The sequence below is a fragment of the Oncorhynchus masou genome, chromosome 22 (genome assembly GCF_036934945.1).
Source record: "Oncorhynchus masou masou isolate Uvic2021 chromosome 22, UVic_Omas_1.1, whole genome shotgun sequence".
NCBI lineage: Eukaryota > Metazoa > Chordata > Actinopteri > Salmoniformes > Salmonidae > Oncorhynchus > Oncorhynchus masou.
Window position 1 is genome coordinate 19,064,766 of NC_088233.1, and position 144,179 is coordinate 19,208,944.

Below are 144,179 nucleotides of genomic sequence, written 5' to 3' on the forward strand. Positions count from 1 at the left end.
CTGTGGTATTGATCTACCTGGACGAGGCCTTGTCTATTATTAAACGGGCCATCCGCAGCATCATCGACTGAACCCCTGAACACCTGCTGAGAGAAATCATTCTGGTGGATGACCACAGCTCCAATGGTACATCTCACCAAACTATACTGACAGCTTTTGTATGATAATATTAATTTACTACCCTTTTTTTTTTACCCAATCAGATTATCTGAAGGGGACGGTTTAAAATTATACTGTTACATACGGACCTGACCTGAGCATGTCCATGAAGAGGAATGCACTGAGGGCAGCAGAGATCTGGATGGATGAGTACAAACATAATGTCAATATTGCCTGGAACATTCCAATTAAGGTATGAGCTTATGATAACATACCCATAATTGTTTTTTTTACCCATGAATTCTACCTTCATGAGACTCATAAAACCATTGGAAGTTTTTCAAGCTTTTGATTTATTACATAGTTTGATATGTTGATAATAAAAGAGTTTTGCGGGAAACAACAAATAATCCAAAATCACACACTCAACAATAGGATCATGGAATAGATATCGGTGATGTGTCAGAGAGAAAGGAGCTCAGAGAAAAGCTGAAATGTAAGCCCTTCAAGTGGTACCTGGAAAAGATTTATCCTCAGTTGGACACATGGGACAATATACTGGCCTATGGAGGGGTATGTTTTTTACAGTACTTTTGTGTGTGGTTTTAAACTAGTTTTTAAATGGAAGGTTTGAATGCCTGTCTATTTATCCACATGTTTGATAAAGTATGTCATTCCTTGCTTAATATTTGACCCTCCTACTTGTAGATGAAGAACTTGGATGCAAACATATGTATAGATCAAGGACTTATTCCTGGTCATACACCCATAGCCTTCGACTGCTTCAACTATGGCCCACAGGTAACTCATTACAATACTGTCTCCTACTGTTACAGTTAATTAACTTTGCTCTGTATTCAAGGAAAAATCTAATGTCCTATCTTTATTTGTTTGATCGTTCAGCACACATACTACCACAGTAATGGGGAGCTTTACATTGGTGGCCTAAAGTCCCACAAGTACAATGACAACAGGTGTTTGGCTGACAGTGGGGAAGACAAATTTCCTGATCTGTATGACTGTCACGAGGCCGTGCAGAAGGGCATGGGCATTCACTGGGACTTCACGCAGGTGCATATCACAGTTGACCCGGAACTCAATACACTCCTAATACGTATATAGGCAGTTCTTTCCTATACTGTATGCACCCCTAAATTATTTCCTTTTTGCCAAAGAGGTCCACTGTTTTTAAAATCATTAAAATATGTATACTTTTCCAGGGCAAGGAACTCAAGAACAGACAAACAAAAAGATGCTTAGAAATACAAAAACAGAAACTTGTGGTCCAGAAATGCACTGGCCAGAAATGGGAAATCCAAAACATCATCAAGCCCTTCTAATGGACCAGCATAGAGGAGATTCATGTTTGCCTCTAGACTAAACCACATTTTATGTTTGCTATTCTGTTCTATGGGTCACTTTGGATTACTAACCTAAACGTGGCATATGCCTATGCATTGATATAACAGTGCTTATTTAATTTTGTTGAAAGGGAATTGTGCCTTTCTGTCCTTGATATGGATTGCCATAAATAAAATTAGTCTGTCTGCAAGACTGATCAATCCATGCATGCTGAGACAGAAGAGGGATATATATATATATACACACATACATACATATATATTATACATATATATTATATATATACATATACAGTGGGGCAAACAAGTATTTAGTCAGCCACCAATTGTGCAAGTTCTCCCACTTAAAAAGATGGGAGGCCTGTAATTTTCATCATAGGTACACTTCAACTATGACAGACAAAATGAGGGAAAAAAATCCATACATACATATATATATATTATACATACATACATACAATGCTACGTTTATACGTTTTAGTTCCTTTATCAGACACTTATATACAGAGCGATTTCCATGAGCAATTAACCTGTGAAACATCCACTTGAACGCCCCTCGAACTGGTAATTACTAGTGGGAAACTAGTCTATAGTCCCTGAGCTCCGACTTCGCCCACATGCTGACCTCTCCACTTTAGGAAATTACCTCTAACAGCATATTCGGCAGTTAAACAAAACATTCTTAATATTATTTTGTTCACAAGCATGATGGCTGCACGTTTAGTTCATGGTAGACCGACACAGCTTGTTGGCCATTAGCCAATCGGATTTCTTCAACGAGTTCAATGCACATGAATGCATTCAATTGGTAATTACCTATTCCACTTGGTTGTGAACAACAGCGTAGGTATCCGGATGTCGGGTAGCTTAGCAACGGATATGTTTGCAGAGTTCAGTCTAGCCCTGGTCATTTGATTCTCACCACGGCGAGACTAAGGGAAGATTGGAAAATGTACAATGCTGAATTACTTTCGGACCGCATTGCTGCGGCTAGTTTGGAGAGGAGGCGTAATCGAGAGATACAACGTCAAGATAGGATTTTCAATGCTAAAGTTAGAACGATTGGGGTAAGTTTCTGTCTTCTCCAGCAATTGGCGTTTAGTTTTTGTATGGTCATATGAGTGTAGAATTTGGTCAACAAAAAATGTAATGTCTTATTTGCAGGTAGGCAAGTTGGGAACAATTTATAATTTACAACTGCGACCTGGCCAAGATAATGCAAAGCAGTTCGACACATAACAACACAGAGTTTCACATGGAGTAAAACAAACACAGTCAATAATACAGTAGAAAAATAAATGAGGTGAGATAAGGGAGGTAAAGGCAATACATAGGCAATGGTGGCAAAGTAAATACAATATAGCAATTTAAAACACTGGAATGGTAGATTTGACAGATGTGTGCAAAGTAGAAATACTGGGGTGCAAATCAAATCAATTTATATAGCCCTTCGTACATCAGCTGATATCTCAAAGTGCTGTACAGAAACCCAGCCTAAAACCCCAAACAGCAAGCAATGCAGGTGTAGAAGCACGGTGGCTAGGAAAAACTCTCTAGAAAGGCCATAACCTAGGAAGAAACCTAGAGAGGAACCAGGCTATGTGTGGTGGCCAGTCCTCTTCTGGCTGTGCCGGGTGGAGATTATAACAGAACATGGCCAAGATGTTCAAATGTTCATAAATGACCAGCATGGTCAAATAATAATAATCACAGGCAGAACAGTTGAAACTAGAGCAGCAACACGGCCAGGTGGACTGGGGACAGCAAGGAGTCATCATGTCAGGTAGTCCTGAGGCATGGTCCTAGGGCTTCAGGTCCTCCAAGAGAGTAAAAGAGAGAATTAGAGAGAGCACACTTAAATTTACACAGGATACCGAATAGGACAGGAGAAGTACTCCAGATTTAACAAACTGACCCTAGCCCCCCGACACAAACTACTGCAGCATAAATACTGGAGGCTGAGACAGGAGGGGTCAGGAGACACTGTGGCCCCATCCGAGGACACCCCCGGACAGGGCCAAACAGGAAGGATATAACCCCACCCACTTTGCCAAAGCACAGCCCCACACCACTGGAGAGGTAAAGGAGCTAAATAAATACAGTAGGGGAAGAGGAAGTTGTTTGGGCTATTTATAGTAGGGCTATGTACAGGTGCTGTGAGCTGCTTAAAGCTAGTGAGGGAGATAAGTGTTTCCAATTTCAGAGATTTTTGTAGTTCGTTCCAGTCATTGGCAGCAGAGAACTGGAAGGAGAGGCAGCCAAAAGAGGAATTGGCTTTGTGGGGGTGACAAGTGAGATATACCTACTGGAACGCGTGCTACGGGTGGGTGCAGCTATGGTGACCAGCAAGAAGCGATAAGGCTGGACTTTACCTAGCAGGGTCTTGTAGATGACCTGGAGCCAGTGGGTTTGGCGACGAGTATGAAGCGAGGGCCAGTCAACGAGAGCGTACAGGTTGCAGTGGTGGGTAGTATATGGGGTTTTGGTGACAAAACGGATGGCACTGTGATAGACTGCATCCAATTTGTTGACTAAGGTGTTGGAGGCTATTTTGTAAATGACATTGTCGAGGATCGGTAAGAAGATCAGTTTTACGAGGGTATGTTTGGCAGCATTGGTGAAGGATGCTTTGTTGCGAAATAAGAAGCCAATTCTAGATTTAACTTTGGATTGGAGATGTTTTCTGTGAGCCTGGAAGGAGAGTTTACAGTCTAATCAGACACCAAGGTATTTGTAGTTGTCCACATATTCTAAGTCAGAACCGTCCAGAGTAGTGATGCTGGACGGACGGGCGGGCAGGTGCAGGCAGGGATCGGTTGAAGAGCATGCATTTAGTTTCACTTGTATTTAAGAGCAGTTGAAGGCCACGGAAGGAGAGTTGTATGGCATTGAAGCTTGTCTGGAGGGTTGTTAACACAGTGTCCAAAGAAGGGCCAGAGGTATACAGAATGGTGTCGTCTGCGTAGAGGTGGATCAGAGAGTCACCAGCAGCAAGAGCGACATCATTGATGTATACAGAGAAGAGAGTTGGCCCAAGAATTGAACCCTGTGGCACCCCCATAGAGACTGCCAGAGGCCCGGACAACAGGCCCTCAGATTTGACACACTGAACTCTATCAGAGAAGTAGTTGGTGAACCAGGCGAGGCAATCATTTGAGAAACCAAGGCTGTTGAGGACAGAGTCGAAAGCCTTGGCCAGGTCAATGAATATGGCTGCACAGTATTGTTTCTTATCGATGGCGGTTAGGACCTTGAGCGTGGCTGAGGTGCACCCATGACCAGCTCTGAAACCGGATTGCATAGCGGAGAAGGTACGGTGGGATTTGAAATGGTCGGTGATCTGTTTGGTAACTTGGCTTTCGAAGACCTTAGAAAGGCTGGGTAGGATAGATATAGATCTGTAGTAGTTTGCGTCAAGGGTGCCCCCCCCTTTGAAGAGGGGGATGACCGCAGCTGCTTTCCAATCTTTGTCCATGTGCATGTAATTGTGATGGACACTGTAGGAGAGAGGAATAACATTGTGGAAGAGAAAGTGAGTAAGCACCTTAAATATGTTTAGAACTACAAATGAACTTCTGTCGATTCTTTTTTTTTTTTTTAAATGTCACAATTCCAACCCTCTTATCTGGGCTTGGGACCGGCAAAAGTGACCCAAAAGAGACAGACGGAGTTACTTAGTGTTTTTTTTGTTTTGTTTTTTACATTTACATCCCGCCCTGAATGTAAGCCAGGGTGGAATCAGCCAGCGGCGGCTTCCCACATGCGCGATTCATTTGCAGTCTGGATGCTGTGGGGTGAACATCTCCTGCTCTGACTGCAACTGGGAGGGACTGCTGCGTGAGAACTGGGCCGCCTGTGAGTGCTTTGGGACGGCGTTAGGACCCACGGCAGCATCCGCTGCTCATTGAGAACGATACGTGCTTTCACGTCAGAGTCTCGAAGTCTCCAATAACACCAGGGAAAGTCGCTAGATTTGTCGCTAGTCGCTTAAAAAAAATTGTCGCTAGAGGGGTGTGCATACTCGCTAAATATAGCGACAAAGTCACTAAGTTGGAAACACTGCTCTATATCAGTTGTTCCTGTTGTTCACACACGTATCTGCCCTCTCATTGGCTAGAATGGCACCACCTGATCCTCCCGACTGAGGACAGCGATCCATTTTTGAAGACTTATTTTCATTGTTACAGCAACCACTTGAGTATCTGGTCAATATAATGGATAATCTGTATTGCAACTGTAACCGGCTGTGACATCACAACACTCACGTTAATTCAGTTGTGAAGACATGTTTGTCACACTTTTGTTCCTCACAGATAGATAAAGAGGCTCTTGATTCCCAAGTGAATGAAAGAAAGAAAAAAGAACAGGCAGAGGCAGAGTCACTTAAAGCATATGGTAAGTGCAATAAAATACAGAATGGGAGTCCTGACAGCTCTATATAAGCTTCCATACATACAGTAAGCTTCAATGCAACTAAGGTTTTATTGATGTTAGCTGTTAGCTAGTGTCATATGTCTCTGGAATGCATGCCCTCTAGCTGCAGATGCAGTGCGCAACGACAAGGCCGCTTGTCTACTTGATCAATGCCAACTTAAGGATGAGCGTCTGCTGCAGGGAGCCATAGAGGACTTCCGATTGAACTTCCAGCCGCGGTGGAGTCGACGAGAGTATGACTTGAGCAACCCAGACAAAATTAGAGGTCAGGAGGAGATCCAGATGCTGCCGGGGCTGGTGGGTGAGGACCCAGACAGCCAGGGGAGGCTAAAGAAGCAGCAGGAGCAGCTCAGAGAGTGGTCCTTCCAGCAGCAGCATGAGTTGGCCACAGCGCGACACCAGCAGAGACAGGAAGGTAGGCTACAACCTGCCCTGATGCTAGACACTGATACACTCACTGCCTCCTCTCAAAACAATCTCTGTCCCTGCCTCACCCTTGCAGAGCAGCAGTATGACCAGGACAGAGTGGACCTGGACAATAAAGCTCTCCAGCTCCAAACAATTGAGGAGGAGAGGAGGAGAACCGTAGCCCTTGCTACAAAGAATTTCAATTTGACAAAGGTGAGTCATATTTTACCTGGTGCTTAACCAGGTGTGGTTGTCACACTGGCAAAGGTAAGTTATTAGGATTGATAGTACTATCTGGCACTGAATCTAACCATGTGTGGTGTGATTCCTGTGATTTGTATATGGGGGAACAGAATGTAATTCTGTCAACATGTCAACTGTGAGATATTTTGTCTGTCTGTTCCCAGGCAGCAGAGAATGCAGAGAAGCGGTGGAAGGAGTGGAAGCAGCAGGAGGAGGACAACAGGACAGACATCCTGAACCAGCTGCAGGGGGAGCTGCTGAGTGAGAGCCAGGAGCAGGGCATCAGTGTGCTGGGTCTGCCCCGCCTCAGTCCCGACAGCTGCAAGGGTCTCGCAGACGAGCAGCTGCAGCACATCATCAACTGCCAGCAGCAACAGATAGATGAGAAGAGGGTACATCTACATTGTTTACCTTGAGCAGAGATGTTTTCATTGCAGTATGTTGCACTCTCTATCTTCTGAAAGAGGACCAAAAGCGAGAGTAGATCGCAACACCCATAAATAGTGTTAACCTTCTCTTCGTGTTTGGTTGTGCAGAGAATTCAGGCGGAGCAGCAGCAGGAGGAGCTCCAGCAGGACCGGTTCCGTGTGGCCTCGGCTCGAACCGCCCTACTAATGGAGAGACAGCAGGCCCGCATCAAGAAGCAGCTCCGTCGCACCCAGGATAACACCAATGCACAGCTGGCTGAGGCCCACCATGAACAGTAAGACACTTTCCATATGTTAAGGTTTAGACACATGGACGCAGCTGTATACCTTTCGCTTTGTTTGATGTTGTACTGTTGGGCTTCATTACCATACAGCATTATTGTTTGTCACATTTCTTTTGAAAATATTTTCTTTAACACTTCTGTGCTCAGAAATAATTCAATTGTGCAGAAGAAACTGATCAACAAGATTAGCACAGTTAATGGACACACAAATGATCAACGAGGAGCTCAATTCAATCCATTTTGCGGAAGATCTGCGTTATCGTTCGATTGAAATTCAAAGACAATGTTCCCTAGTTCAGAGACTGCATTAGCGTTAAAATGTAAAGGTAATTTGCGATTGAGCAGACATATGCAATATTTACCGTGATATTCCGCGATACGGATTGAATCCAGCCCAAGAGTGTTGACCTGCCCATAGCCTTGCATAGACGACATATCAAATGCCTACAGTTTTGTTCTTGATATCAGTTCTAGACCAATGCATTCTTCTCTTTTCAGGACAAAGTATTTGGAGAAGGTGTACACTAACATCCCAGATGACAGTTACTTCTCCCAGTTCAACACCAGCAGTCGATAAAGGATGACAGGGCCTTACTTACTATGCCATGCCACTATTATGGAGAAATGTTTCTTGTATTAAAAAGTAAAAATGTAGATAAATGATTTGTAAACGAACAAATCTGAAGTTTTGCTTCCCTTAATTCAAAACTATTTCACAACTAAAAAAATACAATCAAAAAAGTCTTCATAGAAAAGTGTCTATGAATAAGGCATTGGCTACTGTTCTGCATGCATTTGTCACAACGTGTCCGTATAATTAATAAAATCTGTACAAAACAAATGCACATGTTCTCCATTTAAAATCACATTACCAGCATAAAATGCTATTAAAAGACTAGCTGGTCAGTTAATTCGGTGTAAGCTTTTTCTCACTGTGCTCTATTACCATGTAGTATCTCCTTGAATTCACAATTACAGTGCAAATACAATTCTCTGCAACTGAAATAATAATGATCAAATGCCTTTGTGTAAAAAAACAGCTTCCTTCATGACTCCTTGACTAGTAAACTCAACTTCTGTCAGGGGCCTCCATTTTGTAGGAGGTGACAGCAGTGTGGTCTCCTGATTGATTTCTTACAGGAGTGTTATACACACCCTATCCACGTGAGGGCAATATGAACTTGTTCTCTTTTTCCTTCTCAACCCTAATTTGCCAAACTGTCTACAGCATCGTAGGCAAAGAAAAATACCAAAAATGATGTTTCAATAACACCTACATCCTTTCCCTTGTCTGAATTTTGAACATTTCCAAATATCATTCCCTTCCTATGGGGCACAAGCAACAGGCTCACAGACTGGGGTGATCCCACTGTCACAGTTAGTGTCCGAATGACCACTCCTCTGCTCCAGCAGGACTCTATTGTGAGTTCTCTGAGACAAACTTGTCCCATTTTCTCTGCCACAAATCCAATGCTTTCTCCTTCAGTTGTGGCGACAGAGAGCTGTACCTGGAACATAAAAAAATTGAAAGTCAGAATCCTTACCCTACCATACAATGGCATAAACGGTTGCAAGTAGCTAAGCTAGTCCAGGTTATTCCACCAATATTGTACGGTGCCTGGACCTGCTAACTTGGCCTCACCTGATGGAGTTCATGGCCAGTTCCTTGAGAGTTCCTATGTGAGAGTTCATTCCACCTAAACCCACAAACGCCTCGTAAAAATCATGGGAGAGGCCAGAAGCTCCAAACATGGCAGGGTCGTCTGAACTGATCACCAGGGGATGGCCCTCTGACATCAGAACAGCAGCTGGGTGATTCCGCAGGTCTGAGACCAGTTTCAGTACCTGGAGAAAATGTTTAAATTATTATATTTTACCTTTAACTCTGCAAGTCCAGTTAAGAACAAATTCTTGTTTACATTGACTGCCTACCCTGACCAAACCCTAACTAGGACGACGCTGGGCCAATTGTGCGCCGCCCTATGGGACTCCCAATCACTGCCAGTTGTGATACAGCCTGGAATTGAGCCAGGGTCTGTAGTGATGCCTCTAGCACTGAGATGCAGTGCCTTAGACCTCTGCACCACTTGGGAGCCCCAAATGAAGAGTTTCAATGAAGATACAATCTACCTCGATCTGTGGATGGGCAGCCGTCTTAATCATTCATCAACATGTGAGTGTGGTGACAGCGATAATGCCCTACCTGGTTGGAGATGGGGCACACCTCTACAGCCACCCCTTTCCTCCTAGAGAGGGCCTTGGCCACGGGGTGGCGCAGCAGGGCAAAGCCATGGCCGATGCGAGACGTGTTGAACAGTAAAGCATCCAGTAGGTTCCCATCCACATCAGTGCCCCCTTCATCTGCAAATGACAGTCAATCAATGATGCCATCAATGTAGATTGTAGTAAACTCTTATCTGTACTATACAAACTTCATTCTCAACAACACAAAATAGGGAGTATTGGCTATAAAGTCTCATTCCATCAAAGTTAGTTCTATCTGGGCCCCTAACCAGGGCCAGATTAAGAAATCATAGGCTCATTCCATGATTATAGACTAAATATGAACACTTCAGATAAGGTGGAAGGGTTCATGTGCTCACCAGTCTCTCCTGCATGGAAGAAGAATGGAAGGTTGACTCCTCTCTCGCCTGGCAGAGACAAGGCCTCCTTGAAGTACCAGAGGGGTCTTCCACTATCTTCCCGACCCACCTAGTACCAGACGAGAACATCAGACATGTCAACATCACCCTGCACAGCCTATACCTATTTTTTAATAAACCTATCTAGTAATACATAAATCAAGTCCATATCAACTTTAGGTAATTTCCTGAGAGAAATTAGAAAGTTTTAAGGAGTCTTGTGACTAAGGATCTACCTACTAGGTCAAATCCAGCCATGATCTCTGGAAAGACTTTCTGTAGGTTCATAGCCTCCTCCACTGCCTTCCATGCCATTGACGCATTCAGCTGCCTTAGACAAACAGATTCCCAAAGTACATTAAATCTCAACATTAATATAACGTGTTTTGTTTTTTCTCATTCTTCTTTTAATTCTGTATAGTTTTTAAATAAACTAATCCTTGTAAAACTGTTAGAGGGCCCATGATTCTAATTTAATCTTTACACTGATCATGTGCATCTCCTGCATAGTCACCTGTGCACAGTGAAGATGACACGAGCTCCCAGGAAGTCTGGGTGCTCTGACACAAACTGCCTGGTCACGTCCTGATAGGTCTTGAGGCCCCAGGCACTGTCATGTGTGCTCCCATCCAGCTCGTATGTCTGTGTATCATTAACAAACATGTAAGAATTATACAACCTCTTATGTATAGACAATACATCCTGGTTACACCTTGAAAATGACTGATCAACTCAAAACTATTGTGTATGGAATAATCTTAACAACTTAATCACACAACTGAACTCACATCACACGGTTGGAACAAACAAGTATCTGTATGTGTTGTTTACCTCTGGAAGCAAAGCCCTCAGCTCCAGATACATGATACTATCCATGTAGAACTGCCTCAGGCCCTCATAGTAATAGTCCTTGAACACAGGAGCGTAGGTGACTAGTCCCCAAGCCGAAGTGAACGCCTGCTCAAACCTTTTCCAAACGACATCTTGGCTGGGATAGGCAGCCTCTGGGTCCTCAGTGAAAAGTGTGAGGTTGCGGATGAGGCTGCACAGGTTGTTGGAGAGTGCATACAATTTGAAAGAGATGAGTCAAATAGAAAATCAAATGTTGTCTGTATTCCCCCAGGGAGATACTTGTGTGATGTATGACCATGACATATAAATTACATAATATATAATGAAATGTATTGGCATACACGTGTCATTTGACATAGTGAATGACATACATTGCCTCCGGAAAGTATTCAGACCCCTTCACTTTTTCCACATTTTGTTACTACAGCCTTATTCTACAGACTTACTCTAAAATTGATTTTTTTTAAATCCTCAGTAATCTACACACAATACCCCATCATAACCAAGTGAAAACAGATTTGTTGAATTTTTTGCACAAATTATTAAAAATAGAAAACAGAAATACCTTATTTACATAAGTATTCAGACCCTTTGCAATGAGACTCGAAATTTAACTCAGGTGCATCCTGTTTTCATTGATCATCCTTGATATGTTTCTACAACTTGACTGGAGTCCACCTGTGGTAAACTTAATTGGTTTGACATGATTTTAAAAGGCACACAACTGTCTATATAAGGTCCCACAGTTGACAGTGCATGTCAGAGTGAAAACCAAGTCATGAGGTCGAAGGAATTGTCTGTAGAATGCCGAGAAGGGATTGTATCGAGGAATCTGAGGAAGGGTACATTTCTGCAGCATTGAAGGCCCCAAGAAAACAGTGGCCTCCATCATTCTTAAATGGGAGAAGTTTGGAACCACCAAGACTCTTCCTAGAGCTGGCCGCCCGGCCAAACTGAGTAATCGGGGTAGAAGGGCCTTGATCAGGGAGGTCACTCTAACAGAGCTCTAGAGTTCCTCTGTGGAGATGGGATAACCTTCCAGAAGGACAACCATCTCTGCAGCACTCCACCAATCAGGCCTTTATGCTACAGTGGCCAGACGGAGGCCACTCCTCAGTAAAAGGCACATGACAGCCCGCTTGGAGTTTGCCAAAAGGCACCTAATGATTCTCAGACCATGAGAAACAAGATTCTCTGGTCTGATGAAACCAATATTAAACTCTTTGGCCTGAATTCAAAGTGTCACGTCTGGAGAAAATCTGGCACCTACCTACGGTGAAGCATGGTGGTGGCAGCATCATCCTGTGGGGATGTTTTTCAGCGGCAGGGACTTGGAGACTTGTCGGGATCGAGGGAAAGATGAACGGAGCAAAGTACAGAGATCCTTGAAGAAAACAGGACTTCAGACTGGGGTTCACCTTCCAACAGGACAACAACCCTAAGCACACAGCCAAGACAAAGCAGCAGTGGCTTCAGGACAAGTGAATGTCTCTCTGAATGTCCTTGAGTGGCCAGAGCCCGGACTTGAACCCGATCTAACATCTTTGGAGACCTGAAAACAGCTGTGCAGCAACACTTCCATCCAACCTGACAGAGCTTGAGAGGATCTGCAGAGAATAATGGGAGAAACTCCCCAAGTAAAGGTGTGCCAAGCTTGCAGCGTCATCCCCAAGAAGACTCAAGGCTGTAATCGCTGCCAAAGGTGCTTTAACAAAGTACTGAGTAAAGGGTCTGAATAATTATGTACATTTAATATTTATTTTATTTGTATAAATTAGCAACAACAACAAAACGTAACCTGTTTTTGCTTTGTCATTATGGGGTATTGTGTGTGAAAAAAAAACATTTTAGAATAAGGCTGTAATGTAACAAGATGTGGAAAAAGTCAAGGGGTCTGAATACTTTCCGAATGCACTGTATACAATGACATATGTTCCTACTACCTACCTATTGTCAAGGTCAGTGGTATTGCCTGTTTTGGCCCTCAGGGTCTCCAGCAGCATCCAAGAAGAGCACTGAGGTTTTGGTTTGGGCTGACCAGAGGAGAAGAGTAATCGAACTGACTGTTCCTCTGTAATGCACATGTAGCAATGTGGCCGGTATGTCACATTCCTTACCAGCCACTCCACTCCCACCATGGAGAAGTCATGGACATGAAGTGCTGCTCCTAAAACAGATCAGAGGAGGAGATGTTGGTAACCTGTGTGACACAGGAGGTTGGTGGCACCTTTATTGAGCATAATAGGCTTGTGGTAATGACTGGAGCGGAATCATTATATATGTGCCATATTTGCTTACAAGTATCCTATCAGTTTTCCTATCCTATCAGGGTTCATTTGGGATCCGGTGTACCTTTGGGCATCCTCTGCAGTAGGCTGTAGATGAGGCTGCGCTGGATGAGTGGCTTTGCCTTGAAGAAGTGCAAGGCAGGAGGGAAGTCCGAGCTCTTCATCTCCTGCTCCTTCAGTTTGTGCAGCTGTGCACTGAGCCGCAGCTCTGCCTCTGTCAGCAGCAGTCTGCCCCCTGTCTGCCGGGAGGCCTCCTGGTGCATCAGAGACTCTCTGAGCCTAGGGTCAGGGCTGCACCAGCACAGGGTCAACCAGCACAGCAGGACTGACACCATAGCCACCTGGTGGCTCTCTGGGCAGTGCAACATGGGGAAGGTGTGGCTAATCAATGTTGGTCAACACTGAATAGATAGGCTTGAAGGAGAAAGAAACGTGATAAGACAAACTCATCTAGTGGGAAAATAAATTCAACAGAGCTTGGTGTTTAGTGTTTATTTTACTAGGCAAGTCAGTTAAGAACAAATTCTTATTTTCAATGACGGCCTAGGAACAGTGGGTTAACTGCCTGTTCAGGGGCAGAACGACAGATTTGTACCTTGTCAGCTCGGGGATTCGAACTTGCCACCTTTCGGTTACTGGCCCAACCACTAGGCTACCCTGCCTCCCCACTTCCTCATTATTACTTTCTTATGCTTGCTTCCTCAGAAATGTAGTTTCTCTTGAAACAAACAAAAAATATCAAGTTCAGACAATACCTTAAGAGGTCTATTTCCCATAAGAGATATTTCCCATATTTTCTATGAATATGATTTAATATGTATATTTAGAGGATAGGATCTTCAGGATGTCATACTGACAGGTTGCATTTAGATCTGAATTTGATACATAAATGCACAATTAATTTATTTGATATAGTTTTGACCGCAGTATTTATCTGTAAGTAGGCTAGTTTAATGCACCATGGTGGACGTGGACAAAGAGAGTAGCACCACCACCAGCTGTCGGTGTCAACAAACCCGCTTTGTGATTCACGGATTATGTAGTTTACTTGCTGTGAATACGTTTGATGCCTAATAGTGTTTTTGTTAGTTTACAGTTATGATCAAGATATTTAAACGAATACAGACTTTTTATAAACCTGACATATTGCCTGCTTCAGCCGGTCGCCTATTATGTTGTTCAGTTTAAAGGGCTACGCGAACGTTTGACGCGTTGGCGATTTCAATGTATCTACAATGTAACAACAATGTAACAACAATGTATCTAACAATGTAACATTTGGTAAACATTAATGTGGTGTGGTGTGCCTCAAGCCTGCAATTCTAAAGTGTAACAAAGTAACAGCTGCACGTTCACACTAAACGCTGGATACATTGATAATAGCATACATGTTTTGCCTGTGTTATGAACATTAATTGTTATTAGAACGAGTATCTCACCACTGAACAAACCTGTCCGTGAAAGTGAAGTGATGAATGGGTACTCCTATACTGCTCTATACTATAACAACAACTGTTACAACAACAACAAAAAACAGTTTTGTAGCTTGAAAGTGTAATGCCGCGTTCATGTATTAATCGGAAATAGGAAACTCGAAAATGTCCGACTTGCTAACAAAATGTACGCAGGACCAGTTAGCAAGTCTGACATTTCCGAGTATTACGTGAACGCAGCATTACTCTTACTCACTTCCTAAAACAGTGGTACACGTCATATCCCCCAGTGGTTTACTTGGGATGGAAGAAGTGCAGGACCTGTTCTCCAAATCGATCCATTAGACTATGTTCACCGAATTCACAAGTGACATTATGCTATAGAGACTTCTGATTATTCGCTGTTAACGGTTTGTATACATTTTCCATTACTTTTAACCATATTTTCATTACTATTTTTTATTGCCTACTTGAAAGTAAGCCTTATTGACACTGGAAAGCTGCTGTGTCTGATCCCATGTAGACCTACCGCCTCCTGCCGTTGTGCCCTTGATCAGGGCATTTAGCCCCCCACATAGAACCGCACTTTTAGTCACATGTTGTCAACCCTCCACCTGGAGACCTCCTGGGTGTGCAGGCATGGCGTTTTCAACCAAATACTTTTGTCTTTATACAATTATTCCCTCATTCAATAAATCAGAGTTCAAATGTCGCAATTACATGGCTGCTGTTTAATAGAGGGGAATCGCATCTTTCCAACGGGTCCAGATTTATTCAGACTTTACAGTGCCGATGGAAAGGCAACAACGAAATGAATGCTTAGTTAGCTATAGTTAACGAGCGAGCTACCTGCTACAAATTATGTTTAGAATTGGTGATGTAGTTTGTCTGTTATTATTTTATACCTGCTGCTGAAATATCACGTTCTCTCCTCGGGCAACGGCCCACTCGCACTGGCGCACACACACAGCACCATAGACATGCACTGAAGGAATTGCTCCCGAGTGACGCAGCGATCTAAGGCACTGCATCTCAGTGCAAGAAGCGTCACTACAGTCCCTGGTTCGAATCCAGACTGTATCACATCCGGACGTGATTGGGAGTCCCATACACTAAAAAGGAAAGGTTCCTGGAGTATCCTTTAGGGGTTCTTCAAATTGAAACTGTGGGGGAACCCCTGTAAGTTCTTCAAAGAACCCATTTTAATGGGTCCTCGAAGAACCTTTTGAATAACCTTTCTGGGTTACGTTAACTACCTCCCTCCCCTATTAATAACAATAACCCTAATATTTTAGTTCTCAGTGTTTATTATGATTTTAGTGGCAAAGTAGAATAAAATAATCACAATGTGAGGTTAACTCTGAGCAGAGCCCTAAGTCCAATGGGTATATCCTCTGTCATGTTGACATTAATGTGTTGATATTCTCCGTATCCATAGCCATAATGATTTTGCAGTGCATGGTGATTGAACATGTTTCCTGTTATATTCATCAGAGGTGTAGGGAAGGCGAAGTCTGTGAATCTCAATTTTTTTTTAATTCTACAGATGATTAACAAAATATGCACACAACAGTATTCATACCATGGTTTTTGTGGTGAATGTAAAAAACAGTTTTGATAATGGTTTTCATACACATACCTGGTCCATAATGTAGAGGCTTATGGGATATTCATTGAAGAGGTAAGGGAGGAGGATGGTAAATGTGATCTGCATAACATACCAATAGCAATTGACATACAGTTGAAGTCGGAAGTTCACATACACTTAGGTTGGAGTCATTAAAACTCATTTTTCAACCCCTCCACAAATTTCTTGTGAATAAACTAGTTTTGGCAAGTCGGTTAGGACATCTACTTTGTGCATGACACAAGTCATTTTTCCAACAAATTGTTTACAGACAGATTATTTCACTTATAATTCACTGTATCACAATTCCAATGGGTCAGAAGTGCACATACATTAAGTTGACTGTGCCTTTAAACAGCTTGGAAAATGACAGAAAATGATGTCATGGCTTTATAAGCTTCTGTTAGGCTAATTGACATCATTTGAGTCGATTGGAGGTGTAACTGTGGATGTACACAGCTTTCATCTGTGAAGAGCACAGTGCGCCAGTGGCGAATTTGCCAATCTTGGTGTTCTCAGTCAAATGCCAAACGTCCTGCACGGTGTTGGGCTGTAAGCACAACCCCCACCTGTGGACGTCGGGCCCTCCTACCACCCTCATGGAGTCTGTTTCTGACTGTTTGAGCAGACACATGCACATTTGTGGCCTGCTGGAGGTCATTTTGCAGGGCTCTGGCAGTGCTCCTCCTGCTCCTCCTTTCAAAGGCGGAGGTAGCGGTCCTGCTGCTGGGTTGTTGCCCTCCTACGGCCTCCTCCACGTCTCCTGATGTACTGGCCTGTCTCCTGGTAGCGCCTCCATGCTCTGGACACTACGCTGACAGACACAGCAAACCTTCTTGCCACAGCTCGCATTGATGTTCCATCCTGGATTAGCTGCACTACCTGAGCCACTTCTATGGGTTGTAGACTCCGTCTCATGCTACCACTAGAGTGAAAGCACCTCCAGCATTCAAAAGTGACCAAAACATCAGCCAGGAAGCATAGGAACTGAGAAGTGGTCTGTGGTCCCCACCTGCAGAACCACTCCTTTATTGGGGGTGTCTTGCTAATTGCCTATAATTTACACCCGTTGTCTATTCCATTTGCACAACAGCATGTGAAAATTTAGTGGACAGTTTGATTTCACAGAAGTGTGATTGACTTGGAGTTACATTGTGTTGTTTAAGTGTTCCCTTTATTTTTTTGAGCAGTGTATTTCAAGGCCTACCTTCAAACTCAGTGCCTCTTTGCTTGACATCATGGGAATATCAAAAGAAAACAGCCAAGGCCCCAGAAAAAAATGGTATGCAAGTATAAACACCATGGGACCACGCAGCCGTCATACAGCTCAGTAAGGAGACGCGTTCTGTCTCCTAGAGATGAGCGTACTTTGGTGCAAAAAGTGCAAATCAATCCCAGAATAACAGCAAAGTACCTTGTAAAGATGCTGGAGGAAACAGGTACAAAAGTATCTATATCCACAGTAAAACAAGTCCTATATCGACATTACATGAAAGGCCGCTCAGCAAGGAAGAAGCCACTGCTCCAAAACCGCCATAAAAAAGCCAGACTACAGTTTGTAACTGCACATGGGGATAAAGATCGTACTTTTGGAGAAATGTCCTCTGGTCTGATGAAACAAATAATATAACTGTTAGGCCATAATGACCATCGTTATGTTTGGAGGAAAAATGGGGAGGCTTGCAAGCGGAAGAACACCATCCCAACCGTGAAGCACGGGGATGGCAGCATCATGTTGTGGGGGTGCTTTATTGCAAGAGGGACTGGTGCACTTCACAAAATAGATGGCATCATGAGGCGGGAAAATTATGTGGATATATTGAAGCAACATCTCAAGACATCAGTCAGGAAGTTAAAGCTTGGACAATGACCCCAAGCACACTTCCAAAGTTGTGGAAAAATGGCTTAAGTCAAGGTATTGGAGTTGCCACCACAAAGCCCTGACCTCAATCCTATAGAAAATTTGTGGGCAGAACTGAAAAAGCGTGCATGAGCATGGAGGCCTACAAGCCTGACTCAGTTACACCAGCTCTGTCAGGAGGAATGGGACAAAATTCACCCACGTTATTGTGGGAAGCTTTTGGAAGGCTACCCGAAACATTTGACCTAAGTTAAACAATTTAAGGCAATGCTACCATATACTAATTGAGTGTATGTAAACTTCTGACCCACTGGAAATGTGATGAAAGAAATCAAAGCTGAAATCATTCTCTCTACTATTATTCTGACATTTCACATTCTTAAAATAAAGTGGTGATCCCAACTGACCTAAGACAGGGCATCTTTTACAAGGATTAAATGTCAGGAATTGTGAAAAACTGAGTTTAAATGTATTTTGCTAAGGTGTATGTACATTTCCGACTTCAACTGTACCTTTGTATGCCTCCTTGTCTGTATCCCTGCAGACACAGACACAAAAGTGAGCAGTTCAGTCATCTGCTCGCAATACATATAGCCTTCAACATATTCTTATAGCCTACATACTCTTACCTCTTTGTTGATTGGTATACATTGAATTGTGTTCATTTTCTGTTTTAGAAAGATTGGCACAAATATGAAAAGATAGATGGTATCATCATGAAACAATATCAATTTAGATCATTCAAGGGACAAACCTTATATTTTTCAGTTAAGTGCCTGCCACCTGCTGTTCTTTCAAATCAAAATGTTTCAATCGGGCAGTTTGGTTCCTGCAAGAACCCTCACCAACTAAGGAGGTTCCTCGATGAACCCCACCTCGGGTTCTTGGAAGAAACCTTTGGGGGGAATTTTCAGTGCCAAGAATCCAAAGGATCTTCGAAGAACTTTGAGGATCTTAGAAGAACCCTTGTTGAACCCCTATTTTTTTAGAGTGTAGGGCGGTGCATAATTGGCCCAGCGTCATCCGGGTTTGGGCGGGGTAGGCCGTCATTGTAAATAAGAATTTGTTCTTAACTGATTTGTCTAGTTAAATAAAGGTTAAATACATTAAAAAAATATATAATATCTGCCAGAATTAGTTTGGGGCGCAGGAAACCCCCCAAAGAAAAAAATAGCAGCACCCCCAAACTCCTTCTGGCGGCTATGCTTTCAGTGCATGTCTGTGGTGCTGTGTGGTGTGTGCCAGTGCGAATGGGCCGTTGCCCGAGGAGAGAGAGCGTGGCATTTCAGCAGAAGGTATAACACAATGACAGACTGTCACGTTCTGACCATAGTTCTGTTGTGTTTTCCTTGTTTTAGTGTTGGTCAAGACGTGAGCTGGATGGGCATTCTATGTTGTGTGTCTAGTTTGTCCGTTTCTATGTATGGCCTGATATGGTTCTCAATCAGAGGCAGGTGTTAGTCATTGTCTCTGATTGGGAACCATATTTAGGTAGCTTGTTTTGTGTCTGTGTTTTACACCACACGGTACTGTTTTCGTTATTCACGGTACGGTTATTGTTTTGTATAGTGTTCAGTTTATGTGTTTAATAAACAATCATGGACACTTACCACGCCACATATTGGTCCTCCGATCCTTCTCGCCTCTCCTCTTCAGACGAAGAGGAGGAAAACCATTACACAGACAGACTAACTACATCACCAATTCGAAACAACTTGTAGCAGTTATCTCGCTAGAGGAGGACGGCTCATGATAACAGATTGGGATCAATGGAATGGAATCAACCACATGGTAACTATGTTTAATTCCTTTCTATTTACTCCATTCCAGCCATTATTATCCACTGACACATTATTCAGACCCCTTGACCTTTTCATATTTTGTTACGTTACAGCCTTATTCTGAAGTAGATTTAATGAATTGTTTTACTCATCAATCTACACACAATACCCCATAATGACATTTTTGCAAATTTATTTAAAAAAGTAATGTTTCCATTGATCATCCTTGAGATGTTTCTACAACTTGGAGTCCACCTGTTGTAAATTCAATTGACTGGACAATATTTGGAAAGGAACACACCTGCCTATATAAAAGAGCCCACAGTTGACAGTACCTCAGAGTAAAAACCAAGCCTTGAGGTGGAAGGAATTGTCCGTAGAGCCCCGAGACAGATGTATCGAGGCACAGATCTGAGGAAGGGTACCAAACAATTTCTGCTGCATTGAAGGTCCCCAAGAAAACAGTGGCCTCCATTATTCTTAAATGGGAGAAGTTTGGAATCACCAAGACTATTCCTGGAGCTGGCTGCCCGGTCAAACTGAGCAATCGAGGGAGAAGGGCCTTGGTCATGGAGGTGACGAAGAACCTGATGCCCACTGACAGAATTCCAGAGTTCCTCTGTGGAGAGGGGGGAACCTTCCAGAAGGACAACCATCTCCGCAGCACTCCACCAATCAGGTCTTTATGGTAGAGTGGCCAGACGGAAGCCACTCCTCAGTAAAAGGCACGACAGCCTTCTTGTAATTTGCCAAAAGTCACCTAAAGGACTCTTAGATCATGAGAAACAAAATGTTCTTGTCTGATGAAACCAAGATTGAACTCTTGGCCTAAAAGCCAAGCTTCACATCTGGAGGAAATCTGGCACCATCCCTACGGTGAAGCATGGTGGTGGCAGCATCATGCTGTGGGGATGTTTTCAGTGGCAGGGAATGGGAGACTAGTCGGGATCGAAGGAAAGATGAACGGAACAAAAGTACAGAGACCCTTGATGAAAACCTGTTCCAGAGCGCTCATGACCTCAGACTGAGGCGTAGGTTCACCTTCCAACAGGACAACGACTCTAAGCACACAGCTAAGACAGCACAAACGTGGCTTTGGGACAAGTCTCTGAATGTCCTTGAGTGGCCTAGCCAGAGTCCGGACTTGAACCTGATCAAACATCTCCGGAGACCTGAACATAGCTGTGCAGCAACGGTCCCCATCCATTCTGACAGCTCTTGAAAGGATCTACAGAGAAAATTGGGAGAAAATCCCCAAATACCGGTGTGCAAAGCTTGTAGTTGCATCCCCAAGAATACTCAAGGCTGTAATCCCTGCCAAAGTTGCTTCAATAAACTACTGAGTAAATGGTCTAAATATTTTTGCAACTGTTTTGTGTTTATACATTAGCAAAAAATTCAAAAAACCTGTTTTTGCTTTGTCATTATGGAGTATTGTGTGTAGATAGAGGGGAAAAATACCATTTAATCAATTTTAGAATAAGGCCGTAAAGTAACAAAATGTGGAAAAAGTCAAGGGTTCTGAATACTTCCCAAATGCACTGTATTTAAAAAATAAATATGAGGTTTGGAAATGATGCAGACAATTACATTGATGGAAGCCACACAATTTGCAATATTAAAGCTGATTTTCCCCACCCCCATTTTTTTTTTTTTTGTAAATATGTTTAATGTTGTTTTTTTTCGGCCTACATGCTGATGAGCTCTATTGCTGCTGGGTTTGGTCTACTTAGTTCATGGACTTTTCCTCTATTCAAATGGTTTTTGTTCTTTTTTTAAGATTGGAATGTCTTGCTTCCTCTCATCTCTGCTGACACTACACATGCCAGTTCTCGTATGTGACTTAGCAGGTGTTAAATTAGGCTGCCAAATGAGAGCCAGGCAGAGCTGAGCCCAGTACTTTTGGTTATACACATTTCACCAACAACAATATCCAATGAAAAATTGTCCAGATATAATTTTGCTAAACCAAAAGGCACTTTTAACCAACAGCAAAATCAGACTACCCCATAGCTTACCTATTCAATTGGATCAGCTTGTGGGGGTGTGTGTATATATATATTTTTTTAATTTTAAATATCAGGACCCTGTCTTCAGAGATAATTTGTAAAAATCCAAATAACTTCACAGGTCTTCATTGTAAAGGGTTTAAACACTATTTCCCATGCCATAAACAATTAATGAACATGCACCTGTGGAACGGTCGTTAAGACACTAACAGCTTACAGACTGTAGGCAATTAAGGCCACAGTTATGAAAACTTAGGACACTAAAAAGAGGCCTTTCTACTGACTCTGAAAAACACCAAAAGAAAGATGCCCAGGGTCCCTGCTCATCTGTGTGAACGTGCCTTAGGCATGCTGCAAGGAGGCATGAGGACTGCAGATGTGGCCAGGGCAATAAATTGCAATGTCTGTACTGTGAGACACCTACGACAGCGAGACAGGACGGACAGCTGATCATCCTTGCAGTGGCAGACCACGTGTAACAACACCTGCACAGGATCGGTACATGCGAACATCACATGTGCGGGACAGGTACAGGATGGCAGCAACTGCCAGAGTTACACCAGGAACGTACAATCCCTCCATCAGTGCCCAGACTGTCCGCAATAGGCTGAGAGAGGCTGGACTGAGGGCTTGTAGGCCTGTTGTAAGGCAGGTCCTCACCAGATATCACCGGCAACAACGTCGCCTATGGGCACAAACCCACCGTCGCTGGATCAGACAGGACTGGCAAAAAGTGCTCTTCACTGACGAGTCACGGTTTTGTCTCACCAGGGGTGATGGTCAGATTTGCGTTTATCGTCGAAGGAATGAGCTTTACACCGAGGCATGTACTCTGAAGAGGGATCGATTTGGAGCTGGAGGGTCCGTCAGGGTCTGGGGCGGTGTGTCACAGCAGGAAATCTCAATGCTGTGCGTTACAGGGAAGACATCCTCCTCCCTCGTGTGGTACCCTTCCTGCAGGCTCATCCTGACATGACCCGTCAGCATGACAATGCCACCAGCGATACTGCTCGTTCTGTGCGTGATTTCCTGCAAGGCAGGAATTTCAGTGTTCTGCCATGGCCAGTGAAGAGCCCGGATCTCAATCCCATTGAGGACGTATGGGACCTGTTGGATCGGAGGGTTAGAGCTAGGGCCATTCCCCCCAGTAATGTCCAGGAACTTGCAGGTGCCTTGGTGGAAGAGTGGGGTAACATCTCACAGCAAGAACTGGCAAATCTGGTGCAGTCCACGAGGAGATGCATTGCATTACTTAATGCAGCTGGTGGCCACACCAGATACTGACTGTCACTTTTGATTTTGACCCCCCCCCCCCCCCTTTATCCAGGGACACATTATTCCATTTCTGTTAGTCACGTCTGTGGAACTTGTTCAGTTTATGTATCAAATTGTTGAATCTTGTTATGTTCATACAAATATTTACACGTTAAGTTTGCTGAAAATAAACTCAGTTGACAGTGAGAGGACGTTTTTTTTTTTGCTGAGTTTATACTTCATGTGATATGACAAGCAGGTATAGTGGCAGGTGGAAAGGCCATTTCTTCAGCGATGTCCAGTGTAGGCCTACATACAGGTTCCATGCTAGTTGCTAATGCTACTTCCAGACATTGCTCACAGCATTCAGACCAATTATGCTGATGCTATGCATTGGCCAATGAGAGGCTTTGAAGGCACCGGTTGGCCATATTGGCACTCCCCAGAAGAAGCAGTCCTCCAAAGCAGGGTTTCCCATACTTGGTCTTGGGGCCCCCCCCTGGGAGCACGTTTTGGTGTTTGCCCAAGCGCTACACAGCTGATTGAAATAACCAACTCAAGCTTTGATTTTTTTTAAATCAGCCGTGTAGTGCTAGCTTGGTAAAATAACAAGGAGGGGGGGGGGCAGGACAGTTTGGGAAACTCCGGTTTAGCTCATAATTTACAAGTATGCATTAAGGTGTTTGTAATAGAATAAACATGGCAAAACTAAATATGAATTTCTATAGCATTCAAAATTAAAACAATTACAATAGTGGGGGAATGCCAAGATGGAGGCGCGGTGGTTTCAAAACAGCAACCCTTCAGTCATCTAGTGTGTATATATAAAATCATTGGTTTCAGACCATGTGTAAACAGACTGCAACGTGATTGGCTGAACACGATACCCAACATCTGGAAGAAGCATTAGCCACTAGCAAGGTGGTGAAAAATTGTGTTTTATTAAGACAGTATGCATCATTTTCCAAATTTTCACTAAAATCTTTGAGGAAAACGGACACCTTTGCAGCCTAAATGAAGGATGTTCTATGTACGAGCCGGACGCCGGAGAACACAAGTGTCTATTACCGGCTGTGCAGATTACAGTTGGACGTCAGATGACAAACGATATCAGGAATAATAGCTCCATCAGGCAGACAGTTTGGCTGCTCCTTGACAAGAAACTTACTTTGAAAAGGCCTAAGCATCTATCAGTGACATCACCTAACCCCCAGCTCACCAATCCGTACCAAAGAAAAAAAGAGAACAAGCAACATACTTAAAATCAGGAAAAGTGATTTATTCTAAGAAATGTACAGTATAGAAAATACGTTGTCTATTTCCAAAATAATCTATGTCTTAAAAACCTGTGAACATAAAAACTGGAACATACGGGGCCTTTTTGATGCCGCCATGCTACGGAGGTAAATGTCTACTGCTGAAAACAACCAGACATCACATGTATATTAAAAACAAGTTCAAACATGTACAAAATGTAAAAGAGCAAATAAATATGATTCACATTTAATCCAATCTAGACATTTTACTAGTGCAGACAAACTGGATGACAGCAGAGTAGAGGCATACAGACTTCCATGTCTTGTGCAGTCAACACAATCAGAGACAACAAAGCTGCATAACAGTATCACAACCTCACAGACCATTTACAACTACACTGTCCTTCATACATGGACAGCGCAAGTGAACACACTACCTCCGAGAAGACCTCATCTAGCTAATAATAAAAATGAAAATTCCCTAGTAAGTAAAACGGCAATACATCCTTGTACAGAATCGTGGGACACATTGTCTCACAGCTAGTATTTTCCTATATTCATCCCTCCTTGAGCACATTTCCTTTTAATGCCATAGATGTCTATCAATGAGGGGACTACGCTGCCAGCTCTATGCTGTCTAACACGTATTAAATAGAAGCACAGGGCTCAGGTTGTCTAGACTCACCTGTGGCAGATAGGCATGCAATCTATACAGCTGGTAAGACGAGATCATATATAAAAAGAGCCCTTTTCTGTCGACCTCAGACATATGCCCAATCATTCACCACACCCCCTAGTGACACAAGTAACCTTACAATCAAAGGTCTCATGGAAGGGAAAAGTATACATAGTCATGAGCTTTTGTAGCAAAGTAATACAAGGCCATGTGTGTGCTGGGGTCTGAGTGAGTGAATGACTGAGTAGAGGGACTTAGTGGATGCCAGAGGACTGGCTATGAGGTAGATTAATTTGTTGTCATCGCTATACCTGTGGGGTTCACAGGTGCAACATGGATTTAAGATGGGGAAGAGTTCAATTCACACATAAATTGTTGATAGACAAGACCGCCATTGTCACAGAGGACCAAAAATAACAGAACCTTGCAAAAACAATATTGGTTTATCAGTTGTCACAAAATTAGGTTAATTAATTTGTCACTATTCCAGTCATGTTTTCTTGTGGTGCTTCTTCTTCAAATAATTCATTAAAATACCCGTATAGAACTGTACACCCTGAGGACATATTAAGTTCATTGAATTGGGGAGGAGGAAGCACTAACGTAAAGAAATAATCACGCATGGGTGTGATTGTGGACAATCTTTACCGTTCCAAATAAAATAAACACCACAAATAAATGAGCTACAATAGGATTACCATTTTAGGTGATATTTTTCAACAAAATGTATGGAATGCAATACATGACATTGAAACAAATAAAAATAATTGGGCTGGAAGGGTGACAACATGAATATAGAAAAACAAATACATCAATTGTTGATTCCAACTCTTGTTCACTTTGTGTGTATGTGCATATGCCAACCAGCTGGGCACATGGAAGTGTGGTGAACCAACCCACAAAAGACCCCAGTTTTTGTGACAGAGGACACCTACAGTGAAGAGTTATACTTAATATATATTCATATATACACATGGTAACAAGCACCAACAAAGAATCCAAGGCCACTAAATTCCAGTAGTTGTAGACTATCCCTAGTGCATAGCAGAGAAGGCTCTCTGCAGGTCTGAAATAAAATACATTCTCATAGTGAAGGCAGTCTTGAAGGACGCATAAAATTACACCGGAACAGCAAAAAAAGCTGTGTTTTAGTCAAGGTGAAAATGGACAGAAAGCTCCCCTTTTCAGAACGGTTTCCTTTTTTCCGAAAGGCAATCCTCCATCATCTTCTGTCCCGTCACATGGCGGGGCTCCTGTGCTGTTCATCTATCTACATATATCAAACTCATTCACACATACATTCAACATGAAGGAAACAAAGGCAACTGCAAGGCATGTGTGTGTGTGTGTGTCTGTCGACAGGGTTCTGATGACGGCTTCTCTATAGTCTCAAAGTACCTCCTTTTCTACACCTGAGTCTAAAAACATTTGGAGACGAAAACAACAACAAAAACACAAAGTAACACCAGTGCTCTCCTCTTACCACACCAGCTCCTTTTGTCCAGAGAGGCTCTGAGAAGACCAGGCTGGAGGTCCATAGAGAGCTATAGACAAGGGGGGGAGCCTTCTCCAGACAAATCCAGTGTGTGAGAAAATAATTTAAAAAGGTCAAACAGAGCACCAGAATCAGAACATGTCAATAGACCACTTAAAGCCTGCGTTTACACAGGCAACCAGCCTGCAGACAGAGAAACAGGGTCTCCATATGTTCTTGCTGGCCAGGCCTCGATGGAGGGACCAGCTATACAGTCTGAACTTGACTGGGAGTCCAAAGGCATGAAGACAGACAGGGCCATGTCTCTGCAGAGGCAGTCTCGGTGAGGGTTCCACACAAAGCAGGCAGACATCCCCAGGAGCAAAGAACTCATTCCCTAAAGAGACTCCAATAAAAGTGTCTCCATTGCCTGTATCACTCTGCACATCTCCTGTCCGATGCAGTGGGAGCCCTACTTACTGGTGCCCTTGAACACAGACAGAGGACAGAGTCCATTTTGAACCGCTCCGCAGCAGTCACATTTAAAGTCTTAAGACAGGAGAGACACAGGCAAGCACACACAGGTTGTCGTCATGGATGATATGCAGGCACCAATTTGTGTAAAGGTTTTTTTGCATTTGTCCTTTACCTGAATTGAGTAGAAAAGAAATGAAACAAGAATATCAATCATTGAAACTAGGACCGTGGTGGCCATGACATTTTGTCAGCCAGTAATTTCAAGCAAATAACTGCCGGTCTCATAGTAATTGACCGTTAATTAACAAACACATTTAGTATCTCCTGGCTTCCACACAGTCTGATGTGGACCTTTCGAACATCTACATTTTAAAAAGTCTAACAAATCTATTTAATACAGCCTACACCATCACAATGAATCCATTATTTATTTTAGACAGGTCTAAAGAAACATGATATGAAGAAAATGTAGTCTATTTCAAAAGAACAGAATAGCATACAGAGTTGTCCTTATGTTAGGCCCTGATACAGCAGACAATATTTGCTTAGAATGCCGTGGCATTATTTTATAGTATGAAGAATACAATAAAGGATATTTTTTCCAAATGATTTGAGAGAGGGCGCACATGCGGCTATTCTGTATTGAACGGTTAACAAAGAAACAGGTGCCCCTATACGGTTAATTTAGAGTTATTTATGCAACTTTTGATTTTTAATACATACGGCTGCATGATGCGACTAATGATGATCTGAAAAAAGTTGCATGAAAGGCATGAGCTCTGCTTAGCTTTTTGCACAGGCTGTACACATTTCATCAGTCTCTCATTCACAATTTGACAAGCACTTGATAATGCCTTGAATTTCCTGGATGCATCCCCTTTGTGTGACCGTAATGCCCTCTAAAATAATCCATGCCTTTTATGGCCAGTGGCCGTTGTGTCCTTGGGCGGAATATAATCATTATAATTCCCTTTCCAGGCTGCGTGCCCCTGAAGCACCTCTCACTCACCTCAAATCTTAGAAATGCCCGTCACGTGATCGGGTCCTTCTCACAGCATCCCAGGTCCTTCTCACAGTCTACAAGTGAAGACACACATCGGGGACGCAACTGCACGTGTTCTTATCAAATGCCGATGAGCTTATTGAAGACGTTGGAAGAACTGTCCATATTTACTTTTTGTCAGCCAACAAGATGAGTAGGCCTAATGAAAGCAAAAGCACTAGGCTATGTCAATCTACTATCCCCCATAGTACAAAAGTTGACCTATTCTATTGGTCAATTTGTCCTTCTGTGCGAAAAATAAATATTCCAAACATATCCCTCGACTGTCCCAGGCTGCGATAGATCCTAAATTCATACAAACACTAGCATCAAAAAACCTTTCAAAGGCAATGAGGCTAATGCAACAGATCAGAACGATTAGCTTAAAATGTTGATAAACTATTAGGCTATTTCTTCACATTATAAGTGCAGCAAAGCGCACATGGCAGTAGAATACAAGAGTGAATGTTCCAAAATCCAATCAATCAGCGGGAAAATACCATTCTCAAAGGTGACCACAAATGCAATTATGCATATAATGCTTTTAGTATTATCTTCCCCAAACTTGAAACTCATGTGCTGCGTATGTATGCCAGGTAGGATTTACACCAGTTGTAAATAGGATTAATGTGCTTAAGTGGCCAAATAAGATCTTTAAAATTAAGTTGTGATACAAACCGTATCAAAACATATAGGCCTATTGGCTAGGCTACATGAGGTGTGTGACTATGATTTGAAAAAGTTGAGGAGAAAAAAAGGCAGGAGCTGTGTCTTGCCTTACTGCACACAAGCCGGGCATCATTCAGGTAGGCTACCGCACGGCAAGCGGTAACCGGAGTGCCAAGTCTAAGACCAAAAGGCTCCTCAACAGCTTCTACCACCAAGCCATAAGACTGCTGAACAATTAATAAAATCGCCACTGGACAATTTACATTGATGGACCCCCCCCCCCCCCATTTTGTACACTGCTGCTACTCGCTGTTAATTATCTATGCATAGGCACTTCACCCCCACCTACATGTACAAATTACCTCAACTAACCTGTACCCCCGCACACGGACTTGGTACAGGTGCCCCCTGTATATAGCCTCGATATTGTTATTCTTATTGTGTTACTTTTTATTTTAGTCTACTTGGTAAATATTTTCTTAACCAACAGTGCATTTCAAGAAGAGTTAAGGGCTTGTAAGTAAGCATTTCACGGTAAAGTCTACACTTGTTGTATTCGGCACATGTGACAAATAAAGTTTGATTTGATATCGATTCACAAGTGATAATATATAATTCACAAGCGATAGGCTAATATTGGTCACCCATCAGATTGTTCTTGAATTAATCTTGTCTTTACATATACTAAATAATATGTGTGAAATTTGTTTTGATTTAAAATTGACCATTATCATGCACCTGTTGGGGCAGGGGTTCAGTTTCATGCTAGGTAGGCTATGCTCTTGTTGTAAAGTGAAGCAATGTGCTTAATATTAGTAAAGTTGAGAAAATATAGTAGGCCTAGCCTTAAGAAAGCTAATGGGATCCTCCTCTTCTTAATAAAGGCCATCAAAACTAAGTTCTCACGCAATTGCATAGCCTATAGAAATGTTGAGCAAGATGAGCTCATGGGCCCATAAATTGTTTGATTTTCAAATTACATTTGCATTGGTGTCAGAGTGATTAGAGGGACAATAGAGTGCTGAGTACCAGGCAGTTAGCAAGTTTGGTAGTCTACTAATGACCATCAGCAGCATCAGAGCTTGGAGAAGCCTGGTTACCGTGACTAAACAATTACGTGGAATTTAACCTGCTGTCATGTCTCGTGACCGCCAGTTTATCAGTAATACGGTCACCGTAACAGCCCTAACTGAAACATGACGTGATTTATTGAAATATTGATTGGTGAAATCTGTTATGAATGTTTTGTAATGTTTTTAAAATGTACAACTGGCCGTGCTGCTGCTCCAGTTTCAACTGAACCGCGGCCCTAGGACCATGCCCCAGGACTACTTGACATGATGACTCCTTGCTGTCCCCAGTCCACCTGGCCGTGCTGCTGCTCCAGTTTCAACTGTTCTGCCTTATTATTATTCGACCATGCTGGTCATTTATGAACATTTGAACATCTTGGCCATGTTCTGTTATAATCTCTACCCGGCACAGCCAGAAGAGGACTGGCCACCCCACATAGCCTGGTTCCTCTCTAGGTTTCTTCCTAGGTTTTGGCTTTTCTAGGGAGTTTTTCCTAGCCACCGTGCTTCTACACCTGCATTGCTTGCTGTTTGGGGTTTTAGGCTGGGTTTCTGTACAGCACTTTGAGATATCAGCTGATGTACGAAGGGCTATATAAATAAATTTGATTTGATTTGATTTGATACAACTGCCTTAATTTTGCTGGATCCCAGGAAGAGTAGCTCTTGTCTTGTCAGCAGCTAACAGGGATCCATAATAAATACAAAATACACCATTGAATAGTCACTTACCCTGCTTCCACAGAGTTGCTTAAACTCCCTGTTTACTGCTGGGACCACTGGGAGACATCATCTGCTGCCTACAAGATGACATAAGATAAAACATCAACCTATTTTCAACCATATTTTTAGCAGGGAGTCCCCAATTGAGATCAAGGTCTCTTTTGCAAAAAAAGCCCTGCAAGAGAGCCCTGCAAAGGAATGAACAATTAGAATCTTCAGCGTAGCTCTTTCTTACCCTGGGTGAAGGAAGTGTTCAGGTGCCAGGCCTCTCTCCTGGACCGTCATGCCTTGAAAGTGGCCTTCAGTCTGGGGGTGTCTGTAAATGGCCATGCGGGTCTGTCCCGGGTGAAAGGGCAGGTGCTGGGGCCGCTGCAGGGCCTCCATGAGGTGAGGGTGGGGTCTTTGGGGAGTGTAGTGTCCACTAGGAAAGCCAGGCTGGCTAGGGTATGGAGGCCGAGAAATCATGTGGGGGGGTGGGGCCCCACCCTGCTGCATCCCAGGATGCACTGCTCGGGGGTCGTACAGGAAGTTGGCCACTTGAGGCAGGGGCTGGGAACGCCAGCGGCGTGCAGCAGCGTTGTGGCTGTCCAGGTCCAGGATCTCTTTAGGGCTCTCTGGCCGCTCTGAGGTCTCCTCCACCCGAGCATGCTGAGGCTTCATTGGGCTGCCAGCCTCCCTGCTCTCCTTCCCCGCAGAGCCTCCATGGAGGCCCTCGGGCAGGAGACTTGGGGACATCAAGCTGACCCCGGAGCCCTCAGAGCCCAGGGGGGAGCCCATGCTGCTGCCCTCCTTCAGGCACCCATTGACCTTGGCACTGGCTGCAGGCAGGTAGGTGTTGGAGGGCATGGGGTGGCGAGGCTGGTATTGCTGCTGCCTATGCCACTCCTCAGGTGGGTAGCCCCCCCGGCTGTTGCCCTGGGGCTGGGGGTATAAGTGTTGCTGCTGGTACTGGGGGTACATGTTGGTGTGGCCCTGGAGATGCTGCTGCTGGGCCATGTGGTATGGATAGGAAGCTCCTTGCTGGTGGTAGGTGGGGTAGCCTGCAGGGTTATGGTTTTGGTTCATGGTCTGGGGTATAGCTTGGTTTGGGTAAGGCTGCCGATTTGAAGGGGGCATGGGCCTGCCCATAGGTTGACCATAGTGTGGATGTGTTGGGCTGCCCATGGCTCCAGCAACCTGGCCCGGAGAGTGGGGAGGCATGGCGGGGATGTGACCAGGTGCAGGTCCCCTTGGCCCCAGACTGCCCTGGTTACCCAACTGTGTCTGTTGCACATTGGGACTGAACGACTGTTGTTTATAGATGCTGTTGGGAGGTCCAGACTTCATCATGCTGGGGTTACCAGAGCTGCCTCCAGAATCCTTTCTGCTAGTGGGCTCGCTGGGCCTCTGGTCTCCATGGTCGGCTGGGCTGGGCTGAGGAGGCAGCTGGGACACAGGGTGGCTGGGGGGCAGGGAGGTGAAAGGGGCTGGCTGTGGTGGACTAGGGCCAGGCTGGGCCCCTTGGGGGGTGCATTTTGGCATTCCATGCATGGGGCTTGGCTGTGGACCACGTTGAAGGGGATTCTGAGCCACATGTGGAGGTGTGTTCTGAGGGTTTTGGGATCCTTGCTGTGGGGCTTTCTGACTATGTTGAAGGATGTTTTGTTGCTGTGCATTCTGGATCATGTGTTGATGGGCGTTCTTAGGGTGAGGGGCATTCTCTGGGATTTGCCGAGTGGGGATCTGGGTTATATGCTGTGGAGCATTCTGGGAGTGCGGAGAGTTCTGGGAGGGAGGTGAATTGTGGGGGTGTGGAGGAGGAACAATGGAAGGGTTGTTCTGTTGAGTGGGAGTCTGGCAGACAGACTGTCCTCTTCTCTCCCCCTCCTGTTTGCCGGTTGTCTCTGCGCTCTGTGGGTGTCCCGGCCCAGACGCAGCCTGCTCCCCGGTCCCGCTACCCCTCTCCTGTGATCTGCCCAAGTTTGGAGCCGAGAGGCTCTGCATGCCCCCAGTGGGGTGACTGGGAGGCTCTGTGAAACGATCCTGATCAGACTGGACGGGGGTTATCCGCGTTCCTGCATGGTTGTTGTTGGTCGTTTTGTGATCTGATGTGAACTCTGTTAGGACAGTGAATATAGAGGAAGGATGTTAAAGTGAACACAAAGGATCCATTTGTTGAACATCTGAGTTTATGCCTCTACAGACGGAGAACATGTTCTATTACTTTTCAAGACACAGACTCAAAATTAACACCATCTTTGATTATATTTGTTCAAGAAATGTTTAGGGTTTGTCCTTTATATAAAACATCTTCTTGCTAGTGTAGCTGCAGTGTGATGACATGTCATCTCAGTTCCACCCTCAAAGCAAGCCGCGAGACTTCATTGAAGTGATGAATACTTAGTCACTTACTGTGAAAAATTATTAACATCACATTGCAAAGAGACAGTTTGCTTATGAAATATAGTCAGAACTTCAGACAAGTCTGAAAATTATTTTTTTGGGAGGTAGACGAGGATCCAAGTTGATTTTCATAAAGCTTAGAGGGAGAGTTGTAAAGCAAAGAAGATCATTCCTACCTTTGGGCTGCATGTCTGCGTGATGGGCAGGCTGGCTATCTGGGCCATCGTCTCTGGGAGGACGCAGCAGGTGAATTTCAGGGGGTGGTGGGTGCTGCGAGGGCTGAGCTTGAGTTGGTGCGCTGCCAACTCCCTGTGGGGGCTGCTGCTGAAGGTTGCCCATGAGCTGGCGTGAGGAGCCAGCAGGGAGTCCGGTGGAGGAAGCAGACAGCTGCTGCAGGGCAATCATCTCTGGGCTCTCCAGCATGGAGGCCAGACGCTGCCGTGAGTCCTGATGAGGCATGGGAGGCCGCAGGGCCATGGGCCCCGGGGAGGTGCTGATGCCACAGGGCATCCTGTACTGGCTATTTGGGGGTGGGGGGTACCCTCCAGGGCCACCAGGCTGCTCTGGCCAGGGTTTGGCGCCCATGGGAGGTGGACCCCCATGAAAATAGGGGTGCTGCTGGTGGTTAGCCATATTCTGCTCCTGCATCCCAGGTCCACTGGGCCTCTGCTGGCCTTGGTGGTTCATCCCTGACCACATGCTAGGAGGCACGCCCATGCCTGGACGAAAGGCAGGGTAGTTGTGTTGTGGTGGGACGTCAGGCCCGGGGTAACGGTTCCCACCGGGGTGCATGGGGTGGCCGTCGGTGCGATGGCGGGACGGGTACATGTTGCCTTCGGGCGTGGGGGTGCAGAGGCCCCCAGACTGGAGGGCCACAGGGCGGGGGCCCAGTGAGGGGCCGTGGGTGGGACCCATGTAGGGGTGCTGCTGCTGGTGGTGCTGGGGATGGAAAGGCCGGCCATCAGGCCCCACCTGGTATCTAGGGCCAATGTGGTGACCATCCCCCAGGTGTGGCTGGAATACAAGGACGTCTATCAGTATGTCTGCATAGCAGCAAATATAACCAACCAACGGTGAAAGAGCAGTAACACACAAAATATTGTTCAGCTTGAGCACACTGTGAGCAGAGCAGATAAGATAATTAGTCATCAAATACCTGCATGTTGTAATGTTGAGGCATGTGGTGAGCATTGGGGTCTTCAGGCCGGGGCATGTGTCCCTGTCCAGGGTGAGGGTAGGCGTAGCGGGGGTCCATGGCCATCCTCTGACCATACATGTGTGGACCAGGGGGGTGCTGGAGCTGCTGCAGAATGGATGACAGTTCAATATCTTATGTCTAAAATGTCATGCATTTATCTGTCCTGATCTACAATTACTCTTAACTGTTTTTCTCTTTATTAACTCCTACTGAAGTACTAAAGCACTATCTCCTATGTGAAATATTGTTTGATATGCCTGGCCTCCCTTTAAGCCTAAAAAATAACTACATATCAAATAAGCGTTCCTAGCTACCTGCTGTGCTGGGTGGTATAGATTCCCAGGGTGGGGTTGTCCATGTGGCATGCTGTGGGGGTGTGGGTGTCTGTTGGCCCAGTGGGTGGGAGGGGGAGGCTGGGCCACCTTGTTCCCCTCCTCCATGGCGGTGCTGCCCTTGCCCCCTGGATGTGTCCGTTTGCGCGAGGCATGCTCAGTGGCTCTGCCCAAGCGATCTGGCCCCGCCTGTTTGGGGCCTTTGCTCCGCCTCTTCTCCTTGCGGTCTTTCTCACGGTCATCACCACACACGTGGAACTCTTCGTCCGTGTCACCGTCCTCCGACGGCAAGTGCTTGAGCAAGGCTCGGCTGAAACAGCGCTCCAGGGACTCCGCCATGATGCTGTACTCTGCCGAAAAACACAGACAGGCACACAGGGCTCATTCATCTGGCCAGTTAAACACAGACACAAATATCAGAGTATCATCTGAATGCCATTGCATAGACACACCCCAGCATTGGGCGACAGGCTGACCAGCCCAGAGGGCCGTAGTATGGTTGACCCCTGGCCCCAGTGCCTCTCCCTGGGGAGAGCATTCAGACAGATGGATGACTCCAGACAGGGGGCTTAGCTAGGGGCTGGAATGTCTCTCTGGCAGGCAGGCAGGGTCTGGTGCACTGGAGCACAACTCAATCCCTCCCCATTCATCACTGTCAAATCTGTTAAGGGCCAGAGCCACATTACAGCCCAGCTCTCCCCCAAAATTCTCTCCTCCTCCACTTAATCAAATTTATCTATTTCACATTCATAATTGAAGTCCAAAGTCAATCCCAAAAAAACGTTTTTTACATGCTAGAGGAATTTGAGGGACATCATGTGTGAGTTTAAGGTCAAAATGAAGTGTGTGTATTTACCACTGTCTTCCCCATTGTACTCCATGCAATTCTCAAACATGAGCTTCACGTCAGACACAAACTCCTCCTTGGTGATGTACTCCCCTTCATTCAGCTTCCTCTCGATGGTGGACAGGTCCATCGGAGTCTGAGGAGAAATCAGGGCTAACGTAAATTGCTACTTGTGGAATGGATGACATCAAATTAAAATGTGAAAAAAACTCATAACCGAGGCATCTAACCTTCATTTGACAAAGTTTGGACCCTTCTTTTTCACTGTGATTTTGCTCACCTGAATGATCTCATTATAGTTGGGGGCATAGGATTCATCCACAGGCTCCAAGAAAGGCCAGGAGTCTTTGTGGGCTTTCAGGGCCTCCAACACTGTGGAGAACAGGTGTAGTCAGAATAGAGGCACCATCCTGGCTAACTGTCCAGAAGAATCTACAGCAGGTCAATATGCTTCACACATACAGATATGATACAATGATGATTGCATAGACGACAGGGCATATTATTTTACTTTACCTTTGTACAACGCTGTATAATCATCATCAATTTCATAGCTGCAATAAAAGATTGAACATTTTCAAAACAAATCCACACTCTCCATAAATGACCAGTACTCTAGTGTTGAGTGGTAGTGTGCTCTTACAACGCTTTCGTCCTGCGGGCACGTTGGATGGGTGAGTGGGGCTCCAGGTGCAGCAGTTCGGGGGCAGGTCCTTCCCCTGGGATATCAACCAGGCCTTCTCCTCACGCAGCTTCCGCCGCCGCGCTCGCTCTAGGGGACACAGCAGAACACGGGAACCACAATGAATTACACACAACAGAATAAAGAATAGTGCACCAACGCTAGTTGTACTTCCTAGCCTCCTTACAGTTTCAAGGGCACTTGTTGCCCATCCAGCCATCTGCTGGTTCGCAGAGTCCATAAAAACCAGGCATAACAGCACGAGAGACTGAAGGAGTTCGGGGAAGAGTGATTCATCAACCATCTTCTTGCAGGCATAGCTGATCAAAAGATGATAGGGGAGAACATATTGCTTTATCTTTCAACATGAAAGGCCGCCCCCTGCTGTGCGGATTAAAAGATGGAGGGTTGAGGCTCCGATCCACCCGAGACCAGGCAGCTCAGGCGGTCCTGCTGTTCATCTATAATACATTCATGAGGGTCGTTCAGCAGTTAATTAACCGTTGACAGATGACATCAGACGGAGGAAGAGACTCCTGTGATTCAAAGGGCTCAACATTCCCACTCTTAGCCCAATGCGGCACAGGTGTAGGATCTTAAATGTGATGACTTATGCTACTCAGAATTTTCCTGCACTGCAAGAAATGCAGATGCAGATGAGCTTCTTGATGTACATAAATTGGCTGAAAAGTCACAGTAACACACTGTTACATGCGGACCACACCGCGCGTGCATATTGATTTTGTCCATCCACACCAGGCGCGATCATGACACGCAGGTAGAAATATCAAATTGAGAACCAACTAATATATATATATATATATATATATTTGGCAATCACTCGGCTAAGCTACGTTTTCAGTGCTGGATAAGGTGGTGTACTTTCGTTCTTATTATATTTTATTTATATATATATATTTGGGGACAGGTCGAAAAGCATGAAATATTTATGGCAATTTAGCTAGCTAGCTTGTGTTGATAGCTAATTTGTATTGGGATATAAACATTGGGTTGTTATTGTACCGTAAATGCACAAGGTCCTCTACTCTGACAAGTAAACCACAGATAAAAGGGTACAACAAGTACGTATCTAGTAGTTGCTCCTCCTGCAGGCTTCATCTGACTTTATATGGTGGTTGGCAACCAACTTTAAGCTGCATTATCACCACCAACTGGACTGGAGTGTGGACCTTTCAATCACCCACGTAGGTATATGCTCCAAAAAACCAATGAGATTAGAGGCAGGACTTGCAGCACGTCAAGTGTCACTAATAGAACTAAATTCTATTTTACCACAGGCTACAAAGATGCTCGTTGACGCGGTGCAATGATTGAATAACGTGCGTGTACATTTATTTTGCAACACCCGCGCACGCGAGCGGTGTGGTCAGCATGTTATAATAATTAAGAGAAGTAGTACTTCAAATCAAATGTTATTTGTCACATACACATGGTTAGCAGATGTTAACCTGTTGAAACTCTAGGGGCGCAATTTCATTTTTGGATGAAAAACGTTCCCGTTTTAAACAAGATATTTTGTCACAAAAAGATGCTCGACTATGCATATAATTGCTACGATTCGAAAGAAAACACTCTGACGTGTCCAGAAATACAAAGATATTTTCTATGCGTGCCCTAGAACGTGAGCTTCAGGCAAAACCAAGATGAGACGGCATCCAGGAAATGAACAGGATTTTTGAGGCTCTGTTTTCCCTTGTCTCCTTATATGGCTGTGAATGCGAGAGGAATGAGAATGCCCTTTCTGTCGTTTCCCCAAGGTGTCTGCAGCATTGTGACGTATTTGTAGGCAGATCATTGGAAGATTGACCATAAGAGACCACATTTACCACGTGTCCGCCCGGTGTCCTGCGCCGAAATTGGTGCGCAAAAGTCACCTGCCACTATTTTTCCAAGGAATACAGAGAGTAAAGCAAGCTTCCACGAACTGCATGTCAATGAAGAGATATGTGAAAAAACACCTTGAGGACTGATTCCAAACAACGTTTGCCATGTTTCGGTCGATATTATGTAGTTAATCCGGAAAAAGTTTTACGTTGTAGGTGACTGAATTTTCGGTTTGTTTCGGTAGCCAGACGCAATGTGGAAAACGGAACGATTTCTCCTACACACAGACGCTTTCAGGAAACACTGCGCATTTGGTATGTAACTGAGAGTCTCCTCATTGAAAACATCCGAAGCTCTTCAAAGGTAAATGATTTTATTTATTTGGTTATCTGGTTTTTGTGAAAATGTTGCGTGCTACATGTTATTCAAAATGCATTGCTAGCTTTGCATACTCTTACACAAATTAGTCAATTTCTATGGTTCAAAAGCATATTTTGAAAATCTGAGATGACAGTGTTGTTAAGAAAAGGCTAAGCTTGACAGTAGGCGCATTATTTTCATTTTATTTGCGATTTTCAGAAATCGTTAACGTTACATTATGCTAATGAGCTTCAGGCTATAACTGTATACAGGTTTTTTTCATAGCCAAACGTGAACAAAACGGAGCGATTTGTCCTACACAAATAATATTTTTTTGAAAAACTGCACATTTGCTATGTAACTGAGAGTCTCCTCATTGAAAACATCCGAAGCTCTTCAAAGTTAAATGATTTTATTTATTTGGTTATCTGGTTTTTGTGAAAATGTTGCGTGCTAAATGCTACTCAAAATGCTAAGCTAGCTTAGCATACTCTTACACAAATTAGTGAATTGCTATGGGTCAAAAGCATATTTTGAAAATCTGAGATGACAGTGTTGTTAAGAAAAGGCTAAGCTTGAGAGTAGGCGCATTATTTTCATTTTATTTGCGATTTTCAGAAATTGTTAACGTTGCGTTATGCTAATGAGCCTGAGGCTTTAGTCACGATCCCGGATCCGGGATGGGGAGTTTGCAAGTGTAGCGAAATGCTTGTGCTTCTAGTTCCGACAATGCAGTAATAACCAACAAGTAATCTAACTAACAATTCCAAAACTACGTCTTATACACACAAGTGTAGGGGGATAAAGAATATGTACATAAAGATATATGAATGAGTGATGGTACAGAGCAGCATAGGCAGAGCGGCATACAGTAGATGGTATCGAGTACAGTATATACATATGAGATGAGTATGTAAACAAAGTGGCATAGTTAAAGTGGCTAGTGATACATGTATTACATAAAGACGCAGTAGATGATATAGAGTACAGTATATACATATACATATGAGATGAATAATGTAGGGTATGTAAACATTATATTAGGTAGCATTGTTTAAAGTGGCTAGTGATATACAGTGACTTGCGAAAGTATTCGGCCCCCTTGAACTTTGCGACCTTTTGCCACATTTCAGGCTTCAAACATAAAGATATAAAACTGTATTTTTTTGTGAAGAATCAACAACAAGTGGGACACAATCATGAAGTGGAACGACATTTATTGGATATTTCAAACTTTTTTAACAAATCAAAAACTGAAAAATTGCGCATGCAAAATTATTCAGCCCCTTTAAGTTAATACTTTGTAGCGCCACCTTTTGCTGCGATTACAGCTGTAAGTCGCTTGGGGTATGTCTCTATCAGTTTTGCACATCGAGAGACTGAATTTTTTTCCCATTCCTCCTTGCAAAACAGCTCGAGCTCAGTGAGGTTGGATGGAGAGCATTTGTGAACAGCAGTTTTCAGTTCTTTCCACAGATTCTCAATTGGATTCAGGTCTGGACTTTGACTTGGCCATTCTAACACCTGGATATGTTTATTTTTGAACCATTCCATTGTAGATTTTGCTTTATGTTTTGGATCATCGTCTTGTTGGAAGACAAATCTCCGTCCCAGTCTCAGGTCTTTTGCAGACTCCATCAGGTTTTCTTCCAGAATGGTCCTGTATTTGGCTCCATCCATCAATTTGAACCATCTTCTCTGTCCCTGCTGAAGAAAAGCAGGCCCAAACCATGATGCTGCCACCACCATGTTTGACAGTGGGTATGGTGTGTTCAGGGTGATGAACTGTGTTGCTTTTATGCCAAACATAACGTTTTACATTGTTGCCAAAAAGTTCAATTTTGGTTTCATCTGACCAGAGCACCTTCTTCCACATGTTTGGTGTGTCTCCCAGGTGGCTTGTGGCAAACTTTAAACAACACTTTTTATGGATATCTTTAAGAAATGGCTTTCTTCTTGCCACTCTTCCATAAAGGCCAGATTTGTGCAATATACGACTGATTGTTGTCCTATGGACAGAGTCTCCCACCTCAGCTGTAGATCTCTGCAGTTCATCCAGAGTGATCATGGGCCTCTTGGCTGCATCTCTGATCAGTCTTCTCCTTGTATGAGCTGAAAGTTTACAGGGACGGCCAGGTCTTGGTAGATTTGCAGTGGTCTGATACTCCTTCCATTTCATTATCGCTTGCACAGTGCTCCTTGGGATGTTTAAAGCTTGGGAAATCTTTTTGTATCCAAATACGGCTTTAAACTTCTTCACAACAGTATCTCGGACCTGCCTGGTGTGTTCCTTGTTCTTCATGATGCTCTCTGCACTTTTAACGGACCTCTGAGACTATCACAGTGCAGGTGCATTTATACAGAGACTTGATAAAACACAGGTGGATTGTATTTATCATCATTAGTCATTTAGGTCAACATTGGATCATTCAGAGATCCTCACTGAACTTCTGGAGAGAGTTTGCGGCACTCAAAGTAAAGGGGCTGAATAATTTTGCACGCCCAATTTTTCAGTTTTTGATTTGTTAAAAAAGTTTGAAATATCCAATAAATGTCGTTCCACTTCATGATTGTGTCCCACTTGTTGTTGATTCTTCACAAAAAAATACAGTTTTATATCTTTATGTTTGAAGCCTGAAATGTGGCAAAAGGTGGCAAAGTTCAAGTGGGCCGAATACTTTCGCAAGGCACTGTATTTTACATCATTTCCCATCAATTCCCATTATTAAAATGGCTGGAGTTGAGTCCTTGTGTTGGCAGCAGCCACTCAATGTTAGTTGTGGCTGTTTAACAGTCTGATGGCCTTGAGATAGAAGCTGTTTTTCAGTCTCTCGGTCCCAGCTTTGATGCACCTGCACTGACCTCGCCTTCTGGATGATAGTAATCCTTCTCACCCCCCCCCCCCTTAAATGATTTAGATGCACTATTGTAAAGTGGCTGTTCCACTGGATGTCAGAAGGTGAATTCACCAATTTGTAAGTCGCTCTGGATAAGAGCGTCTGCTAAATGACTTAAATGTAAATGTAAATGTATAGCGGGGTGAACAGGCAGTGGCTCGGGTGGTTGTTGTCCTTGATGATCTTTATGGCCTTCTCGTAACATTGGGTGGTGTAGGTGTCCTGGAGGGCAGGTAGTTTGCCCCCGGTGATGCGTTGTGCAGACCTCACTACCCTCTGGAGAGCCTTACGGTTGTGGGCGGAGCAGTTGCCGTACCAGGCGGTGATACACCCCGCCAGGATGCTTTCGATTGTGCATCTTTAGAAGTTTGTAAGTGCTTTTGGTGACAGGCCGAATTTCTTCAGCCTCCTGAGGTTGAAGAGGCGCTGCTGCGCCTTCTTCACGATGCTGTCTGTGTGGGTGGACCAATTCAGTTTGTCTGTGATGTGTATGCCGAGGAACTTAACTTACTACCCTCTCCACTACTCTTCCATCGATGTGGATAGGGGGGTGTTCCCTCTGCGGTTTCCTGAAGTCCACAATCATCTCCTTAGTTTTGTTGACGTTGAGTGTGAGGTTATTTTCCTGACACCACACTCTGAGGGCCCTCACCTCCTCCCTGTAGGCCATCTCGTCGTTGTTGGTAATCAAGCCTACCACTGTTGTGTCGTCCGCAAACTTGATGATTGAGTTGGAGGCGTGCGTGGCCACGCAGTCGTGGGTGAACAGGGAGTACAGGAGAGGGCTCAGAACGCACCCTTGTGGGGCCCCAGTGTTGAGGATCAGCGGGGTGGAGATGTTGTTGCCTACCCTCACCACCTGGGGGCGGCCCGTCAGGAAGTCCAGTACCCAGTTGCACAGGGCGGGGTTGAGACCCAGGGTCTCGAGCTTGATGACGAGCTTGGGGGGTACTATGGTTTTAAATGCCGAGCTGTAGTCGATGAACAGCATTCTCACATAGGTATTCCTCTTGTCCAGATGGGTTAGGGCAGTGTGCAGTGTGGTTGAGATTGCATCGTCTGTGGACCTATTTGGGCAGTAAGCAAATTGGAGTGGGTCTAGGGTGTCAGGTAAGGTGGAGGTGATATGGTCCTTGACTTGTCTCTCAAAGCACTTCATGATGACGGAAGTGAGTGCTACGGGGCGGTAGTCGTTTAGCTCAGTTACCTTAGCTTTCTTGGGAAGAGGAACAATGGTGGCCCTCTTGAAGCATGTGGGAACAGCAGACTGGGATAGGGATTGATTGAATATGTCCGTAAACACACCAGCCAGCTGGTCTGCGCATGCTCTGAGGGCGTGGCTGGGGATACCGTCTGGGCCTGCAGCCTTGCGAGGGTTAACACGTTTAAATGTTTTACTCATCTCGGCTGCAGTGAAGGAGAGGCCGCATGTTTTGGTTGCAGGCCGTGTCAGTGGCACTGTATTGTCCTCAAAGCGGGCAAAAAAGTTATTTAGTCTTTAGACATCCTGGTCCGTGACGGGGCTGGTTTTCTATTTGTAATCTGTGATTGACTGTAGACCCTGCCACATACCTCTTGTGTCTGAGCCGTTGAATTGAGATTCTACTTTGTCTCTATACTGACGCTTAGCTTGTTTGATTGCCTTGCGGAGGGAATAGCTACACTGTTTGTATTCGGACATGTTTCCGGTCACCTTGCCCTGATTAAAAGCAGTGGTTCGCGCTTTCAGTTTCACGCGAATGCTGCCATCAATCCACGGTTTCTGGTTTGGGAATGTTTTAATCGTTGCTATGGGAACGACATCTTCAACACCCGTTCTAATGAACTCGCACACCGAATCAGCGTATTCGTCAATGTTGTTGTCTGACACAATACGAAACATATCCCAGTCCACGTGATGGAAACAGTCTTGGAGTGTGGAATCAGATTGGTCGGACCAGCGTTGGACAGACCTCAGTGTGGGAGCTTCTTGTTTTAGTTTCTGTCTGTAGGCAGGGATCAACAAAATGGAGTTGTGGTCAGCTTTTCCAAAAGGAGGGCGGGGCAGGGCCTTATATGCGACGCGGAAGTTAGAATAGCAATGATCCAAGGTTTTGCCAGCCCTGGTTGCGCAATCGATATGCTGATACAATTTAGGGAGTCTTGTTTTCAGATTAGCCTTGTTAAAATCCCCAGCTACAATTAATGCAGCCTCAGGATGTGTGGATTCCAGTTTGCAAAGAGTCAAATAAAGTTCGTTCAGAGCCATCGATGTGTCTGCTTGAGGGGGAATATATACGGCTGTGATTATAATCGAAGAGAATTCCCTTGGTAGATAATGCGGTCGACATTTGATTGTGAGGAATTCTAAATCAGGTGAACAGAAGGACTTGAGTTCCTGTATACTGTTGTGGCCAAACCACGTCTCGTTAGCCATAAGGCATACGCCCCCGCCCCTCTTCTTACCAGAAAGATGTTTGTTTCTGTCGGCGCGATGCGTGGAGAAACAAGCTGGCTGCACCAACTCTGATAGCGTCTCTCCAGTGAGCCATGTTTCCGTGAAGCAAAGAACGTTACAGTCTCTGATGTCCCTCTGGAATGCTACCCTTGCTCGGATTTCATCAACCTTGTTGTCAAGAGACTGGACATTGGTGAGAAGTATACTGGGGAGTGGTGCACGATGTGCCCGTCTCCGGAATCTGACCAGAAGACCGCTTCGTTTCCCTCTTTTACGAAGTCGTTTTTTTGCATCGCCGGCTGGGATCCATTCCGTTGTCCTGGGTGAAAGGCAGAACGCAGGATCCGCTTTGCGAAAGTCATATTCTTGGTCGTACTGATGGTGAGTTGACGCTGCTCTTATATTCAGTAGTTCTTCTCGACTGTATGTAATGAAACCTAAGATGACCTGGGGTACTAATGTAAGAAATAACACGTAAAAAAAACAAAAAACTGCATAGTTTCCTAGGAACGCGAAGCGAGGCGGCCATCTTTGTCAGCGCCGGAAGTAGCCTACTTTTAGCCAGCTAATAACCTAACTACCGATCAAGCAACATTATGGACTAAATGTTAAAATCACGTTGCTGCAGGATTATTTTGCTGTGACAATATAGGTCAAATTAAGATCCTACCCCGGTATAATTCACAACCAGGGGCAGTGGCAACGGTACCGGCAATAAAAATGCAGAGGTGTGCACGAGTTTGGCTGTCCTTTAGAATCCATCATGTCGTCTTTGATCCCGGAGTCTATTAGTGTAACACTCCGAGCCTCACCCAGTCTACCCCTCCCAGCTCCACTACTCACCCTCCACAGCTTTGACTCTCTCCTGCTCCTCTCTCTGACGCTCCTCCTGAAGCAGCATCTCCTCCTCTCGTTTCTGCTCTGCCAGCAGGGCCTGCCTGTCCATGTCCACATCCCTCTGTTTCTGCTGCTCCACGTCAGCTATGGCTTGCAGCGTGTCCTGGACACACAGGAAACTATCAGTCCACTGGGTCTCACAGGAGACAGGACACACTAAGAACACCAAGAACCATCTATACACAAACACACAGCTGGTCTCACTTCCTCCTCTTGGCTCATGCATTTCTCAGAGAGCCGGTAAGAGCTGCGTACTGGGGTGGGGTCCAGCAGCCTCTGCTTCTGCTCATTCTCCTGGAGAGGCAAAATAATCAAGATTAAAACACAAACAAGTAGGTTCGTTATTCACACTTGTAAAAAAAGAAATCACACGCAGTCGCATTGATCAAGTAATGCTTCCACGGGAGCCAAAACCCAAGCAGACCCTGGGGAATCCTCTTTGCTCTTCCAGCAGAGCTGTGAGGAGAGGGTTCTCACATGCCCTTTGGCAATTCAGGCTCTGTTCCTCCCCACCCCCTGACTACCCCACTTTAAACCACACCCACCGCGCTACCCTCCACCCAGGGGGTCTCTGACTAACCAAACTCCTCCATGCTCCCCGTGATATTAATAATCAAATGTAACAATTACCACTAAAAGCCAGGGGAGTGGGGGTGAGCTGTTTCTTGTGTGTGTTCATTTGCAAACAGATCGTAGCATTGCCACTTCATGAAAAAGCCTATATTGCAGCAATTACTAAGTAAGTTACATGATTTGTTTGTTCCCAAATCCTGTCCATGAGTATCAAAATTGGTCACAGAATATAACCCATTAACATTTATACACAGACTACAACATGGAAGAAAAAAACTACAGAAAGTAAGCTGCAGTCAGAGCGGAGCCCTCTGGGCTAGGGAGTTTCTATATCTATGTCAGGGAATTGGCTTGGTGCTTCCTGTCAGAGCCCATCAGATGACCGGGCCTGTGAACACCACCCCTTTCCCCTTTTAGAGTTCTGCCTGCCAGCAGCATGTGAACATGTTTGAGCAAGGCAGGTAGCTCCACTGGTGCTTATGGCCGCCGCCACCACAACTAGAGGGGGTCAAAGTGCTGAATAAGCTACAGCTCCCATCCCCCAGTCTTCTCTCTCTGCACCGCAGCACCAGCATGTCCCGGGGCTCCTCTGCTCTGCATTACCCACAGCACTTATTACCTCTGGTGTCGCCACTTAAGTGGTCGCCAATACTGCAGCGAATAGGGCCGTCAATCAAGAGGCTCCATCCCACCTCAGGGTGACGCCTGCCTCCCGTCAGCGCCCCCACCAAATGGCTGTGATGGCCAGGGCTGTGGACGGGAACTGGAGGAATCCACGCTAGTGTGCGTTCACACACGCTACACATACTCTGTACTGCCAGAGCCTGCACCCGGTGGGAAGGAAATGTTCAGCAGCTTGAGAACTGTGAATATGTCCAGAAAGATACAAGCCAGGCATGCTGGCCGTGAAGGACAGGTCACCATCATTAGATCATTAGAGAATGACCCCATGCCGACAGAATGACCAAAGGGCTTTAGACCGGCACAGACGAGCAGGCCGTGTTGGGTTTCTATAGCAACAGGGCCAGTATGTGTTATCAGACAAGAGGACACTAGGAAATGGTGGGCTAGGGATAGCAGCCACCACCAATCAGAATGTGCTCGTCTCACAACAGATATACTGTCTAACTGCATATCCTCAAAGATAAATGAGTATGCAATGTCTTAAAAGGGCAGCGTTTGAGCAGTTAAAACATGGCATCAATCTCCCAAGGCGAGTCTCATTCCCCAGAAGAAAAACTAGTGATAAATGAGCGTCCCCAGCCCCGACTGTCACGCCAGCAGCAGCTGCACACAGGGCAACTGGTCCACAGTGAAAGACAGACATGCTTTGGGCCCAAGGCTCTGTAGGGTTTAGAAGCTGGTGTTCTGGGCAAGCAGAGACCAGTCCGCCTCCACACCTGTAGGTACATCACACAGCCTCCCTCCCAGCCTCCACTTCCCAATGCCTCCTGGAGTCAATGTCTGAATGAAGAGTGAGGAGAGAAGAGAGCTGTCTGACCTTGAGCTCGATCATGCTGCTGATCTCAGGGAGGAAGTTCTGGCTGATGATGCGGTAGAGGTGGCGGTCCTGGGGGGACGTTTTGTCCTTGATGCTCTCAGCCAGACTGGCCCACTGCTCCTCTGTGTCACACACCAGGGACCAGGCACCACGCTCACGGTCTGGACGGACAGACACATCATGGTCAACATGAGTCCCAATCGTCAGCATCAAATATACATCTCTAGTCAGGAGTAGAAGTCGACCATGTTTGATAGCTTTGTCTTTTTGCTCTCACCTGTGCCTGAGTGCAGACCTTCCAGTCCATTCTCCTTCTTCACTTCGTTCTCCACCTCACTGAAACAAAAGGACAGCCCGTTAGGTATTTACCATGCACTCCAAAGCATTGCATGAACAAGGACTGGGGAACAAAAGCTGGTGAAAATATTTGTTTCTCTGGAGAAATTTTGTTTGAGAGCGGAGAGAACGTGAGACCACAAAGGAGAGACCCTGCTGCTGGTCACCTTAGCTGGATCTCCTCCACTTTCTTCTTTGGTGGTCTTCCTCTTTTCCTCTTCTCTGCTGGTTTGATCACAAGGGCTTCACTGTGGGGGGACAAAATCATGAAAAACAAATATCCGCCCACACTTTAAATTACACAGGCCTTTTACCTGTGTAGCTATTACCGGAGTGACCCGTGTAATTAACCTCTAACAGGCTAACAAGTACATGTAGTTATGGAGAATAACTAACTATGTTGGTGCCCACTTTGTCCTTCCTTAGAAAACATAATTTGCAGTAGGAGGTGCTACTGTTTACATAGGTCATTGCATTACAAAAACCAGAACGCATATATAAATGCGCACACACACACGGTAAAGTATCAGAGAATCCCAAAAATAGAAAACATGGTTATATACGCTAGCATTGTGTTCACATACTGCGACCTCCATTGGTGAATTATGGGCAAGCAAAACCATTCAACGTCTACAACTGATGTCCTATGGTGCAACCCTCTTACCGGAGCTGCTCTGCTTTCCTCTTGACCGGGTCCTCTTTGTACATGCGGGTACCATAGAAGTACCAATAGAGGGTACCGTTCCCATCTTGACCCAACGGCTCCACGCGCAGGCTGTCTGCATCCAAGCCCTGGGATCAAACATTGCATGGATTAATAATGTACAGTACCAGTCAACAGTTTGGACAAACCTACAAGGGTTTTTATTTATTTTTCTATTTTTTAATAGGGAAGACATCAAAACTACGAAATAACACGTATGGAATCATGTAGTAACCAAAAAAAAAGTAAAACAAATCTAAATATATTTTATATTTGAGTTTCTTCCAAGTAGCCACCCTTTGCCTTGATGACAGCTTTGCACACTCTTGGCATTCTCAGCTTCATAAGGAATGCTTTTCACATATGCTGAGCACTTGTTGGCTGCTTTTCCTAACCTTCGCAGTCCAAATCATCTCAATTGGGTTGAGTTCGGGTGATTGTGGAGGCCAAGTCATCTGATGCAGCACTCCATCACTCTCCTTCTTGGTCAAATAGCACTTACACACAGCCTGGAGGTGTGTTTTGGATCATTGTCCTGTTTAAAAACAAATGATAGTCCCAACTAAGTCCAAACTAGATGGGATGGCGTATCACTGCAGAATGCTGTGGTAGTCATGCTGGTTAAGTGTGCCTTGAATTCTAAATAAAATCACTGTCAGTGTCACCAGCAAAGCACCCCCACACCATTACACCTCCTCCTCCATGCTTCACGGTGGGAACCACACACGTGGAGATCATCCATTCACATACTCTGTGTCTCACAAAGACACAAATCTCAAATTTGGACTCATCGGACCAAAGGACAGATTTCCACGGTCTAATTGCTTGTGTTCTTTAGTACAAGCAAATCACTTCTTATTGGTGTCCTTTAGTGGTTTCTTTGCAGCAATTCGACCATGTCTCTTTGCAGCAATTCACACAGTCTCCTCTGAACAGGAGGCGGCAGGTAGCCTAGTGGTTAGAGCGTTGGTCCAGTAACCGAAATGTTGCTAGATCGAATCACCGAGCTGACAAGGTAAAACTTTGTTGTTCTGCCACTGAACAAGGCAGTTCACCCACTGTTCCTAGGCTGTCATTGTAAAATAAGAATTTGTTTTTAACTGACTAGTAAAATAAAAAAGGTTAAATAAAATAAAACAAAAAAACAGTTGATGTTGAGATGTGTCTTACTTGAACTCTGTCAAGCATTTATCTGGGCTTCAATTTCTGAGGCTGGTAACTAATGAATTTATCCTCTGCAGCAGATTTAACTCTGGGTCGTCCTTTCCTGTGGCAGTCCTCATGAGAGCCAGTTTCATCATAGCGCTTGATGCACATACATTTTTTTTTTTTTAGTTATTGAAATTTTCAGCATCGACTGACCTTCATGTCAAGTAATGATGGACTGTCGTTTCTCTTTGCATATTTGAGCTGTTCTTGCCATAATATGGACTTGGTCTTTTACCAGATAGGGCTATCTTCTGTATACCACCCCTACCTTGTCACAAGACAACTGATTGGCCCAAACGCATTAAGGAGGAAAGAAATTGCACAAATGAACTTTTAACAAGGCACACCTGTTAATTGAAATTCATTCCAGGTGACTACCTCATGAAGCTGGATGAGAGAATGCCAACAGTGTGCAAAGGTGTCATCAAGGCAAAGTGTGGCTACTTTGAAGAATCTCAAATATATTTTGATTTGTTTAACACTTGGTTACTACATTATTTCATAGATTTGATATCTTCACTATTATTCTACAATGTGGAAAATAGAAAAAAAAAGAAAAACTCGAATGAGTAGGTGTGTCCAAACTTATGACTGGTACAGTACATAATTCACTTCATCAGGTTAGATGGCACTTCTTCAGCCAGTCACCATAAATGGCATCACAATAATTCACCATAACTACAACAAAAACTACAACAACAAAAAAGTGTTATCCATTTTTTTTACCGTTTTCCCCATGCTAACTCTGACACAGTCATAACAGGAGTTAAACAAGGTGCAGACTTGCGGTAACCGGTGTACTCTCTGTGTGTGTGTGTGTGTGTGTGTGTGTGTGTGTGTGTGTGTGTGTGTGTGTGTGTGTGTGTGTGTGTGTGTGTGTGTGTGTGTGTGTGTGTGTGTGCGCGCGTGCAGAACCTTGAGCAGGTCGAAGACATCGGCAGCGTCCAGGCGGTAGTCACACAGCCTGTGCAGCAGTTCCACCTGCGTGCGTGGGGCCAGCTCCTCAAAGGGCCCCTGGCGCAGCGGGTTAGGCTTCCCCTCCTCCAACTCCCAGCGGTAGTTGATGATGTCGTCCAGGTAATCGCTGAATGCCTGGGGGCTGAAGGGGAGAGGAGTGATTAGTCCCATATGTTTTCCCACACCTAGTAAAGTGTTGCCATTAATCTCTGAGACAATGACATGCTAGTATGACAATACAATAGTAAGGTGGGCTGGGTATTAACAAAACCATATTGAGATATACTGCAGTGAATTTAGTTGGAGCAAACTAGTCAAGGGTTCCAATACAATATTGGATAATTTTGTTGTTTCTAACCCATTCATGACACATAATTAATATCTTCAACTAGAAGTCATTAATTCTCAAATGCCTACTGTTCTTATAGTGTCAAACGGTCTAAACTTGGAACATGTACTTTGTATTGATACCAATCTAGGCAGTTACAAGGAATACCGATTGGGCGATGGTTGGACAGAAATTACAACACAATAATAAACAAAGACCTTCGAAGAGACCATTGGGATCTGACAATAGCAGCACCATTACTCACTCACTTCCAAATCCTTGTCCTTAAAGTTAAGAAAAGTAGGCTGTCCATTGTGATAATCATGAAATAATTCAAGCTGCCATACCGTAGTAGTTCGAGGAAAAAGGAATGCGAAAAGAAAGCCATTTTGTTTGCATTTGAGTGGGTTTGTATTAGTGACGCACCGATATCGATATCCTATATTTTCCTTGCCAAAAAAACCTGATACCGATATTAAACATTTTAGTGGCGTTTTAAGCATTCTAGTACAGTTAAATAGTTAACACACACACGCAGCGGTCAAAGGCACTGCATCTCAGTGCAAGAGGCATCACCACAGTCCCTGGTTCGAATCCAGGCTGTATCACATCCGGCAGTGATTGGGAGTTCCATAGGGCGGCGCACAATTGGCCCAGCGTCATCCGGGTTTGGCTGGGTAGGATGTCATTGGGTAGGATGTCATGTCAAATATGATTTTGTTCTTAATGACGTGCCTAGTTAAATAAAAGGTTACACACACACCAAAAAGTTATTGTTGGCATTTACGTATGTCCCCATTACCAGTAAAACATAATCAAAACCTATTTCTATCACGTACTTGCTTGTGCTGTTTCGTTGTTCATTTGTTCAGTCGTTTCATTCTCAACCAGGATTTCATCATACATATCAAGCAGTGAAGTTTCAGCTCTCTGTCCGTGGCCTCTCTTCCTCGGTGCGCACTGTCAGTGTGTCTGTCACTGTTTCCATCTTGTCCAGCTGTGTATGTAACATTTCACAAAAACCCTGTTTCTTGTCTGCATCGAAGTAGCGGTCCTTGTACATAGCGTTGAGCATGGTGGCGACACAGCAAAGAGAAAATGCCACCGAATCGCTTGTTCACAGCCTGTGTGGGCAGTTTTGTTGCCGGGGCAAACTGTCAAGGGCAACTGTTTCATTCATTCATTAGTATACAAATACTACACTAAACAATTATATAAAACGCAACATGTAAAGTGTTTGTCCCATGTTTCATGAGCTGTAAAAAAAGATCCCAGAAATGTTCCATATGCACATGAAGCTTCTCAAATTTTGTGCACATTTGATTACATCCCTGTTAGTTTTGTTGAGCAGGCGTTTCAATGCATTGACAGAGGGTATCACATCTGCTGCAGGCACAGTTGATGAGCTGATTTCTCGAGCCAGTTGTTTGAATGGAGCTAGCATGTTCATGTTTCCAAGTTTCAAAATGTTCGCAAATGCCATTGAAATTGCAGCAGCGGTATGACAACCAGCATATTGATGAGCATGCAATAAGACTTTCCTTAGTGCGAAATCCTCGATGGCCCACAGTGCTGTCAGACTCAGCATGCTCATGGGGCTGATAATCACTGGTCCAAATGTCAGTCGTGAAGCTAATAGCAGTAACACTATTACTGTGTAACTCCAGTCGTGCAACATCTGAAAAAATGTGACCCCCCCCAAAGAAGTGTACTGGTGCTCAACCAGTCGGCGAAAGCCAACATCACCCATGATAGAGAACAGTTGATTGTCAAGGGCTATGGATTTCGCCTTTGAGTTGTCTCGCTGAAATTATCTTACTCATTCAAATGACTGCTCAACTTGTTGACTGCTTGATCCATACAGCAGACATTGTGGGCTAGGTTAAGAACGCTGTGTTGCATGAGTAGCGCAGAATTTTACGTAGCGTCATTACGTCATGTCCCTTCATTATATACAAAGATGTTCTAATCTGTGTTATATAGGTATGCATGTCAGTTTTGACATCGGTTTTGCACATCGCCATTAAACTAGATATCAGGTCGATACCGATGTTGGCATTTTTAGCTAATATCGGCCAATTCCAATATGTTCACCGATATATCGGTGGATCCCTTGTTTGGATCATTGTTCTAAATTGGATGCTGGTAAATAAAATGTTGGTTCTGAGTCAGATTTGTCTGAATAATCTGGAACCCTTCAGATCTCGCTCAGTTGCATAGAAACAAGGAGTCAGGGCAGGGGTGAGTGCCAACACAACAAGCGAAAATGAGAAAGAAAACAGCTTATCTTGAAAGAGCAGTGTGCAGCTCCGTGAAAGGCCAGAGCCAAACAGCCACCATCGAGATGCCAGTGGCTGTCCAGCCCAATAAGGCCAGCCCGGGTGCGGAAACTGGATCAGTCCTAACCTCTCTCCCCAATCACAGGCAGACTGGTGCCTGGCCCGGTAGTGCTGATGGAGCAAGAGCAGGGGGCTCACTTATCAACAGTGAGTAAATGTCTTACTAAATTCTGGTGTACGTGGAGATTCTAGGATGTGCATGCGCCACAAATTATTGGGATTGATCAAACTGTCACACACAACATATACAGTGGGGCAAAAAGTATTCAGTCACCCACAAATTGTGCAAGTTCTCCCACTTAAAAAGATGAGGCCTGTAATTTTCATCATAGGTACACTTCAACTATGACAGACAAAATGAGGGTGGCTGACTAAATACTTTTTTGCCCCACTGTACGCATGTTTTTATTGATAAATCAGACCCGTATTATATTTGTTCAGTAGTGAACAAGAGCTACAACCCCACCTGGAAAACACCCTCCATTCACCTTTTATGGTAACATAAACACCCTCATTTTCTGTATGATTTGGAAATGTTGGAACTGGGCCACGTTAGTTCCTAAGAGACAGTGCCATGGCAAATGTTATCAACATTTCTGTACAGGTGTGGGCAGAATGGTACAGTGACCCCCCCCCCCCCCGTGAAAATATGCACTCTCATCAAGCTCAAAATTTGAATACCAACCTTTGCGGAAAAACTGGCACAAGCAAAAGTTGAGTATTTTTTGTGTGCACACACCTTTGATCAATGAGGACCCAGAAGAGGTGGTGGTAGTGGATGGAGGTCACTTTTGGACTAGAACATTCATTTTACTTTCCTGTGCTCTTCCCACTCCCTATCTCACACATACTCATCAAATGAACTATCCCCCACCAGGGAAAAATCTTCCTAAACCAAGCTTCCTTCGTGAGAACTCTCACTCAGTTGTAAAGGCTGATTTCAACACAAGCTGTTCCCATTCTGATGTGCTCACTACTAACGGGGTTTGTGACTCAAACTTACTGTGTTTCACTGTGTGCAGGCTAGAGGTCGACCGATTAATCGGAATGGACGATTAATTAGGGCCGATTTCAAGTTTCCATAACAATCGGAAATCAGTATTTTTGGGCACCGATTTTTTTACACCGTTATTTAATCTTTATTTAACTAGGCAAGTCAGTTAAGAACACATACTTATTTTCAATGGCGGCCTAGGAACGGTGGGTTAACTGCCTCGTTCAGGGGCAGAACTTCACATTATCAGCTCGGGGGATCCAATCGTGCAACCTTACAGTTAACTAGTCCAACCACCTGCCTCTCATTGCACTCCACGTGGAGTTACGCGAATGCAGTAAGCCAAGGTAAGTTGCTAGCTAGCATTAAACTTATATTTTTTTAATCAATCAATCATAATCACTAGGTTACACGTGGTTGATGATATTACTAGTTTATCTAGCGTGTCCTGCGTTGCATATAATCGATGCGGTGCGTATCGTTTCTCCAATGTGTACCTAACCATGAACATCAATGCCTTTCTTAAAATCAATACACAGAAGTATATATTTCTAAACCTGCATATTTTGCTAAAAGAAATTCAGGTTAGCAGGCAATATTAACCAGGTGAAATTGTGTCACTTCTCTTGCGTTCATTGCACGCAGAGTCAGTGTATATGCCACCGTTTGGGCCACCTAATTTGCCAGAATTTTACATAATTATGACATAACATTGAAGGTTGTGCAATGTAACAGGAATATTTAGATTTATGGATGCCAGCCGTTAGATAAAATATGGAACGGTTCCGTATTTCACTGAAAGAATAAACGTCTTGTTTTCGAGATGATAGTTTCCGGATTCAACCATATTAAAGACCTAAGGCTCGTATTTCTGTGTGTTATTATGTTATAACTAAGTCTATGAGTTGATAGAGCAGTTTGACTGAGCGGTGGTAGGCAGCAGCAGGCTCGTAAGCATTCATTCAAACAGCACTTTCATGCGTTTTGCCAGCAGCTCTTCGTTGTGCGTCAAGCATTGCGCTGTTTATGACTTCAAGCCTATCAACCTCCGAGATTAGGCTGGTGTAACGATGTGATGTGAAATGGCTAGCTAGTTAGCGGGGTGCGCGCCAATAGCGTTTCAAACGTCACTCGCTCTGAGACTTGGAGTAGTTGTTCCCCTTGCTCTGCATGGGTAACGCTGCTTCGAGGGTGGTTGTTGTCGTTGTGTTCCTGGTTCGAGCCCAGGTAGGAGCGAGGAGAGGTACGGAGGCTATACTGTTACACTGGCAATACTAAAGTGCCTATAAGAACATCCAATAGTCAAAGGTATATGAAATACAAATGGTAGAGAGAGAAATAGTGCTATAATTCCTATAATAACTACAACCTAAATCTTCTTACCCGGGAATATTGAAGACTCTTGTTAAAAGGAACCACCAGCTTTTATATGTTCTCATGTTCTGAGCAAGGAAGGAACTTAAACGTTAGCTTTCTTACATGGCACATATTGCACTTTTACTTTCTCCAACACTTTGTTTTTGCATTATTTAAACCAAATTGAACATGTTTCAGAATTTATTTGAGGCTAAATTGATTTCATCAATGCATTTATTAAATTAAAATAAGTGTTCATTCAGTATTGTTGTAATTGTCATTATTACAACAACAAAAAAAAAACAACAAAAATTGATTAATCGGTATTGGACTTTTTTTGGTGCTCCAATAAATCGGTATCGGCGTTGAAAAATCATAAACGTTTCGACCTCTAGTGTAGGCCCATACGGGCCCCTGGATGTTGTCACCAAGATGGGGAAGATAACAGACCAACATTGAGTTGTAAAGGTAAAAGGTAAAGGTAAATGTTGCTGTGTGCTAGTGAGCGAAAAAAGGTAGACCTAGTCAATATTAAAATAATAAAAATTAAATAAAGGATGTGGGAAGGCCGGGGGTACTACTTACGTGATGTCTGTGCGCTGGTAGCATCCTTGCAGCAGCGAGACAAGGAGGTCAGCCAGAAAGTCTATGTCCTGCTTCTGTAGCGCCTCTTCCAGCTCCTACCACACAGAAAGGAGAAGAGGTCAGCCAGTGAGTTATATGGAGATCCTCTTTTTAAGGTACGCAAAAATATTTGTTTTAAAGTCAGCATATAACATTTTATGGTTGGTATTAGTCACAGGTAGGCATGAAAAAGAAAAAAAAAGCTGTGTGATTCCAAAGTGATACGGATGCCCTGGAGTAAAACGGTAGGAGGTGATGAGAATTTAGGGTTTCCAAAACACTGTTTGACATTTTCAATGAAACAGGAGCTCTCGTAGCAAAACTTCGTTGAAGTGTGGATATTGGAACTAGTAAATTGTCAGAGCCATAAGGGACCAGAATCAGGCAGTATTTCACCTCGAGTCGAGTACGCTTGATCATGACAAACAACCATACTAGATAGGCTGTGTGTAGGGACTGGTTAGGGTGATTGAGTTGCTGGGGGGAGGGGGGGGACTAGCTCACAGGTTCTCAGAGGAGTCCTTTCTGCCAGCGGTTGGATGCGAGGTTCAAGTTCAACCCTGACCCCTCTCCTGCCTGGCATTGTGTAGCCACTATTGAGGGTTTATGAAGCGGCAGTAACCAGGAGAGCAAACTCTAAAGGCCCTGAAAGAGCCAAGGAGAGACGACAACAGGAGCCTAAGGACACCGTACAGACCGACCCCCCTCTCCTCCACTGTTACCCAGCATGCTTGCTCCCTCCCCGGGATACCCAAAGGCCCTCAGCTACAGAGCAGAGGCTGGGCAGAGACAAGGGAGGCTGAGGGCAAAAAACACTAATGCAAATGGCTCTATCAGCCAAGTCTCCAGTCTACTTAACCTTTCTTCCCACTTTCCTTGGATGCAAAGTCACCCTTCAGAATTGGCTATTCCACTTAAAAAGTAATCCGCCTGCAGCTGACCTCCCCACCACTCCCTTCTGTCTCCATCTACAGAATTTACTTCTAAATTCTCTGCATAAAACACATCTCCCCTCCACCAACAAACCTCCCCAAAGAAAAAAGCACGGTGACAGTCCAGAATTAACTGAAGGGTGAGGAGGCCCATTTCATTGTGCAGCCACAGCCTGCAGATTGCTGCCTCTCTCTAGATAAAACCCATCTAAGTGCTGGGGTCACTGGGGGGTCAGCCTCCACACCTCTTGGCTGTGGAGAAGCAAGGAAGCTAGGAGTCAACCATCAGTAGGATGAAAAACAGGGGGAGGGAGAGAGAGTGCATTAAAAACAGGATAAGTTGGATGTTTCTGCTATGGGATAAAAAAAATAAAAAAATCAGATAGCTACTCAGGACTGGTTGGTGGTGAAACAGAAACTGATTCTTTATCTCCAAGTACTACTATTAAAAAAGCAGAGTTCATTAAGCTGCTTGAGCACATTTCAAATGACCAATTTAAAAACCTATTGATCATGGTGGAAAATTAGACAGATTCTAATGGATCTAAAGAATAATTCAATATGAAGAGCCTGGGAGGAGGGAAGCTCACAACCTTGGGAGGGCCTGGAACTGGGGTGCCAGAAACCACAATAACATACACTAGGGTCAAACGTTTTAGACCACCTACACATCAAGTGCTTCTTTATTTGTACTATTTTCTACATTGTAGAATAAGAGTGAAGACATCAAAACTATGAAATAACACATATGGAATCATGTAGTAACCAAAAAAAGTGTTTTGAGCTGTTCTTGCCATAATATGGACTATCATAACTATTGTCACAACATCACTGATTTGCTCAAACGCGTTGAGGAAAGAAATTCCATAAATTAACTTAAGGCACACCTGTTAATTGAAATGCATTCCAGGTGACTCCATCATGAGGCTTTGGGCTCCCGATTGGCGCCGTGGTCTAAGACAGACCGAGAGACTGAAAAACAGCTTCTATCTCAAGGCCATCAGACTGTTAAACAGCCACCACTAACATTGAGTGGCTGCTGCCTACACACTGACACTGACTCAACTCCAGCCACTTTTTTAATAATGGGAATTGATGGGAAATGTTGTAAATATATCACTAGCCACTTTAAACAATGCTACCTTATATAATGTTACTTACCCTACATTATTCATCTCATATGCATACCTATATACTGTACTCTATATCATCAACTGCATCCTTATGTAATACATGCATCACTAGCCACTTTAACTATGCCACTTTGTTTACATACTCATCTCATATGTATATACTGTACTCGATACCATCTACTGTATCTTGCCTATGCTGCTCTGTACCATCACTCACTCATATATCCTTATGTACATATTCTTTATCCCCTTACACTGTGTATAAGACAGTAGTTTAGGAATTGTTAGTTAGATTACTTGTTGGTTATTACTGCATTGTCGGAACTAGAAGCACAAGCATTTCGCTACACTCGTATTAACATCTGCTAACCATGTGTATGTGACAAATAAAATTTGATTTGATTTGATTTTGACACTGCATCTCAGTGCAAGAGGAGTCAGGCTGTATCACATCCGGCCGTGATTGGGAGTCCCATAGGTTGGTGCACAATTGGCGTAGCGTCGTCCAGGTTTGGCCGTCAATGTAAATAAGAATTTGTTTTGAACTGACTTGCCTAGTTACATTTTTTTTGAATGAAAAAAAATGGTTGATAATTCTAGAGTTTTTACAGAATTTACAGTTGAAGTCGGAAGTTCACATACATTTAAACTCCGTTTTTCACAATTCCTGACATTTAAATCCTAGCAAAAATTCCCTTTCTTAGGACAGTTAGGATCACCACTTTATTTTAAGAATGTGAAACATCAGAATAATAGTAGAGAGAATGATTTCAGCTTTCCTTTCATCACATTCCCAGTGGGTCACAAGTTTACCTACACTCAACTAGTATTTGGTAGCATTGACTTTAAATTGTTCGACTTCGGTCAAATGTTTTGAGTAGCCTTCCACAAGCTTCCCACAATAAGTTGGGGGAATTTTGGCCCATTCCTCCTGACAGAGCTGGTGTAACAGAGTCAGGTTTGTAGGCCTCCTGGCTTGCACACGCCTTTTCAGTTCTGCCCACAAATTTTCTATAGGATTGGGGTCAGGGCTTTGTGATGGCCACTCCAATACCTTGACTTTGTTGTCCTTAAGCCATTTTGCCACAACTTTGGAAGTATGCTTGGGGTCAAATCCATTTGGAAAACCCACGTGTGACCAAGCTTTAACTTCTTGACTGATGTCTTGAGATGTTGCTTCAATATATCCACATAATTTTCCTTCCTCATGATGCCATCTATTTTGTGAAGTGCACCAGTCCCTCCTGCAGCAAAGCACCCTCACAACATGATGCTGCCACACCCGTGCTTCACGGTTGGGATGGTGTTCTTCGGCTTGCAAGCCTCCCCATTTTTCCTCTAAACATAACGATGGTCACTATGGCCAAACAGTTCTATTATTGTTTCATCAGACCAGAGGACATTTCTCCAAAAAGTATGATCTTTGTCCCCATGTGCAGTTGCAAAACATAGTCTGGCTTTTTTATGGCGGTTTTGGAGCAGTGAATTCTTCCTTGGGGAGCGGCCTAGGTTGTCGGTATAGGACTTGTTTTACTGTGGATATAGATAGTTTTGTATCCGTTTCCTCTAGCATCTTCACAAGGTCCTTTGCTGTAGTTCTAGGATTGACTTGCACTTTTTGCAACAAAGTACATTCTCTAGGAGACAGAACACGTCTGATTCCTCAGCGGTATGACAGCTGTGTGGTCCCATGGTGTTTATACTTACGTACTATTGTTTGTACAGATGAACATGGTACCTTCAGGCATTTGGAAATTGCTCCCAAGGATGAAGCAGACTTGTGAAGGTCTACATTTGTTTTTCTGAGGTCTTGGCTGATTTCTTTTGATTTTCCCATGATGTCAAGCAGAGCGGCACTGAGTTTGAAGGTAGGCCTTGAAATACATCCACAAGTACACCTCAAAATGACTCAAATGATGTCAATTATCCTATCAGAAGCATCTAAAGCCATGGCATCATTTTCTTGAATTTTCCCAAGCTGTTTAAAAGGCACAGTCAACTTAGTATACGTAAACTTCTAACTCACGGGAAGTGAAATAAATCTTTCTTCAAACAATTGTTGGGAAAATTAAATTGTGTCATGCAAAGTAGATGTCCTAAATGACTTGACAAAACTACAGTTTGTTAACAAGACATTTGTGGAGTGGTTGAAAAAGGGATTTAATGACTCCAGCCTAAGTGTATGTAAACTTCTGACTTCAGCTGTATATTTTAATTTGTTTAAGACTTTTTTTGGTTACTACATGATTCCATGTGTTATTTCATTAGTTTTGATGTCTTCACTATTATTCTACACTGTAAAAAATAGTAAAAATAAAGAAAAGCCTTAATGGGTAGGTGTTCTAAAACTTTTGACCATTAGCGTAGTTAGCTACCAGTAATGCTGAGCGATTCGTGTTTTTTGAAGCGGACTCAATTTTGGTTCCATTATAAAAAAAAAAAAAATTTAAATAAAAAATAAACGTTTTCAATTTGGGTTTTGATCATTTTTAAAACATTAAAATGCATTATGAAACAAAATCACAAATTTGAGCTTTTTAATTGACATTACCAAAGGCAAAAAGTTCAATTAAATTGTCAAAACATGAAAATATTCCATTGTCCAAATTGGGTAGACATCAATACAAAAAAAAGAAGACTATGAAATGTCCGTTGTGTAAATAACGAAGTTTTTATTTGACGACTTTTCCATTTTTCATTCCTTAAAGTTATGACAATCATTTGACTAGTTCTTCAAAGTAAATAGGCATACTTTCACAAACTGTCTATCCCACTCTCCTCGCTGTGTACATTCCGCTCTCATCCAGTCTGTGTGTATCTAACCTAAAGTAGCAGGCGTAAAGAAAATGTATCCATCTCTGTTATAGGCGGAAAGAACAGGTGCAATGGATTATGGTCAGTTCATTAACATATTTCTGTGCTGAACTATACCGAAGGAATAATATATACACTGCTCAAAAAAATAAAGGGAACACTAAAATAACACATCCTAGATCTGAATGAATGAAATATTCTTATTAAGACTTTTTTCTTAACATAGTTGAATGTGCTGACAACAAAATTACACAAAAATTATCAATGGAAATCAAATTTATCAACCCATGGCGGTCTGGATTTGGAGTCGCACTCAAAATTAAAGTGGAAAACCACACTACAGGCTGATCCAACTTTGATGTAATGTCCTTAAAACAAGTAAAAATGAGGCTCAGTAGTGTGTGTGGCCTCCACGTGCCTGTATGACCTCCCTACAATGCCTGGGCATGCTCCTGATGAGGTGGTGGATGGTCTCCTGAGGGATCTCCAGACCTGGAATAAAGCATCCGCCAACTCCTGGACAGTCTGTGGTGCAACGTGGCGTTGGTGGATGGAGCGAGACATGATGTCCCAGATGTGCTCAATTGAATTCAGGCCTGGGGAATGGGCGAGCCAGTCCATAGCATCAATGCCTTCCTCTTGCAGGAACTGCTGACACACTCCAGCCACATGAGGTCTAGCATTGTCTTGCATTAGGAGGAACCCAGGGCCAACCGCACCAGCATATGGTCTCACAAGGGGTCTGAGGATCTCATCTCGGTACCTAATGGCAGTCAGGCTACCACTGGCGAGGACATGGAGGGCTGTGCGGCCCCCCCAAAGAAATGCCACCCCACACCATGACTGACCCACCGCCAAACCGGTCATGCTGGAGGATGTTGCAGGCAGCAGAACATTCTCCACGGCGTCTCCAACTGTCACATGTGCTCAGTGTGAACCTGCTTTCATCTGTGAAGAGCACAGGACGCCAGTGGCGAATTTGCCAATCTTGGTGTTCTCTGGCATATGCCAAAAGTCCTGCACGGTGTTGGCCTGTAAGCACAACCCCCACCTGTGGACGTCGGGCCCTCATACCACTCTCATGGAGTCTGTTTATGACGGTTTGAGCAGACACATGCACATTTGTGGCCTGCTGGAGGTCATTTTGCAGGGCTCTGGCAGTGCTCCTCCTGCTCCTCCTTTCAAAGGCGGAGGTAGCGGTCCTGCTGCTGGATTGTTGCCCTCCTACGGCCTCCTCCAAGTCTCCTGATGTACTGGCCTGTCTCCTGGTAGCGCCTCCATGCTCTGGACACGACGCTGACAGACACAGCAAACCTTCTTGCCACAGCTTGCATTGATGTGCCATCCTGGATGAGCTGCACTACCTGAGCCACTTGTGAGGGTAGTAGACTCCATCTCATGCTACCACTAGAGTGAAAGCACCGCCAGCATTCAAAAGTGACCAAAACATCAGCCAGGAAGCATAGGAACTGAGAAGTGGTCTGTGGTCACCACCTGCAGAACCACTCCTTTATTGGGGGTGTCTTGCTAATTGCCCATAATTTCCACCTGTTGTCTATTCCATTTGCACAACAGCATGTGAAATGTATTGTCAATCAGTGTTGCTTCCTAAGTGGACAGTTTGATTTCACAGAAGTGTGATTGACTTGGAGTTACATTGTGTTGTTTAAGTGTTCCCTTTATTTTTTTGAGCAGTGCATAACCGCCGCCATGTGCAATAAAGATTTTACTGAGATACAGTTCATATAAAGGAAAATCAGTCAATTTGAATAAATTCATTAGGCCCTAATCTATGGATTTCACATGACTGGGCAGGGGCACAGCCATGGGTAGGCCGGGGAGGGCATCGGCCCACCCAATATGCAGCCAGGCCCACCCGCTGCGGAGGCAGGCCCAGACACTCAGAATGAGTTTTACAAACAATTTAACAATTTATTACAGACATAAATACTCCTCTGCACCCCCTCTCCAATAGACGATCCCATAGGTGAAGAAGCCAGATGTTGGAGGTCCTGGGCTGGCGTAGTTACAAGTGGTCTGCAGTTGTGAGACCGGGTGGATGCACTGGAAATTTCTCTAAAACGACATTAGAGTCAGCTTATGGCAGAGAAGTTAACATTAAATTCTCTGGCAATACCTCTGGTGGACATTCCAGCAGTCAGTGTGCCAATTGCACACTCCATTAAAACTTCAGACATCTGTGGCATTGTGTTGTTTGACAAACCTGCACATTTTAAAGTGGCCTTTAATTGTCCCTAGCACAAGGTGCACCTGTGTAGTGATCCTGCTGTTTAATCAGCGTCTTGATATGCCACACCTGTCAGGTGGATGTATTACCTCGGCAAAAGAGAAATGCTCACTCAGAGATGTAAACAAATTTGTGCACAAAATGACAGAAATTAGCCTTTTGTGAATATGGAACATTTCTGGGATATTTTGTTTCAGCTCATGACACATAGGACCCACACTTTACATGGTGCGGTTACATTTTTTGTTCAATGTAGGTTGAATATTTGATTTATGAAAACTACAACTCCCTTCAGCCCAGTGTCCCACATTTATCAACTTGATTTCTCTTTTTAGAGAAAACGATGCGATGGGCTCACACAAGAAACTAAAATACGATTCAAGTAATTGAACAGACATTTTTTTATTTTTTTTATTTTACCTTTATTTAACCAGGCAAGTCAGTTAAGAACAAATTCTTATTTTCAATGACGGCCTGGGAACAGTGGGTTAACTGCCTGTTCAAGGGCAGAACGACAGATTTGTACCTTGTCAGCTCGGGGGTTTGAACTCACAACCTTTCGGGTAGTAGTCCAACGCTCTAACCGCTAGGCCACCCTGCCGCCCCATCAAATCAAATTGTACTGGTCACATACACATCGTTAGCAGATGTTATTGAAAGTGTAGTGTAATGACTTAAATGTAATGTAAATGTAGTGAAATGCGTGTGCTTCTACAGTGCCTTGCGAAAGTATTCGGCCCCCTTGAACTTTGCGAACTTTTGCCACATTTCAGGCTTCAAACAAAGATATAAAACTGTATTTCTTTGTGAAGAATCAACAACAAGTGGAACACAATCATGAAGTGGAACGACATTTATTGGATATATCAAACTTTTTTAACAAATCAAAAACTGAAAAATTGGGCATGCAAAATTATTCAGCCCCCTTAAGTTAATACTTTGTAGCGCCACCTTTTGCTGCGATTACAGCTGTAAGTCGCTTGGGGTATGTCTATCAGTTTTGCACATCGAGAGACTGACATTTTTTCCCATTCCTCCTTGCAAAACAGCTCGAGCTCAGTGAGGTTGGATGGAGAGCATTTGTGCACAGCAGTTTTCAGTTCTTTCCACAGATTCTCAATTGGATTCAGGTCTGGACTTTGACTTGGCCATTCTAATACCTGGATATGTTTATTTTTGAACCATTCCATTGTAGATTTTGCTTTATGTTTTGGATCATTGTCTTGTTGGAAGACAAATGTCCGTCCCAGTCTCAGGTCTTTTGCAGACTCCATCAGGTTTTCTTCCAGAATGGTCCTGTATTTGGATCCATCCATCTTCCCATCAATTTTAACCATCTTCCCTGTCCCTGCTGAAGAAAAGCAAGCCCAAACCATGATGCTGCCACCACCATGTTTGACAGTGGGAATGGTGTGTTCATGGTGATGAGCTGTGTTGCTTTTACGCCAAACATAACGTTTTGCATTGTTGCCAAAAAGTTCAATTTTGGTTTCATCTGACCAGAGCACCTTCTTCCACATGTTTGGTGTGTCTCCCAGGTGGCTTGTGGCAAACTTTAAACGGCACTTTTTATGGATATCTTTAAGAAATGGCTTTCTTCTTGCCACTTCCATAAAGGCCAGATTTGTGCAATATACGACTGATTGTTGTCCTATGGACAGAGTCTCCCACCTCAGCTGTAGATCTCTGCAGTTCATCCAGAGTGATCATGGGCCTCTTGGCTGCATCTCTGATCAGTCTTCTCCTTGTATGAGCTGAAAGTTCAAATCAAATTTTATTTGTCACATACACATACACAGATGTTAATGCGAGTGTAGCGAAATGCTTGTGCTTCTAGTTCCGACAATGCAGTAATAACCAACAAGTAATCTAACTAACAATTCCTAAACTACTGTCTTATACACAGTGTAAGGGGATAAAGAATATGTACATAAGGATATATGAATGAGTGATGGTACAGAGCAGCATAGGCAAGATACAGTAGACGGTATCGAGTACAGTATATACATATGAGATGAGTATGTAAACAAAGTGGCATAGTTAAAGTGGCTAGTGATACATGTATTACATAAGGATGCAGTCGATGATATAGAGTACAGTATATACTTATGCATATGAGATATATAATGTTACTTACCCTACATTATTCAAGGTAGCATTGTTTAAAGTGGCAAGTGATATATTTACATCATTTCCCATCAATTCCCATTATTAAAGTGGCTGGAGTTGAGTCAGTGTCAGTGTGTTGGCAGCAGCCACTCAATGTTAGTGGTGGCTGTTTAACAGTCTGATGGCCTTGAGACTGAAAAACAGCTTCTGTCTCTCGGTCCCAGCTTTGATGCACCTGTACTGACCTCGTCTTCTGGATGATAGCGGGGTGAACAGGCAGTGGCTCGGGTGGTTGATGTCCTTGATGATCTTTATGGCCTTCCTGTAACATCGGGTGGTGTAGGTGTCCTGGAGGGCAGGTAGTTTGCCCCCGGTGATGCGTTGTGCAGACCTCACTACCCTCTGGAGAGCCTTACGGTTGAGGGCGGAGCAGTTGCCGTACCAGGCGGTGATACAGCCCGCCAGGATGCTCTCGATTGTGCATCTGTAGAAGTTTGTGAGTGCTTTTGGTGACAAGCCGAATTTCTTCAGCCTCCTGAGGTTGAAGAGGCGCTGCTGCGCCTTCTTCACGATGCTGTCTGTGTGAGTGGACCAATTCAGTTTGTCTGTGATGTGTATGCCGAGGAACTTAAAACTTGCTACTCTCTCCACTACTGTTCCATCGATGTGGATAGGGGGTTGTTCCCTCTGCTGTTTCCTGAAGTCCACAATCATCTCCTTAGTTTTGTTGACGTTGAGTGTGAGGTTATTTTCCTGACACCACACTCCGAGGGCCCTCACCTCCTCCCTGTAGGCCGTCTCGTCGTTGTTGGTAATCAAGCCTACCACTGTTGTGTTGTCCGCAAACTTGATGATTGAGTTGGAGGCGTGCGTGGCCACGCAGTCGTGGGTGAACAGGGAGTACAGGAGAGGGCTCAGAACGCACCCTTGTGGGGCCCCAGTGTTGAGGATCAGCGGGGAGGAGATGTTACCTACCCTCACCACCTGGGGGCGGCCCGTCAGGAAGTCCAGTACCCAGTTGCACAGGGCGGGGTCGAGACCCAGGGTCTCGAGCTTGATGACGAGCTTGGAGGGTACTATGGTGTTGAATGCCGAGTTGTAGTCGAACAGCATTCTCACATAGGTATTCCTCTTGTCCAGATGGGTTAGGGCAGTGTGCAGTGTGGTTGAGATTGCATCGTCTGTGGACCTATTTGGGCGGTAAGCAAATTGGAGTGGGTCTAGGGTGTCAGGTAGGGTGAAGGTGATATGGTCCTTGACTTGTCTCTCAAAGCACTTCATGATGACGGAAGTGAATGCTACGGGGCGGTAGCCGTTTAGCTCAGTTACCTTAGCTTTCTTGGGAACAGGAACGATGGTGGCCCTCTTGAAGCATGTGGGAACAGCAGACTGGTTTAGGGATTGATTGAATATGTCCGTAAACACACCAGCCAGCTGGTCTGCGCATGCTCTGAGGGCGCGGCTGGGGATGCCGTCTGGGCCTGCAGCCTTGCGAGGGTTAACACGTTTAAATGTTTTACTCACCTCGGCTGCAGTGAAGGAGAGACCGCATGTTTCCGTTGCAGGCCGTGTCAGTGGCACTGTATTGTCCTCAAAGCGGGCAAAAAAGTTATTTAGTCTGCCTGGGAGCAAGACATCCTGGTCCGTGACTGGGCTGGATTTCTTCCTGTAGTCCGTGATTGACTGTAGACCCTGCCACATGCCTCTTGTGTCTGAGCCGTTGAATTGAGATTCTACTTTGTCTCTGTACTGACGCTTAGCTTGTTTGATAGCCTTACGGAGGGAATAGCTGCACTGTTTGTATTCAGTCATGTTACCAGACACCTTGCCCTGATTGAAAGCAGTGGTTCGCGCTTTCAGTTTCACGCGAATGCTGCCATCAATCCACGGTTTCTGGTTAGGGAATGTTTTAATTGTTGCTATGGGAACGACATCTTCAACGCACGTTCTAATGAACTCGCACACCGAATCAGCGTATTCGTCAATGTTGTTATCTGACGCAATACAAAACATGTCCCAGTCCACGTGATGGAAGCAGTATTGGAGTGTGGAGTCAGCTTGGTCGGACCAGCGTTGGACAGACCTCAGCGTGGGAGCTTCTTTTAGTTTTTGTCTGTAGGCAGGTATCAGCAAAATGGAGTCGTGGTCAGCTTTTCCGAAAGGGGGCGGGGCAGGGCCTTATATGCGTCGCGGAAGTTAGAGTAACAGTGATCCAAGGTTTTTCCACCCACTGGTTGCGCAATCGATATGCTGATACAATTTAGGGAGTCTTGTTTTCAGATTAGCCTTGTTAAAATCCCCAGCAACAATGAATGCAGCCTCCGGATAAATGGTTTCCAGTTTGCAAAGAGTTAAATAAAGTTCGTTCAGAGGCATCGATGTGTCTGCTTGGGGGGGGGGGGGGTGGGGTATATCCGGCTGTGATTATAATCTAAGAGAATTCTCTTGGTAGATAATGCGGTCTACATTTGATTGTGAGGAATTCTAAATCAGGTGAACAGAAGGATTTGAGTTCCTGTATGTTTCTTTCATCGCACCATGCCTCGTTAGCCATAAGGCATACACCCCCACCCCTCTTCTTACCAGAAAGGTGTTTGTTTCTGTCGGCGCGATGCGTGGAGAAACCCGTTGGCTGCACCGCTTTGGATAGCGTCTCTCCAGTGAGCCATGTTTCCGTGAAGCACAGAACGTTACAGTCTCTGATGTCCCTCTGGAATGCTACCCTTGCTCGGATTTCATCAACCTTGTTGTCAAGAGACTGGACATTGGCAAGAAGAATGCTAGGAAGTGGGGCACGATGTGCCCGTCTCCGTAGTCTGACCAGAAGACCGCCTCGTTTCCCTCTTTTTCGGAGTCATTTTTTTGGGTCGCTGCATGCGATCCATTCCGTTGTCCTGTTTGTAAGGCAGAACACAGGATCCGCGTCGCGAAAAACATATTCTTGGTCGTACTGATGGTGAGTTGACGCTGATCTTATATACAGCAGTTCTTCTCGACTGTATGTAATGAAACCTAAGATGACCTGGGGTACTAATGTAAGAAATAACACGTAAAAAAAAACTGCATAGTTTCCTAGGAACACGAAGCAAGGCGGCCATCTCTGTCGGCGCCGGAAGCTATTAGAGGGACGGCCAGGTCTTAGTAGATTTGCAGTGGTCTGATACTCCTTCCATTTTAATATTATCTCTTGCACAGTGCTCCTTGGGATGTTTAAAGCTTGGGAAATCTTTTTGTATCCAAATCCGGCTTTAAACTTCTTCACAACAGTATCTCGGACCTGCCTGGTGTGTTCCTTGTTCTTCATGATGCTCTCTGCGCTTTTAACGGACCTCTGAGACTATCACAGTGCAGGTGCATTTATATGGAGACTTGATTACACACAGATGGATTGTGTTTATCATCATTAGTCATTTAGGTCAACATTGGATCATTCAGAGATCCTCACTGAACTTCTGGAGAGAGTTTGCTGCACTCAAAGTAAAGGGGCTGAATAATTTTGCACGCCCAACTTTTCGGTTTTTAATTTGTTAAAGTTTGAAATATCCAATAAATGGTCGTTCCACTTCATGATTGTGTCCCACTTGTTGTTGATTCTTCACAAAAAAAATACAGTTTTATATCTTTATGTTTGAAGCCTGAAATGTGGCAAAAGGTCGCAAAGTTCAAGGGGGCCGAATACTTTCGCAAGGCACTGTACTTCCAACAGGGCAGAAATATCTGTCAATTCCACAACAACTTCCTAAAACACACACAATTCTAGGTAAAGGAATAAAAATATATACACACAAATATATGAATGAGCAATGACAGAGCGGCATAGGCAAGATGCAATAGATGGTTTAAAATACAGTATATACATACATGAGATGAGTGATGCAAGATATGTAAACATGTTTATTAAAAGTGGACAATGATTTCACGTCTGTATGTAGGCAGCAGCCTCTGTTAGTAATGGCTGTTTAAAAGTCTGATGGCTTAGAGAGGAAGTTGTTTTTTATGCTCAATTGTACATCTGTAAAAGTTTGACAATTTTAGTTGACAGGACAAATTTCTTCAGCCTCCTGATGTTGAAGAAGCACTGTTGCTCCTTGACCACACTGTCTGTGTGCGTGGAACATTTCAGTTTGTCAGTGATATCGACGTCGGGGAACTTAAAACGTTCCACCTTCTCCACTGCTGTCCCGTCGATGTGGATAGGGGAGTGCTCCCTTTGCTGTTTCCTGAAGTCCACGATCATCCCCTTTGGTTTGGTTGACGTTGAGTGAGAGGTTGTTTTCCTGACACCACATCCCGAGTGCCCTCACCTCCTCCCTGTAGGCGGTCTCGTCATTGTTGGTAATAAAGCCTCTACTATAGAAACGTCTGCAAACTTGATAATTGAGTTGTAGGCGTGCATTGCCACGCAGTCATGGGTGAACAGGCAGTACAGGAGGGGGCTGAGCACGCACCCCTCTGGGGCCCTAGTGTTGAGGGTCAGCAAAGTGGAGATGTTGTTTCCTACCTTCACCACCTGGGGGCGGTCTGTCAGAAAGTCCAGGACCCAATTGCACAAGGTGGGGTTGAGACCCAGGGTTTCTTACATTGGTATTCCTCTTGTCCAGATGGAATAGGGAAGTGTGCAGTGTGATGGCGATTGCATCGTCTGTGGACCTATTGGGGCAATAAGAAACTTAAAGTGAGTCTAGGGTGAATGTAAGGTTGAGGTGATATGATCCTTGGTCTCTCCAAGCACTTCATGATGACAAAAGTGACTGCACAGTGCGATAGTAATTTAGTTCAGTTACCTTAGCCTTCTTGGGAACAGGAATAATGGTGGCCATCTTGAAGCATGTGGGGGACAGCAGACCGGTATAGGGACAAATTGAATATGTCCGTAAACACACCAGCCAGCTGGTCTGCGCATGCTCTGAGGACACAGCTCGGGATGACTTCTGGGCCGGCAGCCTTCTGAGGGTTAGCACGTTTAAATGTCTTACATCGGCCACGGAGAAGGAGAGCTCACAGTCCTTGGTAACGGGCTGCGTCGGTAGCACTGTATTAGCGGGCCGTCGGTGTCCGTGACAGGCCGTGACCCTGACATCGGTCAATAATGGCGCCGGGGAGGATGGCTGCAGTTTTACGGTCTCCTAACCAACTGTGCTATTTTGTGTTTTTCCCCCACATTGTTTCTAACCTATTTTGTACATAATGTTGCTGCTACAGTCTCCTATGATCGAAAAGAGCTTCTGGATATCAGAACAGCGATTACTCGCCTCGAACTGGACAAAGATCTTGTCTTTAATGAGTCTGACGCGAAGGATGTACTGCTTCTCCTAGACCAGGCCCAAATTCCCATAATTTGCGTGTAGAAAATATGGAAATACAGGGGGTGGAGATCGGGGTGCCTTGTGAGAATATGTCGGCAACTGGGTAACCCACCTCTACCATCCATTCTACTGAAGCAATTAGGCCCGAGGGGGTGTGGGATATGGCCTATATACCCTGGCTAAGGGCTGTTCCTAGGCACGACGCAACACGGAATGGTACATTGGCCATACACCACAAACCTCTGAGGTGCCTTACTGCTACTATAAACTGGTTGCCAATGTAATTACAGCAGTAAAAATAAATGTTGTCATACCCGTGGTATACTGCTTTCAACCAAATCACTCTGTTCTAGACTATCCTACCAACAGGACATTAAAAACTGTAATATCTTATGTTTTACAGAGTCGTTGCGACAGGGATAATATACAGTTGGCTGGGTTTTCCATGCATTGGCAGGACAGGACAGCTACGTCTGGTAAGACGGGGGGGGTGTGTGTGATATATGTCAATAACAGCTGGTCCAATGTCTAATATTAAGGAAGTCTCGAGGTACTGCTAGCCTGAGAAAAAGTACCTCATTATAAGCTGTAGACCACACTAACTGCCAAGAGAGTTCTCATCTATATTATTAGTAGCTGTCCATCTACCACCACAAATGATGCTGGCACTCGACTGCACTCACCGAGCTGTGTAAGGCCATAAGCAAAAAAGAAAATGCACATCCAGAAGTTGCGCTCCTAGTGGCCGGGGACATTAATGTAGGCACACTTAAATCCGTTTTAACTAATATCTACCAGTGTGCAACTAGAGGAAATATATATATATTTTTTTAAACTCTAGACCACCTTTGCTCCACATACAGAGACGCATTCAAAGCGCTCCCTCGCCCGGATGCTATGATACAAGACTGTTATGCTGCAACTCTATTTCTTGAACTGCATAGTTCAAATACAAATTTGATAACCGACCGACCCGACCCCCCCCCCCAAAAATGTGATTACTCACTCAGCACTAGCTACCAGTAGCGTACCGCAGTTTCGGAGGCCCACATGGTCTGAGAAGGGGGGGGGGGGCTAAGAAAAAAAGTTTATGGGAAAAACAGCTAACTTCCTACAAATCTATACATTTTGCCATGAGCAAATAGAAACATCTGTAGTTTTATAGCTAATCTACATGTTTTGGAATGAGGCTGAGAGAAATGTATATTTTTAAAGCTAATTTCCTGCATCTCTACACCTGACCTGTTTTAGGAATCTAGGCATACGTCGCACATCACGTGACAGAAGGCACATTTTAACTTTTATTTATCGTAATGCTCTTGTCAGAAACGCAAACTTTCATGTGCCTTAACCCAACTTTTACTCCATCTGTAAATACAAATAAAATGGTTCAAATTAAGAGCCTAGATGGTTTAGACATGAAAATAGACATGGCTAGCAGGAAGGTTCCTGATTGGCTGAGATAATGGATGGTCAGGACATGCCGGGAGATAAGTTTAGATTGGTCTGCTATGTAGCATGCTTCTGTCTACAATGTGAGCTGCTCAGAATGTGCTGACAATCCTTTGTAGTCTTTTTTGAAAGATGCAGTATAAGATTAGCCCTCGAGAGGTTTCTACTTTTCTTATCAATATTGAGGCCCTGAATTTAGCAGGCGCTATTGACAGATCAGTTGGAAAAAGTTGTGATGGGCTACTTTCTGCACATGCCACGGTCAGTATGAACCATAATGACTTGACAACGCTGGCTAAACAAGATGTAGCTACAAACGAAATGGAGTTAAATGGTTCCAGTCTGCCGTGAAGCGTTCATCCATGTATACAAGTAAGAGTATAGCTACATTCAGATATAAGTTTCAAATGTCAGAAAGTCATTTTCATTGCAAGCTAAAGAATACTGTTAACCAACTAGCGAATGTTAGCTTGCTGGCTCGCTAACGTTTATGTATATGATCTGTGTAGTATTATTATCAGAAATCCATTTGCATGGCTAGTTATAGCCTAATGTTCACTAGCTAGCTAACATTGAACCAAGTTGGTTAGTTTGAACTAGATGCAGATTCATACAACAGCTATGACAATCAGTTTGTATTGGTGGTAGTAGCATAAATTGGCACAATCCTGGTTTATTGTTGAGCTAACTAGCGAAATATCAAAAACAAAGACTCCACTTTGCCAGATGATTACAGGACCCATCAAGTTAACCAGGTGTGTCTGGGGGTGAATACAGCCATCTATTGTATTTCATGAACATGTGTACACGTCTAAACAACAACAGTGACCCCTCCACTAAGGTGGATGTGGCTGGTGGGGAAGAGGTATAGCATTTCTTTCACATGACCCATCAATTTAGACAAGTGTGTCTGGGTAAGCATCATCTAATAATTATAAAATACTTATCTGGACACTCAGTTTTTGATATTGTTACAATTCAAGTAGCCATTTCACTGTACCATTTACATATTCTGTATCCTGTGCATGTGACAAACTTGAAGTTGAAATTGAGTTTCTATTTCAGGAAAAACATCTTGCTTTCCAATGTTAGTCAGAAAGGATCTTGTTCAAAGCACTATCAGTGCTGGATTGTGGTGATATTGTCTATATGCAGGGCTCAGCAAGTACCTTACATTCTGGACACTATCATGGAGCTTTAAAATGTATTACAAATGCTGGATCACTCACCCATCACTGTGTGTATGCTATGGTGCAATGGACCCCTCTCTCCACCAGGAGGCTAAGGCACTGGCACACTTGTCCCATCAATGCTTTGTACACAACTGCCTTTGTATCTATGTTCTTTACTGACCAGATCAGTCGATCAATACAGTCTTTGTTCACAGTCGCTGCTGTCCTTGTCGATCAGTCTTAAGAATAGACAACACTGTTTGTGATAACTGCAGTTTCTAATCTTCAATTGTATCAGTAATTTGTGTATTTTTCTGAAATATTTTATGGACACGATGCCATTTCCCTGTTTTGCCTTTTTTTGTTTTTACATTTATTTAACTAGGCAAGTCAGTATTGGGATAGGGGGCAGCATTTTCACTTTTGGATGAAAAGCGTGCCCAGAGTAAACTGCTGGTTACAGCCTCAGATGCTAATATATGCATATTATTAGTAGTATTGGATAGAAAACACTGAAGTTTCAAAAACAGTTTGAATGATGTCTGTGAGTATAACAGAACTCATATGGCATGCAAAAACCTGAGAGCCACGGGCGCGTGACGTGCGGTCATGAGAGTTAGTGCGCGTTCCATTGCTTTTCTACAGACAAAAGAATTCTCCGGTTGGGACATTATTGAAGATGTATGATAAAAACATCCTAAAGATTGATCCTATACTTCGTTTGATATGTTTCTACAACCAGTAATATAACTTTTTGGAATTTTCGTCCGACCTTTCCGCTGGACTTGCACGCGCGTTTGGATTTGTTTACCAAACGCCCTAACTAACGGAGGTATATGGACATAAATGATGAAATGTATCGAACAAATCAAATATTTGTGGAACTGGGATTCCTGGGAGTGCATTCTGATGAAGATCAAAGGTAAGTGATTATTTATAATGCTATTTCTGACTAAATGTTGACTACACAACATGGCGGATATCTTTTTGGCTGCTTTGGTCTCTCAGATTATTGCATGGTGTACTTTTTCGGCAAAGCTTTTTGAAATCTGACACGGCGGCTACATTAAGGAGAAGTTTATCTATTATGTGCAATTCTGTAAATTGATGTGGCTTTCTGCAAAATCACTGCATGTTTTGGAACTACTGAACATAACGCCAATGTAAAATGCGATTTTTGGATATAAATATGTACTTTATTGAACAAAACATACATGTATTGTGTAACATGAAGTCCTATGAGTGTCATTTGATGAAGATCAAAGATTAGTGATTAATTCTCTCTATTTGTGCTTTTTGTGACTCTTTGGCTGGAAATGCAGCGAACTGAAAAGACGAGCAACCCACGCCCTCTTCCCAGGTCGCCCTTGCAAAATAGGTTAACTTCTTGCGACTCCAGACCCGTATCCGGGAGCGTAATCTTAGCCTCAAGCTCATTACCATAACGCAGCGTTTCCTATTCATGAAAATCGCAAATGAAATTAAATAAATATTGAAACGCAAGCTTAGCCTTTTGTTAACACTGTCATCTCAGATTTTCAAAATATGCTTTTCAACCAAAGCTACACAAGCATTTGTGTAAGAGTATTGATAGCATTAAGCCTAGCATTCAGCAGGCAACATTTTCACAAAAACAAGAAAAGCATTCAAATAAAATCATTCACCTTTGAAGAACTTCGGATGTTTTCAATGACAATGTTCATGTCAAATGTTCATTTTTTCCAAAAATATTATGTGTGTGTAAGAGAAATAGCTCCGTTTTGTTCATCACATTTGGCTAAGAAAAACAAAACAAAAATGCAGTCACTTACAACGCCAAACTTTTTTCCAAATTAGCTCCATAATATCGACAGAAACATGGCAAACGTTGTTTAGAATCAATCCTCAAGGTGTTTTTCACAATTCTATTCGATGAAAAATCATTCCTGGCAGTCAGTTTCTCATCAGAATCAAATGGAAAAATACTGCAGCTGGAGATTATGCAATATTTGTGACGGAGGACACCAAGCAACCACCTGGTAGATGTAGTCTCTTATGGTCAATCTTCCAATGATATGCCTACAAATACGTCACAATGCTGCAGACACCTTGGGGAAAACGTGGAAAAAGTAAGCTGACTCCTAGCTCCTCCACAGCCATATAAGGAGTCATTGCCATGAGGCGGTTTCAAAAAATGCGGCACTTCCTGATTGTATTTTTATCTGGGTTTTTTCTGTAACATCAGTTCTGTGGCACTCACAGACAATATATCTTTGTAGTTTTGGAAACATCAGTGTTTTCTTTCCAAAGCTGTTAATTATATGCATAGTCGAGCATCTTTTCGTGACAAAATATCTTGTTTAAAACGGGAACTTTTTCATCCATAAATTAAAAAAATATATATATATAAATAAAAACAAAAAAAGTGACCGACCACCTCGATCTTACTTGTATTTATTTATTTATTTATTTTATACATTGGATAACAGTAGAGACTCACAGCTAGAACATGGTATATCATGCACTGTAGTTGTAGAACAATGCGAAAGTACTGTTGCTTTGAACGTTGCTAAACTTGTAAACCCACTCTTGAGAAAACGGCCCTTGAATGTTTTGGTACACCTACTAGAGAGCTTTTCTTTGTTTACACACATTGTTCACACCCTCTTAAGCCTCACCCATCTCTTTGATTCACATGAGGCCATGTGCTAAACAGAGTGAGTACAGTAGTGTTCAAAACAATCAAAGACTAAAGGCTGGTTTATACTATGTCTATCGACATGTCTGTTGTCTATTGTTGTCTGACAAACTTGTTGTCATTATTAAAAATTATAAAACAGAAAACGACAGGCTCCATGACATCAGCAGCCTGGTCGTCCAAAATAGCATAACTGGATGAATTAAATTAGCATAAATTAATTTAGTATACATCAATCTAGCAAACCAGGCAACTAAAAGCAAATTTCAAAACAATGTTTAGGTTAGTTTCGAGCTTGTTAGCTAGCTAGTCAGTTCAAATAATGACCATGTCATAGCTGACAACTTTTTAAAATTGAACTCATTTGTATTCATGACTACAGGGGAGAAAAAAAAAAAAGAAAAAAAAAAAAAAAAAAAACTCACAACAAGATCCTTATTTACTAGTTAATGGCAAGCCAATTACAGAAAATAACTTACGGTTCTGAGTGACAAAATAAAAGCAGGGCATTCTACTGAGAAATTTTAGAACGTGGACCCTGTCTTGTTGGCCTAATGTTCTATCCTAATTTGACTTTGGTGAAGGTTATGTTGTACGTCACAATACCGTCTCCGGTAAACACTATATCAAATAAAATCTCAAGTTTATTTGTCACATGCACAGGATACAGAAAGTGTAAACAGTACAGTGAAATGGTTACTTGTATAGTGGAGTCTTTAGACATGTGGCTAGCTAGCTAAACAATGACCCATAATCCCAAATCATAACATTACTACCCTAAATAAATCTGCCAACAAGGTTCAATGTTAGCTAACATTAGTCTATAACTAGCAATGCAAAAGGCTGAGATACGAATAATATAGTACACAGATCATACACGTAATGTTAGCGAGCCAGCCAGCTAACATTAGCTAGCGAACAGTACGATTTAACTTGCAATGAAAACAAAATTAGAAATGTATAAGCAGAAAAATATGCCGTTTTATAGCAACAGTACCCGTAAAACACTAGTCTCAACATCAATAGTGAAGGGGTGACACTGGGATGTTGGCCTTCTCGGCAGAGCTGCAAAGAAAAAGCCATATAGCAGACTGGCCAATAAAAAGAAAATATTAAAATGGGCAAAACACAGACACTGGACAGAGGAACTCTGCCTAGAAGGCCAGCATCCCGGAGTAGCCTCTTCACTGTTGACGTTGAGACTAGTGTTTTGCGGGTACTATTTAAATGAAGCTGCCAGTTGAGGACTTGTGAGGCGTCTGTTTCTCAAACTAAAAACTAATGTACTTGTCCTCTTGCTCAGTTGTGCACCGGGGCCTCCCACTCTTTCTATTCTGGTCAGAGACAGTTTGCGCTGTTCTGTGAAGGGTGTAGTACACAGCGCTGTATGAGATGTTCAGTTTCTTGGCAATTTCTCACATGGAATAGCCTTCATTTCTCAGAACAAGAATAGACTGATGAGTTTCAGAAGAAAGTATTCGTTTCTGGACGTTTTGAGCCTGAAATCGAACCCACAAATCCTGATGCTCCAGATACTCAACTCGTCTAAAGAAGGCCAGCACAACAGTTTTCAGCTGTGCTAACATATTTGCAAAAGGGTTCTCTAATGATCAATTAGTCTTAAAATGATATACTTGGATTAGCTAACAACGTGCCAGTGGAACGCAGGAGTGATGGGTGCTGATAATGGGCCTCTGTACACCTATGTAGATATTACTTTTTTTCCCCCAGCTGTTTCCAGCTACAATAATCATTTTACAACATTAATGCATTTCTGATCAATTTGATGTCATTTTAAAATGGACCAATTTGTTTTTGCTTTTCTTTCAAAAACAAGGACATTTCTAAGTGACCCCAAACTTTTGAACAGTAGTGTATATTTTTTTTGGAGAGACAGAAACAGAGAGAGAGCGAGGCGAAGGTCGAGAGCCATGCGTCCTTCGAAACACAACCCTGCCAAACAGCACTGCTTCTTGACACACTGCTCGGTTAAACTGGAAGTCAGTCACAACAATGCGGAAACATTGTCCAACTAGCGACCGTGTCAGCGTGCATGCACCCGGCCCGACACAGGAGTCGCTAGACCGCCATGGGACAAGGACATCCCGGCCAGCCAAACCCGACAGACGCTGGGCCAAGTGTGTCGTCTCATGGGTCTCGCAGTTGCAGCCGGCTGCGACACAGCCCGGGGTCAAACCCGGCACTGTAGCGATGCAGTCCCTTAGACCGCTGCACCACCCGGGTGGCCCTTGTCATGGAAGTTGACAGAGTTTTGAAATCAACCATGGCATCCCTGACAGAGGGAGAACGATCTGATGATTCTTATAGCATGGAACACTGTCAGTTTGAACTGGAGTGACTTAAGCTATACAAAACACAAACAAGAGTACTTTCAGAGTCTCGCTACATTTTCAGATATTAAGTTTCAAATTTTGTCAAAAATGTATTCATTGCAAGCTAAAGCCTACAGTTAGCTGGCTGGCTAGCTAGCTAGGTGTATGATCTTTCTAGTAATATTATTCATATATCAGAAAGCCATTTTCATTGCTAGCTATAGCCTACTGTTAGCTAGCTACCATTGAAGCTAGTTGGTTAGCTTTTCCTACCTGCAGATTCATACAATATCTCATGCATGGTGGCTAGCTATGACAATCTGTGTGTATTGCTATACTGTATGGGTTGGGATTATGGTTTAGCTCGCTAGATTTCTAAACAAAAGACTCCACTTCGTAAGAGGATTACATGACCCATCCATTCAGCCCCTCTTTTACATGGCCCATCTAATTAGCCAGATGTGTCTGGGGGCGATCACAGACACACACACTACCTTATCATTTTATTTATTTTTATTTTACCTTTATTTAACTAGGCAAGTCAGTTAAGAACAAATTCTTATTTTCAATGACGGCCTAGGAACAGTGGGTAACTGCCTGTTCAGGGGCAGAAGGATAGATTTGTACCTTATCAGTTCGGGGGTTTGAACTGGCAACCTTCCGGTTACTAGTCCAACACTCTTACCACTAGGCTACCCTGCCGCACCAGTATAACTGTCATCGTTATTGGTATGGTTCTTCTACATACACAATAATGACAAGTTTGTCAGACAACAAAAGAAAGTTCACTGTCTACAGACATGTCGATAGACATAGTATAAAGCAGCATTTAGTCTTAATCTTTGATTGTTTTGAACACTACTGTACTCACTCTGTTCAGCACATGGCCTCATGTGAATCAAAGGGATGGGTGAGGCTTAAGAGGGTGTGAACAATGCTCAATGTAAACAAAGAAAAGCTCTCTAGTAGGTGTACCAAAACATTCAAGGGCCATTTTCTCAAGAGTGGGGTTACAAGTTGATCAACTTTCAAAGCAGCATTACTTTCTCATTGTTCTACAACTACAGTGTATGTAACCCAAATAAATTATTTCAAAGTCAATATGTCCCGTCATAGCAGACACCCTATTCTTTCTGCAGGCATCGTTGAATCTTAATTCAGAGCAGATATTTAACTGAGCTTTTGGAAAATGTAGACAAAGATTTTACTGAAATTCTGTTAATCAAACTTCACATCTGCACAGTAAATGTGTGTTTGTAATGTTCCATGTGAACAGTTAAAAGTAGCCCTTGAGCATTGTTTTTTTTTGCATACATTTTAAGTTGACAAATCTGAGACAGCACAATTCTGTTACTACGAAATTACCCCATCTAGCTAGACTCAGTGCTATGCCTATGATTTTAGTTCCATCTTAGAACATGTGGCTCTTTCAAGAGCTATGCTCAGTGTTATGATAGCACATGTACAATATACAGTGGAGCAAAAAAGTATTCAGTCAGCCACCAATTGTGCAAGTTCTCCCACTTAAAAAGATGAGGCCTGTAATTTTCATCATAGGTACACTTCAACTATGACAGACAAAATGAGGGGAAAAAAATCCAGAAAATCACATTGTAGGATTTTTTATGAATTTAGTTGCAAATTATGGTGGAAAATAAGTATTTGGTCAATAACAAAAGTGTTTCAATACATTGTTATATACCCTTTGTTGACAATGACAGAGGTCAAATGTTTTCTGTAAGTCTTCACAAGGTTTTCACACACTGTTGCTGGTATTTTGGCCCATTCCTCCATGCAGATCTCCTCTAGAGCAGTGAGGTTTTGGGGCTGTTGCTGGGCAACACGGACTTTCAACTCCCTCCAAAGATTTTCTATGGGGTTGAGATCTGGAGACTGGCAAGGCCATTCCAGGACCTTGAAATGCTTCTTACGAAGCCACTCCTTCGTTGCCCGTGCGGTGTGTTTGGGATCATTGTCACGCTGAAAGACCCAGCCACGTTTCATCTTCAATGCCCTTGCTGATGGTAGGCTTTGTTGCTTTGGTCCCAGCTCTCTGCAGGTCATTCACTCGGTCCCCCAGTGTGGTTCTGGGATTTTTGCTCACCGTTCTTGTGATCATTTTGACCCCACGGGGTGAGATCTTGCATGGAGCCCCAGATCGAGGGAGATTATCAGTGGTCTTGTATGTCTTCCATTTCCTAATAATTGCTCCCACGGTTGATTTCTTCAAACCAAGCTGCTTACCTATTGCAGATTCAGTCTTCCAAGCATGGTGCAGGTCTACAATTTTGTTTCTGGTGTCCTTAGATAGCTCTTTGGTCTTGGCCATGGTGGAGTTTGGAGTGTGACTGTTTGAGGTTGTGGACAGGTGTCTTTTATACTGATAACAAGTTCCAACGGGTGCGATTAATACAGGTAACGAGTGGAGGACAGAGGAGCCTCTTAAAATAAGGTCTGTGAGAGCCAGAAATATTGCTTGTTTGTAGGTGACCAAATACTTATTTTCCACCATAATTAGCTAATAAATTCATTAAAAATCCTACAATGTGATTTTCTGGATTTTTTTCCCCTCATTTTGTCTGTCATAGTTGAAGTGTACCTATGATGAAAATTACAGGCCTCATCTTTTTTAAGTGGGAGAACTTGCACAATTGGTGGCTGACGCAATACTTTTTTTCCCCACTGTACATACGTACATGTAGGATAAAAAAAACGTGTGTGTGTGTGTGTGTGTAGCCTTGGAAACGAGAGAGAGAGGGAGTGTATGAGTGTGTAGGCTTGTTGTGAATGTAAGTCTGTGTCGGTGTGTGTACTGTAGGTTATCATGAGGACTTTTGGTTCTAATCTGGTCCCCCTCCTTCCGTCAACAGGGGGACACTGAGATCCTGTGTCACGCTCCCTGGCACTTCCTGGTCCCATGACAGCAAGCCCCTGGGCCCCATCTATCAGTGGCAGACTGCACTTTGATCACACTTCAAACCTGGGGCCATCCGGGGGAGCCAGGGCCTAGCCCAGCAGAGCAGTCCTGGATTAACACCATCCCACTCCACCTTTGAAGTGCCACTCGGCAGCTCAGATGGCAAAGGAAAGGGAATTAGTGTGGGGTGTGTGCCCTTTCTTCAGTGTGACGGCGATCCTTCTGTGGGCTCACCGTTAATCAAGCAGAGTGTGTTTTAAGGGCCGTGATGGACACTCACTGCAGCTGGAGCTCTCCTGCAAGGAGCTCAAACTGCCGGGATCAAACACACAGCAAAAACACCCTCTACGCCCCAAGGAACCACTTACACTAGGTCAACCCGATGATCTGCACATGGTACAGATAGAACATGGATAAGACAAAGATATGCCTGTCCATCTTTGTCAACAATCCAAATCAAAAGGGTTGACAGACTTATCACCAAGGAATTAAAACTTGACAAAGCAGCCTGGTAAACACTCCTTAGGAGAGTCAAATGCTTGAAGGATGATTGGAAGGTGAGTCAATGCTCAGTCAAGGGTGTGTCACATCCTCTAAAGTGCACCTTCAACCCCTTTAGCACTGTCAAAGGCTTTTCTGTAGCTTGCTACGGTAGGGTAGCTGGCCAGTGTGTGTGTGTGTGGCTATGCCGCAGGTGTTGCTTGCAGCGTCACACTTGGAATACAGGGTCAGAGGTTGGCTTCTGGCATTATGACCAACAGCAGAGGAACCCCTAAGCTCTGCCATGAGCAAATCACTGGTGTCAAAACTGCCATAATATGGGATTGGCCCATTGTTGACTGAAAATATGTCCCGTGTTACAGTCAGCAAAGCCATTGACATGTCCTTTGTTACACAATGTCAGTGGCTCTGACTAACACAGGACATATTTTCACTCAACGATGGGCCAATACCATTCAAAGGAATGGACTTCAGTTTGTGTGCTGCAGCCATGAGCCTCTTGCGTCAAGAGAAAAAACACCCACACAATTCACAAACATTTGCTGATGATTACGTAAACAGAGCCTCTGTGGTGGGTTAACACAGCAGGTTGATTGAATGTGTGCACAAAGGTCCCAGAGCTCCTCGCTCCGCAGGCCGGCAGATACCCCAGGTAGAGCCAGGGAGGCCCAGTGTCAAAGGCCACTGCTCATTTAAAGCATTCACCATAGGGCCACGCTACAAAGAAAACAGAACACATGCTCAGTCAGTGATTATACAAGACAGTCAACAGAAGAGTGAGTAGACTGGCGGATGCATTTGAAGATATAAGAAAAGCGCCCAGTTCTCCCAATCAATGCTCGTGTCCCAACGACAATGTATGGCCTTGTGTGATAAGTCCTGCCACTGGGGCTGTATCTGATGGCTCCAGAGCTCCAGCAGACCCATAGAGGCCATGTTATCAGGGCTGGCTTCTCTGCAGAGCCTCACTGCAGATACTTTCCATGCCAATGCCGTTAACAGCTCCAGGAGGGGTTCAAGTAGGCAGTTAGAGGGAGGGGGTTGGGAGGCCTGCCTTCATTGTGTGAAGGCTATTCTCACTTACCTTCCCACTCCTCCTCTTACATGGCTCCTACAGGAGCCATCAATTGACAACAACACTCAAACCTCCCCTCCCACGCGACACGTAGCAAGGCACACCATAACACAGGAAGACGCCCTCGCATCCTCAGGATGTGCCATGCATTCGCTCCAGAGAGCATTGAGATACAGTCTCATACCTGACCTTGAGAAGAACCAAAGATCGATAAATAAGTTGGATGCCTGCATACCACCTATCTGGATGCATAGTGAGTTGGTTGGAGCTCTGGTGATAGGACCGCCCATCTCGCACTTACTGCTGTGAAACCCTGTGGCCACATTCTGACACATTCAAAACATGGTGGCCTCTGTGCAACCTGGTTATGGTCTCCATTTGGCCCCTGAAAACAACAACTTGACAAAACTGTTTACATGTGAATCTTGATTGTATTTAATAGGATTCCCATTAGGCGACACCTAGTAAAGGACCCATCTTCTACCACTTTGCCATTGGTAATCTACAGTGTCATACAACACAGGGAAAACAAGGAGGCACACACATAGCAACTGCTGATTCCCATGGTCACTCAAGTAGGAGAGCCAGCTGTGTTTCATTGCAGTCTCAATGTCATTACAGTCTCAATGTCACGGCCAGTCGGCCAGGTGTGACAGTTGGCTGTGCTGGCGAGGGGAGAGAGGGGGCTGGGCTTGGGAGACTGAAGTTCGACAGATCCTTCCCGGGCTGAGCTCACTGCCGTGCAGACACAAGAGCCCCCTGGGTGAGGATCATTAAGCACAGGAGATGGGAGGCGAGCAGCCTCATTCCTCCACAGCCACACGGGTAAACACATACACTTCCTCTCAGAGCTAGAGTTTCCTGCTTTACGCTGACAACCCAGTGGTCTCATTTCCCAACCATATCACACATCCTACACCAACACACACGGCCCATTAACATTTAGCCTGCTGGCCCTACAGAGGAAAAAACTGTTTGACCAATGTGGTGGTTGGAGGAGGGACCCTTGGGACATCCAAATGATGTTACCTCATTGAAATTTAAAATGGTTACGGTTAGGTACGTCCCAGGGATCCCTGATAGCTATAACCCGAGTGCGCAATGAGCTGGGGAAAACACCACGAGGCAAACGAGAGAGCAGGGGTGGGGCTAGAAGTGCAGCAACGTGAGTTTGGCACAGAGAATGCACAAAAGCAGAGACAACAGAACGGTGAGACAGGAGAGCGGGAATGAGAAACTAAAAATAACAGTACAGAAAAAAACTTGCATAAGGAATATTATGTTGCCTACTAAAGACAGGGGAACACTGACTATTCAAAACATATCACAGAAGGGCATGCTTGACAGAACCATTTCGAAGAGACCTATACAAAACAGGCGATAAGTACTCCAACTAACAACTGCTAAGACACAACAGGTGTATCTGACTGAGTCTTTGTTTCAGACTGACTACACCCTCTAAGCACTCAAGCTTTTGCCCATATACACCATCTCCTCCTCCCTTAGCCTCAGGTCCCTCAAGTCTCACCCAATCTGCACCTCCCACACAAACAGTAACCCCCCTCTCCCAGTCGGAGTCTGTGGGGTGACACTCCTGCTGGTTAATGCCCCCCCTCCTCACACACTCTCCCCTTGCACACACTCTCCCCAATGCTCAGAACACCATATTTCCCACCCCGCTCTTACCTGCTCAAAGTGTTATGTTGCATCACACTGTACTGAGACTGGGATGTAAACACATCTGCCAGCCGCACTAAATACATATTAGTTTGCCTTAGGTTGTTAGCTGGCTTTCAAGGAATCCCCTAGACAAGACATGATTCACAGAAGCTCATAAAGTACCCTCTACTCTGTTCGTTCTTCTCGACAAGCCAAAATAAGGTGAGCCCTTGAAAGAGCAGACCAGTTAGGGTAGAGGCCGTCCCCAGACTGGAGACAGAGAGAGGGAGCCATGGGGAGCAGCAACAATAGAGTTGGCTGAAACAAACCCCAGTGTATGTGCCCCCCACCCCCCAGCTCCCCATGTGAAACCATCTGATGCATGTACTGCTGCTTCACTTGTCAATCACAGCTGGGGGAGGGGAGAGTCAGCTCTTACAATGTGCCTGGGTTTGGTAGTTAGAGAGACATAGTGCATGTGAAGGACTAAGAATGTGTGTATTTATGAGGGATCCACAACCTTGAGGGGTGACAGCAGGGTGTGAAAAGGATTGGGCTTGGAGTTAGCCGACATGGCCATGTGAGGTTCACATGTGTGACACTTTGATAGGATGAGCAGTGGAGGGTTGCGCTGGGAGTTTGTGGTGTGTAGCACAGCAGAGCTAAGGGAGAACTCCGGGTGGAGGATTCGGCGATATAATATTATAAAACAAACTGGGCTGATGAAAGGCTCATTGTTGTTGTGTGTGTGGGGGGGTCCTTTCTCCTTTTGGGGCTGACAAAAGAGTTGTGCAGGCCAGGGTTAAAAGGTAAAGATATTCAGGATGAACGCAGCAACCACTTATCCTTTTCAAGATGCAGCGTTGCGCTGGCTGCAACATGGCCTGCTGACCCTTCCTTTATTGACAGCGCAGATCCCACAGCCAACGTTCACTTCCTCCCAAAAACCCCAGGAGCTACGCTGAGGACGGCCCCTTTCAGATCAACGCCCCCAATTCAACACAGACTCAGCAGGATTTAGCTAAAGCGTGCTGCCCGTCTCTGACATATAATCCACACAGTGAATTAGTGGGTACCAGAGGGCCCTGTCTAAATTTGGGGAACATCCCAAACCACTATAGATCCTTCTCCCTAATCCATTTACTTTTAGTCAAGAGGCCTTGCTCACTCAGCTCCCCATTCTGCCAGATCTAATAGGACTAAATCTTCTTTCACAAATCAGGCGCAGGCCTGGGAAGAATAGAAGCCCCACCCCCCCACCCCCCAGTCCAGAAAGGCTGCAGCAGGCAGCAGCACCCAGTCAGCAGCACCTCCACCCTCCAGGGGGAAGGCAAAGAAAGAGCCACCATCTGGGATTTAGTCATGGTGATGCCAGGGCTGGAGTAGCACTGCTCTGGGGGCTGGATGAATAAAGGCTATTCAGCACTGGCACACTGAACATCACAACCCAAGTTGGTCGGGGAGACTCCCTAAGAACGAGAGGAGGGTTTGGCTGTCACGGGGACGTGATGAGCAAGCAGTACAATATGGAGGCGGGAGTTGGATTAAAAGTAGGCGTTGGAAGTCATTGGAGTGAAATACTTTCAATGGCTTCAGGACAATAAGCAACATACTAGGTTCCCTGTTCATTTCAGTTTGTTGAGAACTACCAGGTCAAGTGCTGAGGGATCTTCTCTACAGTAGGTAGGTTGGCTCCATAGCGACCAGGGCCCGTTTCAGTGCATCATCTGTGCAGATTGCACCAGATTTACATTACATCCGCATCCAGCCCTGCAGACTGGCTTCGTCAACCCAGCTCTTAAATAGAGTCACACTCAATGCATATTAGTACCCGGTCATTATGCCTGTCTTAAGTTTAATAAATGGCCCCAGAAAGAGCCCAATTTCTCTGCCGCTCTCCAGATATCAGACAGCAGATGAAGATGTATGGAATCAGACAAGCTGCACTAAACACCAGCACGACACATATCTCAAGTAGAATGTTAGGCTCAAGTTGGTAGTTCTGGAGGTCACATTCTGGAGGTTTCAGAGGAGGCTCAGAATGCCTGGAGTCTGGGACTTCAGGGCTCATTTCACAGCCACATTGCCAGGAAATCAAGTGTGCCTCCATGGAGACAAAGAAGCAGGGGGACGGCCAGGTCGGCTGGGGCCTCTTCCTGCAGAGTCCCTCTCCCTCCGGCCAGGGGAGACTGGGAGCGACAGCGAAGTGTAACACGGGAACAATGTGCAAGGAGCCGTTGTGTGAACGTGCCAAGAAAATCTCCATTATCAGCCACCGGAACAGTGGCCCGAAAAAGAAAAGAGCTGCTCGACAACACCACCTTCCCACTGGATCACTGGGTTTGTTCATATCCAGTTGGTAGCGGTTTCACAAAGTACAAAAGTTTGGCTCTGTGACATTCATAAAGGGGCTCCTGAAAAAAAAGCCACAGTGAACTCTGCCCACTGAACCATTCTCTCCATCCTGAGCTCTCGCTACCAACAGCTTTATGACCAAGAGACAAGATATTAGAGCCATGCGGAGCTAAAGCAAAGGGCGTAACATACATTCAAGTCAATCCTTACATGTTTGCCTCTCTAGCATACTGATAATTTCCTCTGAAGAGATGACACTGGTAACAAATAAAACTGTTCTTTATATCCTCTCTACACAAGAAGTGCATTACTCAGAGGCTAGCATACCCTTTCCTCCCATCTGCCAATTCTGACACCTGGGGACAAAACCAGAATAGAAGATTAACAACACCCAATGAATGTGTCAGGGACAGCTGGTTGAAGCTCTCAGTGGCCACAATGTTGACCCTCCTGTCCGTCCAGTGAGACATGCATCGCTGTGTCCACAATGCTGGTAGAGAGAATGTCATGTAATGTTGACACTGCGACCAGGCTCAACCCAAATCACCTGGGCGCTCAATACCAGAGGAAAGACCATTCTGTCAGGGGAATGACAGCCACTTCCAGCATCGCTCCAACCCAACTCTTAGGAAACCCAACCTCAATGCTCACACTGCACAGAGCTAAGTGCCACCAAGACACAGACAGAGCACAAGTACAAACACAGGAAATCAGTATCTTTAAGATTGTTGGTGGTAGAGTTTAAAGAAACAGTCTGGTTACATCTTTTATATAAAATAATGTTAATCAACTTCTAGAAGTTTGGTGAGACTGGCCAATGTTGAATTGAAGAGAAATAGGCTATTTCAATCCTAAATAGAGGTGTGTCAGTCTACTTATTGAGACAACAGTGTTCTGAATCCATGACACTTAGGTCTGCTTGGTGAAACCATGGTATCTCATGGTATGCAGCATGAATACAAAATAAAAACATTTGACAAAAGTCCCCCCTCCTGCCTAAACACAGAGCACCAGTGTTCACTGAGCCCCAGGAGGAATCATTCAGAGGAACCCCTCTCTCCTCAAACCTACTGTGAACTATGGAGTTGATCCAAACAGGTCAAACATGGTTAGAACATCCTAGCTGTATAGCCACATATCCTCAAGGCTTCACTGAGATATAATGAGCCTTATAAACTAGATATTGCATCAGAGAAATGGCCCTAAAGGCTAAAATATATATAAATAGCTCCTTAACTGAAAATCTAGTATGGTCTGAGCAACAGTTGATTTAGGCTACATATGTATACACATGCTGGTGACTACAGAAAGAGCTTGAGGTGATCTCCTAAAGCGCTTTCGTTCTCTGTCCAGTGAAACACAGGCCTTCATCTCAGCTGCTCATTTACTCTGGAGCGGTCATACAATCACCTCCCAGGCAAGGCCACATCAAAGACACTAGATCCTCTTAGACCTGGATTTGTGTGCTATTTACTAACAAGCCATCTGATTTTTTCAGCACAGTCGTTTAAGAGCACATATTAGGGCTAAGCACAAACCAAACGAGAAACAACAGAGCCATCCACTAAGCTCTGTTCCATTACAGGCCAGGTAATGAAGCACGTAAGATCATCCAGGGCGACAATTCACTTATGGAGCTTAGTTTGTCCCAAATAGTGAGGAAAACTGGCAACCTTTCAGCTCAGTTCCATTTGGGCCAGTGTATAAATAGCCTACCTGTGTAAGATTTTCAGACTAACCTTGGTTGAACAGAGGTTCAATAAAGAAAAATGCAATTCGGAATGTCCAAATGTCAGAGCCCCTAAACATAATGTAACGTGATGCAATGAAAATTGGCTCGGTTGAGAGTGAGATCATGTAGTCCAAGGCTTATACTAGCCTGGTCCGTGAAGATGTGACAATGACATTTGATCAGTCTAGGCTTAGATTTGTATTATCATCATCCATTGCATAATTACACTAGAGAGCTAGATTCTTTATAGACTGGGAAACAAGAGATTGTCCTCTAGCAATTAAGAGTGACAAAATTACAGATTTCAGTATGTACACTCTACCTCTTACATAATCCCAATAGTATTTCTGAAATGTAGGTAGGTACATTTTCACCACTTCAAATTATATTTACAGATGTAGAAGTCATTGGCTATATCAATAAATTGAAGAGCTTTAACATTCATTCAGATATATAGCCTACCTTCTACCTTATTATTGACTAGAGCACAATAGAAGTGTGACCTTGGACAACCAAGAGTGCGCCCGATTAAGACGTCAAATCGGTGGGTTTATGGTGAGCATTTGCGCTGGACCAATATGCTATTAAACCACATTATCATAGATTTCGTTACTGATATACGTCACGGATTAGGCAATCCATCAAATAAAATGTTTCTTGAAATCAGATACAGTGGCAGCACATGTGATCTGTGTCTAGTGACCCGGTTAAAGATTGACACAATAATTCACGCGTAAAACTAAACGGTGCAGATCGATCAAACCCGAGTTCTACAGAATCGAGACATTTGCATCATGATATCGCTCGCGGAAAAAATAAACACAATACCAACTTTACTATAAACTAGAGGTGAAGCTTAGCCAGCCCCCCATGCACCGACTCCAATGTACACTGACGCTCTAGAGACGAATTTATTTTAGCTTCACATAAAACAAGCATTTGAACGACTGCTTCATCAAAGTAACGTTAAAACATTCGAGCGAATGAAAATGCCAGAATGGCAAGTGTTACCCTGACTACACCGTCCAGATAGCATGCTAGACAATTAATTCGAAACTCTCGTCATGAACTTGACTGTACTTGATAAAAACATGGCATCAGTGGATCAAGATAAAACTTCAAGCAGCCTTTATTCACGTGTGATTTATTTTGAAATTGTGAGTAACGTCAACGCTCTAATCAATTAACGTTATAAGTTACAGAACTAGCTAACGTTATAACTTCGAGCTATTTATGGTGATATAATTAACATGTTGTTTCAAACTATAAACGTTAAGTTAGCTAGGTAACATTTGGACAAAGACGTGCGATTTACTATGACTGGATGGCTGTAAACACGAGCGAAGATTTCACCAAATGAAAACAAACGGTTCACACCACATGGTTCTGTTTGGGCTGGCAAGAACTATCAAAATACAACACACGACCATTGCCAATGGCATTGGTCTAACTTGTTAGCTGACGTTAACTGCATTGCTTGTTATTGCAACAAAGTAATCGTATTTATATCATGAAATTAAACTACCGTTTATTTCAAAAGGGACTTAACTGTTTTTCAAACGTTCTGGCTTAGCTAGTAGCTTACAAGCTAACTAGTTAGCAGCTAACTTGGCTAGCGTTAGATAAACACAGATAAGTTCTGAATAGATTAGCTAGCTAGCTAACGTGAGCTAGCTAGCTAGTTCCCAACTACCCTACAAAACAAATTCTATGAGCCAAATACGAAGGAAATTTAAATTTAGCAGTCCAAAAATAGAAAAGAAAATCTCCCAAATATCTACATGTAATTTCGAGAACTTCTTTACCTCAATTTCAAAGTCTGGTAGGTTGAATGCCGTCCTGAACAGCGAACAGAAGTGAGCTATGGCGGGGACTTCCCACCAAGACTGGATCTCTTCCACAGAAATTGTACATCCCTGGAACATTTTCGGACCTTAAATTGTATAACTTTGTTTCTCACATTAGAAATAATGTCCTCGAGGTATCAGTGTAAAATCTCGTTAATTCCTTAAAAAATAGGACAAAAGTTGCTGTTGATGTTCCATCCAGTCAGTTGCCATTGCAACCCAGGTCGGAGAGCGCTTGCTACAATCTGTTTCAATCAGAATTTCACAAGCGCTGAACAGATGGGGTGGCGCTACCAGCGTGGCTCGAGGAGGGGTGTTCAGTTAGCTACTTACGCCATGTATTTAAATATACAAAATCCTGGGTATCATAAACGCTTAGTCACTAAGCATTTATGGTAACCATCAACCTATTTGTTTACATGTAATTATACTCAAATTAAAGTATATTGATACGAACATTTGATTAGCCGGTTTCTTTGTTTTGTTTACGATGCGGCCATCACCACCACCTCGACTGATAGACCAGTCCCCATTTAAAGGGAATGCTCGTGAATTCAGAACGGTCTTGCAAAAGCGCTTCTACGGTATCTACATAAAAATTGTGTGCGCTTCTTCTGTTGCGCGTCTTCAAGAGTTGAAGAAAGTAAGTGCAAGGCATTTACACTGGATTAAACGTGATCACTGTTTGTTGGATGTTTCTTGTCTTTTTTCCTCCCTGGATCAGTTATGATGAGTTAGGTAATAATATCCTTATTGAACTCTTATTATATGCTAGCAATTAGCCTTTATATTTAAACTTGTAGTTTATATAAAACCACAGTTAAGTGTAGCTGTATTAGCTTGAAAAGCGAGGAAAATGTTTAGAATATATTTGTTTTGTAACGGCAGTCTCCAACAAGGGTTTAAGTTTAATATGTAAAGCTGTGGCTCCCCCCATCGCAGAAAGAGAAAAGCGCATGAACAGGAGAGAGGTGTGCGGTGATGACAACTGGCCTTAGACACTTTAATTTTGTTTCTCTGAACTGTCATTCATGGGCGGCTATCTTAATGGACTACCAAAATAACATACTATAATTCACCATTTATGTAGGCTACACAATTCGTAAAAGCTTGACAATGGAAAGAAGAGAAACAGCAATCATGCAATTTCCCGGACTACAACATTCTGTTTATCAACATTTTCTATATTGACATATTCACTAGCAAATGGAAACTGCCCTTTGATTGAACCTATCTGTATTCTATTAGGGCTGGGGTTGATTGAGCAGTCACCTCAGGGCTAGTCGGTGGCGATATTTTGATAGGCTTAGGTCCCCTGGGAGCTGCTGTGCCCCTTCAGTGCTGCCATGTTGCTAGGACACAGACAAATCCCGACTGCCTGTTGTCCAGTGTGGCTGTGGTCGAGCTTAGGTAGCCTTACTCATTTTAGAACATGGAAGTTGTTCAATGATCCAGGCTCCAGACTATTTCAGAACATCCATTCACAACTCCAATGTGTGTGCCTCATAAAGACTATCCAATACCATTTCATGCAGCCCACTAGCTTTGTCCTAACATAGGTTGACCATCATTTTAAGATTAAAAGACCATGTATGATGAAAATCAATGAGTCACCTCAGTGAGCATGATCTTTGTCATCACATGTTTCTTTGCGCAATTAGGTTAGATTAGAAGTTTAATAGTCACATGTAAAGGGTTGCATGTGTATTTACAGGGTAATTAAGCTCCAACAACGCTGGTCAAAGTGAAATGAAAATAATACAATTAATAATAAAGAATATACATGAATATAATATATACATAGATGATTGTGGAAGCACTCTAGTGGCAAGGGACATTAGTGTGTAAGTACTGTATTAGACTATTCTGAGTACTGTCTGGAAGGGTGCTCTTATAGGACTTTGTGAATCTAAGGCAATAGCAAAAGTTTGGATGGATTATGCATCCAACCCTAGGTTGGTCAATATCATACCCACAACATTGTCAGTGTTGATTTTTTTCCATTGATCCTCTGGAAACACTTGGCAAGTTTTTGAGACAGGACTCATTGTCTCAATATGGCCTAACAGAGGATATTTGGAATACAAATACCTTACATAATCACCGACTACAAAATCCTCTCCATCTGGAGTTAAAGGGGAGTCCAGGGTTTGTAACATGACACCAGGTAGTCTGGGGGCCACATTTACCCACTTCAACAACTGGGGTGTGAGAGCCGCTCTCTCATTGGTGCTTTCTGAAAGTCCTCTCCACAAAAATACCATCCATAATGCTTCCATTCTTTGTAAAACAACATTTTCATTGTGGAAGAAAATAAATACAATAGGCCTAGATAATGAGATAGCAAACATAAAGACAGGCAATAACAGGGTTGGTAAGCCCTGTGTTGTTATGGCAGTGAACATTTAGTTCAGTCTGTCTCTGTCTCTGCATGTAGAATGTATGCCTGTTTCCAACTGTTTTACAGTCACTATGACCTTTGTACCACTCCAAAAGATAAGAACAATTATTCTATAAGTTTATATTTTTCTCTTGCAAGTTATGCCCTTTTTACATTTTCTTTGTACTGTAATGTGACAGATTGTAACACAAAATAAGAAATGTTTGTGTAAAAGTGATATTAACTTTTATGAACAACTACTGCTGGGATGCAAGTATTTGCCATTGATGTGACTAATTATCAATGTCAGAAGTTTCAGTCCCATTAACATAAATCAATACTAAAAATCAATACTCATATAAATCAGATAGTTGGAACAGAGCAGGGTGGAGCTTGTGCTGCTTGACTACCATTTGTCAGGACCCGGTTACGAACCTGGGTCTCCAGAGTGAGAAACAGTCACTTAACCAACTGAGCCACGAATAGTCAGTAGAACCCAGAAGATGAGGCAGACACAGCAGTACTTAAGACGGTGTATTTAATAAAGTAAAAAGGAGAAGTCCTTCAATACAAAAATGGCAAATCCAAAAGGTGGTAGGAATAGCACAAAAAAAATCGAGATACTCAAAAACAGAAGTCCACAAGAGCATCCACCGGAATCGACAAGAATACACAGAACACTAGGGCTGGGTGCTAACATACAAACACAGAGCACAGAACTGAGGGAAACTAAGGGTTTAAATACAATCAGGGGAAACGAGGCACAGGTGCAAATAATAATGGGGAACAAGGGAAAAAACATAAGGTCAAAAAGCACAATGGGGGCATCTAGTGACCAAAACCCGGAACAACCCTGGCCAAATCCTGACACCATTGCTGCGCACATTGTTGAAGTGAAAGGAAAGTGGACAGCTTGATCCTGCTTGTGGGATGCACTGACAGGGGTAAGTTCCCCACTGCTGTCTTTCTCATGATAAAAACCTATTTTTCAGACAAAAAATGAGCTATGTTGTCTGAGCTGGATGATCTGGTGCAGTTTGAAGCAGTTGGGGTTTGGGGGGGGTTGAAGTTGGCATGGGGTAAAGACTCTTGTCTGTGTTTTTGGCAGGGGACTAGTGTGAATGGAACAGAGCTGAAAGAAAGTTTCACAGAGCGGCTCAGTGAAAGGCATGTGCAGAATGTGACTGACTGGGCACTAGAAAAGACTGAGCTGTAAGATGAAAGGGATCCAGAGGAACAGTTAGGAGGATGGTTGTGGTGGAAGATAAGAACTGAGGGGAAATCAAGAGAATGGTGTCAAAACAAAGGTGAGAGATGGAGAAAGGTGAATTCATTCTTTTTTCAAAGGAGGAGAGAAGCGAGGGTAGAGAGATGGTTTACAGTGGTAAAAAACGACAGAAGGGGAAGGAAGGTGGGGAGATTAAGAGAGATTAATTAGGGAGCTGAGAAGGAAATAAGGAGAGAAAAAAATAAGAATGGAAGAAAGGGCACAAGAGGAGAAGAGGGTAGGTGGGAACACCTGATGTCGATTTTACGGCTTGGGTAATATTGTGCATAATAACAGATCAGCTTCTGACAATTATTGTTAGCAGAAAAAATTTGTCAAACCAATGTTACAAGTTCACATTGAATCTCTTTTCAGTCCTTTGGAAATGGTGGATCTCAAACACAGCTAAAGGAAACTGGTAAGCTTGTCATCTTTCAGGTTTGCCCTCCTTGGTAGATCAAATCATCTTATCCCTTTTAGCAATAAGATTAGAGAGACTAAAGATGTTATTTTTCTGTGTGGGAGCCACAGGACATTCTGCCTCAGAATTATGAATGACCCACTTAGGCACCGGATGTATTTGTGCTGGCCTTCAACTCCTTGCTGCTCCTTGTCCTATGCCAACATGACAAGGAGTGGAATGGAGTGGCATGATGGCGCAAACTGATCTGGGACCCGGCTAATGAATGACCAAGATGGCCTTCAATCATAAGATCTATGGTCAAAATTCTTATTCAGTGTGTGGACGTTCAATCCTCTGCAATACTCTGAACAACTATTGCCATAAAGAGTTGTCCCTGCAGTTCAGAGAGTTTACAAAGAGATAAATAGGACCTCTGTATGATACTGAGGTATGAGAAAAGGTAACCTGACCCTTGTCATTGGTGTGGCCTTGCTCTATTGGAACAGACAGAGACCACTGATATTCCTGTGAGGCACAGCAGAGCAGGAATACTGGCCAGAGGACACTGGTTAAGCTCAGGTGGTGGGTGCCACAAAATACAGGGGATAGGAACCCTATTGGTTCCCCACCGTGGAAGAACAGACACCACATTGATACCATAGAGGTGGCAAGTTGCATTTGTGCTGGAGACAGATGTGTCGGTAAGGGTACGGTAGTGGTGATGACACCTTTGGGCTGAGCTGCTGTGCCGATGGGAGAAGGAGGAAGGAAACCCAATGAGAGACAGGATGGCTGAGCAGAAAGTTAGGTAACCCCCATTGCAATATATCTCTTCACCTAGAACCTGGAGGATTCAATCTAACAATAATGTGAAAGGAGGAAACATTTTGTGTTGCCCTATGCCAGCATTTCCATTTACAAAGTGTTTATGTCTGTGTTTTTCCATGTGTGTGTGTGGGTGTGTGTCTGTTTGTGTGTGTGCCTGTGTTCCTCTGTGTTTATGCATGGATTTGTGTCACTCGGGCTTCTTTCGTGGGTGTATGTGTGTGTTTCCCTCCTCCGCAGCTTCCCTGCTAAGCTGATTAATGGGGGCGTGACAGGGCTGGTGGGTGTGAGCTGTGTGTTTCATAATGATCGGGCCAAGACCCGCCTACAGAACCAGCAGGGTGCCCGAGTCCACACCGGAATGTGAGTACTACCTTGTTTTCCCGTAGCCAAAAAGTCCAAATTGGCTATTTCGTCAAAATTAATGAAAACCAAAATGAGCTTTTGTAAAATTGTATTTAAGGTTAGGCATAACATTAGCAGTGTAGTTAAGGTGTGGTGATAACACCTTTGGGCTGAGCTGCTGTGCCAATGGGAGAAGGAGGAGGAAGGAAACCGAAGTGGGCCTGGAGCCCAATGAGAGACAGGATGGCTGAGCAGAAAGTTAGGTAACCCCCATTGCAAAGTCCAAATTGGCTATTTCGTAATAATGAATGAAAACCAAAATAAGCTTTTTTTAAATTGTATTTAAGGTTAGGCATAACATTAGGAGTCTAGTTCAGGTTAGGTTTAAATTCACATTTTAGGAAGATAAATTGTTTATTACTTTGTGAGTTTGGTAAGTGGTGATGACCTACTGCCTTGGCTTGGTTCCTCTTTTACTTTGTTCACACAATAAAATAAAAAAGTAAATAAATAAAGTACAGTTTATTGAACTGGATGAAAGAGAGAATAGTTCTGTTTTGACTCATGCACACAGTAATTGTTTTCAAGTAATCAGACTAAACTGAGGGCAGATTAGGTCAAATGTGTTTTTGAACATTTGCATTCAAAACAAGTGTTTGGTGCTGTTTTGGTGAGCTCTACAATACTGAGTGGCTTCCACAAGAAATCAGACAGGAAAAATAATCAATTCTTGACTCTATAGTACTAGTTATTGACATGCTTGGCTCTACTGGTTGTCTAGTACAGACAACTGTCTATCTCTAAACATCTGTACACACTATGGCATCATAAGGTTGAGTGGGCATTGAGCCTATATTTACATTGGTGAAGTGAGTTACTGGTTGGCACAGGAGTGATCCTTTGGCATCCTGACTACTCATGGTCTTTTAATTAAGTAACAATCTAGTAGCTGCTAATGAAGTTTAATCAAATCAATGGAAAATCAAACTGTGAACCAAATGTGAACCAATTCAAGTTAGAATCCTGAGTTGATACATCTATTTTTGGACTTATAAATGATGATATATACCTATTGATTCTTGAAGAATATAACTTATAAATGCCTCATGAGCTTAGTTCAACTGTTGTACCCCATCAGAACCCAAATATATAAACCTGTTTTACTCTGTTTGTAAACAATGTGAACAGTATCATGGATGTCAGTCCTTGCATCCATAGTGCTGTCTATTAATTTAAGAGTGGTTACATTTCTACAGGCCCATCCCTCAGCTTATTGATTCAATTAATGATTCTAACTTTAAAGTGTCCATCAATTATGTTTGTAGTGTGTAGCTGTGTTTAAGTGATGCTGAACAACCAACATTCTGTGATGTAGGGTTTTGTTAAGATTGACAAGACACTGTATTGTAAGGAAAAGCAAATTACTAAATGCTATTCATTGTTTATGCATGGTCAATAAGCATCAGTTAAATGTCGTGAAGCGGGCACAACAAAACCTTTTCCCCTCAGGAGACTGAAAATATTTGCCATGGGTCCCCAGATCCTCAAAAGTTTCTACAGCTGCACCATTAAGAGCATCCTGACCGGTTGCATCACTGCTCGACATCTGACCATAAGGCGCTACAGATATTAGTGCAAACAGCCCAGTACATCACTGGGGCCAAGCTTCCTGCCATCCAGGACCTATATCCTAGGCGGTGTCAGAGGAAAGCCCAAAGCCCTCCAGTCACCCAAGTTATAGACTGTTTTTCTCTGCTATCACATGGCAAGCGGTACCGGAGCACCAAGTCTAGGACCAAAAGGCTCCTCAACAGCTTTTACCTCCAAGCCATTAGACTGCTGAACAATTAATAAAATCACCACCAGACAATTTACCTTGACCCTCCCTTTTGTACACTGCTGCTACTCGCTGTTTGTTTGTTATCTAAGCATAGTCACTTCGCCCTCATCTACATGTACAGATTACCTCAACAAGCCTGTACCCCCACACACTGACTCGGTACTGTTGCACCCTGTATATAGCCTCGTTATTGTTATTCTTATTGTGTTACTTTTTATATTAGTCTACATGGTAAATATTTTCTTCCTCTTAAACTGCACTGTTGGTCAAGGGCTTGTAAGTAAGCATTTCACTGTAAAGGCTACACTTGTTGTATTTGGGGCATGTGACAAATAAAGTTTGATTTGATTTATAAGATATATCATGAATATATCAGAAAGTTCACCCAAACTGATTTTTACCTGAATACTTCTCCTTTTGATGTGAAGGCTGGACTGTTTGACGAAGACAGTAAAGATGGAAGGCTACTTTGGGATATATCGAGGTACTATTTCCCTGGATTGATGTAATGTACAATTCTGTGTTGAGTGTAGCTGACACGGCCTAAATTGAAATAACTGCTATTAACCATTTATTATACCCTTTGAAAGTATTGAGCACCTAGAGTTATTAACTAGCCTAGAGCTAATCATATGAAAGTGCAGGAGACGTTTTTTTAATGACGTTAACTGTAGATTGTGTTGTTATAATCCATTACTATTTTTGTCCGCAGGTGCAGCAGTGAATCTCACTCTTGTCACACCAGAGAATGCCATTAAACTGGCAGCAAATGATATCTTCAGACAGAAGCTCTCCAAGGACGGGAAACTAACTTTTTGTTCTAGCACAGCACTTACACTTTTAACTATTTAACGGAAACATACATTTACATACCTTAGAGTACTTTTTTATCCATCAAGTTAACATAACATTCATGTAATAAAGTCAGACGAACTAAGGTGCTATTGCAACAGTAAACTGTCTCATTTTATCAGGGGTGGTGCCATTATTGTTATTATTGCTATGTGTCTATTTATTAGTCTGTTAACCCTGTAATTTGGCCCACAGGAAGTTGCCCCTGTGGGGGGAGATACTGGCAGGATGTGGGGCGGGGACCTGCCAGATGATAGTGACCACACCCATGGAGATGCTCAAGATCCATTTGCAGGACGCAGGAAGGTTGGTTGAGTTCTGTGAACCATTTGTCCTTAGGCCAACCACATCTCAGACTGCTGCTGAAGTTTTTTGGCACTGATGTGATGTGTGTGTGTGACAGCTGACATAAGCAGAGTGGTCCAAGCACACACTGCAGCTTCTGGTCCAGCTCCTGGTCCATCTCCTCCAGCCCAGCCTGCCCCTCCACCTCGGACCCCTGCCGTCCGTATTACCCTGGAGCTACTGAAGACACGCGGCCTGCCAGGCCTCTACCGGGGAGGTGTGACACTCTCTCTGTCTCTCTCTCTGCCTCTGACAAATCCACATAGGCAAATAGCATAGAAAGTGAAAAGCTAAAGGAAAGAATGATATTATACAAATTGTATGTGTCAAACAAAAGCACACCGCACGCACACACTCAATCACTCAACTCACTCCCTGTGGTACAAGCACACAACAGGAGGTTGAGGCCCCGTAAATGGGGAGGATGGGCTCGTGGTAATGGCTGGAGCGGAATCAGTGGAATGGTATCAAATACTGTACATTAAAAACATGGTTCCAGGTGTTAGATGCCATTCCATTCGCGCTGTTCCGTACATCAATATGACCCGTCCTCCCCTCAGCAGCCTCCTGTGAAGCACACACACACACATTTCTCTTGTTCAGTTCGGAATGACATAATCCTGAACTGACTGAACTGAGGTAACCTGCTAGACTCACTGTCAGGCCTGATTTGACTCATTACTGGTGATTAGTTTGTGGCAAAGACTTTGATTTACTTCTTGTAAAGGCTGCCTGATTTACATAAACCACATATTGCATCGCTCCGTTCAATATTTTTGTTGATACGTTTGTCTTTTACATATGTACAGTACTTACTGTATGTGTGGTCTGGCACCCTGGCTAATCAAGGCCAACATAAATCAATAGGTTACTGCAGTTATTGTATGTCTGGCAGGCTGAATCTAGCTGTGGACCGACTGAAACATGCCTGCGTTCTTTTCGTATTCCAGGGATTTTCCTTTCTCTATGATCTACTTCCCGCTGTTCACCAACCTGAACACGCTGGGAAGGGCCGAGTAGTCATGGAGACTTGCAGGAGCGGGCCCCTTCCTGCAGTCCTTCACAGCAGGCTGCACAGCCGGATCAGTGGCAGCTGTAGCTGTCACACCACTTGACGGTGAGAGAGACAGAGGCAGGGAAGGGCAGGGAGAGCCCCATAAAGGAGAGATAAACCACTGTATTCAGTAGCAGTGCATGTAATTCAGTCCTAAACGTTAATGTCCACAATAAGACCATCTAATCTGTAGATGTCATACAGGGGCAGTTTGTAAGGGCTGATTCCTGTGTTGGGTTGGGATTGCAAAGGCTATTTCATTTGATTAGCGGATTACAATTAAATTATACCATGAGACCCCAATTACAATGGTATTAAATACATTATCAATAACTCTGCAATCCCAGAGCATGATCCCCACATTGTCTGTACTTTAAGGGCAGTTGAGTTTACATTGGTTTCAGTGTGTGTGTGTTTGTTGGCAGTCATAAAGACTCGTATACAGACCTTGCAGAAGGGGGAGGACACATACCGTGGCATTGTTGACTGCACACAGTAAGGCTTGCACCATAAAACACACATTTCTCCAATATGTATGTGCTAACCTTTGGTTGACAGCAGGTTTCTCACACTTCCATAGGAGGATCTGTGATCTTCCTGTCTGGGTTGGCGCCCCCCTTTGGGTTGTGCCGTGACGGAGATCTTTGTGGGCTATACTCGGCCTTGTCTCAGGATGGTAAGTTGGTGGTTGAAGATATCCCTCTAGGGGTGTGGGGGCTGTGCTTTGGCAAAGTGGGTGGGGTTATATCCTTCCTGTTTGGCCCTGTCCAGGGGTGTCCTCGGATGGGGCCACAGTGTCTCCTGACCCCTCCTGTCTCAGCCTCCAGTATTTATGCTGCAGTAGTTTATGTGTCGGGGGGCTAGGGTCAGTTTGTTATATCTGGAGTACTTCTCCTGTCCTATTCGGTGTCCTGTGTGAATTTAAGTGTGCTCTCTCTAATTCTCTCTTTCTCTCTCTCTCTCTGAGGACCTGAGCCCTAGGACCATGCCTCAGGACTACCTGACATGATGACTCCTTGCTGTTCCCAGTCCACCTGGCCGTGCTGCTGCTCCAGTTTCAACTGTTCTGCCTTATTATTATTAGACCATGCTGGTCATTTATGAACATTTGAACATCTTGGCCATGTTCTGTTATAATCTCCACCCGGCACACCCGGTTCCTCTCTGGGTTTCGGCCTTTCTAGGGAGTTTTTCCTAGCCACCGTGCTTCTACACCTGCATTGCTTGCTGTTTGGGGTTTTAGGCTGGGTTTCTGTACAGCACTTTGAGATATCAGCTGATGTACGAAGGGCTGTATAAATAAATTTGAATTAAAGTGCGCAGCAACATTCCTCAAGGAGGCAACTAGTCGCGCACTGGTCATCAACCCCCTCTTTGGCATCACACAGGGGGTCTACTTCCTGGGCGTAGGAGAGCAGTTGCTAGGGCTACTGGGATAGCAGCAGCATGTGTCAGTGTCCCTTACAGTACAAAACATACTGCTTCATTCAGCAGTGAATTGAGGGAGAGATTACTCTCCATGGTTCTTATGCAAAGGCTCCTTGACTATGCCATCACTAAGGAAGTTACCAAGCTATCATGGTTTGACAAAAGCACTTTATATGTAAGTGACAAATCCATCAACATTTGTTTTTAAACTATCAAACATTTTATTTACTAATGTTGTGTAATGCTGACTACACTGCCATGAGAAGTCTAAAATGTGTCCGGCAATTCAAAGCAATTGGTCCACCTTTCACAGAGATCCTTTTCGTTTCATGAAAAAGGACAACCTCCACATTGGCTTTCCTTCCCAGTGAGTTTCTTTCCCATCCGTGAGTCCAGAGTTGTAATCTTGGACTCCTCCTGTTAATGCTTTAATCCTAGTCTCTGTACTGTAACCCACTGAACAGCCAGGCTCTTCTCCTACAGGTTAAGACTGTTGGGCCTGCACTCAGAAGTCTTACCTTCCTGTTCTCCACAACTCAGGCTCAGAAGCAAACCTCTTCAGAGATAGCTTAACCTTTTTTAATGCATCTTTGAATTACATGTCATGCAAACAATAAAAATGATGCAAATAAAGCCTTATTTCTGGTGCTGGATTCTCATCCAAAACATCTTGCGTTTATCTTACACATTTTGCAATTCAGCAGAAGTTAGTTTGATGTACAATTTAGGCTATACTATGATAAGATGCATTTTAAAAAGTACCAGGTTCTTGCCAACGCACTTTGGATTAAGTCCACTAGGTGGCAATGAAAGCATTTTGTTTTATACATTTTATGATAGGGTTGGAATAACCATTTTATTCTTCATTGGAGAACATCTGAATTGAATGAACAATCTGTGTACAAACAGTGAATATTCATGTTTCTTTGTTGCATATGTATTGTTAATCACATGGGTAAATAACAACAAAAGACATTCATTCTCCAATCCAATATGTTCCCACTCAACACACAAAATACACACAAACATCAAAAGGAATACGGAGGCAGCCACCCTGTTAGGTGTTTGGACACCTTACAGTAAACAAAAATAACTTGATTATTCCTCAAGTGAAAGTAAGGGGACAATCAGACAACCCTTAGTGATGGGAGGGGAGCAGTGTTAAACTGAGGAGGTAGTATAAAACACTTGTGAAAGCCACCTACCCTTGACACCAGACAACACACATTCGCCCTCACATCGTGTCTCATAAAACAATTTACTTTGGAAGATCATATAGATAAGTGATTAAAGTTGGGAAGATCAGAGAAAGGGTGTTCTTAGGCTCTGCTCAACTTTCAACATATCCAGCCCAAATGAGAGGCTTGTTCGCAGTAACACTTCCAATGATCCCTTAACCTTTGTCTCCAACAGCATCACCATCTTTTAGTCCAAAAACTTACGGTTCGGGTTGGCACCGAACAGAGCCGTTCTGACCTCAGGCATCATCTGTCAGAGAACAAACAGAAAGGTCAGAGAGAATACCGAGCTGTCCTGGTTCTACTCAGGATACAGAGTACTCATCAACCGAGCTTACGAAGGATATTAAGGTAGATAAGATCAAGCAGATTCAAAAAAACCTCATCCTGTTGGAGTACATGTGACATACTTGGGTTAGTGTTTGGGGTATTTCTATTGTGATTCCTAACCCCTCTTCTGCCTAATATGTCAATACTGTACCTGCTGGGCCATGAGGTCTAGCCTGCTCTCCAGGGTGTTGGCTACCTTGATCTTCCCATTAGCGTTGTACATCTCAATACCTCCAGAGCTGTGGACACCAGAATCATACAGGTCACAGTCACTCGCTGAAGGACCACTATAGCTTGCTTATGTCCTCTTATCTCAATCAATCACATGGATAGACCTAATTTGCACAGTGTGATAAAGTTAACGTTCAAAAACAGATGTAAAACCATTTTAACATAACAGTAAAGTAGATGTAATCTCTCCCATTCCTTTGCATTGCTAATGTGCCGAATACAAATACATGCACTCTATTTTAGGGAATGGGGATATCTAGTCAGTTGAACAACAATGCATTCAACTGAAATGTGTCTTCCGCATTTAACCCAACACCTTAATCAGAGAGGTGCAGGGGGCGGCCTTAATCAACTTCGGCATCGTCAGCACCCGGGAGCAGTTGTTGTTGGTGGTTAACTGCCTTGCTCAAGGGCAAAACGACAGATTTTTTCCACCTTGCCGGCTCAGGGATTCGAACCAGCGACCTTTCTTTTACTGGCCCAACGCTCTTAACTGCTAGGCTACCTGACTCCCATTTTAGCATCCTGGTTGTTGGGTTGTTATTGTACCTCTTAGTCATTGATGTGCTCTTTGTTTCGCCACAATTAATGTGAAATGAAAAGGAATCTCATACATGTCTGGTGAAAGGTGCCGGTCTTGGTCAATGCCGACCTCAATTTTGCTCTTCACAGCAGCTTTATAGATGGGGATATTTTTCTGAACAGCAGCCTGTATGGTGAAAACCAAATTGTGAATGAATCCAAATTCTCAAACACAAGTAGGCCAATTCAAGTCATAATACAAGCTGAAATCAGTCATGATACACAGACAATGGCAAAGAATTGAAGTGACTGAACAAGGTATCCCTAATAACATAACACTGACCTGAACCATGGCAATGTCCTGCTGCCGGCAGCGAATTATCACTTTGGGCTCCAGCAGTTGGTAGAATCCCTGAAATTGAGGTCCGGACATAATTAGACCACATATAGTAGCCATGGTTCATTGCATGACAGTGAGTATAAGCGGCACGGCAAACTTCTGTCAGCCTACATGAGTCGGATTACTCCTGAGCGCACAGAAAGACTACCTGCAGAACTAGCCCCACCAACAAGGCAGGGTACCTCGCCGGGTCCTTGGCAATGTTAGCCAGCCTCTGACGAGCCTCAGTTAGCAGATCCTGACACACAGAAAGAAAAAGAATCAGACATCACTAGCAACAAGAAATCTAAAATGTTGTTGATAGGCGAAAAATTTAATGTGGTCAGATAATTGCAGGAAAGCCGCCACTAACCGAAATCATGTCATCACGAGCTTTCAGCACCTTCAGTCGAGCCAGGTTCATCAGGTTGGACATCTGACTGTGTGGAGAAGCCAAATATTAAGTGTCAGACTGGCAGTCAAGTACTCTTATCAATGGGAAGCACAACACATGGTTTGGACAGGACAACATGGAGAGAACAAATTATGGTGCAAAAGGGAAGAATACTGCTCTACCAAGAAGGTAAAAAAACTGCTCATTTGGTTGAAAATGAGTTAATATAATTTTTGCTACATTAAATACATGCTTAATCATGTGGACAAGTATCCTGCCTATATTGTATTGTGTTTTGGAGAAAATGGGGGTCATGTTAGCAGTAACTGCATAAAGTTAGTACTTAAAGTACTACTTAAGTCATTTTTGGGGGGTATCTGTACTTTACTATTTATATTTTGACAACTTTTACTCCACTACATTCCTAAATAAAATAATGTAATTTTTACTCCATACATTTTCCCCAAAAGTACTACTGAATGCTTAACAGGACAGGAAAATTGAGAGAACATCCTGGCTCATTCCTATTGCCACTGATTTGATGGACTCATTAAACACAAACGCTTCATTTTTAAACTATGTCTGAGTGTTGGAGTGTGCCCCTGACTAACTGTGAAAAAAACAAAAACAAAGAAATCGTGCCATCTGGTTTGCCATAAGGAATGTTAATTTTTTTTATACTTGACCTTTTGGTACTTTAGCATATTTTTGAAATTACATTTACTTTTGATACTTAAGTATATTTAAAATCAAATACTTTTACTCAAGTAGTATATTACTGGATGACTTTCACTTGAGTCATTTTCTGTTAAGCTATCTTTACTTTTACTCGAGTATGACAATTGGGTACTTTTTCCACCACTGCTTTTTGCTTGGTAGGGCAGAATATTGATGTCACGGCGTCATTTTGTAGTTAGCATACTAGCATGCTAGCTGTTCCTGTAGACTTCCAGTCATCGCGCAAACACTTTCAAACTGCACGCAGAGACATATCACTGAGTTCATCTGACTGGGTAAGAAGAAGTAGTAATTGCCAAAATGTCGCACTGTTTAAATTAGGATCTGCCTCCAGAAAAGATATCATTATGAAGAGTATGTCCCATTCAGCTGAGAAGAATTAACTCCAACTGCTGGGATATAACGGGGGGGGGGGGGAACACACATTTTCTTCTGCTGGTCGATCTGCTTTTCTTTTTTCTCATAGTACTCCATGATCTTGAGCCTTTGTGTCTGCACCAGACGGCCCTTCTCAATGTTGAACTCCTCTTCTGCCTTTAGGAGCAGACACAAATGTGTTAATATTTTGTACAGTACCTTTACCAGACTTGCAGGCTAGATGGGAGAGTATTACCTTTGCATCAATTTCTTCTGCTTTCTCATTGGCTTCCTGTTCAATGAAGGCCATCATATGCTTGATCTGTCCAAGGAGAAACAGGGGATGAAGAAGTGTGTAGAACTAATTCTCATGAACAAGTGAGGAATCCACCGTCATAGGTCCCAAAGGCAATTTTTTTAAACTAGCTATGCCTAGACGCAGTACATTGTTGCCTGTATGCCATCTTTCATATAATGCACTCTAAAACATTAGGCAGGTGGGCATTATTGATTCCCAAAGTGCCTTTCCAACACAAAAACCCAGAGGCACAATATATCAAGGCAAAGCAAATTACTGGCATGGCAAACCAATCTACTCATGGATTTGAGTGGGTTGATATGCATAGAAAGCACCAATTAATTAGCTTGTTCTCTAACTTGCTAAATTAAACTAGGCCTAACTGTCCAGTGAAAATCTCACTTTTAGAGGTGAATATTCTGTTAACTCATATCCAAATAATGTTTGACTCATCCTATACTCGTATGTGGCCAAAGCATGAATTGGGAGAAAAAAAACACTTAATAAAACAAAAACAACCTCAAACTTGTATCTAAATAGACCGTTTCAAAAAGTTATTTCCTCATAGACGAGGAGGAGCTGCCAATCAACGGTCTACATATCATTTTTATTAATGTAAAGTATAAGCACACATCATTCTGTTGTTGGAGTAACGTTATGCCCACACATAAAAGCTGCTTTTTAACATACTAAATACATTTTTGTGAAGGAAAACTATTTCACTCATATTGTAATTAATTATACATCATATTTCATAGAAATACTGGACAGTTAGATACATTTTGAATCATAAGGGGAAGTGCCATGATGCATCGAACTATAGTAGCTATTTTGACATTTGGTGAGAGCTGACAAATATATAGCTAACTGTATATCTAACAAAACAGACATGTTAGCATAGCCAACTAAAAAGAAAGCACACAGATGACATTTTCTACTTTATAATAGTTTGTGTAAGCAAAACTTAGCTAGCTAGAAAAGCTAACTAGATAGCTAGCTTTAGCAAGCAAGATAATGTTACCTGTTTCTGTACGTCGGCATCGCTGAGCGCCATGGCTGGTTCTTCAGTTGTTGTTTTTTGCTTACTAATAAAGGTAGCTAGAAAACAACTGACTAATAATAATCAGCTACTTGATTTGACTAATAGATTTTCAGTTGCTCATACACGACCTAAAAACATGGGCCTAATGACAAGCAACAAACTGGCACTGAATGTCAGCTGACTGGGTGACAGAGAACTGCGCGTTCACAACAAGGGTCGGTTTACTTCTTCTTTGATGAGGTTTAACGGCGGTTGGCATCCAATGAATGTTGCATTACCGCCACCTACTAGACTGGAGTACAACTCCCTTATACTTCGCTTGAAAAAATAAATAAACAAATACCCTACCATCTAACACGACACTCACAACTTGTTTTAGAAATAAAATAAGAAAATAACCCCATCCTACTCCACTATTTCAATCTATTGGTGGTGGTGCAAGCCAGCAGAAAACACGGAGCTTTGAGCCGTGATTGGCTCAGTGTTTTGTCACTCATGCGGATGCTACGTCACCAAAAGGTCTAATGTTAGACCTCGAAAATAGCCCCTTGGGTGCTGCCATAGAGTTACATTAGAAGTGCCTATCCAAGAAGGCTCAAAGTCATTGGCCACAGATAAATTGACGTTCAACGTTCAATAAACGTTCAACATTGGCCAAGCTGTCAATGAAGCATCATTTGTGCCATGCTCAAAACAATTGTTAACTCGGAACTGCGAAAACTTGACTTCAGCAAGTTCAAGACAACTGGTAAATTCGGAATAAACGAGCTCCGACTGGGAAAATACGCTTTGAATGGTCATCGAACTTGGAATTGTAAATCCGGCCTCTTTCTAGAGCTACGACGTGAAGATCAATGACGTCATTGACGTCGATAGCACCATACATCCAGAGAATGACAAAATTTGCCTACGAAGGACCGCAGCGCCACCTTCCTTTTCAAGTGAGCACAGCACAACAAGCTTAGTCAATCTTAATGGTTGTACAGTCATCTCAAATAAAACTGTGAAGGACCTCGGCGTTACTCTGGACCCTGATCTCTCTTTTGAAGAACATATCAAGACCATTTCAAGGACAGCTTTTTTCCATCTACGTAACATTGCAAAAATCAGAAACTTTCTGTCCAAAAATGATGCAGAAAAATTAATCCATGCTTTTGTCACTTCTAGGTTAGACTACTGCAATGCTCTACTTTCCGGCTACCCGGATAAAGCACTAAATAAACTTCAGTTAGTGCTAAATACGGCTGCTAGAATCCTGACTAGAACCAAAAAATTTGATCATATTACTCCAGTGCTAGCCTCCCTACACTGGCTTCCTGTCAAAGCAAGGGCTGATTTCAAGGTTTTACTGCTAACCTACAAAGCATTGCATGGGCTTGCTCCTACCTATCTCTCTGATTTGGTCCTGCCGTACATACCTACACGTACGCTACGGTCACAAGACGCAGGCCTCCTAATTGTCCCTAGAATTTCTAAGCAAACAGCTGGAGGCAGGGCTTTCTCCTATAGAGCTCCATTTTTATGGAACGGTCTGCCTACCCATGTCAGAGACGCAAACTCGGTCTCAACCTTTAAGTCTTTACTGAAGACTCATCTCTTCAGTGGGTCATATGATTGAGTGTAGTCTGGCCCAGGAGTGGGAAGGTGAACGGAAAGGCTCTGGAGCAACGAACCACCCTTGCTGTCTCTGCCTGGCCGGTTCCCCTCTTTCCACTGGGATTCTCTGCCTCTAACCCTATTACAGGGGCTGAGTCACTGGCTTGCTGGGGCTCTCTCATGCCGTCCCTGAGGGGGTGCGTCACCTGAGTGGGTTGATTCACTGATGTGGTCATCCTGTCTGGGTTGGCGCCCCCCCTTGGGTTGTGCCGTGGCGGAGATCTTTGCGGGCTATACTCAGCTTTGTCTCAGGATGGTAAGTTGGTGGTTGAAGATATCCCTCCAGTGGTGTGGGGGCTGTGCTTTGGCATAGTGGGTGGGGTTATATCCTTCCTGTTTGGCCCTGTCCGGGGTGTCCTCGGGTGGGGCCACAGTGTCTCCTGACCCCTCCTGTCTCAGCCTTCAGTATTTATGCTGCAGTAGTTTATGTGTCGGGGGGCTGGGGTCAGTTTGTTATATCTGGAGTACTTCTCCTGTCCAATTCGGTGTCCTGTGTGAATCTAAGTGTGCGTTCTCTAATTCTCTCCTTCTCTCTCGGAGGACCTGAGCCCTAGGACCATGCCCCAGGACTACCTGACATGATGACTCCTTGCTGTCCCCAGTCCACCTGGCCGTGCTGCTGCTCCAGTTTCAACTGAACCGCGGCCCTAGGACCATGCCCCAGGACTACTTGACATGATGACTCCTTGCTGTCCCCAGTCCACCTGGCCGTGCTGCTGCTCCAGTTTCAACTGTTCTGCCTTATTATTATTCGACCATGCTGGTCATTTATGAACATTTGAACATCTTGGCCATGTTCTGTTATAATCTCTACCCGGCACAGCCAGAAGAGGACTGGCCACCCCACATAGCCTGGTTCCTCTCTAGGTTTCTTCCTAGGTTTTGGCTTTTCTAGGGAGTTTTTCCTAGCCACCGTGCTTCTACACCTGCATTGCTTGCTGTTTGGGGTTTTAGGCTGGGTTTCTGTACAGCACTTTGAGATATCAGCTGATGTACGAAGGGCTATATAAATAAATTTGATTTGATTTGATTTAGTCCAAAAATGTCTTGTATGCTGCTGCATAAATTATGTAATATACCAGGGATATATGTATACTGTAGCTAAGAAAGTAATACTAAGTGTATGATGTGTAGTAAGATGTTAGTAGCCCATGTGCCTCACCCTAATAATTTGGTCTATTTACCCCTCTTAATTTCACCTATTGTTCTGACTTGGTGGTGCACATGTAGCCCATAACCTGTTTCAGAGAAATGTAATCATCAAATATTGTAAGAGCTTTCATTTTTGCTTCATGCCCCCTTTATTTATCCTACGGTTCTGACTTGGTGTACAGGGAGAACACTGTAAGAACGGCCCATGTTCTGAAATCTGTCGCCGTACATTTCAAAAGTGCTATACAAATAGATATATTGACTAAATCCGTCCTAGCTCGCTCATTCATGTCTTAATCGAAATTATGGCTTGCCTCTTATCCACTTGTCATCCCCTTATGGAATAGTTTGTACATCTCAATTGTCATTAGAAACCACATTTGTTAAGCAAGTCAGCCATATCAGCTATGTTTTTTTAAAGGCAGTAAATGAGGCTGAATTAACTGTTTCATTGCCAGACAAGGCTTTGCTGCCAGGTGTAGCAGTGGTAAGATGGGACTGCTGTTGGGACAGCTTTATGTAGGCCCTAACAGTTTGTGGGCACCGTTTGTCAACGTTATAGTGCAATTGATGTAAAGTTTAGTGTTGTGTTATGTTGTATAGTGGCTTTGCTGGCATGCGTCCCACTTTTATACTTTTTTGCCCCACCAAGATTTACATGCTAAAACCGCCACTGGACACAACCACTTAACACCCTGTAACTATTCTGCTTCCTCTCTGCAGCTGCCACCACAACCTCAATTTTCTGCAACTTACGTTCCATCCCTGCAGTACAGTTGATAACCATTGCTATAAATGCAAAAAATCCAATCTTACTGAAATATATATCACTTGTTGGCCTATCCCTCTTGTGACGACCCTCCCACTCTGTCTGCCGTATTCTGTCTTTGTTCTTGTTTCCTTATTAGGATGCCGGTGGGCAGAGTTGGGGAGGGTCGTCAGCTACATGGGAAACACCTGGGCCAGGTGTGTCCCAGGATAAATAGACCTCTTCCACATTCATGGAGGAGACTCTCTCCATGCAGACACCTTAGTAGATTGTGGTTCTTGGTGGCGTTTGTTTGTTTGTTTGTTTGTTTGTTTGTTTGTTTGTTTGTTTGTTTGTTTTTGTTTTCTTGCATTGGCACCTTTCAACACCCTGCATTATCACATTCATGCATGCAAAACACTCACTGACACTACTGATTACACACACCACTGTATATTTTCCTTAGTTGCTTTAATAAATATATATTTTGGTTACTCCTTATCGCCACATTGTCTCCCTTTGTTACGGGCTTTGAGCCGGTTCGTGACACTCTGTACTGGTACAGATCTACTACTCACACCACTCCTCTCAGGATCCTTCTCCATTGACCCATCTTCCTCTACTTTCTCCACTGCCTCAGCATATGACAACTTCTGCACTTCTCTAACCCTGGAACCCTCAACCTGCCTATCTCACACTGGAAATTTCTGATCTCCAGCCCCATGGACACCCCTACAATTAGCACATACCACTACTTTTCCCAATGCTACACATTCCTTTGTGTCATGCCCTTCTGCACACTTCTCACACCTATGAACCTCCCTCCTACACTCTGCTGCCACATGCCCATAAGTTTGACACCTGTAACAACGTAATGTATTTGGCACAAAATCTTGTGCAAGATAACTTATATCTGAATATCACATTATCAGGCAAAGACTCAACATCAAAACTCAAAAGAACAGACAATGATTCTTCTGTTTCACCACTCACCTCACCCTGTCTGCGTCGCACCAAACGACAAGCATCACAAACACAGAGAATCTTCCCCTTCAGTTGGTCAACTTTGACATTTTCTGCTATGTCAGTAATTACTCCTTTCAATGACGCCCTTTTCTTGAGAGCAAAACAATTCACATCTTGCCCCCCATTCGTTTAACTCGGAGAGCCTTCTCCCTCTGAGCAGCAGAAACACAAACAATTATCACAAGACCACTTCTGGTCCACGTTTTCCAAAAACTTTACTCCTACTGTCAGACTCTTCTTTATCCTGACCCTCGTGCAAGCCTCAGGCTCCAAGAACTTCATCAAACCTACCACCTCCGAGACTTCAACCTCATTCACTTCCATTTCTCCTCCTGTCTTCAGCTCACTCTGCTTACACTTTCTACCACCAGACGGGCCTGGACATGTACTGGCTTAAGCAGGGGGACACGTCTGGCACTGCAGGAGTTGAGTCCCTGGCGGCGTAGTGTGTTACTGATGGTAGGCTTTATTACTTTGGTCCCAGCTCTCTGCAGGTCATTCACTAGGTCCCCCCGTGTGGTTCTGGGATCATTTTGACCCCTCAGGATGAGATCTTGCGTGGAGCCCCAGATCGAGGGAGATTATCAGTGATCTTTTATGTCCTCCATTTCCTAATAATTGCTCCCACAGTTGATTTCTTAAAACCAAGCTGCCTACCTATTGCAGATTCAGTCTTCCCAGCCTGGTGCAGGTCTACAATTTTGTTTCTGGTGTCCTTTGACAGCTCTTTGGTCTTGGCCTTAGTGGAGTTTGGAGTGTGACTGTTTGAGGTTGTGGACAGGTGTCTTTTATACTGATAACAAGTTCAAACAGGTGCCATTAATACAGGTAACGAGTGGAGGACAGAGGAGCCTCTTAAAGAAGAAGTTAAAGGTCTGTGAGAGCCAGAAATCTTGATTGTTTGTAGGTGACCAAATGCTTATTTTCCACCATAATTTGCAAATAAATTCATTTAAATCCTACAATGTGATTTTCTGGATTTGTTTTCCTCATTTTGTCTGTCATAGTTGAAGTGTACCTATGATGAAAATTACAGGCCTCTCTCATCTTTTTAAGTGGGAGAACTTGCACAATTGGTGGCTGACTAAATACTTTTTTGCCCCATTGTACATCTTGTTCTTGCCTTCTCAAGGGACGCCATTTTACCCGGCATTCATAATCTCCGTGCAATTAGCAGAACCCCTCCGGAAGTAGCCCTCAACAGTGCATCCCATATAAAGCTGCTGCTTCGTTCTGATGTTCGTCTTTATCAAAAGCTACTGCAACGCTTTTCCATTTTGTTGATGATTAGCTACCGGAGAGAGAGACCAAATCAAGACGCTGGACAGAGTGGAATAAAGTATAGCAAAAAGGCAGTTTATTATGTAAAAGATATCTTGTCCTCTAATTAAGCGTGCACGGACCTAGTCATATGGCTCAGAAGGAGGCAGCTGACAAGGATCCCTAAACAGAGTGTGCAACAGATTTTGTACATAGAATGACGTAGGTTGATTCTTGTAGTTCTGTCTTCTGACTGGTTGGTGAAGGTTGGAGGCGGGTCCTGACCGAGCCTGTGCAGGAGCCTTATTGGTGCCCCGTGAAGTCGTCCCATCCTGGCTCCTGCCCAGTAGAAAGGGGAGTGGAGTGTGTGTGTGTGTGTGTTTATGCAAGAAGATGTTTGTGTGTCCCATTATGGCCAGGTGTGTGTGTTCGTGTGATGGAATGTCCGTGTGTGTCCCGGAGTCGTGAGATAAGGGAGCAAATGGGGTCGTGAAATAACATAGCTGAGGGTTGTAGTTTATTGCTGGGTATGTGTGTGTCAGGGGACAGTGAGAACGGAGATCAGAGGGGTCTTGAAACACAGAGAGCTGAGGGGGGTAGTTTATTGCTGGGTGTGTTTGTGTCGGGGGACAGTGAGACCGGAGATCAGAGGGGTCCTGAAACAATAGAGCTGAGACAACAGAGCTGAGGGGGCAGTTTATTGCTGGGTATGTGTCCTGGGGGACAGTTTTAGCAGGGGTACAAGAAATGAGTCAGGCAGATCAGCTTAGTGCTGTATAATATATGAGCCATGTGTATGAATATTTATATAACAATTTCAAACAAGCGTGCTCTTCCAACCACCGTCTCGCTTCATGCCATCACCATTTCTTTTCAAGGGTCGGTTTATGAAGTGCCGCGCATATTTGGCTTATTTTCCATAAGAATCTCAGACAAGTTAGTTTTTTTTGTGACTTATAAATATTGCACCGATTTCAGACTTTTTTTGTGTGACTTGCTTCAGCAGGACCCCTCTAGATCTTTGTCATACATCTGACATATTATTATAGCTAATATAATACAGGTTTTATTTGTTCCAGCCAGCAGCTAACGTTATAACAATGCACCTTTTCAACACCGTCCCCAACTTGAGTTTATCGTTAAGGTTGTAGTTTTGTCACTTGACAATTTTATTTTTGAGTTTTGTTTTGCTTGCTAACTTTGCTTACAGACATGGCACAGTTCGTAAACACTGGTACAATTAGCTCGCAGGAACACACCAATGTAAGCTAGCTAGTTAAGTGTAAATTGATTTAGACGGCGCAGTTTAGACAGCATGGACGTATTTGGGTATTGGCTAGATAGGATAGAGTTTATACCAAATTGACGTCAAATGTTGAATGTTTCAGTTAACCCTAAACCGTCTCATGACCTTATTCGACTTAACCTGTTACGTTTATACTCATAAACTAATGCGAAAAGTAAAGTCTGACAAACTGTATCCCTTCTAGCCAAAACCACGTAGACGTCATCATAGCCATAAATGGGTCCCCCAACGACAACGTGATTGTCATAGAAACTGAATCCCGATAACGTTAGAGAGTTCGCCATCTTGTAGTCCTAAAAAACAGAAATGAGTTACCGCTGATCTTTCAGCCATTCCTATGGGGGAAAGAATGGGGTTTGGGGATAAACCCTTAAAATAAATTCTGAGGTTAACACAGGCTTAGGAGATGTTATACATTTTATTTATTTATTTTTATTTCACCTTTATTTAACCAGGTAGGCTAGTTGAGAACAAGTTCTCATTTACAACTTCGACCTGGCCAAGATAAAGCAAAGCAGTTTGACACATACAACAACACAGAGTTACACATGGAATAAACAAACATACAGTCAACAATACAGTAGAAAAAGTATATATACAGTGTGTGCAAATGAGGTAGGATAAGGGAGGTAAGGCAATAAATAGGCCATGGTGGCAAAGTAATTACAATATAGCAATTTAACACTGGAATGGTAGGTGTGCAGAAGATGAATGTGCAAGTAGAGATACTAGGGTGCAAAGGAGCAAAATAAATAAAGTTTGAGGATGAGGTAGTTGGGCTGTTTACAGATGGGCTATGTGCAGTGATCTGTGAGCTGCTCTGACCGCTGGTGCTTAAAGCTACTGAGGGAGATATGAGTCTCCAGCTTCAGTGATTTTTGCAGTTCGTTCCAGTCATTGGCAACTGGAAGGAAAGGCTGCCAAAGGAAGAATTGGCTTTGGGGGTGACCAGTGAGATATAAATGCTGGAGCGCGTGCTACTGGTGGGTGCTGCTATGGTGACCAGTGAGCTGAGATAAGGCGGGGCTTTACCTAGCAGAGACTTGTAGATGACCTGGAGCCAGTGGGTTTGGCGATGAGTATGAAGCGTGGGCCAGCCAACGAGAGGGTAAAGGTCGCAGTGGTGGGTATTATATGGGGCTTTGATGACAAAACGGATGGCACTGTGATAGACTGCATCAAATTTGTTGAGTAGAGTGTTGGAGGCTATTTTGTAAATGGCATCGCAGAAGTCGAGGATCAGTAGGATGGTCAGTTTTACGAGGGTATGTTTGGCAACATGAGTGAAGGATGCTTTGTTGCGAAATAGGAAGCCGATTCTAGATTTAATTTTGGATTGGAGATTCTTAATGTGAGTCTGGAAGGAGAGTTCACAGTCTAACCAGACACCTAGGCATTTGTAGTTGTCCACATTTTAAGTCAGAACCGTCCCTAGTAGTGATGCTGGATGGGCGGGCAGGTGCGGGCAGCGATCGGTTGAAGAGCATGCATTTAGTTTTACTTGCATTTAAGAGCAGTTGGAGGCCATGGAAGGAGAGTTGTATGGCATTGAAGCTCGTCTGGAGGTTAGTTAACACAGTGTCCAAAGAAGGGCCAGAGGTATATAAAATGGTGTCATCTGCGTAGAGGTGGATCAGAAAATCACCAGCCGCAAGAGCGACATCATTGATGTACAGTCGTGGCCAAAAGTTTTCAAAATGACACAAATATTAATTTCCACAAAGTTTGCTGCTTCAGTGTCTTTAGATTTTTTGTTGTTGTCAGATGTTACTATGGAATACTGAAGTAGAATTACAAGCATTTCATAAGTGTCAAAGGCTTTTATTGACAATTACATGAAGTTGATGCAAAGTCAATATTTGCTGTGTTGACCTTTCCTTTTCAAGACCTCTGCAATCCGCCCTGGCATGCTGTCAATTAACTTCTGGGCCACATCTGGGACTAATGGCAGCCCATTCTTGTATAATCAATGTTTGGAGTTTGTCAGAATTTGTGGGGTTTTGTTTGTCCACCCGCCTCTTGAGGATTGACCACAAGTTCTCAATAGGATTATGGTCTGGGAAGTTTCCTGGCCATGGAACCAAAATATCGATGTTTTGGTCCCCGAGCCACTTTTGCCTTATGGAATCATGCTGGAAAAGGCATTGTTCGTCACAAAACTGTTCCTGGATGGTTGGGAGAAGTTGCTCTCGGAGGATGTGTTGGTACCATTCTTTTTTAATGACTGTTTTTAGGCAAAATTGTGAGTGAGCCCACTCCCTTGGCTGAGAAGCCACCCCACACATGAATGGTCTCAGAATGCTTTACTGTTGGCATGACACAGGACTGATGGTAGCGCTCACTAGACAAGCTTTTTTCCGGATGCCCCAAACAATCGGAAATGGGATTCATCAGAGAAAATGACTTTACCCCAGTCCTCAGCAGTCCAATCCCTGTACCTTTTGCAGAATATCAGTCTGTCCCTGATATTTTTCCTGGAGAGAATTGGCTTCTTTGCTGCCCTTCTTGACAGCAGGCCATCCTCCAAAAGTCTTTGCCTCATTGTGCGTGCAGATGCACTCACACCTGCCTGCTGCCATTCCTGAGCAAGCTCTGTACTGGTGGTGCCCCGATCCCGCAGCTGAATCAACTTTAGGAGACTGTCCTGGCGCTTGCTGGACTTTCTTGGGCGCCCTGAAGCCTTCATCACAACAATTGAACCGCTCTCCTTGAAGTTTTTGATGATCCGATAAATGGTTGATTTAGGTGCAATCTTACTGGCAGCAATATCCTTGTCTGTGAAGCCCTTTTTGTGCAAAGCAATGATGACGGTCCATGTTTCCTTGCAGGTACCCATGGGTGACAGAGGAAGAACAATGATTCCAAGCACCACCCTCCTTTTGAAGCTCCCAGTCTGTTATTCATACTCAATCAGCATAACAGAGTGATCTCCAGCCTTGTCCTCGTCAACACTCACACCTGTGTTAACGAGAGAATCACTGACATGATGTCAGCCGGTCCTTTTGTGGCAGGGCTGAAATGCAGTGGAAATGTTTTTTGGGGGATTCAGTTCATTTGCATGGCAAAGAGGGAGTTTGCAATTAATTGCAATTCATCTGATCACTCTTCATAACATTCTGGAGTATATGCAAATTGCCATCATACAAACTGAGGCAGCAGACTTTGTGAATATGAATGTTTGTGTCATTCTCAAAACCTTTGGCCACGGCTGTATACAGAGAAGAGAGTCGGCCCGAGAATTGAACCCTGTGGCACCCCCATAGAGACTGACAGAGGTCCGGACAACAGGCCCTACGATTTGACACACTGAACTCTATCAGAGAAGTAGGTGGTGAACCAGGCGAGGCAATCATTTGAGAAACCAAGGCTGTTGAGTCTGCCGATAAGAATGTGTTGATTGAGAGAGTCGAAAGCCTTGGACAGGTCATTGAATACGGCTGCACAGTAATGTCTCTTATTGATGGCTGTTATGATATCGTTTAGGACCTTGAGCGTGGCTGAAGTGCACCCATGACCAGCTCTGAAACCAGATTGCATAGCGGAGAAGGAACGGTGGGATTCGAAATGGTCGGTAATCTGTTTGTTAACTTGGCTTTCAGAGGCAGGGTAGGATAGATATAGGTCTGTAGCAGTTTGGGTCTAGAGTGTCTCCCCCCTTTGAAGAGGGGGATGACCACGGCAGCTTTCCAATCTGTGGGAATCTCAGACGATACGAAAGAGAGGTTGAACAGGCTAGTAATAGGGGTTGCAACAATTTCGGCAGATAATTTTAGAAAGAGAGGGTCCAGGTTGTCTAGCCCGGCTAATTTTTAGGGGTCCAGATTTTGTAGCTCTTTCAGAACATCAGCTATCTGGATTTGGGTGAAATGGGGGAGGCTTGGGTGAGTTGCTGTGGGGGGTGCAGGGCTGTTGACCGGGGTAGGGGTAGCCAGGTGGAAAGCATGGCCAGCCGTAGAAAAAATGCTTATTGAAATTCTCCATTATAGTGGATTTATCGGTGGTGACAGTGTTTCCTATCTTCAGTGCAGTGGGCAGCTGGGAGGAGGTGCTCTTATTCTCCATGGACTTTACAGTGTCCCAGAACTTTTTAGATTTTTTGCTACAGGATTCAAATTTCTGCTTGAAAAAGCTAGCCTTAGCTTTCCTAACTGCCTGTATATATTGGTTCTTAACTTCCCTGAAAAGTTGCACATCACGGGGGCTATTCGATGCTAATGCAGAACACCACAGGATGTTTTTGTGTTGGTCAAGGGCAGTCAGGTCTGTAGAGAACCAAGGGCTGTATCTGTTGCTGGTTCTACATTTTTTGAATTGGGCATGCTTATTTAAGATGGTGAGGAAAGCCCTTTTAAAGAATAAGCAGGCATCCTCTACTGACAGAATGAGGTCAATATCCATCCAGGATACCTGGGCCAGGTCGGTTAGGAAGGTCTGCTCACTGAAGTGTTTTAGGGAGCGTTTGGCAGTGATGAGGGGTGATTGTTTGACCGCATACCCATTACTGATGCAGGCAATGAGGCAGTGATCGCTGAGATCTTGGTTGAAAACAGCAGAGGTGTATTTGGAGGGCAAGTTGGTTAGGATGATATCTTTGAGCGTGCCCATGTTTGCATATTTGGGGTTGTACCTGGTGGGTTCATTGATCATTTGTGTGAGTTTGAGGGCATCAAGCTTTGATTGTAGGATGGCTGGGATGTTAAGCATGTCCCAGTTTAGGTCACCTAGCAGCACGAGTTCTGAAGATATATGGGGGGCAATCAATCCACATATGGTGTCCAGGGTACAGCTGGGGGCAGAGGGTGGTCTATAGCAAGAGGCAGCGGTGAGAGACCTGTTTCTGGAAAGGTGGATTTTTTAAAAGTTGAAGCTCAAATTGTTTGGGTACAGACCCGGATAGTAAGACAGAACTCTGCAGGCTATCTCTGCAGTAGATTTCAACAGCGCCCGCTTTGGCAGTTCTATCTTGTCGGAAAATGTTATAGTTAAGGATGGAAATTTCAGGGTTTTTGGTTGTCTTCCTAAGCCAGGATTCAAACACGGCTAGGACATCCGGGTTGCCAGAGTGTGCTAAAGCAGTGAATAAAATGAGATAATATAAGTCAGTTACCATGGCATTCATGAATTATGACGCCTTTATGTGCTTTTTTTTACATTAAACTGACATTAGCTAAAGAAGATTATACCTGTTGGAGATCGAGCTACTTTTTTCAACATTCTGTTAAAAATCGCGCAACATTTCAACGTCCTGCTACTCATGCCAGGAATATAGTATATGCATATGATTAGTATGTGTGCATAGAAAACACTCTGAAGTTTCTAGAACTGGTTCAATGGTGTCTGTGACTATAACAGAACGAGTTCCGTGGTGAAAATCCCAAGAAAACCTGATCACGAAATCGACAAAGAAAAAATCCATCCGCCAGTCTTTGTATTGTCTATGGCTTGCCATAAATGATGGAACTGTGCTTGCAATTCCTACAGCTTCCACACGATGTCGCCAGTGTTGTGATTACCAGGGCCCTTTATCCTTGGTCAGATTAGTCAATTGCACATCCTGTCTTCAGGTGCGCAACTGAAAAAAATGTCCGTGAGGAAATGGACTTCGTTTTGAAAACTTCTAGCTATTGAATACAGATCTCTCCGTGATCAATTTGATCGTTTATTAACGTTTACTAATACCTAAACTTGGATTACAGAAGTAGGTTGAAGTGTTTTGTCAAAGTTTATAGGCAACTTTATGAATTTTATAAAATGACATCACGTTCGGAAACGTGACTTTTTCCATGGATTTCTCGGTGTTCATAAATGGACATTTTGGGTATATATGGACCGATTTAATCGAAAAAAAGACCCAATTGTGATGTTTATGGGACATATAGGAGTGCCAACAAAGAAGCTCGTCAAAGGTAATGAATGTTTTATATTTTATTTCAGCGTTTTGGGTAGCGCCGGCCACGCTAATTTCTTTGTTTACATCCCCTTTGTGTGTTTCTGGGGGCTGCATGCTATCAGATAATAGCTTCTCATGCTTTCGCCGAAAAGCATTTTACAAATCTGACATGTTGGCTATATTCACAACGAGTGTGGCTTGAATTGAGTACCCTGCATGTGAATTTTAATGAAAGTTTGAGTTGTATCGAGTACAATTAGTTGGCGCTCTGGAATTCCCGCTGATTTGGTTCCTGTACAGGTACATAATCCCGAAGAAGATTTATCTCATAGAACAAAACGTATAAGATCTCCTAAACCTGTGGTTACCACGGACCTTATTTTCTGCGTTTATCCAGAAACCCTCCAAAAACTACATTAATTTCCCCATTGGCTTTGGCCAACAAGCAAAGGCAAGTATGAGTAGCTGCAGGCACTCCTATAGGGTGACCAGAGTATGACCGAGTGAGTGTCTTGAAAGGAGTGGTTGTATGGAAAGCGAATCAGCTAATTGAGCAGATTTGTTGCCACTTAAGAACGTTTTGCATGGCTGATTGGGCTCCATTGCTTAGTTAAATAAAGGTTAAATAAAAAAAAATATATACAGTATATATTTGACCTGTTGATAAGCCGGTTATGCTACGATGACCAATGCACTGGGTGGTAAGTCGATGTGCCTGGCAACATGGAAGTGTTTTCTACTCAGTATCATGGTCATGTTGTTGGTAGTAGCTAATGTGGTCAATTTTTTTTCTCTCACATTATTTTATTTAAAGTAGGACAACAATGGGACACAGTGCCATTCGCTGCCCCGTCAACGGAGTGGGAAGTATCTACCTCTTAGCCAATATCAAATCAAATCAAATCCAATTTTAATTTGTCACATACACATGGTTAGCAGATGTTAATGCGAGTGTAGCGAAATGCTTGTGCTTCTAGTTCCGACAATGCAGTAACAACCAACGAGTAATCTAACCTAACAATTCCACAACTACTACCTTATACACACAAGTGTAAAGGGATAAAGAATATGTACATAAAGATATATGAATGAGTGATGGTACAGAATGGCATAGGCAAGATGCAGTAGATGGTATAGAGTACAGTATATACATATGAGATGAGTAATGTAGGCTATATAAACATAAAGTGGCATAATTTACCGAGGTTAGCTAGCCAGCTATTTGTCGTCCTTAACGTAGGAGATGCTGCTAGCTAGCTAGCCAACAGCTAGCCAACCTCTACCGAATTGAACTTCAACTACCCGGTCAACATTCCGCGTCGCTCCACAGGTAGTATCACATTTTCATTTCACTTCATTACAGTACAACGGTTTGATTTGTTTGATCGTAGCTAGCCAGCTACATAGCCGTCTTTGTATCTAAGACAATTGTGTAGCCTAGAGCGATTTTCTAGGTTAGCTAGCCAGCTATTGTCGTTCTTTTAAGGTAACGTAACGCAATCAACCTGCTAGCTAGCCAGCTAGCCCCCGAATAGCAGCACTGTAGAAACTATTACACTCGACGGAACGACTTGATTAGTGTAGTGTCAACATCGCAGCCACTACCAGCTAGCCTACAAAGTCAACAACGCAGCCACTGCCAGCTAGCCTACTCCAGCAGTACTGTATCATTTCAATCATTTTAGTCAATAAGATTCTTGCTACATAAGCTTAACTTTCTGAACATTCGAGACGTGTAGTCCACTTGTCATTCCAATCTCCTTTGCATTAGCGTAGCCTCTTCTGTAGCCTGTCAACTATGTGTCTATCTATCCCTGTTCTCTCCTCTCTGCACAGACCATACAAACGCTCCACACCGCGTGGCCGCGGCCACCCTAATCTGGTGGTCCCAGCGCGCACGACCCACGTGGAGTTCCAGGCCTCCGGTAGCCTCTGGAACTGCCGATCTGCGGCCAACAAGGCAGAGTTCATCTCAGCCTATGCCTCCCTCCGCCCACGTGTTCTCGCACACCCCGAGAGCTTCTGGTCAGCGGGGTGGTGGCACCGGGATCCTCATCTCTCCCAAGTGGTCATTCTCTCTCTCTCCCCTTACCCATCTGTCTATCGCCTCCTTTGAATTCCATGCTGTCACAGTTACCAGCCCTTTCAAGCTTAACATCCTTATCATTTATCGCCCTCCAGGTTCCCTCGGAGAGTTCATCAATGAGCTTGATGCCTTGATAAGCTCCTTTCCTGAGGACGGCTCACCTCTCACAGTCCTGGGCGACTTTAACCTCCCCACGTCTACCTTTGACTCATTCCTCTCTGCCTCCTTCTTTCCACTCCTCTCCTCTTTTGACCTCACCCTCTCACCTTCCCCCTACTCACAAGGCAGGCAATACGCTCGACCTCATCTTTACTAGATGCTGTTCTTCCACTAACCTCATTGCAACTCCCCTCCAAGTCTCCGACCACTACCTTGTATCCTTTTCCCTCTCGCTCTCATCCAACACTTCCCACACTGCCCCTACTCGGATGGTATCGCGCCGTCCCAAACTTCGCTCTCTCTCCCCCGCTACTCTCTCCTCTTCCATCCTATCATCTCTTCCCTCTGCTCATACCTTCTCCAACCTATCTCCTGATTCTGCCTCCTCAACCCTCCTCTCTTCCCTTTCTGCATCCTTTGACTCTCTATGTCCCCTATCCTCCAGGCCGGCTCGGTCCTCCCCTCCCGCTCCGTGGCTCGATGACTCATTGCGAGCTCACAGAACAGATCTCCGGGCAGCCGAGCGGAAATGGAGGAGAACTCGCCTCCCTGCGGACCTGGCATCCTTTCACTCCCTCCTCTCTACATTTTCCTCCTCTGTCTCTGCTGCTAAAGCCACTTTCTACCACTCTAAATTCCAAGCATCTGCCTCTAACCCTAGGAAGCTCTTTGCCACCTTCTCCTCCCTCCTGAATCCTCCTCCCCCCCCCCCTCCTCCCTCTCTGCAGATGACTTCGTCAACCATTTTGAAAAGAAGGTCGACGACATCCGATCCTCGTTTGCTAAGTCAAACGACACCGCTGGTTCTGCTCACACTGCCCTACCCTGTGCTCTGACCTCTTTCTCCCCTCTCTCTCCAGATGAAATCTCGCTTCTTGTGACGGCCGGCCGCCCAACAACCTGCCCGCTTGACCCTATCCCCTCCTCTCTTCTCCAGACCATTTCCGGAGACCTTCTCCCTTACCTCACCTCGCTCATCAACTCATCCCTGACCGCTGGCTACGTCCCTTCCGTCTTCAAGAGAGCGAGAGTTGCACCCCTTCTGAAAAAACCTACACTCGATCCCTCCGATGTCAACAACTACAGACCAGTATCCCTTCTTTCTTTTCTCTCCAAAACTCTTGAACGTGCCGTCCTTGGCCAGCTCTCCCGCTATCTCTCTCAGAATGACCTTCTTGATCCAAATCAGTCAGGTTTCAAGACTAGTCATTCAACTGAGACTGCTCTTCTCTGTATCACGGAGGCGCTCCGCACTGCTAAAGCTAACTCTCTCTCCTCTGCTCTCATCCTTCTAGACCTATCGGCTGCCTTCGATACTGTGAACCATCAGATCCTCCTCTCCACCCTCTCCGAGTTGGGCATCTCCGGCGCGGCCCACGCTTGGATTGCGTCCTACCTGACAGGTCGCTCCTACCAGGTGGCGTGGCGAGAATCTGTCTCCTCGCCACGCGCTCTCACCACTGGTGTCCCCCAGGGCTCTGTTCTAGGCCCTCTCCTATTCTCGCTATACACCAAGTCACTTGGCTCTGTCATAACCTCACATGGTCTCTCCTATCATTGCTATGCAGACGACACACAATTAATCTTCTCCTTTCCCCCTTCTGATCACCAGGTGGCGAATCGCATCTCTGCATGTCTGGCAGACATATCAGTGTGGATGACGGATCACCACCTCAAGCTGAACCTTGGCAAGACGGAGCTGCTCTTCCTCCCGGGGAAGGACTGCCCGTTCCATGATCTCGCCATCACGGTTGACAACTCCATTGTGTCCTCCTCCCAGAGCGCTAAGAACCTTGGCGTGATCCTGGACAACACCCTGTCGTTCTCAACCAACATCATGGCGGTGGCCCGTTCCTGTAGGTTCATGCTCTACAACATCCGCAGAGTACGACCCTGCCTCACACAGGAAGCGGCGCAGGTCCTAATCCAGGCACTTGTCATCTCCCGTCTGGATTAGTGCAACTCGCTGTTGGCTGGGCTCCCTGCCTGTGTCATTAAACCCCTACAACTCATCCAGAACGCCGCAGCCCGTCTGGTGTTCAACCTTCCCAAGTTCTCTCACGTCACCCCGCTCCTCCGCTCTCTCCACTGGCTTCCAGTTGAAGCTCGCATCCGCTACAAGACCATGGTGCTTGCCTACGGAGCTGTGAGGGGAACGGCACCGCAGTACCTCCAGGCTCTGATCAGGCCCTACACCCAAGCAAGGGCACTGCGTTCATCCACCTCTGGCCTGCTCGCCTCCCTACCACTGAGGAAGTACAGTTCCCGCTCAGCCCAGTCAAAACTGTTCGCTGCTCTGGCCCCCCAATGGTGGAACAAACTCCCTCACGACGCCAGGACAGCGGAGTCAATCACCACCTTCCGGAGACACCTGAAACCCCACCTCTTCAAGGAATACCTAGGATAGGATAAGTAATCCTTCTCACCCCCCCCCCTCCCCCTCCCCCTTAATGATTTAGATGCACTATTGTAAAGTGGCTGTTCCACTGGATGTCAGAAGGTGAATTCACCAATTTGTAAGTCGCTCTGGATAAGAGCGTCTGCTAAATGACTTAAATGTAATGTAAATAGTTTAAAGTGGCTAGTGATACATGTGTTACATAAAGAGGGCAAGATGCAGCATTTTAAATGAGTACAGTATATACCTATACATATGAGATGAGTAATGTAGGTTATGTAAACATTATATTAAGTGGCATTGTTTAAAGTGTTTAGTGATACATTTTTACATACATTTCCATCAATTCCCTTATTAAAGTGGCTGGAGTTGAGTCAGTATGTTGGCAGCAGCCACTCAATGTTAGTGGTGGCTGTTAAACAGTCTGATGGCCTTGAGATAGAAGCTGTTTTTCAGTCTCTCAGTCCCTGCTTTGATGCACCTGTACTGACCTCGCCTTCTGGATGATAGCGGGGTGAACAGGCAGTGGCTCGGGTGGTTGTTGTCCTTGATGATCTTTATGGCCTTCCTGTGACATCGGGTGGTGTAGGTGTCCTGGAGGGCAGGTAGTTTGCCCCCGGTGATGCGTTGTGCAGATCTCACTATCCTTTGGAGAGTCTTACGGTTGTGGGTAGAGCAGTTGCCGTAGAAGGCGGTGATAGAGCCCGACAGGATACTCTCGGTTGTGCATCTGTAGAAGTTTGTGAGTGCTTTTGGTGACAAGCCAAATTTCTTCAGCCTCCTGAGGTTGAAGAGGCGCTGTTGCGCCTTCTTCACAACGCTGTCTGTGTGGGTGGACCAATTCAGTTTGTCTGTGATGTGTACACCAAGGAACTTAAAACTTTCCACCTTCTCCACCACTGTACCAACGATGTGGATAGGGGGGTGCTCCCTCTGCTGTTTCCTGAAGTCCACAATCATCTCCTTAGTTTTGCTTGACGTTGAGTGTGAAATTATTTTCCTGACACCACACTCCGAGGGCCCTCACCTCCTCCCTGTAGGCTGTCTCGTTGTTGTTGGTAATCAAGCCTACCACTGTAGTGTCGTCCGCAAACTTGATGATTGAGTTGGAGGCGTGCATGGCCACGCAATCATGGGTGAACAGGGGGTACAAGAGAGGGCTCAGAACGCACCCTTGTGGGGCCCCAGTGTTGAGGATCAGCGGGGTGGAGATGTTGTTACCTACCCTCACAACCTGGGGGCGGCCCGTCAGGAAGTCGAGTACCCAGTTGCACAGGGCGGGGTCGAGACCCAGGGTCTCGAGCTTGATGACGAGTTTGGAGGGTACTATGGTTTTAAATGCTGAGCTGTCGTCGATGAACAGCATTCTCACATAGGCATTCCTCTTGTCCAGATGGTTTAGGGAAGTGTGCAGTGTGGTTGCGATTGCGTCGTCTGTGGACCTATTGGGGCGGTAAGCAAAAACGTTATTTAGTCTGTCTGGGAGCAAGACATCCTGGTCCGCGACGGGGCTGGTTTTCTTTTTGTAATCCGTGATTGACTGTAGACCCTGCCACATACCTCTTGTGTCTGAGCCGTTGAATTGCGACTCTACTTTGTCTCTATACTGACACTTAGCTTGTTTGATTGCCTTGTGGAAGGAATAGCTTCACTGTTTGTATTCGGTTATGTTTCCGGTCACCTTGCCCTGGTTAAAAGCAGTGGTTTGTGCTTTCAGTTTCGTGCGAATGCTGCCATCAATCCACGGTTTCTGGTTTGGGAATGTTTTAATCGTTGCTGTGGGTATAGCATCGCCAATGCACTTTCTAATGAACTCGCTCACCGAATCAGCGTATTCGTCAATGTTGTTGTTGGACGCAATGCGGAGCAGTCTTGAAGCGTGGAATCAAATTGGTCGGACCAGCGTTGAACCAACCTGAGCGCGGGAGCTTCTTGTTTTAGTGTCTGTCTGTAGGCTGGAAGCAACCAAATGGAGTCATGGTCAGCTTTTCCGAAAGGAGGGCAGGGGAGGGCCTTATATGCGTCGCGGAAGTTAGAATAACAATGATCCAGAGTTTTACCAGCCCTGGTAGCACAATAGATATGCTGATAGAATTTAGGGAGTTTTGTTTTCAGATTAGCCTTGTTAAAATCCCCAGCTACAATGAATGCAGCCTCAGGATATGTGGTTTCCAGTTTACCTAGAGTCAAATAAAGTTTGTTCAGGGCCATCGATGTGTCTGGTTGGGGGGGAATATATACGGTTGTGATTATAATCGAAGAGAATTCCCTTGGTAGATAATGCGGTCGACATTTGATTTTGAGGATTTCTAATTCCGGTGAACTGGAAGACTTGAGTTCCCGTATGTTGTTATGATCACACCACGTCTCGTTAATCATAAAGCATACCCCCCGCCCCATTTCCTACCAGAAAGATACTTGTTTCTGTCGGCGCGAAGCGTGAAGAAACCAGCTGGCTGCACCGACTCCGTTAGCGTCTCTCGAGTGAGCCATGTTTCCGTGAAGCAAAGAACGTTACAGTCTCTGATGTCTCTGGAATGTTACCCTTGTTCGGATTTCATCAACCTTGTTGTCAAGAGACTGGACATTGGCGAGTAGTATGGTAGGGAGTGGTGCGCGATGTGCCCGTCTCCGGAGCCTGACCAGAAGACCGTTTCGTTTGCCCCTTTTACGGCGTCGTTGTTTAGGGTCGCCGGCTGGGAACCGATCCATTGTCCTGGGTGGAAGGTAAAACACAGGATCCGCTTCGGGAGAGTCATATTCCTCGTGGTAATGATGGTGAGTTGACGTTGCTCTTATATTCAGTAATTTCTCCCGACTGTATGTAATGAAACCTAAGATTACCTGGGGTACCAATGTAAGAAATAACACGTAAAAAAACAAAAAACTGCATAGTTTCCTAGGAACGTGAAGCGAGGCGGCCATCTCTGTCGGTGCCGGAAGTAGGTGGTTGAGTGAATATCAAGGTGAAAGCTGCACACGCATACAACGCATGAAGTACACCCATCATGGGGCGGCAGGGTAGCCTAGTGGTTAGAGCGTTGGGCTAGTAACCGGAAGGTTGAGAGTTCAAACCCCCGAGCTGACAAGGTACAAATCTGTCATTCTGCCCCTGAACAGGCAGTTAACCCACTGTTCCCAGGCAGTCATTGAAAATAAGAATTTGTTCTTAACTGACTTGCCTGGTTAAATAAAGGTAAAATAAAATAAATAAATCATCTCTTACTTTGAATAAATAATGGTCCATTTTATAACCTAAAATGTATTTTTTTTGTATAAAACTAACAGTGAAATACGACTCTGTCATGCCCTGACCTTAGTTATCTTTGTTATCTTTATTATTTTGGTTAGGTCAGGGTGTGATGAGGGTGATATGTGTTTTGTCCCGTCTCGGGTTTTTGTATGTTTATGGGTTTTTTCCAGTCTAGGTGTTTTTATGTCTATGGTTGCCTAGATTTGTTCTCAATCAGAGGCAGCTGTTTATCGTTGTCTCTGATTGGGGACCATATTTAGGTTGCCATATGCTTTGGATAGTTTGTGGGTTATTGTCTGTGTAGTTGCATGTCAGCACTCGAGTTTATAGCTTCACGTTCATTTTTGTTATTTGTGTTAGTTTGTTTAGTGTTCTTCGTTTTAAATAAAGAAGAATGTATTCATCTCACGCTGCGCCATGGTCTCCTCGTTATGACGAACGTGACAGCATAACCCACCAAACCAGGACCAAGCAGCGTGAAAAGGAGGAACAGCAATTAATGGGGAAATGGACCTGGGATGAGGTATTAGATGGAGCAGGACCCTGGACACAGCCGGGAGAGTATCGCTGTCCTAAGGAGGAGTTAGAGGCAGCGAAAGCGGAACAGCGATACTACGAGGGGAAATACAGGAGAATAGAGGAACAGTGACTATACGAAGGTACAAGGCTGGCACGGAAGCCTGAGAGGCAGCACCAAGATTGTTTTGGGGGGGCACGAGGACATTGGCTGAGTCAGGTAGGAGATCTGAGCCAGGCACCTTGTTATGCAAAGATGCGCAATATGCGTGTCTCCAGTGCGCTATTCTAGTCCAGTGCGCTCTATTCCAACTCTTCGCATTTGCGGGGCTAGAATGGGCATCCAGCCAGGACGCATTGTGCCAGCTCTATGTTCTGGATCTCCAATGCGTCTCCACGGTCCAGTTTATCCTGCGCCTCCTCCCCGCACTCACCCTGAGGTGCGTGTCACCAGCCCAGTACCACCAGTGCCAACACCACACACCAGGCTTCCCGTGCGCCTCCATGGTCCAGTATGCCCTGTTCCTGCTCCTCGCTCTCGCCCTGAGGTGCGTGTCACCAGCCCGGAACCACCAGTGCCGGCACCACGCACCAGGCCTACAGTGCGCCTCAGCAGTCCAGAACGTCTGGCGACAGTACCCAGTCCAGAGTGTCTGGTAACAGTACCCAGTCCAGAGCGTCCGGCAACTGTTCATAGACCGGAACCTCCAACGACGGGCCATAGTCCGGAACCTCCAACGACGGGCCACAGTCCGGAACCTCCAACGATGGGCCACAGTCCGGAACCTCCAACGATGGGCCACAGCCCGGGGTCTCTAGCGGCTATCCCCACCCGGGGCTTCCAGTGATGATCCATGCAGTGATGGTCCCCAGTCCAAGGTCTCAGGCGACGGTCCCCAGTCCGGGGTTGCCAGCGATGATCCGCAGTAATGAGCCTCCGGCGATGATCCACGGGTCAGAGCTACAAGGGTGGAGGGCTCAATGTAAAGAAGGGGAGCGGCGTCCAGAGCCAGAGTCACCACCAGACCCTCCCATATAGGTTTAGGTTTGCGGCCGGGAGTCCGCACCTTTGGGGTGGGGGTACTGTCACGCCCTGACCTTAGTTATCTTTGTTTTCTTTATTATTTTGGTTAGGTCAGGGTGTGACGAGGGTGATATGGGTTTTTTGTCTGTCTAGGGTTTTTGTATGTTTGTTTTTTTCCAGTCTAGGTGTTTTTATGTCTATGGTTGCCTAGATTGGTTCTCAATCAGAGGCAGCTGTTTATCGTTTTCTCTGATTGGGGACCATATTTAGGTAGTCATATGCCTTGAATAGTTTGTGGATTATTGTCTATGTGTAGTTGCATGTCAGCACTCGTGTTTATAGCTTATAGCTTCACGTTTTTGTTAGTTTGTTTAGTGTTCTTTGTTTAAATAAAGAAGAATGCATTCATCTCACACTGCTCCTTGGTCTCCTCGTTATGACGAAAGTGACAGACTCAGACTTATTCTATGGCTTAAAAACAGAAGTTCAAACTCTCGGCGTATAGTAGGTCAATGTACGGTAGTTGCGTGGTAAAAAAAATTAAACACTGCTCAATCAAAACCGTCTAACACAGGGTTTCCCAAACTCGGTGCACATTTAGATTTTTTCCACCTAACACTACACAGGTGATCAAAACTTGATGATTAGTTGATTATTTTAATCAACTGTATAGTGCAAGGGCAAAACCAGGCCTCTGACCTGACTCGTTGTCGGTGATCAGGCCTACCACCGTTGTGTCGCTGACAAACTTAATGATGTTGTTGGAGTCGTGCTTGGCCACACAGTCACGGGTGAACAGGGAGTACAGGATGATATTAAGCACGCACTCCTGAGGGGCCACCGTGTTGAGGATCAGTGTGGCAGACGTGTTGTTGCCTACCCTTACCACCTGGGGGCGGCCCTCAGGAAGTCCAGGATGCAGTTGCAGAGGGAGGTGATTAGTCCCAGGGTCCTTAGGTTAGTGATGAGCTTTGAGGGCACTATGGTGTTGAACGCTGAGCTGTAGTCAATAAACAGCATTCTCACCTAGGTGTTCCTTCTGTCCATGTGGGAAAGGGCAGTGTTGAGTGCAATAGAGATTGTGTCATCTGTGGATCTGTTGGGGTGGTATGCAAATTGGAGTGGGTCTAGGATTTCTGGGATGATGGTGTTGTTGTGAGCCATGACCAGCCTTTCAAAGCACTTCATGGCTATGTGAGTGCTACAGTTCGGTAGTCATTAGGTAGGTTACCTTGGGCACAGGGACTATGGTGATCTGCATGAAATATGTAGGTATTACAGACTGCCAGGGACAGGTTGAAAATATCAGTGAAGACACTTGCCAATTGGTCAGTGCATGCTCTGAGTACATGTCCTGGTAATCCGTCTGGCCCGGCAGCTGTTTATCGTTGTCTCTGATTGGGGACCATGTTTAAAGGTCTTATTCACATCGGCTCCACTGAACACCAGAACAACTGGTGCTCTCATACATTATTCAGTGTTGCATACCTCGAAGTGCACATCAAAGTAATTTAGCTCGTCTGGTAGGCTTGTGCCACTGGGCAGCTCTCGGCTGGGCTTCCCTTAGCTCTCGGCTGGGCTTCCCTTTGTAGTCCGTAATAGTTTGCAAGCCCTGCTGTGGCCAGTGTAGTAGGATTCAATCTTAGTTTGCATTTTTACCCCTTTTTCTCCCCAATTTCGTGGTATCCAATTGTTGTAGTAGCTACTATCTTGTCTCATCGCTACAACTCGTATGGACTCGGGAGAGACGAAGGTTGAAAGTCATGCGTCCTCCGATACACAACACAACACAACCAGCCGCACTGCTTCTTAACACAGCGCACATCCAACCCGGAAGCCAGCCGCACCAATGTGCCAGAGGAAACACAGTGTACCTGGCAACCTTGGTTAGCGTGCACTGCGCCCTTCCCGCCACAGAAGTCGCTGGTTCGCGATGAGACAAGGACATCCCTACCGACCAAGCCCTCCCTAACCCGGATGACGCTAGGCCAATTGTGCGTTGCCCCACGGACCTCCCGCTTGCGGCCGGTTATGACAGTGCCTGGGCGCGAACCCAGAGTTTCTGATGGCACAGCTGGCGCTGCAGTACAGCGCCCTTAACCACTGCGCCACCCGGGAGGCCCTTACTCCTGTATTAACGCTTTGCCTGTTTGATGGTTCGTCTGAGGGCATAGCAGGATTTCTTATAAGCGTCCGGGTTAGTGTCCCGCTCCTTGAAAGTGGCAGCTCTACCCTTTAGCTCAGTGCGGATGTTGCCTGTAATTCATGGCGTCTGATTGGGGTTGTACGTAAGGTCAATGTGGGGACAACGTCATCGATGCACTTATTGATGAAGCCGGTAACTGATGTGGTATAATCCTCATTGCCATCGGATGAGTCCCAGGAACGTATTCCAGTCTGTGCTAGCAAAACGGTCCTGTAGCTTAGCATCTGCATCATCTGACCACTTCCATATTGAGCGAGTGACTGGTACTTCCTGCTTTAGTTTTTGTTTGTAAGCAGGAATCAGAAGGATTGAAGTATGGTCAGATTTGCCAAAATGAGGGCGAGGGAGAGCTTTGTATGAGTCTCTCTGTGTGTGGAGTTAAGATGGTCTATTTTTTTTTCTTCCTCTGCTGCACATGTAACATGCTGGTAGAAATGAGGTAAAAATGTATTTAAGTTTCCCTGCATTAAAGTCCCCAGCCACTAGGAGCACCGCCTCTGGATGAGCATTTTCTTGTTTGCTTATGGCTTTATACAGCTCGTTGATTGCGGTCTTAGTGCCAGCTACGACATCCACTACTTTCCACACGCCCACTACTTTCCTTTTGACACACCCACTTGCCCATACTCCGGTCGCCATATAGAGTACAACAGTATGAGTCATATAACCTATAAAACGTAGAGGTCAAACATGGAAATAATTTTCCTAACATTCATTTTTTTCCATAGGGGATTTTAGAAACACTTAAAATAAGGTCTGTGTTTCGTGTAGGCTTACCCTGGTGTGACATTTTGATAACTGTGTAAATCTCTATCTGACAAGGTGACTTTTATCAATATATTTATCAACTTCAGGGCAAAGTTGGGCTGTTCACAGGCTGCAACATTTACCAACAGTTGGGACCTAAACGAGTCGAGTACGATGTAGTGGAAACCTATGAAGATGAACCCCTTGATGTTCAACAAACTGCTTACTAAGCTGGGTGTGTGTGGTAGCTGGCGTTTCATGGCCATGTTAGGTATGGACGAGGAGGATTTGTCGTCTGTACCGATTCCATGCGGCACCGTCATTCTGCGGTTCCTGCTAACTGAACAGTATGAGTTGTTCCGGGAAGAGGAAGGAGAGCTGGTGTTTGGGGGTCTGCCTGTTTTCTTCCTGAGAAACAAAGTGGTCAACTCCTGTGGCAGCTCTGCTGCACGCATTTGCCAAAAACTCCACCCACATGGTAGTACCATGGTGACTCGCCTGTGAAGAAGTTGGACGAGACATATTGGATGACCCCCCTTAACAAAGCTGCCCACCTAGAGATGAACCAGGCCACCAGAGAGGCCTATTATGAGGTGGCCGCACAGGGCCAATGCCGGGTCGAAGCAGATCACATCAACTTCCATTTAACTACCTTTGTCAAGGTGAACAGAATACTTTATGAGCTGGATCCTAGGATGGAGGGGCCAGTAAACCATGGAGACACCCAGGACAACTCCTTTCTCTGGGATGCGGCGTGTGTTTGTCAGGAGTTTGTGGAGAGAGAGGAGGGGGAGGTCCACTTCTCTGCTATAGCCTTCTGTTGCTCCAAGAAGGCACACACGTAGTCTGAAACACAAACAATGTGCACGCTCACACACACTGCAGCACATAGTAAAGCTTGCCAAAGCCGGGTGTCTGTGTTTGATGACGAGGATGTCAACGCTACATTTTAGGTCTGTTTCTGTAGTCTCAAAATGATCAAACATTTTGTTACATGAACAAATGTATTTTCTATTTTTACATCACACATTGTAAAAATAATTTATTACATCACATTAAATAAATGTTATTCAAATATGTTGTCTCGCCGCCACAAGTAAACCAGAGTTTCTAGTAGATTCTATAGCTACAGTCAAAATAGGCTATAATGTCAACATTTTTCTAAACAAAAATGAGCTTTTTGGTCTTCATTTAAGGTTAGGGTTAGTTTTAAACCCCGATTTTAAGAAGAGAAATTGTAGAAATAGGCGGGTTTTAGTTTTAGAATAATTATGACTTTGTGAAAACCATAAATCCAGAGCACATAGGCCGTGTTTACACAGGCAGCCCAATTATGATATTTTCCCCACTAATTGGTATTTTGACCAATCACTTCGGGTATTTTCACATCAGAGCTGATCTGATTGGACAAAAGACAATTATTAGTGGAAAAAAAATTGGACAGGCTGTCTAAACGCAGCCATAGTATACAGATGTAAATATACATCAGATGTGTGCAGCGCCGTGGGCTGACCACGATGAGCATGCACAGACCTTTCATGTAATGGAACAGACTCTTCACGCCACTTCGATACAGAGTGATTTTCTTAGCAGGTTAGAAGGGCATTTTCGCTAACCCTACCTCTTTTCATAACCTTAACCTCAGTCTCCTAACCTGCTGCGTAAAAGTCACTTCGGTATCCAAGTGGCGTTTAAATAGTGTTTCCCGTCATGTGATAAGTGTACATCCAATTTGTGTCCGATGTGCCCTATACAGTCAATGGATGTGCCCGTGACCTTGAAAGCATGCGATTTGAGCATGTTTGACTTGTTTTCTTAATGTATACACAGTTTAAGATGATAATAGTTTATGATTGCTTGCTTCTTCCAGACATTATTACCACAATATAATGTCTTTAAATCAACTTTTTCTCCGCGTGGTGGCAGCACGTGCATTGTTTCATTGATGTTAACTGTATCTTGCTATTGTTCTTTATGTTGTATTTGTCAAACTACATTATTTGTATTTTTTTTTAAATATATAGTAGTTTTGCACAATTTAATTTAATTTTAACTGCGAAATTAATAAAAAAAATAATTCAAGCAGTTATCAAAATGCATGATACTCATATTTATTACATAATATAAATGCAACATGCAATTCGTTATACACCTTGATGTGTGTGTGCTTATGCAATTAATTAATTAGCTAAATAAATGAAAATGCCCTTTAAACTCCCCTAACTGAGGTGCATGTCGTCCGCATGATGGCTGCCCAGTCCCTACATTAGATAAGCATGGGACACGTTTTGTGGGCTTTGGTTGGAAAGGGTCGAGATAAAACACACACGGCGTACCCTGCTGACAACTGGTTTGCGGCTGCTGGTACTTAGTGTGGGGAGCGTGTGTTTCACGTGTTGCTTCTCAACACGCAGCAAAACGTCGTCCGGACCGAATTTGCCTCTGGAAACGGTACGTCATGTGTCCTACACTTAGCTAGCTGCTATTTGACAATCGATCTTCAGGATGAGCCAATATTACTATCTTAACAGTATTTAGTAGCACGAGTTAGCAGGATAGCTAGTTATAAAGTTTATCGTAGAGGCGAAAGGGACAGTTGAGGGGGTGTGTACGCTAGACAATCTCATCGATCTAGCTACGTTAATACATCGCGTACAATGGCGTAATGCCACTGAACAATGTGGATCTCAACGGTTATGAACTTGGGTTTCTCTCCCGTTGTAGTGGCGTATTGATCATGAACGGACGCTGTTTTCCTGTGTGGTTTAGTACACTGTTAGTACTAACGTTACAGTACTCAAATGGTGGTTGATTACTCCAACAACTTCGTGGTTCATACCGATGATGTGTTGTGTAATAATATGGTGAAAGCAGGGTTGCCAGGTCTAGTTCAATGACAACTCAAAACCCGAACAAAATGCCCGAACTAGCCCAAGAAAGGAGTTGCCACATGTATACAATACACCCCACCCCTAATGAGATAATGTTATCAAAACAATTAAGGAATATCGAGCAACTTGTAACTAACTACGTTAGAAGCATCAATTATTATTGCGAACTGTGCGATTACTTAAATACATTTGTATATGTCGCTAGATAAAATACAATTTTCCCTTATTAAACCTGCCAGATCATTTAACATCAGTGGATGTAGTGATGTGGAGTCGACTCCAAAATAATCGATTCCTCGATTCTTTGCACGTGGACTCCTATTTTTGGGTGTCAAGGTTGCGAAATCAACTCCTAAGATTCTGTATTTTTGCAATGGAGCAAACAATTTCCCGTAGTCTACTTCGAGAACACAAACTCTCGCATCTTTCACAGCAGTGAGAGAGATGGGAGGGGCACAACCAGCCATAGGTAGGCATGTCGGCCACCAGTCAGGCAGAACCGTTAATCGGCAATCAAAATGTGTAGGCTATCGCAATACTGTATTTCGCAATTTCCTGTCTTGCAATGTCTCTCGCAGGTTCACTAAAGTAAGGGCTGTCTGTGAGTACAGACCGAAGAGCAAACACACTAGCGTTTTTCATAGCGAAGTGAAAATGGAGCAGGCGAGGGAGGATCGTTGCAGGCAGAGAGACAGTCAGAACCGTGCGTATAGGCTATATTTGGTAATCTAGTAATACCTCGTAAATTTACCAACATTATATAAAAGTAGGCTATATATTAGGCAATTTTATTTCACCTTTATTTAACCCGGTAGGCCAGTTGAGAACAAGTTCTCATTTACAACTGCGACCTGGCCAAGATAAAGCAAAGCAGTGCGACAAAAAACAACAACACAGAGTTACACGTGGGATAAACAAAAGTACAGTCAATAACAAAATAGAAAAATCTGTATATAGTGTGTGCAAATTGCGTAAGGAGTATGAGTATGGCTAATCTATTCTTCATAGTGCCAGTGAATTTCGTTGAACATCGCCAAATGCATAATTTTAGTTAGGCCTAAATGTGCAATAAAACCTATTGCTTATAGTTTATTTAATGAAACCCTGGCTGGCTGTTGATGTCATAGGTTAGGGCTCTTCAACCCTGTTCCTATAGGAGTGAAAACCTTCAGGATGGTAGCTCTCCACGAAGAGAGCCCTGTCCTAGGCAACAGATAGCAAACCAGCATCCCCATTAAACTTTTTGGAAATGGCAAGTTCACTTTCTCATCCATAATAAACACAGTCAAGTGCAAATACAGTTCAGCAGCTCAAATCAGCAGGATGTGGGGCATTGTTATTAGGAAGGATCTGTACCATGGATGAATCGCTAAAATAATGATTATGATCACTCTTCATAATATTTACAATTATGGGGAGACCTATACATTTGGCAGCCAAGTATGAGTTATCTGTCAATTAAGGTTGATTATGAGCCAAAAGCTTGGAATGTTACTGAGTAAGGGAAAGGCAATCTCATGGTTGCAGTCACTGATAAGGGTGGAGAGCTGTGGATTAGTGAGGAGAGCTGTGGATTAGTGAGGAATGGGGGCCGAGGTCAGGTCACATTAAGGGAGAAGGAACAGTTTATTACCCACATCACTTAATTTCCTGCCTAGCAATAAAGATGTAATGTTTGGGAAAAGGAGGAGACTTCACCTAAAGTAGGGTATATATACTTGTGCTGGTGGGAACAAGTCTTTGTCTGTTCAGCTGTCTGACCCATTGGGTGAATGAACTTGGTTTGAGTTTTTCATAGTTGTCCGTTAGTTTTTAGTATGTTTTTTTTATTTAGAAACTAACATCATTATGTGGTATTGTGTGTAGATTGCTGAAAAATAATAATATTTAATCAATTTTAGGATAAGGCTGTAACATAACGAAATTTGGAAAAAGTCAAGGGGTCTGAATTAGAGGTCGACCGATTTAATCGGCATGGCCGATTTTAATTAGGGCCAATTTTAAGTTTTCATAACAATCGGTAATTGTCCTTTTTGGATGCCGATTACATTGCAATCCACGAGGAAACTGCGTGTCAGGCTAACCACCTGTTACGAGAGTGCAGCATCAATAGGACCTTGTGGCTGCAAGGAGCCAAGGTAAGTTGCTAGCTAGCATTAAACTTATCTTCTAAAAAACAATCAATCTTCACATAATCACTAGTTAACTACACATGGTTGATGATATTACTATGTTAACTAGCTTGTCCTGAGTTGCATATAATCAATGCTGTGCCTGCTAATTTATCATCAAATCACAGCCTACTTCAACTTTGCCATACGGGTGATGATTTAACAGAATCGCATTTGTGAAAAAAGCACAAATGTACCTAACCATAAACCTCAATGCCTTTCTTAAAATCAATACACAGAAGTATATATTTTTTTAAACCTGCATATTTAGTTAATATCGCCCGCTAACATGAATTTCTTTTAACTAGGGAAATTGTGTCACTTATCTTGCGTTCAGTGCAAGCAGTCAGGGTATATTCAACAGTTTGGCCCACCTGGCTCATTGCGAACTGTGTTAAGACCATTTCTTCCGAAAAAAAAACTAATTCATTTTCCAGATTTTTACATAATTATGACATAACATTGAAGGTTGTGCAATGTAACAGCAATATTTAGACTTAGGGTTGCCACCCATTCGATAAAATACAGAACGGTTCCGTATTTCAATGAAGGAATTAACGTTTTGTTTTTCAAAATTTATATTTTCCGGATTTGACCATATAAAAGATCAAAGGCTCGTATTTCTGTCTGTTTATTATAATTAAGTCTATGATTTGATAGAGCAGTCTGACTGAGTGGTGGTAGGCAGCAGCTGGCTCGTAAACATACATTCAAACAGCACTTTACTGTGTTTGCCAGCAGCTCTTAGCAATGCTTGAAGCACAGCGCTTTTTATGACTTCAAGCCTATCAACTCCCGAGATTAGGCTGGAAATACTAAAGTGCCTATAAGAACATCCAATAGTCAAAGGTATATGAAATACAAATGGTATAGAGAGAAATAGTCAACGCGTCATAATTCCTATAATAACTACAACCTAAAACTTCTTAACTGGGAATATTGAAGAACTGGGAATATTGAACCACCAGCTTTCATATGTTCTCATGTTCTGAGCAAGGAACTTAAACGTTAGCTTTTTTACATGGCACATATTGCACTTTTACTTTCTTCTCTAACACGGTTTTTGCATTATTTAAATCAAATTGAACATGTTTCATTATTTATTTGAGACTAAATAGATTTTAGTTCTGTATCATATTAAGTTTAAAATAAGTGTTCATTGTTCATTCCGTATTGTTGTATTTGTCATTTTATATATATAACTTTAAAAAAAAAACATTTATTTATGTAATCGGTATCGGCTTGTTTTGGTCCTCCAATAATCAGTATCGGAGTTGAAAAATCATAATCGGTCGACCTCGAGTCTGAATACTTTCCGAAGGCACTAGATGCAGGTAGTCAATAGCCCCTGATAGGCCTACATCTTATTTCAGATAGTCTACAGTAGCCTAGGCTAAATGTGGGCAAGATGTAAATTGAACAATTTAGCAACTTGCTTAGTTCAAATTAAGACTAATTTATTCATCATGAATAGTTTGGCGATTTCGAGGTAAGAAGTGCTTGTGTTTCCCCATAGCCTGCTGGAGTAGGCTACTGAGGATGATTTTATTAATCATATTTTTATTAACTGAATATGCTTGTCAACAACAGACTTTCTTTTACCTGGAGCCTAATGTGACTGACGGTTACCATCAATATAATGCGTTCTAACAACTGATCGGCAATTGCTATAGAGCTTTGATAACTTCAAATTTAATTAACTAAACATGGCCATTTAATAATTGCATAATAATACAAGGCTGCAACAACACTACACTGAAGTTATAGGCTATTTATTAAATATGTTTGCCAGCTCCAGGTAGGCTACACAAGTGGCACAAATTTATTTGAAATGACTCCAGTGATAGTCATTTCAACATATTAATTGTAACAAATGGTAGCCTACAATGGCATATACATTAATAGGCTACTTGATGACCAATAGATGCAAATGTATCATTCTCCACATTTTGTCAGTTTCATTGAGTACTTCTCCCCCATAACAGAAGCATCCGAGGGAGTTCCATAACTTCCATTTCAAATTTCCACTCTTGCATAATGACAATTTAAATAGCCTTACTTCAACTGGTAAAAAGATGTCACAATGTGCATGTGTGCTGCTCTGTCTCATCACTCACTTGACTCAGCCAATAGTGGACTAAACTGCATGTGGCAGTGCTTTCTCCATACACACACACACACACACACACACACACACACACACACTCACACACACACACACACACACACACACACACACACACACACACTCCCTCTGGCCCTTCCCACCACTCATTCACTCAGCAACAAGCCCGCCTCATTTCCTGATAGTCAGCAGCAGGTCATAGTGAAATACATGTTTTTTTTTTAAGAGAAAAGGCATGGTGGCCGCAGTGCAACTTAGAAGTAGCCCAAAAACCCCGCAACTCAAAATATTTTAAAAGTAGCCCAATTTTTCTGGAAAACCGTGAACATGGCAACCCTGTGTGAAAAGGGGCTTGCTCCTTCCACTAGCACATGGCTTTCTATTCAAATGGCAGAGGTAAGGGAAACTGCAGCCCCTTAACTCACACGAAATGGAGATGGAGGAAGATGGAGAGGAGAGAGCGTCCACTTCCCTTTCCTGATTCTCCACCCTCATCCAAGTCAGCTCTAGCACTGCACACTCCTCACCATGGTTTAACCATTGCCTGGGGAGGCAGGGTAGCCTAGTGGTTAGAGCGTTGGACTAGTAACCGGAAGGTTGCAAGTTCAAACCCCCAAGCTGACAAGGTACAAGTCTGTCGTTCTGCCCCTGAACAGGCAGTTAACCCACTGTTCCTAGGCCGTCATTGAAAATAAGAATTTGTTCTTAACTGACTTGCCTAGTTAAATAAAGATTACAAAAAATGCTTTACTGAAAATGTAGCTGGCTATGATATCACTCATGGAAACAGCTGCCACAGAGTTTGCAGTTGCAGTGCAACATTGCTATTGTGCCATGATATGAATGGAATGATGAGATAATGTGGCCAGACTGTGCTGTTCATAAACGGCATAAATGTGTGTACGGCTTGTATTCAGCATACATTTCACACTTTGTTTCTCACTGTACACACATCAATGCTCTTACTAGGTACTTTGATAACTGTAGTAACCAGTGTGCTTTCCTTTATACTTTCAGGAGTTTGAACATTTTCCATATTTGACTGCATGTGCCTGAGAGTCTGACGCTGCATCTCTTCAATGGCTGCCTCGGGCTCTTCCTCCACCTCTGTGCCTGACGGTTTCCACTACGAGACCAAGTACATCGTCCTCAACTACCTGGGACTCCTGCCCCCCTCCCGGCTGCAGGCCACCGCTGGCGGAGGTAAGGGAAACTGCAGCCCCTTAACTCACACGAAATGGAGATGGATGAGGGTGGAGAATCAGGAAAGGGAAGTGGCCGCTCTCTCCTCTCCATCTTCCTCCAAGTCAGCACTAGCACTGCACACTCCTCACCGTGGTTTAACCATTGCCTGGACAGAGTTAAATCCATGCGAGAGTGTACCGGTGCACACTTCTGGTGAAGGGTAAAGAATTGGGGTGCAGACAGCGTCTAGGCAGATTGCCTGCCGGTGCCCATCCTCCCTTTCATCGTCTCTCAATAGAACTATGCTGTGATTACTACACTGCTCAAAAGAATAAAGGGATCACTAAAATAACACATCCTAGATCCAAATGAATGAAATATTCTTATTAAATAATTTTTTCTTTACATAGTTGAATGTGCTGACAACAAAATCACACAAATTATCAATGGAAATCAAATTTATCAACCCACGGAGGTCTGGATTTGGAGTCCACCACACTACAGGCTGATACAACTTTGATGTAATGTCCTTAAAACATGTCAAAATGAGGCTCAGTAGTGTGTGTGTGGCCTCCACGTGCCTGTATGACCTCCCTACAGGGCCTGGGCATGCTCCTGATGAGGAGCGGATGGTCTCCTGAGGGATCTCCTCCCAGACCTGGACTAAAGCATCCGCCAACTCCTGGACAGTCTGTGGTGCAACGTGGCGTTGGTGGATGGAGCGAGACATGATGTCCCAGATGTGCTCAATTGGATTCAGGTCTGGGGAACGGGTGGGCCAGTCCATAGCATCAATGCCTTCCTCTTGCACGAACTGCTGACACACTCCAGCCACATGAGGTCTAGCATTGTCTTGCATTAGGAGGAACCCAGGGCCAACCGCACCAGCATATCGTCTCACAAGGGGTCTGGTATCTCATCTCGGTACCTAATGGTAGTCAGGCTACCTCTGGCGAGCACATGGAGAGCTGTGCGGCCCCCCAAAGAAATGCCACCCCACACCATGACTGACCCACTGCCAAACCGGTCATGCTGGAGGATGTTGCAGGCAGCAGAACGTTCTCCACGGCATCTCCAGACTCTGTCACGTCTGTCACATGTGCACAGTGTGAACCTGCTTTCATCTGTGAAGAGCACAGGGCACCAGTGGCGAATTTGCCAATCTTGGTGTTCTCTGGAAAATGCCAAACGTCCTGCACGTCGGGCCCTCATACCACCCTCATGGAGTCTGTTTCTGACCGTTTGAGCAGACACATGCACATTTGTGGCCTGCTGGAGGTCATTTTGCAGGGCTCTGGCAGTGCTCCTCCTGCTCCTCCTTGCATAAAGGCGGAGGTAGCGGTCCTGCTGCTGGGTTGTTGCCCTCCTACGGCCTCTTCCACGTCTCCTGATGTACTGGCCTGTCTCCTGGTAGCGCCTCCATGCTCTGGACACTACGCTGACAGACACAGCAAACCTTCTTGCCACAGCTCACATTGATGTTCCATCCTGGATGAGCTGCACTACCTGAGCCACTTGTGTGGGTTGTAGACACCGTCTCATGCTACCACTAGAGTGAAAGCACCGCTAGCATTCAAAAGTGACCAAAACATCAGCCAGGAAGCATAGGAACTGAGAAGTGGTCTGTGGTCACCACCTGCAGAACCACTCCTTTATTGGGGATCTCTTGCTAATTGCCTATAATTTCCACCTGTTGTCTATTCCATTTGCACAACAGCATGTGAAATTTATTGTCAATCAGTGTTGCTTCCTAAGTGGACAGTTTGATTTCACAGAAGTGTGATAGACTTGGAGTTATATTGTGTTGTTTAAGTGTTCCCTTTATTTTTTTGAGCAGTGTATTTGTCCCAGGCATGAAAACCTGCCCAGTAGGTTTAGTGCAGTCCAGAGGCTGTTTTGTGTTGTTCCTGGGTTGAGCGAGTGCACTGTTTGTATTTTCTTTTCCTAATTCTGGAAGCTCTCACACAAATGGTCAGAACCACGTGTCAATCAAAGAATGTATGGGCAGCTTGTACTGGCACCACCTCCAAGTAGAGGTCTGCGGTGGACTGATTTCTTCAGCTTTACATGCCACACCCGCTGGCTTTCTGTCCAACTACCGCAAGAACTGGTCCCGAACCCAATCGCAGTCACGCAATGTTATTTTAAGAGTATGTGATGCAGCTCACTTGCCAGCCATGGTTCCAGCAATTTTGCTCCCTATAGGCAATATCAAAATGCGCAAAAATAACCTAAGAAATAGCCTAGGTTACATTGCCAGAGATGCTCACGTGGTATTAACGGGCTATATCAGCCAAAATGTAGTGGAAGAGAGCAGAGTTGGAGAGACTTTCTCTTTAGCTATTTTTATAGCCTACCTTTTTAGGACTGGGATGATTTTCTGACCGATACAAATATGGGTGGTCAATATTTATTTCAAGGCAATGTAGTAAACTATATCCTATTTAGGAAGTCCATTTCCTTGGAAAGATAACTGCCAGTGATTCTCTGCCCATGCATAGGCAGCCTACTCTCTTTCAATGAGACCACACATACTAGGCACACTTGATCTCAAACGCCCAACTAGAAGAGAAGTAGGCTACTTAAGTTGAAGCAGCGAATTATGAGAGTGTGTGGCAACCTTGGCAACCCTAACCCGGACGACTCCATTCACTAGCCTATATTGGTTTAGGGTAATCAGTGTCTCACCATGCCAGGGAGTCCAGCTAGTTCATGTTAGCATGGCCTGACCTGCTCTCTTAACTAGAGGTCAAGACCGTCTTGCATGAGCAGTAGTCCGGGGTTCTCCAAGGTCTGTCATGTGTCCCATGTGATTTCCATGGAATATGAATGAGTTTGACTGTCCGCTTTTGAAAGGCAAATGCCTTTTGGCTTTCAGACAGGAAGAGCAAGACTGTTTTGCCATCGGGTAGGTCCGGAATGGATGAAGGGATGAGTGAAGGGAGTAGAGACCAGTATCACAAAACTCGTTAGTATTATGGCAAAGATACAAAGCAGGAAAATGCTTTAACTTCATTAGGAAGACAACCCTAATGTTGGAAATGAACATCATGTTGTCACATGTATTTATTTTCCAAGCTATAGCACAAGCATTTCGCTACACTCGCATTAACATCTGCTAACCATGTGTATGTGACAAATTTTATTTGATATTTTCCATACAGCAGGTTTTTAAAGGACTAAATAGTTTGATCTGCTTCATGTTTTAATTTTTACCATGGAAAAAATATTGAAATATTGTGGCGCTGGTATCGTCACAGCCCTAGAAAAGACAAATTCCTGATCCCTGCTTTCCGCTTGGCCCACTCCTCGTTCTGACAGCCTGTCGTGTGCAATCACTGTAGGATTACTCACACGTTACTGGGCCAGAGCAAAGACAGGCGCAGGCAGGCTGGACAGCCTGCTGAACCAGCACCTAGCCTGGCTTGGAAAACTAACACTGAGCCTCACTGTGTCTCACTGAGTGAGTTAATGTGTGAACGACCAGGAGAGGGTCTATCGGTGAGGCGATTGATGTGTGGAAATTGGCTGTTGTACCAGGCGTTACCTGGGTACAGATTAGTCCCTCCCTCTGTTCCCCCCCTTCCTAGAAATAAGTAGTACACTCAGGATTTGAGTGCCCCCAGTTTTTGTGCTATGCCCTTGTGTGTATTAATTCTATGTGATCTCAGATGCCTTGTTTTAGCTGTGCTGCTTGCTTCCAAACAAAGGAGAGCAGTAGGAGGCTAGCCTTGGGCCCAGTCAAATATACGGCATGTTAGAAGCATAGTGGAGTTGACCAGTGGAGGCAGTGTGAACTGACAGAGCATCGACCCAATGAAATCTCTCTGCATCACACTCGCCCCCTCCCACGGTGCTCACTGGCTAAATGGCTGCATTCTGTTTTAACCAGTAAGAGGTCTGAGAGATGTGGAGGGGTACAGGGAGGGAAGGATCTATTTTTGTAATATTTTTTTTCACCTTTATTTAACCAGGTAGGCTCGTTGAGAACAAGTTCTCATTTGCAACTGCGACTTGGCCAAGATAAAGCATAGCAGTGTGTATCGATGGGAAATGATGTAAATATATCACTAGCCACTTTAAACAATGCTACCTTATATAATGTTACTTACCCTACATTATTCATCTCATATGCATACGTATATACTGTACTCTATATCATCGACTGCATCCTTATGTAATACATGTATCACTAGACACTTTAACTATGCCACTTTGTTTACATACTCATCTCATATGTATATACTGTACTCGATACCATCTACTGTATCTTGCCTATGCTGCTCTGTACCATCACTCATTCATATATCCTTATGTACATATTCTTTATCCCCTTACACTGTGTATAAGACAGTAGTTTAGGAATTGTTAGTTAGATTACTTGTTGGTTATTACTGCATTGTCGGAACTAGAAGCACAAGCATTTGATTTGATTTGACAACAGACAACACAGAGTTACACATGGAGTAAACAAGTCAATAACAGTAGAAAAAAATAGTCTGTGTGCAAAAGGCATGAGGAGGTAGGCAAATAATTACAATTTTGCAGATTAACACTGGAGTGATAAATGATCAGATGTACATGTACATGATATTGGTGTGCAAAAGAGCAGAAAAGTAAATAAATAAAAACAGTATGGGGATGAGGTAGGTAAAATTG

General features: G+C 44.0%; 7 protein-coding genes and 1 pseudogene across 16 annotated transcripts in view; 5 read left to right on the plus strand and 3 right to left on the minus strand.

Moving 5' to 3' along the window:
- The window catches only part of LOC135508792 (probable polypeptide N-acetylgalactosaminyltransferase 8), a 2,175-nt gene extending 648 nt beyond the window's left edge, over window positions 1-1,527 (plus strand). The window contains exons 2-6 of the mRNA XM_064929009.1: window positions 242-352; window positions 535-672; window positions 808-900; window positions 1,003-1,170; window positions 1,320-1,527. Of these exons, the coding sequence (XP_064785081.1) occupies window positions 242-352; window positions 535-672; window positions 808-900; window positions 1,003-1,170; window positions 1,320-1,439 (630 nt within the window). The 3' untranslated portion in view covers window positions 1,440-1,527. The remainder of the gene's footprint in view (window positions 1-241; window positions 353-534; window positions 673-807; window positions 901-1,002; window positions 1,171-1,319) is intronic.
- Window positions 1,528-2,322: 795 nt separating this feature from the next.
- ribc2 (RIB43A domain with coiled-coils 2) lies at window positions 2,323-7,928 on the plus strand. The gene is made up of 7 exons (XM_064929542.1): window positions 2,323-2,527; window positions 5,774-5,855; window positions 5,998-6,309; window positions 6,397-6,515; window positions 6,710-6,937; window positions 7,082-7,248; window positions 7,756-7,928. Exons 1-7 carry the CDS (start codon window positions 2,411-2,413, stop codon window positions 7,832-7,834), a joined length of 1,104 nt encoding a protein of 367 aa, XP_064785614.1. The 5' UTR covers window positions 2,323-2,410; the 3' UTR covers window positions 7,835-7,928.
- Window positions 7,929-7,938: 10 nt separating this feature from the next.
- On the minus strand, window positions 7,939-14,635 carry ada2a (adenosine deaminase 2a). The gene is made up of 10 exons (XM_064929541.1): window positions 14,479-14,635; window positions 13,104-13,453; window positions 12,699-12,918; window positions 10,731-10,941; window positions 10,414-10,541; window positions 10,140-10,230; window positions 9,861-9,969; window positions 9,461-9,618; window positions 8,900-9,102; window positions 7,939-8,765 (listed from the first exon to the last, which is right to left on the minus strand). The coding sequence occupies exons 2-10, from the start codon at window positions 13,405-13,407 to the stop codon at window positions 8,675-8,677; spliced, it is 1,515 nt and encodes a 504-aa protein (XP_064785613.1). The 5' UTR covers window positions 13,408-13,453; window positions 14,479-14,635; the 3' UTR covers window positions 7,939-8,674.
- Window positions 14,636-24,262: 9,627 nt separating this feature from the next.
- Window positions 24,263-89,699, minus strand: LOC135509142 (chromatin remodeling regulator CECR2-like). Its single transcript, XM_064929543.1, is given in 20 exon segments — window positions 24,263-27,059; window positions 30,404-30,471; window positions 30,630-32,490; window positions 32,953-33,790; window positions 33,933-34,079; window positions 34,289-34,656; window positions 35,163-35,289; window positions 35,434-35,525; window positions 35,670-35,707; window positions 35,797-35,854; window positions 35,857-35,925; window positions 44,218-44,374; window positions 44,476-44,565; window positions 46,346-46,506; window positions 46,623-46,681; window positions 46,849-46,929; window positions 47,346-47,473; window positions 49,509-49,692; window positions 55,153-55,247; window positions 89,412-89,699. Coding segments are annotated over 19 exon segments (4,722 nt in total). The 5' UTR covers window positions 89,532-89,699; the 3' UTR covers window positions 24,263-27,059; window positions 30,404-30,422.
- LOC135509145 (mitochondrial glutamate carrier 1-like) lies at window positions 52,186-100,745 on the plus strand. 7 transcript variants are annotated; one of them, XM_064929548.1, is made up of 11 exons: window positions 52,186-52,364; window positions 70,137-70,209; window positions 80,238-80,841; window positions 94,569-94,691; window positions 96,942-96,997; window positions 97,226-97,671; window positions 97,769-97,927; window positions 98,661-98,827; window positions 99,190-99,259; window positions 99,345-99,440; window positions 99,732-100,656. In XM_064929548.1, the coding sequence occupies exons 3-6, from the start codon at window positions 80,831-80,833 to the stop codon at window positions 97,363-97,365; spliced, it is 330 nt and encodes a 109-aa protein (XP_064785620.1). In that variant the 5' UTR covers window positions 52,186-52,364; window positions 70,137-70,209; window positions 80,238-80,830; the 3' UTR covers window positions 97,366-97,671; window positions 97,769-97,927; window positions 98,661-98,827; window positions 99,190-99,259; window positions 99,345-99,440; window positions 99,732-100,656. The 7 variants fall into 7 exon arrangements, 4 of the variants coding, with proteins under 4 accessions (XP_064785620.1, XP_064785619.1, XP_064785618.1 ...); XR_010450900.1 differs by lacking the exons at window positions 52,186-52,364; window positions 70,137-70,209; window positions 80,238-80,841 and adding exons at window positions 92,947-93,140; window positions 93,476-93,518; window positions 96,214-96,672; XM_064929547.1 differs by lacking the exon at window positions 70,137-70,209.
- A 10-nt stretch (window positions 100,746-100,755) lies between these two features.
- Window positions 100,756-105,928, minus strand: LOC135509143 (V-type proton ATPase subunit E 1-like). The gene is made up of 9 exons (XM_064929544.1): window positions 105,701-105,928; window positions 104,638-104,703; window positions 104,449-104,558; window positions 103,266-103,332; window positions 103,062-103,151; window positions 102,857-102,925; window positions 102,606-102,700; window positions 101,912-101,999; window positions 100,756-101,680 (listed from the first exon to the last, which is right to left on the minus strand). The coding sequence occupies exons 1-9, from the start codon at window positions 105,731-105,733 to the stop codon at window positions 101,618-101,620; spliced, it is 681 nt and encodes a 226-aa protein (XP_064785616.1). The 5' UTR covers window positions 105,734-105,928; the 3' UTR covers window positions 100,756-101,617.
- A 25,394-nt stretch (window positions 105,929-131,322) lies between these two features.
- Window positions 131,323-131,993, plus strand: LOC135508793 (ubiquitin carboxyl-terminal hydrolase isozyme L1-like; annotated as a pseudogene).
- Window positions 131,994-133,393: 1,400 nt separating this feature from the next.
- Window positions 133,394-144,179, plus strand: part of bcl2l13 (BCL2 like 13) — a 40,720-nt gene continuing 29,934 nt past the window's right edge. The window contains exons 1-2 of one of the 4 annotated variants that reach the window (XM_064929550.1): window positions 133,394-133,599; window positions 139,353-139,538. In XM_064929550.1, coding sequence (XP_064785622.1) covers window positions 139,415-139,538 — 124 coding nt within the window. In that variant the 5' untranslated portion in view covers window positions 133,394-133,599; window positions 139,353-139,414. Of the gene's footprint in view, window positions 133,600-134,547; window positions 136,178-139,352; window positions 139,539-144,179 lie in introns of those variants that run through there. The other 3 variants (XM_064929551.1, XM_064929553.1, XM_064929552.1) reach the window with 3 other exon arrangements.

Bases quoted from the DNA above. Each gene is read 5' to 3' on its own strand.
- ribc2 (XM_064929542.1), top strand. From the start codon at position 2,411: ATGTACAATGCTGAATTACTTTCGGACCGCATTGCTGCGGCTAGTTTG. The intron at 6,310-6,396 runs GTAGGCTACAAC...TCACCCTTGCAG, and splicing joins ACACCAGCAGAGACAGGAAG to AGCAGCAGTATGACCAGGAC. The intron at 6,938-7,081 runs GTACATCTACAT...TTGGTTGTGCAG, and splicing joins AACAGATAGATGAGAAGAGG to AGAATTCAGGCGGAGCAGCA.
- ada2a (XM_064929541.1), bottom strand. From the start codon at position 13,407: ATGTTGCACTGCCCAGAGAGCCACCAGGTGGCTATGGTGTCAGTCCTG. The intron at 12,919-13,103 runs GTACACCGGATC...GATCTGTTTTAG, and splicing joins ACTGCAGAGGATGCCCAAAG to GAGCAGCACTTCATGTCCAT. The intron at 10,942-12,698 runs GTAGGTAGTAGG...CAACCTGTGCAG, and splicing joins ACCACTGACCTTGACAATAG to CCTCATCCGCAACCTCACAC.
- LOC135509145 (XM_064929546.1), top strand. The intron at 94,692-96,941 runs GTGAGTACTACC...TTTGATGTGAAG, and splicing joins GCCCGAGTCCACACCGGAAT to GCTGGACTGTTTGACGAAGA. The intron at 96,998-97,225 runs GTACTATTTCCC...TTTTGTCCGCAG, and splicing joins CTACTTTGGGATATATCGAG to GTGCAGCAGTGAATCTCACT.
- LOC135509143 (XM_064929544.1), bottom strand. From the start codon at position 105,733: ATGGCGCTCAGCGATGCCGACGTACAGAAACAG. The intron at 103,333-104,448 runs GTGTGTTCCCCC...TTCTCCACACAG, and splicing joins ATCGACCAGCAGAAGAAAAT to TCAGATGTCCAACCTGATGA. The intron at 101,681-101,911 runs GTACAGTATTGA...GTTCTCTGACAG, and splicing joins TAGACCTCATGGCCCAGCAG to ATGATGCCTGAGGTCAGAAC.